The following is a 121,896-nucleotide window of genomic DNA, read 5'->3' as shown; positions in this document are numbered from 1 at the left end:
ACAACATGGCTGCGCCCATTCACCGGGTTTATAATTTACAACTTACTTGCTTTTAGGGAATAATAAATTAAATAAAGAAATACTTTTAAAATGATAAATATGTCGACCTAAAAGACAACTTATAAAACTAGTAAGTTAACTGTTTATCATTAAAATTCAGGAGAAAGTCGTCCTAATTTAATAACGTTATACGATTGACACCCCCCCCCCTTTTCCACAACTGCCTACACATCCATTATTGCCGCGATGAAAAGTGTCCCGGAAAGCTGTCCAAAAATTATGGCATGTATGATATTGCAACTACTTAGAATTTAGGCATTTCCCTAGTAACTTCCTTCATTACTCCCAGTTGATTTGCATCAATTCTCTTCTTTGGGTTTAGTCACTTCCATTTTTTAACATAACACAACTACTTTAGTCACTTCCACTGATACTACATTACACAAAGCCAATGATTTAGTCATGTCCACTTGTGATGTAAAAGAGCATCCTCGCTTTTCATACCAACATAGAATTTAGTCACTTTCACATGTACATATTTATTAAATCTTTTAGTCACTTCCATTGTGTAAGATATAACAAATGGCTAGAATTAAGTCACTTTCACTGCTAGAATTTTCACTGCTAGAATTTAGTCACTTCCACTGTTAATGCATAATAAGTTGTCAATTGATTTGCAATGAACTCTATAATTTGGAACTTAGTCACTTCCATTTTTAACATATTACAACTGGTAAGAAGTTAGTCACTTCCACAGCTACCTTGATAAAACACCATGTGAACTTATTGACAATCAGTTCAGAATTTAGTCACTTCTACCTGTACTGTGTTACAGCTTGTTGAAGGGTTCACATCTGTCTCAATCTTTAATTCTTTCAATGATTTAACACTCTGAAAATTTAATGGAATTTGTCTTTTGTAAAAAAAAGGTACAATTTTATGTTTCAAATTCTTGTATTTACTGTAACAAAACTAATATTTTATCAACATTGTATCACAAGTTCAATTCAATGCAAATTTTAGACTGCCTCAGTCCTATATAAATATAAACAATTCAATTTTTTTTCAAATATCAGCCTAAAATATCAAAACATATCTATCAGCTTAAAATATGAAAACACAGTTCAAGATATGTTAACAATGATTCAACCTATATCCATAAAGAATTGAGAATAAAAATAATATATACACATTTTGATACTGAAGCCCATAAAGAGACTCCACCGAGTTTTTTTTTTACTTGACAGGACTGGAAATGTTTGATATCAATATTCCATTTGATGTAGATCCGGACCAGTAACTTGTGTGCAAAATTTCAGACTGCTTGCTCACTTCATTTGTGAGAGATGACTTAAAATTGAAAAACCTTGCAATGCATTTCACTCAACTCCGGTTTAGAATAGCAAACAAATATGACTTTCATTTTTTTTCTAAGTATATTTCTTAATCATCTTTTGCTTTAAAGTACCTCAGCTGTTATATATAAAAAATAAAATTATATGTTTTTAGGTATGTTTTGGACCTCTTTAAAACAAAAAAAAAAGACACTTCCAAATTCTTAATAGGGCAATTCACAGAAGGGCATTTCATTCTACAAAATGCATGTAGCAGTTGAAATTTTTAGGTAATATTTGTCTTTTGTTTGATTGGGTTTTTATGTCACACTGACACAGTCTAAGTCATATTTCGACGTTCCAACTTTACTGGTGGAGGAAGACCTCAGGTGCCCCTCCATGCATTATTTCACGCACAAACGGGCAGCTAAGTAGAACCACCGACGTTTCGTAAGCTAGCTGGAAAGCTTCCTCACATGAAAGAATCCAAAGTCCCTGTCGGGATTCAAACCCACAGCGGTGAGGGGAAAGTGACAAGTGAAGTCAACGACCTCAACCACAGATTGCCACGAAAAGGTTATAAGATAATCTCTTACTTACCCCTTGTTTGAGAGCCAATGTAAAACTTCTTGTATCTGTCTGTGTTCCTACATCCTGCGATCCAATACTGGACTTCTTTCTTGTAACAATGAGAACATCTGCCGAGGGTGACAGCTCACAGAATGACAGTCTCGGCTTAATTTGATCAATGGAACCTGTGCAACAATTGAAATGTTACAGTTATATGAAACTGAAATTATTTTTAATCTATTTTATATGTTTGACTGTAATATAGAAATCTAGGACAAGTAAATTCATAAAATATTGCAAATTATGTATGTTTAAAAAAGAATAAACTCAAATATGTACAAAAGTTTTATTATGACTATCCACTGCTTCAAAGTCATTTGATTCCATTTGAAATACAACTTTGCGATGCAATTAGACCCTTTTTAGCATGTTACATACATGTACGTCTTTTATTTGAAATACATTAAAAATGGTGACATTTTAAAGGCATGGCTAACTGTAAACATTTTAAGAAGCACTACCTACCATCGGACATATTGCATTGTGGTTCACTGTAAAGCACTGTATACCTGCCTTTGGGCATATTGCATAGTGGTTCATTTTAATTATTTTACAGGTAACCACTACCTACCATTGGACATATTGCATTGTGGTTCATTTCAAACAATCTAAAGGCAAACCACTACCAACCATTGGACATATTGCATTGTGGTTCATTTCAAACAATCTAAAGGCAAACCACTACCAACCATTGGACATATTGCATTGTGGTTCATTGTAAACATTCTAAAGCAAAGCACTTCCTATCAGTGGACATATTGGATTGTGGTTCATGTAATACCTTCTAAAGCAAAGAACTACCTACCATTGTAAATACTGCATTGTGTTTCATTTCAAACAATCTAAAGGCAAAGCACTACCTGCCTTTGGGCATATTGCATAGTGGTTCATTTCAAACAATCTAAAGGCAAAGCACTACCTACCATTGGACATATTGCATTGTAGTTCATGGTAAACATCCTAAAGGCAAAGCACTTCCTAAGAATAGACATAATGCATAGTGGATTACTGTAAACAATCTAAAGGCAAAGCGCTTCCAATCATTGGGCATATTGCATTGAGGTCTAAAGCAAAACACTACCTACCATTGGACATATTGCATTTTGGTTAATTTTAAACAATCTTAAGCAAAGCACTACCTAACATTGGATATATTGCATTGTTATTCATTTTAAACAATCTTAAGCAAAGCATTACCTGCCATTGGACATATTGCATTTTGATTCATTTTAAACAATCTAAAGATAATCACTACCAACCATTGGACATATTGCATTTTGGTTCATTTTAAACAATCTAAAGATAATCACTACCTACCATTGGACATATTGCATTTCGGTTCATTTTAAACAATCTAAAGCAAAGCATTACCTGCCATTGGACATATTGCATTTTGATTCATTTTAAACAATCTAAAGATAATCACTACCTACCATTGGACATATTGCATTTCGGTTCATTTTAAACAATCTAAAGCAAAGCACTACCTGCCATTGGACATATTGCATTTTGGTTCATTTTAAACAATCTAAAGCAAAGCACTACCTACCATTGGACATATTGCATTGTGGTTCATTTCAAACAATCTAAAGGCAAAGCACTACCTACCATTGGACATATTGCATTGTGGTTCATTTCAAACAATCTAAAGGCAAAGCACTACCTACCATTGAACATATTGCATTTTGGTTCATTTTAAACAATCTAAAGCAGAGCACTACCTACCACTGGACATATTGCATTGTGGTTCATTTTAAACAATCTAAAGGCAAAGCACTACCTAACAATGGACAAATTGCATTGTGGTTCATTTTGAACAATCTAAAGATAAACACTACCAACCATTAGACATATTGCATTTTGATTCATTTTAAACAATCTAAAGCAAAGCACTACCTAACATTGGACAAATTGCATTGTGGTTCATTGAAAAAATTCTTAAGCAAAGCACTTCCTACAATTGGACATTTTGCATTGTAGTTCATTGTAAACATTCTAAAGCAAAGCACTACCTACCATTGGACATATTGCATTTTGGTTCATTGTAAACAATCTTAAGCAAAGCACTACCTAACATTGGATATATTGCATTGTTGTTCACAGTAAACATTCTAAAGCAAAGCACTACATACAATGGACATATTTCATTGTGGATTACTGTTAACAATCTAAAGGCAAATCACTATCTAATAATAGAAATGTTGCATTGTGGTTCAGTGTAACCATTCTAAAGCAAAGAAAGCACTACCTACCATGGGGCATTGTGGATAATTGTTATCATTCTTTAGCAAAGCACTGCCTACAATTGGACATGTAGCATTATGGAATACTGTAATCATTCTAAAGCAAAGCACCAACTACCATATTGCATTGTGGATTACTGTAATCATTCTATATCAAGGCACTAAATTTCTACAATTTTGTTGATTACTGTAATCATTATAAAGCCAAGCACTACCTACCAAAAGAAATATAGCATTGTGGAATACTGTAAACATTACAAAGCAAAGCACTATCTTCCATTGTTGATAACTGTAAACATTATAAAGCAAAGCACTACCTACCATTGGACATATTGCATTGTGGATTGCTATAAGCATGGTTAAGTATTGCTTTTTGACGAAGCTCTTGTGGACGTTTAGGTGACATCTGCTTGTTGTGATTTATTAATGTAGCCTCAGACAACTTTGGCAAGCGGACTTGAGATGTTGTAAAATCAACACGATCTAAATAAATAAAACAAGCTAGTGGTTACTGGAAATAAACAACAAAATTTAACAAAGCACAGATGGCTACAGACATCAAAATTCTTATAAAGCACAGATGGAAACTTCTTAAATAGAAGTACAGATGGCAATTTCTTAAATGTAAACACAGATGGCAACTTCTTAAAAGGAAGCACAGATGGCAAATTTTTAAATGGAAGCACAGATGGCATATTTCTCTCATTCTTCATATTCACATTAACATTTCTTAAATGGCCATTGAATTTTGTTCATGACAAAACTAAAAAATTTTTCACAGGGAGACAATTCAAAATATAAACTAGACAAAGAACATAAACTAAACAGAGTTATGTTTCTTGCAAAATGTGAAACCTTTCAAAGAATTTTATCATTGCAAACACTTTCAACTAAACCCCCTAGAATTGCACTGGACTAGACAGTGTTCCTAATAAAGGATAATAGATGAAAAGGCACCCATAAGAAAACTCAGTGAACTAAATAATGCTGCTTATTGCTGTACATATCTGAATTTCTGTTAGTTGTTACTGAGTTAAGAAAAAAATTAGAGCTTAGAAGACATTATAGGGTCATAACTTTGTAAATTATAACTGAATTGGAAAATGCTACTAATATGCACAGCTCTTCCACAGCTGCTGTTGGAAGTGTTTTGTTTGTCACATTTGGGGTCACAATTCACAATGTAAAGTTTTCACAGTGACTTTCAAACTTTACTGGCGGAGGAAGACATCAGGTGCCCTAAAGTGCATAATTTCAGACACAGGCTGGCATCTGATGATGTTCTATAAGCTAGCTGGATAGCTTCCAAACAGTAAAGAGTGCAAAGTCCCTGACAGGATTCAAACCCTCAGTGGTGAGAAGCAAGTGATTTTAAGTCAACAACATTAGCCAATCAGTCAAAGAGACCCACTCATGTTGTAAGTGAAGCTCCCTATGAAGTTGTAATGAATTCCAATAGTAATACATGTAGTCTAGAAAAAAATTGTGGATATACAGGTCATGGAGGGATGGACAAAGTGATAAAGTATATACATCCCTTTTGAAACACATTATAACAAAATAATGACAAAAAGAATGTGTCTCAGCTTGCATGGTTGTATATAAGTATGCACTCACTTATGGTAAATTTAATATAAATATGGTACTGTATGATAATCACTATGGGTATTGTCTAAAACAACATTAATACACATATTTTACCTGTGACAGCATGGACAGGACTTTGTTCTATATCCACGGATAATGTATGTGTATTTACAGCCGGGTAGTATTCTACATGTTTCCAGTGTTTTATAAGAGCTGGTCCCCAATTATCTTGTGATAAACAGGACTCTTTTATTCTCTGTAAAAATTTAAAACTAACATATTCATCTGAATAGATATAGTCCTTGAAACTCATTTTTAAAACATAGAGAACAAATTATACTTGAAAAATAAAGCTCAAAAAACTATGACAAAATATCTAAAGTCTTTTAAGAATTCTAAATTTCACTGTCACAATGTGTCCCTATTTTTAAGTTGATTTTAAAGCATCAAAACCCAACTCAAACCATCAATGCCTGGTTGACCTAAATCAGTTCAATATCTCAATTGCTATTGAAAACAGTGAAAGTATTACTGAACCTTGAGCAGTGAAGGGGTAAATATTTACCTGTGTAATTGGTCCTTCTAGTGAACAAAGTTTCTTTACAGCATATCCTGGTATAGACACAACACACAGGACAGTGAGGGTAATAGCCAATGGCTCGGCCCATACTGGGAAATGCTCAGTTTTCAGATTTACCCCAGTAATAATGGCTGACACTAGGATGAACTGAAGAAAAAAATCGAATCTACGATTTCTTTTGAACTTATGTAAAGAATAATAGAAATGTGCTTGAGAATATACAATAGTCACTGGTACTGTCATTTTAAAATACCTGTTCATTCCAACACTTACACGTCAAATACAATATAAATTATGTACATGTTTCATATGAGAATTATAAAGCTTGAAATAAAACTGAATTATTTCTTTTCTTTAGTTGGGTTATACATTGCACAAACAAAATATAGATCATATGGCGACTTTCCAGCTTTATTGGTGGAGGAAGACCTCAGGTGCCCTTCTGTGCATTATTTCAGTCATGAACAAGCAAATGAGTAGAACCATCATTATATTTTTTAAAGGCACCATAGTAGTTAAAATGTACTCTTTATCCACAGGTTATTGGATTTATGTCCTAGCAGCGTCACAACAATGTTTTCAGTCTTACAACACCAATTCTACTCAATTCAGAAGGCGGACTTGGTACAATAATAACTTGTTGAATGAACTTTCTTCACAACTATTCCTTAGGAAAAAAACAGATTCATACAAAAAAACTGATTCATACAAAAAATAAAACTTACCACCATGATTACTGGAGATATAAAACACCACATTGCACGCCACCATAAACTAACCGAATTTCCCAACATCAACTGTAAATCTGTTGCGAAATGACGTATCTTGTACACCCAGGCCAGTCCTACACACATAAATATACCTATCACAACATTTGGCATTCCACCGCAGAATTCATCCAACAGCTGTAGCAAGAATGGACCACCCTGAAATATACAAAGACAGCTAATAAATTATCTTATATTCTAAAAATACAAGAGGGTGATGATGGGTGAAAATTGCTCACCTTAATTAAAATTCAATCACCCAAAGAAAAAAATATATCCCAGTACAGTACTATTACAAATTCCAAGGAACAATCTTAATTCATTGACAATACTTGCCAATTTTTTAAAATTATTTTTCTTTTATTTTTTAGCACTGGCACTGCTTTCTTTTTCAAAAGACCAAAAGATTTCAGCTATTGTTGTTATTGGCCATCCAAGAACCATTCTTGCGTCAATTCATCAAAATATACCCAGCTGTTGAGAGGATATTTTGTTAAAAACTTTTTTCTTCTATTTTTAGGTCTGGCAGCCATCTTATTCAGCAGAGCAAAACAATTTTAGCTATTTCTATCATACAAGGATCATTCCTACAAGTTTTATTAAAATCTATCGCACCAAGAAATTGAGATTTAGGCTATATGTCCTTTGAAGTTTATTTCTATTATTATGATACTATTATTATTTTATTTAATTAAAATAATTTACATGCCTGAGTTGTCATAGGAAGTCCAAGCAGATACAGAGCAGAACACGTGATAAACAGCACAATAATTCGTGACTTGCGGAAAATTTCCATGTTCTCGTCCATCACCACTGTGATGATGATCTCAGTCATCACGAGGATTGAACTCATCCCCATCATCACTATCATCAAGAAAAAGAATGCTGACCACATTGCCGATGGCTGGAAGTTGGTTACAGCAGCAGGAAATGCGACGAACACCAGACCGATGTCTGCAATGTAACAATTAAATTCAATAATCAAAGTTATTTGATGATGTTTAAAATGCATACATTAACTTTTCAAATAATGATATTTCAGAGAAATTACAAAATACTATTATGTTTTTGTATTGTGCCATCCACAAAAATCCAAACCATTAGATAATAAGCCATGGCTTATTTTAACTTCAGTAGGTCAAGTTGCTTACTTTCAGGGACAGTTTTTTTCAAGGTTGGTATATTTCTGAGTGAAAAAAAGTCTTATTTATTATTTTTCATTTAAAAAAAAATAAAAAGTCTTTTTAAGTAGCTAGCATTTTCAAGTTTATGAAATAAATAAACATTTATGTATGATGCATGACTAAAGATTTTACTGTTAGGTAGCTTGGAAGATTTGGATTTTCTTTAAATAAACATTCAAGTACTGTAGTCTTTTGCTTTTTGGGGGGTTTTAGTATTTTGTTGGTTTCAATGTATAGATGCTAAAACTTACTTGAAGTAACCACATTTTCGACAGTGGTGTTAAGCTGGTGAGCTAAAATCCCCATAGATGCAAACACTGTGAACCCAGCTAGAATACTCATCAATGTGTCTATTACACATATCAATATAGCATCTCTGTAATATAACAATTAAAACTTTTTAAAGAGGATTGGTATACAATGGGCAAATTTTCCACAAATATTTTAAATATTGATAAAAACAATAAAATTGTAGCATTTTGATATTCTTATGAAATATTTCTGGAAAGAAAAATCTTGGTGAAAAAAAAAATCAAGTGATTTTGTATGATCATATATTTAAATAACAATATTTTGTTCTATAAACACCTTTAAAATGATTATCTGCTATATGCTATAATATATTGATAAGTTTACACAGGATCATTATATCTAAGGCATACATATATTATTCTTTTGTGTTTTTTTTCACATGTGATACTAAAATACTTTCTGCATAATTGCTAACAGTATCACAGTTGTTTTTTTTATCATGGACCAATTCACTTTAATATATCACTTGTTTTATATCAGTAATACATTAGTCAACAATGATTCGTATACAAGTATCAGCATTACAAATCTTAAACACATTAACATAAAATGATTCATATATCAGTATTGCAAAGATCGAACAATTTATTATACAATGTTTCATATATCAGTATTGCATTGGTTATCAATATATATTTTTTGTATTGCTGTAATGAATAAATTGAAAATAATTCATTTATCAACACTCATAGATCAATTTAATATGCAGGGGATTCATACATGTACATGTATATTGCATATTTATATACAATGATTTATAAATCATTATCAGTACCAAACAGCTGACCCAAATTTATCTATAGTGATTCATTTATCACTATTGCATTTTTGTAAAAAGAAAATATTTACAGTGATTCACATATCATTTTTTATATTCCCTGGGAGATGCTGTGCCTAGTTTAGCACCGAGGAAGGTAGTCTAGTACTGGTGTAACTCTCCAGGAATGATGGTTAGGAAACTACCTGCCTATATGACTGAAATACTGTTGGGAAAAGGCGTAAAATCAAACAAACAAACTGTAGATATTGTTTAGATTCTTATAGATATTGTTTAGTAACCTTTCCAAACTGTTTAGTTACCTGTAGATATTGTTTAGTAACCTTTCCAAACTGTTTAGTTACCTGTAGATATTGTTTAGTTACCTGTAGACATTGTTCAGTTACCTGTAGATATTGTTTAGTAACCTTTCCAAACTGTTTAGTTACCTGTAGATATTGTTTAGTTACCTGAAGATATTGTTTAGTTACCTGTAGACATTGTTCAGTTACCTGTAGATATTGTTTAGTTACCTGTAGTTATTGTTTAGTTACCTGTAGACATTGTTCAGTTACCTGAAGATATTGTTTAGTTACCTGTAGTTATTGTTTAGTTACCTGTAGTTATTGTTTAGTTACCTGTAGACATTGTTTAGTTACCTGTAGTTATTGTTTAGTTACCTGTAGACATTGTTCAGTTACCTGTAGATATTGTTTAGTTACCTGTAGTTATTGTTTAGTTACCTGTAGATATTGTTTAGTTACCTGTAGATATTGTTTAGTTACCTGTAGACATTGTTCAGTTACCTGTAGATATTGTTTAGTAACCTTTCCAAACTGTTTAGTTACCTGTAGATATTGTTAGTTACCTGTAGATATTGTTTAGTTACCTGTAGACATTGTTCAGTTACCTGTAGATATTGTTTAGTTACCTTTTCAAATTGTTAAGTTACCTGTAGATATTGTTTAGTTACCTGTAGATATTGTTTAGTTACCTGTAGATATTGTTTAGTTACCTGTAGATATTGTTTAGTTATCTGTAGGTATTGTTTAGTTACCTGTAGATATTGTTTAGTTACCTGTAGATATTGTTTAGTTACCTGTAGATATTGTTAAGTTATCTGTAGATATTGTTTAGTTACCTGTAGATATTGTTTAGTTACCTGTAGATATTGTTTAGTTACCTGTAGATATTGTTTAGTTACCTGTAGATATTGTTTAGTTACCTGTAGATATTGTTTAGTTACCTGTAAATATTGTTTAGTTACCTGTAGATATTGTTTAGTTACGTGTAGATATTGTTTAGTTACCTGTAGATATTGTTATGGAACTTGTTATAACTAGACAGTGTTGTAAGACCTCCACTACAAGCTGATAACGAGAAGAACACCTGAGAGGCAGCATCGCTCCACACCTGCATTGATAACACCTTGTCCCATTTAGGGGTCACATAAAATCGGATTCCTTCTAAATGACCGTCCACCATCATCGCACAGATTAACAGCACAACCAGTAAAACTATTGGAATTATCACAACAAAATATGCTACCTGTTAATAAATATAAAAGAATAAATAAGCTGATTTTCAAAGCTACTGACATTAATTTCTTAATAGGTAACAATTAAATTTTCTTAAGCTTGAAATCCAAATCACAAGCATCATACATCATTTTAAAAAAGTTCAACAATAAATATTTAAACCTTTCAGAATAATAAATATTTAAATCTATGAGTGAATAATTATGCATCTGCAAATTTTTGGAAAATCCAGATTTTTTAAATGACAAATATTCCTCTAAATTGTCATATTTTATAGAAAGAGTAATTTTTCTACATCTTCAAGTCACTGTTTCCTTGGTCCTTTGTTCAACCAAAGGACAGTCTGCATTTTCTTCTAATCACATGGCATAGATATGTACTGTACATTGTTCCTTTGCAATGAAAATGATACTTTACACCTCCATGAAATAAAAATTCACATTAGAGTGACGTCCCCTGACTAACCTTTCCAGCAGAGTAGATTCCCCTGACCAAGCACATGAAAACAATAACCCAGCAAAGCAAAAGATAGAGTGCAAGTTGCCACTGTACTGATCCAAAATCCTGCAGGCCTTCAGACTGGTGTAATACTTCATTACTGTAATTACATAGTATATTTTCATAGGAATTTTTAAAAATATTATGATAGAAATGTGTCTATATTCTTAAACATTGTACATTCTAAGTATCAGACTTTACAAGAGCTGTGTCAGCTAAGGAAAGAATGCTTGACTATTCTCAGTGGTGACAGTAAAACAAGAGCCTTGATAAAGCAGAAGTTCAAAGAAGGCCTAAAATCTGCCAAATCCATGTAAGAGTTTTAGGCCTTGAAAAGTGACCTCCTATTATTGCTCTCAAATAAGTGTGTGAAGTTTCAACCTATTCCTTTCAGTAGTGTTGGAAATGCCAGCTTGAACATTGTTCTTCAAATATTCTGGCTGAAAATGGAAAATATCTGTTTTGCCAATACTTGTTTGAATTTACAACACAATGCCATAACTATTTTAACCTTGGTGTCAAATTAATATTATAATGAAAATATTTTGAATTACAAAACGATAAACATAATAGAAAAGACATTATCAAAAACCTACTGGAAATATTCCTCACTTGGATCTTTAAGGTTTGCCATCAAATGCTGTTTCTCTGGTATATACAAAGCATCTCCAAATTTTCCATGTAACCAACTAATACAGCCTGTAAATAAAATATGTCCAGCTATATTATTCCATAATGCTGCACTAATGCAAAAAATGGTCAACATGCAATGGCAGCTCCGCTCCATACTTTTCAGCTTTAAGGTTTGGTTACACAAAACTATTGAACCATCTGTTTGTTAACATGTACAGTGTTACCTCTTCAAAGTGGACCATTGTAAAGCAAAAACTAGAATCTCTAGTCAATATCAATATTATTTCTTTCAAAAGTAAAGATTTCCACTATAATTTACCTTTATAGAGCAATTAACTCTTTACAACAACAATATTATTTCATCCAAAAGTAATGATTCCTGCTATAATTTACATCTGGCTATAATTTACCTCTATACAGCAACACCTCTAGGTAACAACCAAATCATTTGTTTTCCAAAGGGTGTTGCTCTACACAGGTTATACTGTAGTTTGCTAATTCTGTGTAATGTGTACATTAGACTTATCCAATCTTTTATTTGGAACCGTCATTTGCTAGTTTAAATGATTTTAAAATAGAAGTGCTACAAATAAACACCTATGGATCATAAAGCTTAGCTGGCATAATGCAAATACAAGAGGCCCATTATTTTTGCTGCTAACTACTCATACAAGAGGTCCATTATTTTTGCTGCTAAGTACTCATGCAAGAGGTCCATTATTTTTGCTGCTAAGTACTCATACAAGAGGTCCATTATTTTTGCTGCTAAGTACTCATACAAGAGGTCCATTATTTTTGCTGCTAAGTACTCATACAAGAGGTCCATTATTTTTGCTGCTAAGTACTCATACAAGAGGTCCATTATTTTTGCTGCTAAGTACTCATACAAGAGGTCCATTATTTTTGCTGCTAAGTACTCATACAAGAGGTCCATCATTTTTGCTGCTTAAAGTACTCATACAAGAGGTCCATTATTTTTGCTGCTAAGTACTCATACAAGAGGTCCATTGTTTTTGCTGCTTAAAGTACTCATACAAGAGGTCCATTATTTTTGCTGCTTAAAGTACTCATACAAGAGGTCCATTATTTTTGCTGCTAAGTACTCAAAAAGACAAATGTTACAACTACAATCATGCAGTCTCAAAGCTGCAGTGATCATAATAGCTTGAAACAGACGAGCTAGAAACAGACTTGGGTGTGATAAATGCAACTGAAAAAAACTTTTTTTTTCGCAAAAAAGCACATGTTCATAAGAATTTTTTGTTATGATAATTAATAATGACAATGATATTTCATCAGTTTTCAGTGCAGGAGATAATAATAATCATATGTGACTTTTAGAACATTAAATGCAGATAATATTAACCCTTTCGCTGCCAGAGGGTTATTGTTTTATTGTTCACCTATTTGCCAGAGGATTTTCTAAGAAATTACTATATTATTAATTAATATAATTATTATTATTTGTTATTAGTATTATAATAATTATATATGTTTCCAAATTTGTTAGTATAATAATAATTATTGTTGATGGTATAATTTTCTTTATATTTATTATTATTTTTATTATTATTATTATTAATTAATTATTATTACTAGTTTTATTATAGAAACGGCTAAAGCCGTCCATATGGCAAATACGCCGAAAATAACAGAGACGGCTTAAGCCGTCCCTATGGCAGTGAAAGGGTTAATATCATGCTTAATTCTATTTCAATTCCAAACAAGCTAAATTTCCATCTAGAACTAGAAATGTGTCCATAAGACATGGATGCCTACACATTCCACAATGTTTTATCACCACATTTCGTAGTGTTTATCAACCATTTCATAGTGTTTATCACCACATTTCACAGTGTTTATCACCACATTTCACAGTGTTTATCACCACATTTCACAGTGTTTATCACCACATTCCACAATGTTTTATCACCACATTTCGTAGTGTTTATCAACCATTTTATAGTGTTTATCACCACATTCCATAGCGTTTATCACCACATTCCATAGTGTTTATCAGCACATTCCATAGTGTTTATCACCACATTTCACAGTGTTTTATCAGTCTATGGACAGACAGTGTGACAGTGTGGAAGTGTAATATATATAATAGAACAAACAGACAGAGGCAAATCTATATGCCCCCTAAAATTGGGAACATAGAAATTATTTTCAAAAGTTCATATAAGGCCATTTACCTGTTACATTATCTTGTATAAATTGTGAGTGATTATCTGATTTGATACATTCCTGTAGATATGTGCCACATGATGTGTTCTGTACTGTAGGTTCATCAAGGAATGTTTCATTTAACAGACTACAGTTTGTCACTTGATACTTGTTTAATCTGCAAGCTACACAGATAATATACAATGTTATTGATAAATAAAAATGAATTTTTTAGGCAAAATTAAAATCAGATGCTTTGATTAGGTCAATTTTTTCCCAACTAACATTAAATCAGATCATTGACCTTGAGTAAGGGTTTCAGGTGAAATTCATTTACATTGCTATGTAAAGCCTAGTATCTAGTATATTGTTGCATTAAATGTATATTAATACTCTGTGCTAGTTTTCCGCACGTAAAAATTCCTGCTCATTTACATATTTCTTGTCAAATTTCATCCCATTTCCACCCAGAATATGCTCTTTATTTGACTTGTTTAGATTCCGGGTGGAATCCAAGTGCTAATTTCGTTCCATTTCCGAGCTTAACATTTCATACAGGAAGCAAAGTCATTTTATAAATTCTGGTAGAAACTAATAATAAATTTCACAACATGCGTCAAACATTTCAGATAAGACCATAAAATGAGCCGTGTCATGACAAAACCAACATAATGGGTTTGCGACCAGCATGGATCCAGACCAGCCTGCGCATCCGCGCAGTCTGATCAGGATCCATGCTGTTCGCTATCAGTTTCTCTACTTGTAATAGAGTTGGTAAGCGAACAGCATGGATCCTGATCAGACTGCGCGGATGCGCAGGCTGGTCTGGATCCATGCTGGTCGCAAACGCATTATGTTGGTTTTGTCATGACACGGCTCAAATAATCACACTTGTATTCATTATTATATCAAATGTTAGCCATTCCATTCCAATCTATTACCACCCGAGATATAAAAAAGTAATTTCTTCAACTATTCTGTTGACATAACAGATTACATAGGAGAAAAATAAACACTAATATTGCATCATTTATAGAGTAAAATCCATGGAAAGCCAAAACGGCTATCAGGTAAAGTAAACTAGACTTTGACAATAAAACGGTTTTTAATGATTCTCTAAGGCAAACATATTGTAAACATAGTGAAGGAATTGTAGCATTATTAAATGTCATATAATACATGTACAATGTATAGAAAATTCTATAAAAGCAGAGAATTAATGTGATTCAAAACATTAAATATATTCATGATAAAGTCTAAATAGTTCCTCTATGTGTCCAAATATTCTGTGGCAAGATTGTTTAAAAGCTAAATAAAACAGGTACGGATTTGATATTAAACCCATATAAGGGAAACACAAATTTACATAGAAAAATATCAACAAACAACAAAAATATGCCATAAATACCATGGCAACTATTTGAATTGCAATGTAATTTAATGTCAAACGTCAAAGATGGCATTAAATCTATATTACGTGAAAAGCATCATATATATGCTAAAATCATTATTTCATGGTATAAAACTCATATGGCCCTCTTTAAAATATGGAAAATATAATTATTTGCTTCTGAGCCAGAATGTGCTTGTAAGTCTGTATATATTGATCAATTTACAAAAACTATATATATAAACATGAAATGTAACTCTATAAGTACATTTTCTGCATCTGTTCACATGATTTTATTAAAGTTACATAAGTATTAAGATTATCTTTGAAAAATATTTACATTTACTGTAAATCACTTTATATTCATGAGAACTTTTTTTCTTCATGGGAACCCCCTTCCTAAATTTCCTATTTTGCAGATTTGTGAATTCACCATGGCATGGTAAGTATAATTAAAGATCATGATTTTTTTGTATCTTATTTGTGCAATACAACAGGAAAAAGAAGTCTATTTGTGCAATACAACAGGAAAAAGAAGTCTTAAATTAAATTTTATTGATTTCCATTCCAAAGCAAACTAAATATGTTAATATACTTTAAATGTTATCCAGTAGTGTTCATTTGATGACAGTTATCAATTTCATATACATTGCTCTCCCGTAATTGATTGATTTTTTTACTGAAGAAAAATAACATATTTTTAATCCTTTGTCACATTTGGTTATTGCTTATTTAGAAAGTAGTTGATAAAACATTAAATGTTTGTAAAATAGTACAATATTTCAAATGATACTTACAGCAGCACACCTCCAGATTCAACTTAATTTTCATGAAAATTTTGAAAATGTATTTAAAGGTGAAATATTGTGAAATGAACAAAGAAAGTACTTGACACATTACAATCGGCACTTAAAATCCATGTAAATTACAAAAATTACAAAAAGGAGGTCAAAATATGCATAAATAGCTCCTTAACTGTGTTAGTAACGCAGTAGAAATATGGTGATAAACACTTCAAAATACAGTCATTAATTGCCCATAAGATATAAATTATCACTTGAATCTTTAATTTGTTTACTTTTCTCAAAGTTTTAGTATGGTTTTTCAAAAATTTTTTAAAATATTTTGGGTCATCGGGAGGCATGCAGCTTTAAGTTATACACTTTATATTAAGACTTGTAAATTTTACATTAATCACTATTGTTATCATTAATCTATTGTTACCTAAACAATAGAATATGCTCAATAGCCATACCTTCAGTGTTCCACTTATTATCACATGATGCCCACGGTAGATTTGCAGTAAATGACGAGAATAAATAATGGAATGCCCAAGCATTGATGATGTTGTAGTACACACATACCAGGGCAACACTGACAACCATAGCATATCCAACACCTACAAATATAAGACATTCATTCATTTAGTTTGTTGCTAAAATAGCAAGTTTTAAAATTAGTATTACATTGACCTTTACCTTATCATTTTATTTGAAAGACCTTATACACAGATCAGGGCAACACTAACAACCATGGCATATCCAACACTTACAAAACAAGATATGTTTGTAAAACATGTATGCCCCCTATCAGCAGCCAATTAGTTATGTGATAAGGTTATTATGCATGACTTCTGACCCAGTGATCAAACAATTAATAAGGGTTATCAAGTATCTACTGGTCATGACCTTAACCTTTGACCCCTTGACCCAAAACTCAATAGAGGTCATCTGCTGGTCATGACCAATCATCATACAAAGTTTGAAGTTCCTAGGCCTAAGCGTTTTTAGTTAATTGATCGGAAACCGTTTTTACCTACAAAGTCAATGTGACCTTGACCTTTGACCCCTTGACCCCAAAATCAATAGGTCATCTGCTGGTCATGACCTATCACCATACCAGGTTTGAAGTTCCTAGGCCTAAGGCTTCTTTAGTTATTGATCGGAAACCATTTTAACATACAAGGTCAATTTGACCCTGACCTTTGACCCAAAAATCAATATGGGTCATCTACTGGTATGACCAATCACCATGCCAAGTTTGAAGTTCCTAGGCCGAAGCGTTCTTTAGTTATTGATCAGAAACCGTTTTTACTTACATTGTCAATGTGACCTTGACCTTTGACCCCTTGATCCCAAAATCAATAGGTCATCTGCTGGTCATGACCAATCACCATACCAAGTTTGAAGTTCCTAGGCCTGAGGGTTCTTAAGTTATTGATTGGAAAGCATTTTTACCTACAAGGTCAATGTGACCTTGCCCTTTGACCCCTTAACCCAAAATATCAATAGGGGTCATCTGCTGGTCATGACCAATCACCATACCAAGTTTGAAGTTCCTAGGCCTAAGGGTTCTTAAGTTATTGATCGGAAACCGTTTTTACCTAAAAGGTCAATGTGACCTTGGCCTTTGACCCCTTGACCTCAAAATCAATAGGGGTCATCTACTGATCATGACCAATCACCATACCAAGTTTGAAGTTCCTAGGCCTTAAAGTTCTTTAGTTATTGATCGGAAACCGTTTTTACCTACAAGGTCAATGTGACCTTGACCTTTGACCCCTTGACCCCAAAATCACTAGGGGTCATCTACTGATCATGCCAATCACCATACCAAGTTTGAAGTCCCTAGGCCTAAGGGTTCTTTCTATATTGATCGGAAACCGTTTTTGCCTACAAGGTCAATGTGACCTTGACCTTTGACCCCTTAACCCCAAAATCAATAGGGGTCATCTGCTGGTCATAACCAATCACCATACCAAGTTTGAAGTTCCTAGGCCTAAGGGTTCTTTTGTTATTGATCAGAAACTGTTTTTACCCAAGAGGTCAATGTGACCTTGACCTTTGACCCCTTGACCCCAAAATCAATAGGGGTCATCTACTGATCATGACCAATCACCATACCAAGTTTGAAGTTCCTAGGCCTTAAAGTTCTTTAGTTATTGATCGGAAACCGTTTTTACCTACAAGGTCAATGTGACCTTGACCTTTGACCCCTTAACCCCAAAATCAATAGGGGTCATCTGCTGGTCATAACCAATCACAATACCAAGTTTGAAGTTCCTAGGCCTAAGTGTTCTTAAGTTATTGATCAGAAACCGTTTTTACCCAAGAGGCAGGGTTCCCACTCTTAGATATTTTGAAAATTTAAGGACTTTTCCAGGACTTATCAAGGACCTTTTTTGATTTTTTAAGGACTTTTTAGAAGATAAAATTTCAAGCTATTTGATTTTTTTTGTCCTTTGAATATGTTCATGGTAATGTTTAGCAACACCAATAAAATACATATAGTTCATGACATAAATCTAACTCTATCTAAGAAATACATTCAGTGTCTATAAATAATGAAATGTACTTTGTGAAAGAAACTGTTTTTGCAGGTTGTGTGCCATTTTCATGTAATTTTGCTGTTTTTAATGTTTCAAGGGATCACTTTTTGACCAGATATTCATAGTACTTATTAAATAATTTACCACACATTTGACCTCAGTCCACTTAAAGGCTTCAAAGAATGGCAAAAGCATGTCACACTGAAGGGTAAAATTATGAAAACTGCCTGCAGGTGATTCGACATTCAAAATTTCACAACTTTCATGTTTAAATGTTGTATTCTGCTTAAGTCAGTGCTACGGGAGGGGGGCGGTGTTCAAAAATGTATATTTGGGTATGTTTGATTACATCTTAGTGAAATTGTATATTGTATTCATGATTAAAACACAATTTTATTAGTACAACACATTATTTTTAGTATATATTGGCTATACTTAGGTATTTCGTGCTACCCGTGTGGCCAATTGGCTGTGCTCTGCCTTTACAATAGTTCATGTATGTAATCAGGGCCTCCACTAAGTTCCAAAATTTGGAAGTCAGACACTGCAAAATCTCTGATATTGGAAGTCACATTATATAGGTAAAGAAGGAAAAGTAGAACTTAAAGAAGTCACAAACCAAAATCAGGGAGTAAATGACTCCCAAACTTCCATTAATGGACGCCCTGTATGTAATACTATTGTTAATTTTATATTGATATACCTTTGGCTTTTAGCATGGTTGTGAGCAATTAGGATAAAAAACATTGCCCAAGGAAACAACCATACCTGTGAGCTTTCATCTTTTTCATGTGCTTTGAGCACAGGCCAATCAAGCAAACTTGGGGTCGATTTGTGACTGTCTTATAAGATTTTCCAAACAAAACCGCAATAGTAACCAGAAAATAAATGTTAAATCTCATAAATGTCAAAATTGGCCTCTTAAAAACACTTGTAAATCGAAAAATCATCAACATTCAAGATGCGGAAATCAATATACTGTGCTAAGACCGCCATTTTGGTTGTTTGATTTACCTCCCCTTTTCCAGACTAATTCCCGTACCTTCCCGGACTTTTTTCTGTATCAACACTAATTCCCGGACTTTTCAAGGCCGGGAGCTAGTGTTTTCAAATTCACGGACATTTCCCGTTTTCCCGGACAGCGTGGGAACCCTGAAGAGGTCAATGTGACCTTGACCTTTGACCCCTTGACCCCAAAATCAATAGGGGTCATCTACTGATCATGACCAATCACCATACTAAGTTTGAACTCCTAGGCCTTAAAGTTCTTTAGTTATTGATTGGAAACTGTTTTTGCTTACAAGGTCAATGTGACCTTGACCTTTGACCCCTTGACCCCAAAATCAATAGGGGTCATCTACTGATCATGACCAATCACCATACTAAGTTTGAAGTTCCTAGGCCTTAAGGTTCTTTAGTTATTGATCGGAAACCGTTTTTGCTTACAAGGTCAATGTGACCTTGACCTTTGACCCCTTGACCCCAAAATCAATAGGGGTCATCTTCTGGTCATGACCAATCACCATACCAAGTTTGAAGTTCCTAGGCCTTAGGGTTCTTTAGTTATCACCCGGAAACCATTTGGTCTACGGACCGACGGACCGACAGACCGACGGACCGACAAGTGCAAAGCAATATACCCCCTTTTCTTCGAAATGGGGGCATAATGAAGACAATAACTTGTTTCTAACAATAACACCTGTCCTTTTTAACCAATTTTTTGAAAGCCCTGTACTGTGCCAAAGATAAAAGTTTGTGTAATTCATGGATTTAGGAAGATGACAAGTTTAGTAACGATGACCTTGACCCCAGGGTACAAATGCAATACAAACTGGGGTATTCATATCAGCTTGCTATACACCAAGTTTGATTACAATATCTCATTCCTAACTATAGTTATTGTAGGAAACCATTTTTCTACTTTTTAGTAATAGTGATCTTGACCCCAGGGGATCCATATGCAAAAAAACCCCAAGGTCTTCATATAAGCATGCTATACACCAAATTTGATTACAATATCTCATTCCTAACTTAAGTTATTGTCCAGAAATTATTTTTCTATTTTCAGTAATGGCGACCTTGACCTTAAACCCATGGGGTCCAAATGCAATACCAACTGTGGTCTTCATATAAGCATGCAATACACCAAATTTGATTACAATAACTCATTCTTAACTATAGTTATTGTCCAGAAACCATTTTTTTTATTTTTAGCAATGGTGACCTTGACCCCAGGGGGTCAAAATGCAATACCAACTGGGGTTTCCACATAAAATTGCTATGTGCCATGTTTGCTTACAATGTCTCATTCCTTACTCTTGTTATTGTCCGGAAACCATTTTTCTATTTTCTGTAATGGCGATCTTGACCTTGACCCAAGGGGGTCTAAATGCAATACAAACTGGCGTCTTCATATAAGCATGCTTATACACCAAGGTTTATTACAATATCTCATTCCTAACTATAGTTATTGTCCAGAAACCATTTTTTTCTATTTTAGTAATGATGACCTTGACCCCAGCAGGTCTAATAGGGTCTCAACATAAAGTTGCTATATACCAAGTTTGATTACATTACCTCATTCAAAACTCTAGTTACCGTCCTGAAACCATGATGTGGATCGACCTATGAACTGACCAACAAGCTGACTCCTATATACCCCCCTATTAAAACTTTATTTGTGGGGGTATAACTAATAAACCAAGAAATTAAAAAAGCATACTGTCATTTTAAGCAAGTGTTGTCAACCTTGAACTTTATCCTTCTTGTCCTGTCACATTGAGGCTAGAATATTTTCTAGCAACATTATATTGTCTGTATATTATGAACAAAATGTCAGTTTATCCAATTATTCCTGTTCTTAGACGGCTGACAATTATTCTGTTATCAATTCTAAGCAGCAACGTGCATTAAACTTATTTAACTTCCCTGTTTTAATCAATTAGGAGTCAGAAATATAACAGCTTTGACAAAATGCTGTAAATTAATTCAGAACACATATAGTGTCATAATGTATTTAAGACTTGATCAAATTAAAAAACAGAATGTGAATTCCTCATATTTTTGCATTTGATTTTAAGAAAACGTGACAAATTAGGTCATAAGACATTTATCACCTTTTATTCAAGGCTATTTCATTTTCTTATTTTGTTTATTTACTGTCATTTTTCTATTGCCAGTAACAATTACACTGCCTGAAGGACGAGTCGGTTTACTTTTGATTTTCAGACTTAGTACATGGGTATAGCAGATGCCTCATTTCAAAGGTGACACTGGTTCTTAACATGCCCAATGTATCCTTGGCTTTTAAGGTGAGTTCCAAAAGGTGATAAGTATTGCAAGTGGGTGGGGGATCAAACCTGCAACATCTGTATTACTGGACCTGCACAACAACACTTAAGACTAAATTTAGGATTCCTCCTTTTTGCTACATATTTCAAACTACTATTTGTTCATTATTGAGTGTCAATTATGCTGATAATACTGAGTATTTGTTTTAAAATAGCCTATAGTTTTGAGCTTCTCACTAGTGGCCTTAAACACTGAAAACAAAGTTACTGAAGGTATAAATATGAAACTTATTAAATATATAATATATGCACTGTATATAAAATTTTCCAATACTGATTTTACTATCACAAACTCTTGATTCTTTAAATTTCTGAATGCTAATCATCAGTTATAGTTATGAGAACTTGCAAATGACCTACCATGGTAATTATAGTTTGACTTAACTGCTAAATTCTAGTATTTTCATTCTGAACCCCTTTATACTGACAGTGGACAAATATATAATTCTAAGAAATTATGGCAAGTCCACTTCAACAGTGCAATAGAGTAGGGATAAGGCGGGTCAAATATATATATTAAAATGGACCACCCACTGACAATGATCTGATGAAAAAATCATTTCAAATTGACATTCCTTTGAGAGAAAAAAAACAATTATATATGATTGTCACTTTGTCTACATCTGTGCTCACAATGAGACCTTTAAAACTCATGATACACAATGCTGACAATTCTCCTATAAAATCCTTATGCTTTTATCTTTCTGTTTAAAATACAATCACCTTAAAAGCCTGTGAAACACTGATAAGATCTCAAATTCCATTGGAAAAAAAGTAATATGGCATCTTTTAACAGATAACAAGAAAGAAAAAAAACTTGATTACAATTGTTTTATAGCATTTGAGGAAAGATTGATTCCAAAGCTCAGGCATTAACCCACCATCTGTCTCTGACAGTACATATGTACAGTGTGGTGGTGGTATTTAGACACTGGTAACAGCTGTTACAATACTGTATGGTAATGGTAATTAGATTTTAATTCAGTAATACAATTGGTCTGGAAAACTTCTGTATATCACACTCAGGAGAGTTTCATTCAGTGCAAATGCCCAAATTTAGGGATATTTTGCTTATCTTGTTACCTGAAACTTGATTAAGCTTAAACAAACATAACCAGATTCTGTACTGTAACACAAATTTCTGCAGGTTACCTCAACTGGAAGGTAACCTGTTAGTTTGCTAGAGCCTACAGGGCTCTCAGTTCTGGGTCTGAATGACAACTTGACCAAAAATTTTTACAAGTCAATTGATTCAATCACTTTTTTTCAAGCAAAATTGATCTGTTTTGTGTACTTTTTTTAAAGTAATCTGTGAAATAAATAAATATATAATTGTTAATATAAAGATAAGTTACAAATACTTGTTTATTTTTTGTTTTGTTTTTTTTTTTGTTTTGTTTTTTCAACCAATATTAACAAAATTATCTAGAATAAAGTTTATCCGAAAATACATATTGTCCTACTAATAATGATTTAAGTCTTTGTCATCAGTATAGAGCCTGGCCAGAGCCTGCACATCCCTATAGCCAAACCAGGCTCTTTAATGCTGGCAGCTCAATTTCTGTACCCTTCTTTTTGTTTTAGTAAAAGTCCTTGAAATTCAAATACATACTAAATATCTTACTAATGTGGATAAAACCATTCATTATTTTAACGGAAAATATGTACGGACTGAACAGCAAACAGTGCAGACCATGATCAGACAGCACAGATGTCCCAGTTGATCTTGGTCTGCACTGGTTGCATGGGTAGAATCTATTGCTACCAGCAGGCTTAGGATAATAAAATAACATTATCATCACACCATTATTAGATTACATAAATATATAAATTATGACTCAAACAAAGACTAAAATATATACATATATTCTAATCCCAAACAGCTGAAAGATAAATCAATGTTATTAATATCCTATCAACTTTTTATTCTGACATTGTATAATGCCAAATGCATATGTACCTGATTAATATAAAAAGATGCATAATATTACCTTTAAAGGTATTATGTAACACATGTTGCTATGTATCATTGCCTCTTAGATCTATTATAAAGCATTAATTTTAATATAATAGGTTTATTACGACAGTATCTAGATTTTTACTTGTACCCTGGCCAAATACAAGTGGCGGCATGGCCAAGTGGTAAACGAGTCAGATCTCTAAGGATCTCTAGCTGGGTTTTGGGTTCAAATCCCATCAGAAGCAAGCAATTGTTTCCTTCAATAATCTAAGGATCTCTAGCCATGTGGGTTCAAATCCCAGAAGGGGCAAGCCATAATGTTTCCTTCAGCAAGAAACTTTATGCTCATTGCTCAATACTGGTTAGTTCCTGGAAAGGATTCGAGAGTGTGTCTATAAGCTAGTAGCTTCCTGCACAATCAAACTAAATTTCAGTCAAGCAAAAAACACAAGGAATATTTGTATATAATGTCATAATTAAAACATTCCTACAATCATAAACGTTATCATGATTTTAACAAGTCATTTACCTTTAAATAGCGGTACAGCTCGCCATATTGTGACCGGACCTAGACTGGCATACTGTCCAAACCCCATCTCCATATATACAAGTGGTATGCCACAAAATGTCAGCATTACCAAGTAAGGAATGAAAAATGCACCTGAAAAATGGAATACAACATTATACACTCTTATCCATCAAACATTTTTGTTTTAGCTTTAATATATTTTGGAGAAGTAAAAAAAATCATTTAATAAAAATGTCACACTAGTGAAAGAACTATGCAATGTGACATCATTTAAGTCATACAGTACGTGTTTTTTGGGGTTGGGTTTTTTGTCGCAACTGCATACAGTACAGATTTTATGTTGAAATTCCAGCTTTACTAGTGAAGGAAGACCTCTTGTGCTTCTTCGTGTATAATTGCAGGCATGAACACATATCTAAGTAAAACCACTGACATTCAATAAGCTAGCTGGATAGTGTCCTCAATTAAAATAATCAAAAGTCCCTGTCAAGATTCAAATCACTGTGAGGGGCAATTGGTTTGAAGTCAATGACTTTAACTACTCAGCTACAGACGCCCAAAATAATATTACACTTTATGACAAACATCATAAACATGTAGAATAAAATGACAATCCTTCAGAATTTTTTTTCTTTTATTGTCAGCAATAAATAATTAAAATAAGAATATTCCTACCTCCACCATTTCTGTACACAAGGTACGGAAACCTCCAAATATTTCCAAGACCGACAACATATCCCAGACAAGATAAAATAAATTCCAGTTTTCCACGCCAATTTCCCCTTTCTTCATTTTCTGGTCCACTTTCGATACTGTCCGTACTTGTCACAGTTATCAAGTCTGATAAATATCCTCCTGTCATCTCTGAACCAGTCTCGTGTGGCACCTGTAAAATTGGAAAAAAACAAGTAGACCAGTCTTAAGCTTCTGCATCCAATTGGCTGATTAAGATTTAAAAAATTGAAATTGACCAATAGTTGAGCTGCAATCACAGACTGGTATAAATGTTTTGGAATTTTAAATTTAATTAATTTTTTCAGCAGACTTTAGCAGTTGCTGAATATAAATCTGCATTTTCTATTTAATTCAAAAATCTAATCTGTATTTTCTATCAAATTTTCAATGAAGTCAAATAATAATTAGTGAATTTTAACGATAGTTTGCAAAATATTTTTTTCTACTGTCTTTAAAGGTAAATTTAATACAATTAATTTTCTAAAAGCAATTATTTATAGATTTCTTTTATCTTATTACTTTAATCCTTTGATGCATAAAATCGATTTTCTGAAGTGATTTGATTATTAATTTAAAGTCACAAACATATATATTCAACCATCATTATCTAGCATTTAACCTGCACACCTTTAAAATCCAGCTTAATCTGTCATATATATACGCTCAAATGATGATCATTCAGTATAAAACAGTCACCCTTAATTAAACGTCAATTGAACTATCAATTTTAAATAGGTTAGTTTTTAAAACAATAGAATAAATAAGTCAAACTGTACAGTACAATGTATCAGAAATGGTTTAATTTTACAAATCATACAGCAAGAAGCTTAATTTACCAAGTCAGGCGTATCAATAGATTTTTTTCTCCCCAACTAGGATAATGTTCGGAACGTTACGTCTGAACATACCGGTATCTTTAACCCTGCTCAAATTTATTTTTCAAAGAGATTTATCGAACTTCAGAATTTGAGACTGTACGTGTATATGGATATTATAAATTATTCATATATATCAAAAAATATCAAACAAGCAGATAACTGTATACAGTATAGTCAGTGCAGAATGCATGTAGGTGCTGCGACCAGACTTGCACTTCTGGCATGTGTCTGAAAGTCACTAGTAGTCCAAAGGTTTATAAGATAATTCCATTGCATACACAATTATCAAACAAGAGCTGTCTAAGGAGGAACTTCAAACAATAGCTGTCTAAGGAGGAACTTGCTCCACTTTTTTTCTCAGGGCTGAATCGTTAACTGCAAATTTTTTAAATAATGAGAATTCATCACCTTCATGCAATAACGGGTTAACACATTATATTATTTAATAGGAGTTAGGCCATTACTGCTCTAAGGTGATGAGATGTTTGTTTTTGACCCAAAGATTGGCATAGTAGACAGGCCTCATCAAGATGCATCCACATATTAAGTTTCAGAGTCATAATTGTAGTAACAACTATTGACCATATATAAATATTTAACAAAGGTTACAGTGACCTTGACTTTTGACCCCAATGAGTATAATTTGTTAATACAATCACCAGTGACCTTGACCCTATTGACCTAGAAATTGGTATGAATTTAAGCAGACATCATCAAAAGACATCCAGAAATAAAGTTTTAAATGTAACAGATTTGTCGGTATTAAAGTTAACAAGAGCCATGTCAACATGGCCATCCCCCGCCGAATGTGTTTGCTCATTGGAAGAATGTATATGTAGTAGAGCGGAATAATTCCATTTTAAGAGGTCTTTTGGTAATGAAAACTGATGGCTATAGTGATTACAGATTTGAAACCAATATGTGAATACTGATGGCTGAAAATAACAAAGGGCAATTACTGAAAAATAATGCAGGGTAGGTTATCATTCTTGTGTGCTGCATCCCTCCTCAGTAAAATCTATCCACCTATGAAGTTTCAAGTTGATACCTCAAATACTTTTTGAGAAAAAAATTGAATTGAAAAATTAAGTATGAAAAAGAACAAAGGGCAATAACTCAAAAATTATGAAAGGTAGAGTTATCATTCTTGTGCACTGCACACCTCCTGAGTGAGATCTATGCACCTATGAAGTTTCATGTTAATATCTCATAGGCTTTTGGAGTTATGCTCTGGACAAAAATCAATTTTGAAAAATAACAAAGGGCAATAACTCAAAAATAATGCAGGGTAGAGTTATCATTCTTAAGCACTGCACTTCTCCTCAATGAGATCCATCCACCTTTGAAGTTTCAAGTTGATACCTCAAATACTTTTTGAGATATGCTCTGGACAAAATAGCATGAAAAAAAACAAAGGGCAATTTAAAAATTGTATAGGGAAGAGTTATCATTCTTGCGCACAACATTCCTCCTCAATAAGATCTATCCACCTATGACATTTCATGTTGATATCTCAAACACTTTTTGAGTTACGCTCCACTCAGGTGAAAAATTAGGTATGAAAAATAACAAAGGGCAATAACTCAAAAATTATGAAAGGTAGAGTTATCATTCTTGTGCACTGCACACCTCCTGAGTGAGATCTATGCACCTATGAAGTTTCATGTTAATATCTCATAGGCTTTTGGAGTTATGCTCTGGACAAAAATCAATTTTGAAAAATAACAAAGGGCAATAACTCAAAAATCATGCAAGATAGAGTTATCATTCTTGTGCACTGCACTCCTCCTCAATGAGGTCTATCCACCTATGAAGTTTCAAGTTGATACCTCAAATACTTTTAGAGATATGCTCCGGACAAAAATGTCGGACGGAAGGACGGACGGATGGATGGACAGAAGGTCGGACGGACGGAGACTATTTCTATATCCTCCGCCGAAAATTTTCGGCGGGGGATAATAACCAGAAAAGAAAGCTGAATGGAAAAGGCTATAAACCCCTGCCATTGTCAACAAGTGGGTCACAACATAACAATATCACAGCTTTCTCTTGAAGCGCATTATTTCACGTTTTATGCACAGGTTAAAACGGAATAATTTGTCAGATATGACATCAATGAACAGTATTAAACCAAATGATGTCAGGAAAATTCAAATTCTACATTTAATGTAGTTCAATATATTTTTATCTATTCTCTTTTTTATTAGCATGTTAGAATGGAAACAGATATTTATTTTTCTTGCATGATAGTATAATAATGCATGGTTTATCTTTCAAATGCTTTGCAATTAATCACTCAAGCCGTGGATAATCCACCTACGTGATTATATTCCTATGCATTTGGACTCGAACCCTGCATTATTCAACAACAATGCATTCAAAATTGATATTCTATTTCCTAAATAAAATTAACAGTGTAGTATTGTAACAAATCAAACTATTAATTTCTAAGTTCTCATTGTTACCCATGGTGTAGATGTACAAGAGTAACTTTTCAAGAACTAAATTATTTATAACATTTAGACAATTTGATCCTATTTATACATCAACGAATTATAAAAACAAACTCATAAATTTAAAATTTTGCACATTATAATATAAAATAATATAAAAACAAACTCATAAATTCAAAATCTTACACATAGATAAAATGATATAAAGATCTTATTAAATCACATTCATCATTATGCTATACAAAAGGTGGGCGCAACACTTTATCCAAATAGGATCATCTTTATTGATAAGTAGTTATAGAGATTTGAAAACTCTATTTACTTCATTATAATAAGAATGAATACATTAATTAAAATGTTTAAACTAAAATACATCAACAAGTTTTCAATTGAAGATGATTTTAATCTATTGCATATAATAATCTGTACACTTTAGAAATACCAAGTTGAACTTGTTTGAAATTCAGTTTTGAGGTTTTGTTAATTAATACATTCAGGCCTGGAATTTTTCCCTCAGCCTTTTTTTGCAGCTACACATTTTACCCAAGACCAAACTCAGCCAGCACATTGATGCATGCAGTCTAATAATGGTCTGCACTGTAAAACTTTCAGGCCTAACATTTAACTCTTAGGATGCCGCAGACAACATAATTTACCCATCGGACCAGCGCAACTAGACCATGATCTGAGCCAGCACAGTGGTTCAGTCACATTTTCTTTACATACCGGTATATGAAAGGTTCTAAGTATCCCAACATGAAAACAAACTTGTATGATAATAATGAACTTATATGCATATTACCTCATAAAACTTTTTTATTAATATTATATAGTATGAAATGTAGAAAATCATTTTGCGTCTTGCTTTTTAAATTGCCCTGTATTAATTTATGGTCCATAGATATTAACATTTTTCAGTTTTAACATATAATTAACAAATAAACTGTTTTAAGACAACACATTTTTGGCAGTAGTTGACATCTTTATTATTAGCACTTACTAATATTAAGTATTGAGAAATGGATCATAAATTTATTCTTTTTTTTTTTTGTTGAGGTCCAAAAAAAGTAAAAACATAAAACATAAAAATTGAATTTCTTAAATACACCAGCTTGGGCACTTCAAAAAAAGATATGCAAAAGATCATTATGAAATATACTTGAAAATTGTATTTTTGTGCTATTCTTTGATTTGAGTGAAAAACGTTGACTTGCTTTTCAATTTTGGGCCATAGTTCACAATTAGAATAATCATTCTGGAAAAAACAAAGTGAGCAAAGATCTGAAGTTTTGCACACATTCTATTGGTCTAGATCTACATCAAATCAAAGTTAACATTAATCTCGAATTTCAGGATTTCAGTCCTGTCACGTAAAAAAAACCTCAGTGCAGTCCCTTTAAATAGGCAAATTAAGATACCAAATTTGATTACTTACATAAAACACTGTCAGTGAATTCTTTTTAGTTTTTAACATTCATTTAGTACTGATCAAAATTCACTGTCTTTCAGTATTTAACATGCAAATATACTGAATAAATTATTTGTCACATTCATAATTCAAGATACACATCATAATGAATTCATTGTTTGTTTGGTTCTTTTTCATTATTTAACATGCAAATATATTGTTTTTCAGTTTCTAACAATATTAGTATTATAGAATGGCTATATACATGTATTTTATATTATATTGTATATAAATGAGACTGGAATAAATAAATAAATAGTATATTGCATAAACAGTAATAAATTTATCATTTGTAAGCAATTAACAAATTGCATATTTTATTGCACTCCCACGTACACCTGAATGAATATATAAAATTCACAAAATAAATATATATATATATATACCGACCAATGATAGAAGGGCTATTTCTGTCCTTGCATATCCATTTTCCTAAAATCTTTTAAATCCCATATAAACAATCCAATCCTGGTATATATAAATCCCCCATTATTTCCATATAAACTTTCCACAAACATTGTTCATTCAATAGAATGTATTGGAAGTGAAATATCAACGCCAATCATTGAAAAATAAATTGCATGTGAAAAAAAAAATCAATTCTAGAGCAAATGTAAATATCAAAGAAGCTGTCATATTCCATTTCATAAACATTCTACGACAAACATTATATTGTCAATCTTTCGAATAATACTCAAAGATAAGCAACTAATGAGAGGAAAATGGAAATAAGGCTGAATTCAGATACCCATTAGGTGCTGTAAAATCATTAATAATGTACAGTGATTTGTTTTAATGAATATTTGAACACTTGTTATCTTTATACTGCAATAAAGATATTCAAAATCAGATATATAAATGTCACGTTTAAGCCCTATTTATTTGTATTATGTTTATTAATTCGTTTTTCACAAAAAAAAGTAAAATAAATTGTTTCTTGACTTATCTATAAGGCTTAAAAAGGCTTACATGGATTGCATGGTCGTGATTTGAAATCTGAAACTTTTCATTAATATTTGGGCCAAATGATTTCAAAGATATAAATTAAACATTAACTAAATCACCAGTCTAATACTGAAGTTACTTTACAAACTGCATATTGATTAATAGCGCCAAATAATAGGAATTAAAAAAAATGGTTCTCAAATCTGTTATGTACAAAAAAGAGCCATAAGAGTCGAATTTCCTTAATCTGAAAACAGATTGTAACAGTAATATCTTTCTGTTTGTTTGTATGGTTTGGTTTTACCGCACACCTTGAATACAATTTAGGTCATAATGGCGCCGAAATATTTCTTTCTGTTGTATTTCAATTCTTGTTTACGTAAATCTTGAATATTCTAGAATTCCAATCAGATACTAAGTGTAATTTTCACAAATTTTTATTCTCACATCAAAATATGACAGTACATCATTTTCCTTTTAATTATAGATACAATAGTTAGATACTGGTATTAATGAAATTGGACCCTAGCAATTACTGTTACATGTATTCACAAACGCTATCTGATGAAAATTGATGATATATTCAGTATTTCTCATATTTCCTCCTGATATTCATCTTTGAACTTTTAACACCTTCCCCCCCCCATTTATATCATAAATGGACTAGCTTCGCTAGATATCATTAATGGACTTGTCCATCTTTCAATATGGACTAAACCATTAGACATTTTCAAGGGAATTTTTTCATAATAATTATGCAATGACTGAATACAGAACAGTGCAGACCATGATCAGACAGCACAGAAGTGCGGACTTATCTTGGTCTGCACTGGTCATTTGAGTATGATCTGTTGTTGTCAACATACTTAGGGGTTCATTTATGATCATGACATCTATATCTAAGAATATTACAAGCGAGCTTTTACACACGCGTAAAATGGCTGCAAGGAATGGTCAGCTGTGCACTGCATACCTTTAGAAGAACTGAATAAAATGCTACCTCACACACGAGTATCTGTTTAGATTTGCGTAGTTGTTGAAATTAAAGGGGACGCATTATGACACAAAATTCCATTACGTCAATACTAAAAGTACTAGTTTGATACTGTGACACATCGGATACTCTTAAGTCAATGTCACATTGTGCCATCCGTTTTTATTGTAACCTTTGCGGGACCAACATCTTGGCAAGAACTTGCAAATTTTTTATGTCGGAAGAAATTTTCATAAATTTCTATTTGAGTTCTAACCTATATATATAATAAATTGCCGCATACCAGTAAGTTCTCTGTGTTAACATTATCTATCTAGTTTTTACCAGGCATTTCATTGGTCACTAACATCGCTTGTTTAGAAATGTTGATATTTATCTTAAAAGAGTGTTACAGGAAATACAGCTGTCAACATTAATTCCTTTAATTGACTTTGTCCACTTCATATCTCGTCCATTTATCAGTTAATGTACAGTTTATGCCACATATGGAATCAAACACTTTGATTATGATCCGATAATGTTAAAATCAAACGAAACCTGTAAAATAGGTTATCAAGAATATAATGGACAAGGATTAACTGAAAAGCCTTAAAAAATATCTGAATGTTATAATTGGAGAATTACTAACTGTAAAGATGTCATGAGATCAATGCACAATGTAATGTGTATGAGGAAATCAAACTTTAATGGGGTTTTTTTGGTTCATTTTTACACTGACATTGTCAAGGTCATTTTGGTTACTTTCCAGCTTTACTGGTTGAGGAGGACATTTAAGGTGCTTTTCAATGCATTATTTCAGGCCTAAGTGGGCATCTGAGTTGAGTCACCAACATTCCTTTTGCAAGCTGGATGCTTCCTAACATTTTCAAAGTTCATGGTGGGATGTGCCCACAGCAGTGAAGGACACATTATTTGAAGACAATGAACTTTAAACCACCCAATCATGGACACCCTTTTACAAATCTTTTTCTCTGATAAACATATCTTTATGAGACATAAAACCTATAAAGATGTGTTTATAAGAAAAACAAAGTGTAATTTTTAAGAGTAATATTAAAACATTCTGAGGAATGAATGCAGCAATGTTTATTAAGAACCTACAAACATAAATTAAATTTTCCCTTTTTTTTCTCCCATGACTCTTCTATGGCAATATATGATTTGTTTCCCCTTTTTCAAAGGCCCTGTCACCAATTTTCCCCTACAAGTGACTTGAGGCAGTGCTTATTACATTTATCATAGAAATGAGAAAGTCAGAAATGAGAGACTTCAGAAAAGTGTAAAAAATGTGACAAAAGTAATCTAAAGTAATAAATCATCCTACCTTACCTAAACATGGAAATAAGAGTCTTAACTCTTTTGGGAAGTGTAAAAATGTGACCAATTGTAAAGGCAGTAAATTTACCTATCTTATGTAATCGCAGAGAACAATTTAGGGAAGTCTGAAAAATGTGACTACATTTAAAGTAGTAAATGTTCTGTCTAAATAATGATCACAGAAAGAAGAGAGTCCAAACTCTTCATAAAAAAGTGAAAAATAAGACAAAATTTAAAGTAACATTTAGAGCTACCACTTAGTGGGGTCTATGCTCTTCGTTTTCTTATTTCTAAAGTCAAACACATCAGATGAATATTATAGTAAAGAGTACTCCTACAAAACATAATTTTTTGTAACAAATAAAATTTAAATTTCATATTTGGCCTTGATGGTCAAGGTCAATTTAAGGTCAAAGTCATATTTGAATCAATCATCATGTCAGTTTTGTCATAATATGTGTTCTTTTGCCAAAGAATGAATCAAATCCATAAAAAAATTATAATGAAGTTAAAACAATTTCAGCAAATTTTAATAAGTTTACCTTGAACATGTTGAAGGTCAAGCTCAAATAATAGTCAAGCTCATATCAGAATAATTCAACATTTTCTCATATGTGTTCTTTTGAGTATGAATCAAATCCATAAATAAATAACAAAGTTTTTTTACAATTTAAACAAATTTCAAAAAATTTGACCTTGATGGTCCAGGTCAAATAAAGGTCAAGGTCATATTTGAATTATTGAACATTCATGTTTTATCATAAGTTTTCTTTTGTCCAAGTATAAATCAAATCCATAAATAAACAACATTGAATTATGGCCAATTGTAGCAAAATTCACTAATTTGACCAGAAGTGTCAAGGTCAAATTAAGATCAAGAGTCAAGTTCAATTAAATCTTTTTTAATGATTGTCTTGTCCAAAGAATTGTTGTATATACAAGTTAAGACAATGCATTCATTATTTACAAAGTTATATAATCAATTGTGAAATTTCAATAATTAAACCTTCAAGGTCAAGGTCATTAAATAACAACTTATCATATTTTACTGGATAAGAGAAATGAGAGTCCAAACACCTCAGGAAAATGTGAAAAAATGTGATAAAATTTTAAGTAATAAATTATCATGTCTTACCTAATCACATAAGTAAGAGAATCAAATTACAGGAAGATTGGAAGTGTCTGAACACATCAAGATAGTGTGCAAAATGTGGCAAAATTTAAAATAATTCATTATCCTATCTTGCCTGAAAATTGAAATGAGAAAATCTGAACACTTCATGGAAGTGAAAAAATGTAACAAAATTAAAAAGTAAATTAAATTATCATATCTTACCCTTTGGTAACGTATATTAATTATCTCCAAACATATCATCTTCAAAGCAAGTTTGATGAAAGACTTTTACACTATACTCTATATATAGCTTTTTTTCCTTCTTTTACAAAATAGTATGATTCATTCTCATTTCACTGTATCTCACATCATATTAGCAATTTATTAAAAAAAAAAATTATCAAAATTTTTAAATATTTTCACTGAAAATATAAGCACACTGTTTCCTTGTATATCTAAAAATCCATACAAATTTAACATTGATCTTATAACCTTTAATTGCTTTCTTCTTGAACAATTTCAAGTTAAAACAAAAAACGATTATAAAATATCCCCGAAATATCTTTTCTTTAGTATTTGATCTATTGATCTTTCTTCTTTGGTAATACGGAATAAAATTCTTTGGTAATACGGAATAAAATTCTTTGGTAATACGGAATAAAATTCTTTGGTAATACGGAATAAAATTCTTTGGTAATACGGAATAAAATTCTTTGGTAATACGGAATAAAATGTATCCTGCTATAATTCAACAATTTCAATGCAATCGTAAAATGTTTAAAATTTTCCTAAAATGTATCCCCCCCCTCCCCACTTTCCATTCCATAAATATCACTCCTCTTGTCACTATATACCATACAGCACAAATGTCTAATCTTTTCTTCATTAGCTAAAAACATAACTTAACATCTTGTACATGTTATATTAGGCAGAAATAGCTAATCAAGTATAAATTATTCAGTTCTAAGTCTCAGAAAATAATCTTCGTCAAAATGGATAAAATTTACAGAAACTATTTATCTCGGGTCTATCTTATGTTTTCGGAGTTTATTTTTTTATTTAATCACAAAACATTACACCATTCCAAAACCCTTATCACTGTCACATAAATATTTTATTTAAACAAAAAGGAACTGAATAACCTCAAGTTTATATCTGAACATAAAGGTACGTAATTTTCCTACACAAACATTAGGGATACATGTATACTGTAGACTGCATCGTAATTTCAGTAAATTTTATTTCCGTCTCTTGGGAAATTACATAACACCGCTGAAAAGCTACCATTAAATATATTAGATGGCTTAATGAGACAGGCTTTAATTGATATATAATTGTAAAAATCATTACCACCACTTTAAATAGACAAATCAAACAATTTAACTCCCCTACTGAGAACACTTTGTATACCAGACACGTTTAAATCATAAAATATAAAGAGAAACAATAAAATATGTCTACAAACACATCAAGTCTCTCTTGCATGGACACATCAAGTTTCTCTTGCATGTGATGTGAAGACAGCCTCAACTACATTTTATTTCTCTTATTGAGTATATATATATAGAACCCTCTTACTGACAAGAAACTTGCAAATTAAAGTGTGCCTGTAAAAATTTTAAAACCAATTTCATATCCAGGGGCATATCTAGTAAAGGTGTTAATATAATTTTAATATTTTCTATGTTATTTCATATATATGAATTATGAAAATACTGAAAAAGACATTCCCTAGCAAAAATATCAAGCAGGAATTTCAGTCAATATAGTGAAGATTTAACTAATGCATCACCCTCATTTTTTTTTTAATTTAAATAACTTTTTTCTTCCAATTTTGGATAACAGGGGCCTTCAGCTTTTCTTTAATCTTTACACCATGAGCATATTGTGAAAAATGGCCGTTTTCATCGAATAGTCTCCTGTTACAAGTTTAAACTGCTATGAAACTATGAAAAATGCTTCAATACTAATCAAACTTGGCACAAATGTTGAGTGGACCATTGCCTTTGTAACGACATGCTCAGTCTTTAATTTCTTGTTACCATGGCAACAGGGGGACATCTCAAAATTGCCAAAAATCACTATTTTGCCTCGAATTTTTCCATCAAAGTTTATTTTAAAGTGCTGCAACTTCTCAAGGGAGTGAGATAGAGTCAAAGGCCTTTCAGCGTTGGTTACACATTACCTAATGATCGACCTTGGGTCATATCAAGCCTCTCACAAGTCCAAAATTGTTAAATATGTAACTTTGTTAAATTCTTTCATATAATTGTCAAATAAAAAAAATAAAGGTTGAAATTGAATTTTGCAAACAATAAAATACATAAACAATAAAGAAACCCCTTGATACCTCTAATTTACCATTCTGCTCTCTACATTTAAATTAGCGAAGCAGATGACTTGTTCCGGAATATTCTATTTTTAGAAACAAGCATCACTGACACGTTATAAATAGCTCCCAGGATGCTATTTTGAGAAGGCTTGACAGTGATATGATGCAATTTTCCACATAAAAAAAATAATTTTCCAAAAAAAAAAATTAACTGAAATACTAAGTGTGAAACAACGCATAATTGTTTTTGCGACAGAAAATAAAAGCTGAAGGCAACTTTAACAGGTTAAACCAACAATTATATGCTCCAATAAAAAAAAAAATGGGCGCATAAAAAATTCTGACGATATTTTAGTATTGATTGAAACCTTTCTCTGCTAGATAATCTGAACAAAACTGTCTGACTTTTATTATTGGGCATAGTCTGTTACCAATTATAGGAATTTCATTATGAAAATCAAGTGATTTCCTTATGTAAACTTGATTTTAAAAAAAAGACTTATAAACACAGGCGAAAAGTTTTTTTATTGTTTTTTTTTTGTTTTTTTTGTTTGGTTTCACAGTGCACTAAAACAGTTTCGGTGATATGGTGCAGAAACAGTAAAGATGATTTTGGCTAACCTTGGGTGTAACAAACTTAAAGCAATACCAGGGAAGAAAAGTAAGATGTCATCAAAACCTTTACCTGCAGTATTGTAAGATTTTATACATGTATGTAAATGTTACCTCATCAGCTGCAAGTGGGGTCAGCTGTGGCACATACAGGTTTGCCGTCAACATCGCCAGCCCGTGCATTGGTCGGTGGTTATCTGGATGACATATCACATAGTCCGGTGCATTGTTGTCATGGTCATGACTGTTTATTAAACCGGCACCCCAGCCATGTGGTGTCCGTAATAGCTCCTTTAGTCGCTTCAAGAATACATAAAACAGTAACATTAACTTCAAGAAAGATAACTCAAAATTACAATACCATTCCAAAAGTTAAGACTTGTTTCCCTTCTCATTCCTTGTTCATTACATTATAAAAAGAGATAACTCAAAATAGCAATCTCTTAACAAGACTGCAAGTTGTCTCCCTTCATGAAACAAACAATTCTTCCTTCTAGAAACTTACTTGGATATTTGGTATTATTATTGTGTAAATAACATAAGATTTATCAAGAATATGATATTTCAAAGAAACATATGAAAATACTATTCATGGAAAAAGTGTTTTATTTATAATAAATAGGAAAGTAAAATTATAATTTTGTATTTCTATCATGTCTAAGAAGTTACAGTAGGCTTGTCTTACTCAATTTTTGTTGTTTTTTTGTTTGTCTTTTTGGAAAATAAATTTGTAACTATATTAGTCATACACGGACAGGCAGTCACTGTAATGTTGTTGATGTTTTTCTTTTTTTTTAAATCCTGCACTAAAAGCACACTTATTGTCTCAATAAAAGCTGAAATGATACCTGTAAAAATGTCCCTGGTTGATGTACAAATGCTTTTATACCACAGACTGGTATACAGACAATGGGTAGAACAGAGAGGCACCAGCCCAGCATTTCTGTCCAGTCAGGGTATGACAAATCCCTGTACTTCACATGCACAGGAAATAGAATGCTACAGACTATCAAAGCCTGAAATATACCAAAGAAACACAGTCTGTGACTTGTTTCAAGAAAAACTTAAAACATTTGTACTGATGTGTCAGTCTTGTATTTCGTTTCAAGAAAATTGACAACTAAATACTAATATAGCTTTGAAAAGACATTATTAATCTGAATAAAGATCAAATCTTTATAAGTCAAAACTAGACATGTTTGTCCACAGGACATTGGTGGCACCACATCCTGTTTTGTCAGTGTACTGACAGACACTGTGACAGCTGGTCAGACATCTGGTGAAAACAATGCGCTTCCTCCACTCCCATAAAAGTGAGGATATAGAAACATCCTGTTTTGTCAGTGTACTGACAGACACTGTGACAGTTGGTCAGACATCTGGTGAAAAAATGTGCTTCCCCTGACTCCCATATAAGTGAGGACATAGAAATATGTAATATGAAGAACTTAAATTCAATGACTCAGGCAACTTAACCCAGAATGCTACAGACTATCAAAGGATTAAGAAAGGAGCATTTTCTGAAAAAATGGCTGTTTTCATTGAAAAGTCTCCCCTTACAGATTCAAATTGCTATAAAACTATAAAAACTGCTTCAATACTAATCAAACTTGGCACAAATGTTGACTGGACCATTGCCTTTGCAACAACATGCTCAGGCTTAAATTTTCTGTTACCATGGCAACGAGGGGGCATCTCAAAATTGCCAAAAATCACTATTTTGAGTTGATTTTTCAATCAATTGATTTCAAAGTGCTGCAACTTCTCAATCCATCTCAATGGATTGAGATAGAGTCAAATGCTTTTCACCGTAGGTTACAAGTTACAACAACAAATATAATACTAACCAGAAGTATGCAGGGAGTTAAGAATTTCCAATTACACATCCACCAGGGGGAGTTTTTATGTCCTGTCATATCTTCTATGTTGTGAACAAACTTTCTCGCACCAAATACGTACATGAGCAAGCAACATTCCAGCGTGGCAACAACATACGGACATATCTGAGACACATAGATATCCACAAAGTTGAGAGCCAATATCCCACCCTGTATAATTAAGATCAAAATCATGTTATAATTTAATATATGCCATAAAATTACATAATCTTTGCCCCATTTCTACAGTTTATATTATGCTTGGATTATTAAAGAAAATTACAAAATAAAAATTTAAATTATCATGAATGTTACACCTGCAAATAGAAAATGTGAGAAAAAAAATATGGGTATAATATAGGTACTGGTATATACTGGGATCCTGCGTATTTACCGGACAATCAGTTTACCGGACATAAGCTATTCCTGCCGAATAGTGCTTTATTTTTGCTTCGATTCAAAAATCATACAGTCTGAATAGCACACACACTTTCTTTTTCAAAGTAAATAACAACAAAACCACTCTCGGATAAATATTGTTGATTCAGTTCTTTATCTACTAGCATGCACTTTTGTTTACTAGTTATTTCATGACCTGGTCATGCGGGGGAATAATCTGGCGCAGGCCCGAATACGGAGGCCCTTAATGTGTTATTTGAGATAGGTTTTACTTTTAATTCTTCTCAACGTTACCACAAGAGACAATCGTAACATATTTTAATGACAAAAAGTAATTTTAAATTTAGTCCAAACATTATCTCGTTGTTGTCTTTTACAAAGAAGTGCAAATTAAAAACATCTGAGGAAACGGATTACACCCATGGGAGGAAACTCTACATGAAATGTAAATAAAATAGATTTTATTGCTTTTGTAACATGCTACATGATGACCAAAATGAAACTGTATGACAAAGAACAGAATTCCATTTGCATATCAAAACGTTTCATACGATTAAGGATCATGAAGAATCAATACCTTAATAGTGTAAATTTCAATTACACCCTAGATATTGGCCTCTTCGTAACAGGCATGGTTGCCGTGTCTATTTCTAGTGACATACTGGGTTTTTCAAAAACCTTAACCTTGCCATTCAATAGTCGTAATTTCCTTGCTTATTATTTAAAGATTAATTTCAATTCATGACTTCAAAAATTTTTGAAACACATTGTCTGGAAAATTGAGTTGTTTACACAATGTTTTCCTCTTATAATGCCCTACTTTAAAGACATATTTCTACGGTCATATGTTTAATTTTATGTTTGATAAAGGAATGTTTACGTGAATTAAGGACCTAAAATTATTTGGGGAAAATTTCATTCTTTTTTATTTTTTTCAATAAAAGTTACAGATAAAAAACATCATTTTTTGTCCGGTAATAATGTAGGATACCAGTATCTCTCTATTGAAATCTTTTTTGAAAATACACAACTCAGTCCAGTACATACATGTTACATTAACTAATTCTAAAACTGACCTTTTTTAATAAGTTCTGACAAATTAAACGAGAAAAACCTACATGTATCATGTCAATTTTATCTCAACAGGTATCTATCTGACCAAGTTTCATTAACATGAGGATAAAATATTTTTCTAATGAGCATTTTCTGTCACTTTTATTTTGACCATGTGACTGTTCTCATTACTCTTTATAACACATTTTCAATTACAAAGACTCGAGTCTCATTATAATCAGACAAATTATTAGTGAGATTGGTCTTATTGCTGACAACACAAGACACTGGACCTGCTCCGTTATATCACAAAAATTAAAATAAAGATTGATTAAAATTGTCGTTACCTTTGTAGTAAAAACAAGACCAATGATCGACAATACAGCACATAAAACAAACTGAATCATCCAGCGTGTCATTCTGGTACAGTTTATTCTACAGTCCACCATCTTCTCGGTGATTGCTCCAACCATCGTTTGTACGTAGATCACGAGAGTGTCCAGTCCAATCACAATTATTACCGAGAAAAACAGCATGCTTAATGCTGCAGACTCTGATATGTTTAACAAAATATACGGAAACACGGCAAAGCCCAACTCATATTCTGGAGAAAAAAAATAGAAGAAATAAAGATTAGATTGTGTGCCCCCTTTAATTTGTTTGTTTGTTTGTTTCATTTTACGCCTTTTTCAACAGTATTTCAGTCATATAGGCGGGTAGTTTCCTAACCATCGTTCCTGGAGAGTTACACCAGTACTAGACTAACTTCCTCCACGCTAAACTACCAAAGCATCTCCCGGGGATCGAACCCACGCCAGAGAGGTAACTGGATTAGAAGTCATCGACTCTAACCCCTCGACCACGGAGGCGGTGTGCCCCCTTTAAATACATCATAAAGTCATGTTTTAAACGGTCAAAATGAAGTTTTTTTGTTTGCAGGTATGTTGTGTACCAGCTTTGAGATATAAATTTAAGGTCATGCTAATTTTATAGGACAGAAGAAAACGACAGTATTGCCATATTTCAGTATGCCATAATTTTTCAGTAAGTCATTTAATTACATTATTGATGTGGAGCATTTTGGGCATAAAAACAGATAACTTGCACTTAACACTGCTATCCATAAATAGACTCAATCAAACTGAGCCTGCAGCATTTTCAGATCTGCCATTAGTTGACCAAACTTTTAAAGGCCCATTAAAAAAAATCTGGAAACAAAGTGATCCCTCGGAAGCACTCATCACAACAAAATATGTGAAAATTGCAGAGTCGGTATGATTGAGTCTGTACATGAGGGATAATGAATATGTGCAACATCCCCCACGCCCCCTATCACCGGCTTGAGCGGTACTGAATTCTCAACACTTAATAGTGCTGGCATCAATGATAAGCCTCAAAAATGTAATTTATTTTTCAAAAGCTTTATAATTTTGGTGCCCTGTTACAGCATGTACAGTTTTGAAAAAGTATTTCATAGGCCAAATAGCTTACTGAGCAATCTAATGGATTCTCTTAAGTTTGGGAAAATTAGTAAGGTAGTTACAGTCATCCGGTATCCTGTATGGCAGTCAAAATACCTCTTTCTGTACAATTTGCTTCCTTTATCACAAATTATTTCACATTCAGCTTTGTTATATGTTCTTAAAATCCATTATTACAACCTTATAAAGCATATATTTTCTGGATAAGAATAACAATATCTGTCCTATGCTACGATTTGGTTCAGGATATCCATCCTGAGGGTACCCTACCCTTTGGGCAGTAACAAGACTTGCCGAAATTTCATTTCTAAGTTCCTCAAGATTTTGGAATATTTTACAATAAATAAAGTATTTACCATCAAATTGATATTTGACTTAAAATATGTATAACCTGTGAATTTGAAGTCAATTATTGACACATTAGTCATGTTAGAAAGAACTCCAAGCCCAGAACAAATTGTCAGTCCCGAAAACATCACCCCCATCACATTGCATAGACATATCAACATGAGATTCCTGGAAAAAAAAAGATAAGACAAGTGATACATAAATTTGTTATAAAAGGAATGAACAAACTAGAAATGTGTCCATAGGACACTGATGCCCCCACACGCCACTGTTCTGTCAATCTTATGACTCTAGGTCAAATATTTTTTAGACTACATGTGCCACAAGTTGAAAACTAAAAATCAACAAAGGGCCATAATTCTGTTAAATTTGTTTGCAGCAAAAATTCCTTCCTTTACTACCATCTACACATTAAGGTTGTTAATCCCTGGAAGTTTAAGCAAAATCTGCCATCCGGTTTAAGAGGAGTTGCGTTCACAAAATTTCTACATAGTATATAATGAAAAAATCAACAAAGGGCCATAATTCTGTTAAATTTGGATGCAGCAAAAATTCCTTCCTTTACTACCATCAACACATTAAGGTTGTTCATCCCTGTAAGTTAAAGCAAAATCTGCCATCCGGTTTAAGAGGAGTTGCATTCACAAAATTTCTACATAGTATATAGTGAAAAAATCAACAAAAGGCCATAATTCTGTTAAATTTGGTCGCAGCGAAAATTCCTTCTTTTACTACCATCTACACCTTAAGGTTGTTCATCCCTGTAAGTTAAAGCAAAATCTGCCATCCGGTTTAAGAGGAGTTGCGTTCACAAAATTTCTACATAGTATATAGTGAAACAAGAGCTGTCCGTAAGACAGCGCGCTCGACTTTTTTATTGCTTGCCAATAAAAAAAGTTTTTGCAGTAAAAGGCAATACAAGAATCTCTGTATTTTTAAAGTGAACTAGTTGTTTGATACCCTTGAATATTACAGCAATGTTTATATGACATAATTTATGGTAAAGTGAACAAGTGGATAGGAATGAATTTTTTTAGATTTTTAAAGTTTTTTAGTGCTTGCCTATAATACAAAACATTGACAGTTAAGGGCCATAATTCAAATAAAATCTTTGACAGAATTACCTTCTCCTGGACATGTTTGGGAATCATGATTGTAAACAAGTATATTCCAACTTTCAAATTAATATCTCAAACAGTTCAGTCAAAAAGTGGACTGGTACTAAAAACTTAACCAAGATTCTAAGTCGATAAAAGGCCTTAATTTTTTAAAACAAAATCCTTGACAGAGTTACCTTCTCTTGCGTACAGATGGGGGTAATGATGTGAAATAGCATTAAAAGTTTCAAAGCAATATCTCAAAGGGTTAAGGCAATAAGTGGATTTTACCCATATTCAATGTATTTTCTAAGTCAAAAAGGGGCATAATTCTGTCAAAAACCTTGACAGAGTTATGTCCTCTTGTCTGTTGATGAAGGTCGTGATGGTAAACAATTATGGTCAGTTTCAAAGCAATACCTCCAATGGTTTTGAAATAAAGTGAGGTGGTACAAAAAACTTAACCAAGCTCAATACACTTTCTAAGTCAAAAAAGGGCCATAATTCTGTCAAAAACCTTGACAGAGTTATGTACTCTTGTCTGTAGATGGAGGTTATGATGGTGAACAAGTATGGTAAGTTTCAAAGCCATACTTGTAATACTTCTGAAATAAAGTGGGGTGGTACGAAAAACTTAACCAAGGTGTGACGCCAACGCTAACGCCGACGCCGACGCCGACGCCGGGGCGAGTAGGATAGCTCCCCTTTTCATAGAAAAGTCGAGCTAAAAATCAACAGAGGGCCATAATTCTGTTAAATTTGGTTGCAGCAAAAATTCCTTCTTTTACTACCATCTACACATTAAGGTTGTTCATCCCTGTAAGTTAAAGCAAAATCTGCCATCCGGTTTAAGAGGAGTTGCATTCACAAGATTTCAGGACGTACGGACGGACGGACTGACGGACTGACAGACTGACGGACGGACAAATGCAACGCTATATGCTCCCACATTGTGGGGGCATAAAAACAGAAACAAGCTTTTATGACCATAATTTGTTCTTGCAGACATATTAACAAAATTTGTTCTTGCAGACATATTTGTGCTTTCATCAACAAAATTTGTTCTTGCAGACATATTTGTGCTTTCATCAACATAATTTGTTCTTGCAGACTCATTTGGGGTTTTATCAACAAAATATGTTCTTGCAGACATATTTGTGCTTTTATCAACAAATTTGTTCTTTCAGACATATTTGTGCTTTTATCAACAAAGTTTGTTCTTGCATATTTGGGCTTATTTTTTATACACATAATTTTTCTTGCAGACATATTTGTGCTTTTATCAACAAAATTTGTTCTCACAGACATATTTGTGCATTTATCAACAAAATTTGTTCTTGCAGACATGTTTGTATCACTGTATTTGTAACCTTTTTGCATAATTTTGGTCTTTCAATTTCCCACCAGGAATGTTGATCTATTTTAAGCAATCAAACAAAAGACTGAGTCCTCAAATATTTGATGTCAAGCTAGTGATCTTCACATTGACCTTCTAACTTAGCATAATGTATGCAAAAATTATTGTCCATACACATCATCATCATCATGCCCACTGTGTATAACCCTTAAAACAGGAATGTGAAAATAACACTGGAATTCATCAAATTATGCTATAACAAGCAAAGCTGTAAGTAACAGACAAATATCTTTTACAGTAAATCAAATTTAAAGAAATCTGATAAATTGTGCACTGACCTAAAACAGTGACTATGAAAATGGGTATAGCCGGCCAATGTATGAAGACATCCTGTACCAAGGCTCAACGTAAAAAACATCAGCATTGCTGCATCCTTCCAAATCTGAAAATACATCATATAATTCAATTGCAATATATAACAAATTCTCATTTTTGCAGCATTTTTTTCCTTTTCTAATTTGCTAAAATACAATTCTTTTTTTTTTAATCACACATACAAGAGCATAGATAGGATAGCAGTTTTCTTTGTTCCAGTATAATAGCAGTGAATTTTCCTCTTATGTTAAGGAAATCTGTATTTTGGCATTTAAAATTTGTAAAATAAGTAACCCACAGGGATGGGGCCAATTTTTGCCTGACTTATGTAGAGATATACAGTCTAACTTGCCCATGCGACCACATGTATTAAGCGACTTTTGTCTTAAACGACCACTTTAAATTCCCCCCGATCATTTTCTGTCTATATTTTTAATGTATTAAGCGACTTATGCTCAACGCGACCAGCGACCACTAATTAGTCACCTAATTGAGAGCAATCTTTTCATTAAACGACCACTTTTACCTGTCAAGTAATTGTGTTTTTAGAGAACGCCGCCTGGTAATTTCACAAGTGTCAACAATCAAAACACAACAAATAAATGTGTGAAAAACTCTATTTCCCAAACCGTTTTAGCGTAAGCAGTATACGCGTGACGTGTATTATCCAATAATATCGATTAAAACAATGCAACGCTCCGCCCCTACTGATGTGGTGTATACGCTTCGCTTGTTGACAATTAGACTGCATTGAATTGACCTTGAACTTGATCAGCAATTAAATTAGATGTATTTTGTTTATTTCGAATGAAAAATGCACGACAGAAAAAACATCCTCACTAATAGGGTTTTCGTGTTGGAGACAAGGAAAAGCAACGGAGAAGTTTAAAAAATCTGGAAAAAATGTCAAACATGTACGTAATGGATCAAAACTGTTTGTAAATAAATAACAGAAAGTTATTTTTTACAGATTATCGAGCGTACTAATTATTCAACATTTATATAAAAATGAAGTTGTTGAAAATTCCCACCGCATAAGAAAGATGTCATTTGTAAATTTTGACTTTTATGTCATGCTTTGTCTTAAGAGACCGTTTCATTAAGCGACCAATTTGGGTGTTTCCCTTGCGCGGTCGCTTAATACAAGTTTGACTGTACTAGGCAATGCTTTGTGCCTAATAAAGTGTAATATCTAAGCTCTTCGCATTATAGTTTCACAAAATAAGACTTAAAGGGCCATTTTTGACTGCAGGAGCATGATTTATATAACTTTTGTATAGGACCACAAGGTGATGTTACATGCCATATACCACAGGTTTGGGCAATGATTTGCTATAAAAAAAATTCAAGATTTCGTTTTTTAAAATGCTTTTTTTTAGCTCATTTGACCTACTTTTATATCAGAGTGGAACCATATAACTTGGAGAGGACCACCTATAAGGATCATTCCTGTTGCATCAAGTGGATTGTTTAAAGAAATCCATGACAAATGATGGACAACAGACAGTCACTGCTATCACAAAAGCTCATTTCTGTGCACTTTGTGCTCCGGTAAGCTCAAAAAAACTTAAAAATCAAAATTCTTAAAGATTTTTCTTAACTGTAACTAAAGACTTTATAAAACCTTTACTACGATGGAAGGCTTTACTACAATGTAAGGCTTTAAATACCTGAACTCCGGCTAAGTTTTTCCATGTCGGACTTAGAAAGAACCGGATTCCTTCCAGACTTCCATTACTAAATAATGTGTAAACAAAGAGTATTGGAAGAGCTATAAACGGGTATGGTCCGGTCACATACATTACCTGAAATAATATAATTATCACTATTTTTTTTTTTTTCTGAATAAGATTTCTATAAAATTTTATGAAATGAAAATGTAATTTCTTTAAAGGTCTATTGTACATTTTGAAATGAAGAGGTTTCTCATTAAATTGAAACCTGCTTCAAAAGATTTGATTATGGAAGAAATGTATCATATTCTTAAAAGTTATAACTTGATTAATTGCTTGATTCACATTTGTTACTGTATGATTATAAAATTTTAAGTATTTTTATAAAAAAATTAAAATGAAACACAAATTTACTCAATAAGATGGTTGTATATAGATTTAACAAACAAACATGATATACTTATTATTCATTTATTCTTATTAATTAATTAATTATTAATTTATTAATTAATTAATTAATTAATTTATTAATTTATTTATTTATTTATTTATTTATTTATTTATTTATTTATTCTTATATAAATTTAGCAAGCAACCATGAAAGATGTAAAAAATTACTATATAAATTTACCAAGCAAGCATGAAAGATGTATATCCGACTTAACAAAGCAAACAATGAAATGTGAATATAAATTTACCAAGCAAGTATGAAAGATGTATATGAATTTACCAATCAAACACAACAATGTATATAAATTTACCAAGCAAACATGAAAGATGTATATAAATTTACCAAACAAACACAAAACATGAATATAAGTTACATAATAAAATGAAAATTACCGAACATGACAGCTGTAAATAAATTTACCAAACACAACAGGTGTATATAAATTTACTAAACAAACAAGAAAGATGTATATACATTTACCAAACCAAAAAGATAGATGTTAAAAAGATGTAAATCAATTTACCACATTAATAAGACAAGAACATACTTTTTCATCAACAAACAAGACAGATGATAAAAATAATATTTTTATTTTCAACATGCCAAGTGTTACCATATGATGTATAAATTTACCAAAAAGGTACAATTTAAGCATTCAAATAAACAGGAAGGTGCACAAATATACAAACAAGAGCTGTCACAGGAGACAGCGAAGCTCTACTAAAAAAATACTGGACACTGTAAGGAGGACAAAACTATGAAAGAAAAATTAATCATGTATAATTATGTATTAAGTTATAGTAAAAAAATAACATAAATTTTGTTAACATAAATTCCAAGATCAGGGGGAATAATTCTAGAAATATTCAAGCTAGAGTTATGAACCATTTCAAACAACATGTGTGTAATGATAAGAAATATATATTTGAAGTAGATACCTTAAAAAGTAAAGAAGTTATAATATTTCTTTAAGAAAATCCTAAGTTCAAAGAGAGATAAATCTGTAAATATTGCTTCAAAAGTTATGAACATTGCCACATAAAATGTAATTGATGATAAGGATTTGAAGTTTGAGATAGATACCTTTAAAACTAAAAAAGTTATAAACTAAAAAAGTTATAATAAAAAATAACATTTTTCTAGTAAAAAAAAATCTAAGTTTATGGGGAGATAATTCTTGCAATGTTGGTGCTAGAGTTATGAACCTTGTCACATAAGATGTGGATGATGATAAGGTACATATATTTGAAGTATGAAGTTGATCCCTTTTGAAATAAATAAGTAACAGTAAAAAATATTATTTTTTAAGGAAAATTCTAAGTTCAAGGGGAGATTAATCTGAAAATATTGGTGCTAGAGTTATGACCCTTATCACACAAGATGGGAATGATGATAAGGTTCATATATTTGAAGTATAAGGTTGATCCCTCATGAAATAAAGAAGTAACAGTAAAAAATAGTATTTTTTGAGGAAAATTCTACGTTCAACGGGAGATAAATCTGAAAATATTGGTGCTAGAGTTATGAACCTTGTCACATAAGATGGGGATGATGATAAGGTACATATATTTGAAGTATGAGGTTGATCCCTTAAGAAATAAAGAAGTCACAGTAAGAAAAAGTATTTTTTAAGGAAAATTCTAAGTTCAAGGGGAGATAAATCTGAAAATATTGGTGCTAGTTTTATGAACCTTGTCACACAAGATGGGATGATGATAAGGTACATATATTTGAAGTATGAGGGTGATCCCTTAAGAAATAAAGAAGTCACAGTAAGAAAAAGTATTTTCTAAGGAAATTCTAAGTTCAAGGGGAGATAAATATGAAAATATTGGTGCTAGAGTTATGAACCTTGTCACATAAGATGTGGTTGATGATAAGGAACATATATTTGAAGTTTGAAGATGATACCTTAAGAAATGACAAAGTTATAGTGAAAAATATTTTACTGCACCAAAACTTTAATCTGAAATCTGGACGCTGACGCCGAGGCGAGTAGGACAGCTCTCCATATACTTCGTATAGTCGAGCTAATAATGAACAAAGAGATGTATATACATTTACCAATGATAAAACTAGTGTTAAGTAAATGTATGTTATAAATAAACAAGGGAAGTACATGTTGCAATAAGCAATGCTGGGAATCAAGCTTTAAGGTGTGAGAAAATGGGTTGAGGAGGGGCACAATAAACTACAATATATGGTACAATATAACCTACCTTACCAATAGAACTAGGTCCATAAATGAGACAGGCATAAATTGTGACCCAGGCAAGCAACAAACATAACACAATATACCAAACTGGGCAACCAAGTTCTAACGAAGAACCTTGGAATTGTAAAACATCTGAACTGAAAGAAAAAAAAAATTTGTGCAAATATAATGTTCAACATGAAAGATCTATAAATTATAATCTCTAGAAACCAACAAAAACAACGAAAAACATCTTACATGTCTTAATTACCAAATACTTATAAAAACTAAAGATCTGGATATTCTTATAAAATTTTGTTCAAAAGACAAAATGTTGATTAAGTTCTAAGTGATTTATTATGAACATTTTTATGATGAACAATAATATTTTGTTCTAGAACACTTTATTATCTGCTATATAAATATATATCATATCAGATAATGTATCCAAACTTGCCAATACTTTTGTGGTTTGTTAGTATGTCTGATACTAAATACTATTAACTTTTGTTTATTTTATTACAGACCATCTATTATAGACCAATTCCCTTTAATTTGAAATTTGTATATTTCTCAAACTCAGCAAAAAACAATGTAGTCCAGTCAAATTATTGAAAGGAAATGCAGGTAGGTCTAGCTTTATACTAGAGCTTTTAAAATAAAAAGTCTGCAAAGATGATCATTTACTAAAAATTTTCTGACTTACATGATACTTAACCCAATACGTCATATACACGCCTTTTAACGCCTTTTTCACCCCCCCCCCCCCTTTTGTTGTCTCAAATGGTGAAAAATGCCTTATTTAGGCCCCCAACACTTGAGAAATGTTGTTAAAAAAAGTGACCTCTTTTTCGGCGCAGCCCCCCAACCAAAAGATACATCAGGGGTTGCCAGAAGGGGGATGTGCCCCCTTCTGTTTGGGGGGTTTGAAGGGGGGCAGAGTCCCCCTCATCGCCAAGAAAATTTTGGACTTGTGAGAGGCTATAAATGACCCCAAATTGATCATAAGGTAACGTGTAACCAACGCTGAAAAGCATTTGACTCTATCTCAATCCATTGAGAAGTTGCAGCAATTTGAAATCAATTTAGATGGAAAAAATCAACGCAAAATAGTGATTTTTGGCAATTTTGAGATGTCCCCTCGTTGCCATGGTAACAGAAAATTTAAGCCTGAGCATGTTGTTGCAAGGGCAATGGTCCAGTCAACATTTGTGCCAAGTTTGATAAGTGTTTAAGCAGTTTTGATAGTATTATATCAATTTGAACTTGTAACGGGAGACTTTTCAATGAAAACAGCCATTTTTCACAAAATGCTCATGAAGTAATGGGTTAATCTAACCTGAACCTTTTTGGCAAAAGATCACTTTAATAATGATGCCTTTGCAAGAAGGAAAACATGATCAACAATTGAATCTTAGAAATATTGAATTTGAAGAACACTAAATGTACACTCACTAGAAATACTGAATGGTCCAAGTATATCGCAAGGAATGTTGGGTTCTCTCCCCTGCATCAACGTCTGCTTCAGTGTTATCATGAGGTAGACTGGTTTGTATGAGGTAGATGCTGTCAGACTGTGTCCTTTCTTTTAAAGATAAAACAATTGAGTATTTGCCATGTTTTTTACAATTCAAAGCTCTGGTTTCAGAGAGTAAATTTGTAAATTGAATGTTTCAAAACATATTTTTATAACAAAATATTTGTAATAAAAACTTGTAAAAGAATTCAAAATTTTGTCTTATCTCCAGTACCTTGCGTCAGAGTATAACTTTTGTATAAAAAATATTTTTGGGAGATATTGTTATGAATATTAATGTTTAACACACAAAAGCTAAATAATTCTGACACCTTGTATTTAGTTGAATTATTATAGCTATCCGAAAACTTTAATGCTGAAATGTGACTAAAAAATTTCCAGTTTGGAAAATTGAAACAGATTAAGCTCAGTAGGCTGGGAAAGTACAAACAGTGGCCTAACATTGAAAATCAAAGCCAGCAAAAATTTGGTATTTTTGTGTCAAATTTGTTTTAAAAAATCTATTGCTCACAATTATTTATTAATAAGTAATAATCATTGTAGTTTAAATAAGATAATGGCAATTTAACCTGACTTATTGGTAAAATCCCAAGGAAGCTTTTGTCCACCAAGAGCCGTTGACATGGCAACCCCGAAATAGTAGATAGCCCATGTGACTTCTGTCATGTAATATGTGGAGATCATGAACGTTGTAAGTACCATACAATAACCCATGCCTGTGATAAATAAGTCATTTATACAATAAATTTATCTATACATTTAATTAATGATATTTACTATTCTAACAAGACCTGCATTTTTCTATAATTGAACATGGAAGGACCCCAAGTGTGTGAAAAATAAATATGCAATAAAATCAGTGTTGACATTATCCATATTTAGACATGCAACCATTTTAATTTGAGATGTAACCATTAAAAATGTGACACGCTGAAAATAAGTACAGAAACAAATCGGGCAAACTTAATTGATATCAGGTATGGAATAATAACTTGCCTTCACTACTGACGAACAGCCAGACTGTAGGAATTAAGAGCTCAGAGCCCTTAATAGCAATAAAGAAACAACAATACTAAATACCTTAAAATCATAGACTCAAATTTACTGAGTCTGTCTGAGATCATGTAATTGTGCAAAATCTCTCTGGCCCCTCAGTCTAAGATTACACCATGTTTAATCCTCAGCAATAAATGAATTGCAATAAATTAAAAATTATTATCATATTGAGGCAAACAGTACTTACAACTCTTGTAAATTACCAAAAAGAGGTTAAATTATGCAAAAATAGCCCTTACTGTGTTTTAGTAATGCAGAAATATGGTGAAATGTACTGCAAAATCAGCCATAAATCACATATAACATGGAATTTATTACTTTTATTAAAATCTCAGTAACTTTTTTCTCAAGTTTGACTTGAAATATTTTCGCTCATCTGGAGGCATGCAGTTTTAAAGAATAAATCAAATGCAAATATCAGGAAATTCAATAAAAAAAGAAAACTTATTCTCTACCCGTGAGACAAAAAAAGAAGCTTCTAGACTTGAGATGTAGACGTTTCTCAAATCAACTGTTGAATCTATACAGAAAATATATTTTGCTGTTGTTAACTTGCTTTGATGTATGTACTTGAAAAAAGATCAATATTAGCAATAAAATCCTTTGAAACAGAAAAGAGTCTTTGAAAGTATTTATTTTATTCTCAATGCGTCATTAACTGAACAGTCATAAAACCTCAATATAGTTCTCTTTTAAACAGCACAAATTAAACCCACACCAAAAATAGAAACATTTTACAAGAGGTCCATTATGGTCCTATTATCACTCACCTCAGTCAGTTTACAGTGTCACTTTTTTTTGTATCTCACGCTCAGACAAGAGTTACATCATAACTCTTTGAAAAAAAGAACAAGATTTTCTAAGCCAGTGGCCCTATGTCAATCAAATTTCAAGTTGACCTTTGACCTAGAAATCAATAACTAAAGAAATAAGAGAGGCCATCATGATGATGTATAACTTGAACACAATAGTCAAGGTCATTATAGCATAATCAGAGTTTCTCATTTTCATGAGTCTTTGACCTAATTTTATCTCCAGATGACTCATTTTACAGCTGCTAATGATGACCTAAATTAAAAAGACATGCTAACAATGTTGACCTTTGTTATGACCTTGTGACCTAGTTTTTCTGAGATAACCTAACTTAACCTAAAATTCAGTCAAGACAGTCATTCTGAACACACTTCAGAAAAGTGTTAGCACTTTTTCCTTTTGAATAATAAACAGGTAACAGTTACTAACCCACATGGAGGCTCGGGGAAACTGAATATATAAGCCTCATTACCTTATTTATTTACTTACTTTAACTTACTTACTTACTTACTTTAATTTACTTTAACTTTCTTGTTTGCTCGCTTTGTTGCATCCATCCTTGCTTACATGCTTACTTACTCACATATTTTGATTCACAGGTTGAGCTTAATAAAATGGCTAATCATCACTTTGAACATTAGTTTCATTATTATTTTATCAAAATTGTACAGTAAAGAGTTTTATCGAAAATTGACAAGGTGAATTCAAGCTTTTTCCCTGAGAGTATGAAAACATCTAAACTAAGACATCAAACAACTAAATATCTCAACCGAGCACCACTTGATCAGGTGAGCAAAAAAATTATAATGAATGACAAAGTTTCCCTGTTGAAAGTCAATCCATCAAAACTAGGTTCTCCTTTTGGAACATTGTTCCATCCTTATTTTCTTCCATTACTGATCAATTCCGAAATTGTAATCAAGCAAAGATTTCCAATAAAAATCTTAGCAGACGTATTGATCAAAACATTTTCAGTATTTTTGTTATTTCATCTGTGATGTATATCATAAGGAGAGTGTTAGACAACATATATCATTAGAAACACCTAGCTTGCCAAAACTTGTAATTAAGTGTGTATCGATCAACAGAACAAAAGTTTCAAACAGATAAGGATTTGAGATAGCAATGAAAATAATAATAAGCTAGGACTTTTTTCTCTTTTTTAAGTCTTCTTCTGCCTGAAAAAGTTTAAATTAAAAAAGACATATGTATTTCTTAAAGCAAAATGCCTCTTGCTGAGTCAAAATATTTTAAGAAAATTAAACTTCTGAAAAATGCACTTACCGGTAGTTTTATGAAAAGTGAAAAGATTAATTATTCAAATAATAATGTTATGTGGGACTAAGGGCTGCTTTTGCAGTATTTATCACCATATTTCTACTACTGCATTACTATTATGCAGTAAGAGCTATTTTTGCTACTTTGGTAATTTATATGGAATGCAAATGCTGTTGCAATTATGTACTTTATTTACTTTTTATGTTCCCTTCACAATATTTCACTTTTAAATACATTTTTAAATTTTTCATGATAATTTGCATTAATCTGGAGTCATAATGCTTTAATGATGGTAACTCAGATATTAATTCATTAACATTATTTACACAAAAATAAGTAGAAAGTTAAAAAAATTGAAGATACAAAATCAACATTTGGAAAAAAAAAAAAGAAATAGCTTTAAGCAGAAAAATATTATTGCTGCAATTAATTCTTGTATAAAAGAAACAATTTGCATGTTATATGGGCATGACCCTTAAATGCTGAAATATTAATATTGTCCATAACTTATTGTCTAGACATAGCAAAATGAACCAAAATCCATAGAAAATCACTGACGATTATGGTTCTATTGCCTGACTATTCCCTATAATATTTTACCATCAATTTTATAGAGTGTTTCACAAGTCTCTAAATAAGTTTTGCTAAAAGTTGGATATAGGAATTATTTGCAGTAAACAGAAAGTAGAGATGGGAAAATTCTAGACATTACAATTTATCCTACAGGGTTGTACTTCAAAGAAAGTCTTAAGTGTATCTTATGTCCTAGGACTTCTTACAAATTATAGGACTAACCTAAGACCATTTCAATATAATATTTTCATCTTTAGTCAAAGTTTTAGACTTTATTCTCATTCATTCTGTTGAGAAAAGTTAAGAAATACTTAGAGGATATTGAATTAGTGTAGGGCACGCATAATATGATTTTATTCAACTTGTTCATTAAATTTTAAGTATTAAACCTACAGGAATACAATATTCTATTTATCACATATCTAAAATAAGAACATATCTTAAAAAAAATGGTTTACAGTTCAAAAGAGTGTAGCGCTGACTTTAGAGCACTTTATACCATGTTTGTATATATCGCAAAAGAAGTCACATCAAAGTGCTATTTCACTAGTGTAATATTATCTTAAATAAATGGGTTTATTACACTCATGGGCTGTTTTTATGTGATTAAATGGCATGCGCTTTAATCTGCAATGTGTATATGTTCATCTGAATCGATATTTTCAGAAACCAAAGAAGTCTTAACATAGGATCATAGGCTTGGACATTTTCTTTGAAATGCAAAAATTGTCTCTCAGTTTTGGTCTTAATACTGGTTTTTATTTAGACTTAAGACTTTCTATGGAAATCTGAAATGACATCTTTCATACCCTGAACAGCTCTTATACAAGAGCTTCACATGGGGTTAAGTCAAACTGTTAAGGGCAATCATAATGACCAATTTTAACAAAAATTCTACATTAAAAAGGGGCATAACTCTGAAAGTAAAGCTTCCAGAATTATGCCCCTTTGTCTAACAACTGCACCTTGTGATGATTAGCAAGTATTACATGTTGATAATTTTTAAAATGTTTGAATAATGGGCTACACAAGGATGACAACAACGACACCAGGATCGTAATAGCTAGACGTTCTCTATGACACAACAAGCTAAAAGTACAGTGTAATACAACAAGAGCTGTCCGTAAGACAGCGCGCTCGACTTTTTTATTGCTTGCCAATAAAAAAAGTTTTTGCAGTAAAAGGCAATACAAGAATCTCTGTATTTTTAAAGTGAACTAGTTGTTTGATACCCTTGAATATTACAGCAATGTTTATATGACATAATTTATGGTAAAGTGAACAAGTGGATAGGAATGAATTTTTTTAGATTTTTTAAGTTTTTTAGTGCTTGCCTATAATACAAAACATTGACAGTTAAGGGCCATAATTCAAATAAAATCTTTGACAGAATTACCTTCTCCTGGACATGTTTGGGAATCATGATTGTAAACAAGTATTCCAACTTTCAAATTAATATCTCAAACAGTTCAGTCAAAAAGTGGACTGGTACTAAAAACTTAACCAAGATTCTAAGTCGATAAAAGGCCTTAATTTTTAAAACAAATCCTTGACAGAGTTACCTTCTCTTGCGTACAGATGGGGTAATGATGTGAAATAGCATTAAAAGTTTCAAAGCAATATCTCAAAGGGTTAAGGCAATAAGTGGATTTTACCCATATTCAATGTATTTTCTAAGTCAAAAAGGGGCATAATTCTGTCAAAAACCTTGACAGAGTTATGTCCTCTTGTCTGTTGATGAAGGTCGTGATGGTAAACAAGTTATGGTCAGTTTCAAAGCAATACCTCCAATGGTTTTTGAAATAAAGTGAGGTGGTACAAAAAAACTTAACCAAGCTCAATACACTTTCTAAGTCAAAAAAGGCCATAATTCTGTCAAAAACCTTGACAGAGTTATGTACTCTTGTCTGTAGATGGAGGTTATGATGGTGAACAAGTATGGTAAGTTTCAAAGCCATACTTGTAATACTTCTGAAATAAAGTGGGGTGGTACGAAAAACTTAACCAAGGTGTGACGCCAACGCCGACGCCGGGGCGAGTAGGATAGCTCCCCTTTTCATAGAAAAGTCGAGCTAAAAATGTATATGCTGTCTTTTTCTTTTTTTTTATTGGGTTTAACTTTGAACCAAAACAGTATATGTTATATGGTAGTAAACTTTCCATGTTTACTGGTGGAGGAAGACCTCAGGTGCTCCTCTGAACATTATTTCAGGCACAAAATGCACCTGAGTAGAACCACCAACTTCCTGTAAGCTAGCTGGAAAGCTTCCTCATATGAAGAACAAAGACGCTAGTCAGTCAGAGGCTTGAATCTACAGCGGTGAGTGGTGGTATATCTGGTGTCAAGTACATGTATATTTCAAGTACATGTATATTTCAAGTACATGTATATTTCAAGTACATGTATATTTCAAGTACATGTATATTTCAAGTACATGTATATTTATAAAGTGAGGTATATATAGCAGATGATTAGATAACCTCTGAAGAGCTTTTATTAAGATGACTTCAATAAGCTATATTACTTGATAACAACATATAATGCACATACATGTACAGATAATGGAACAAATTGTTAAGATAACATAAGATTATGGCCAACAAAGTATACAGAAATATAAATACATAAATAGCAAAAACAAGAATTTTTTAAATAGCATTTGTTTTAACACACTTTCTAGAATATATTCATTCAAAGATTATTATCCTAACTCTTATCTGCACTTTGAATATTGTATATTGAATGGACTTATCCAGCTTTCAATCTGGATATAACTATTCATCATTTTAAGGACATGTTTTTAAAATATATACTGACTGAAAAGTGAACACTGCAAACCAAAGATGTGCCAGCTTGTACTGGCCCGGTCTACACTGATTGATTGGGTAGAATCTGTTGCCATTATCAGGCTTTATGGTAAAATTTATATACTCTTGATATTAAAGGGTTCATTTACATAACTGATGAAGTAACTATAACTTTTGTTAACTATAAATAATCTTAAACAATTAAAGCAGCATGTGAAATTTTTATGAAAATTGAAAAATTGTTCGAATTCGTTAAAATTGTCAAGGGTATTAAAAAAGTGACTCAGTCAAGCCCAAAGGCATTTATTTTTATACAAAATAAACAAGAACATGAACATAACTTAGCGAAATAATCTAATTGTTAACTTGTTGCCTAGATATACATGTACTCACCTCTGAACAATGGTATCACTTTCCATGCTGTAATTGGTCCACCATTGGCATACTGGCCTAGTGTTGTCTCAAGGTAAACAAGTGGACAACCAAAGATGATCATGCATATCACATACGCTATGAAAAACACACCTGAAAAATAAAATATACCTGTTTTTGTTGGTTTTTTTAATAGAACTTCTATATCTGTTTGGTAGACAAGACAGTGCAAGAATTAAGACAATTGCCTGTTATATGTCTTAATCAATCAAAGTTAATTTTCTCTAAACATGATTAAATGGATATGAAAACCATGTGATTGTATCGTCTGAAAATTTTATTGCATTCTTCTTAATAACAAAGTGTTCAATATTATTTCTCTAACATATATCACAGACTTTTTTCATATGAGAATCAGATAGTAACTGTGAACAATTTCCATCATGCAGTATCCATACTAATTCTGTCATTCATTTCACATAAAAAAAAACTTGATAGGTCAATATGTCAGATTTATAGAACATGCAGTTTCTGTTTTGCTGTATCTCAAAAATTTATATAAATTGCAGTTTCTGTTTTAATGTATCACTCAAATTTATACTGAAAATGCAATTTCTGTTTTGCAGTATCACAAAAATCTGTAGAAAACGCAATTCATAGAACATGCAGTTTTTGTTTTGCTTTATCACAATATAATAGATCTATATGTATCACCATCAAATATCACCTAGGTGTTATAACCTACATGAACCAAGTCAAGGTAAAGGGTAATCAAATCAACATAAAACTTGTGTAATAAATCACTATTAGATCAAAGTAATCATTCTAAGATGGTTTACTACAATGCATAGAATTTACTATAGCCAAGATGAATGAATTCTTGAGGACATACAAACATTTCTCATCCAATGTTTATGACACTGGTAATGAGTTTATCTTTCATCCCATTGTTAACAGATTATCATAATTACAAACACATGTTAATCAGGAGTGTAATATCATCAAAAACATTTATATAATGTAAAGAAATAAGTAATTATTATCTGACTGTTAAACTAGCAGAGAAGCTATGATAATGCCCTGTGAGTACAATAATTATGAAGGTAATATAGGTATCAACAAAGAAGAAAAATGTTTAAAGAAGTCAATTATGATGGCTCATCACAGATCCATAGCCAGAAAAGCTCTTTATTACTTTAATACTAGGCCATTTGGTTACCATAGTATGGGGTCATTAGACTGAGTTCAAAGGACCACTGACAATGGTACATGTTTAAGCTCTGGCTTTTCGAAAGAATACCCCTACTTGCCAATTTGTCAGTTATTATGAGTATTTATTTTGATTTTAAATTTAGTCCAACTAATTAGAATTGTCCAACTTGTAAGCCCTTCCAAAGAGCACCTAGTGTTCACTCTCCAAAGAGCACCCTGTGTTGACTCTACAAAGAGCACCTAGAGCTCACTATACAAAGAGCACATTGTGTTCACTCTCTAAAGAGCACTTTGTGCTCACTCTACAAAGAGCACTTTGTGTTAACTCTCCAAAGAGCACTTTGTTTTACTCTCCAAAGAGCACATTGTGTTCACACTCCAAACAGCACCTTGTGCTTACTCTCAAAAGAGCTCATTGTGTTCACTTTTCAAAGAGCACCTTGTGTTCATTTTCCAAAGAGCACTTTGTACTCACTCTCCAGAAAGCTCATTGTGCTCACTCTCCAAAGAGCACCTTGTGTTCACTCTCCAAAGAGCACATTATGTTCAATGTCAAAAGAGCACCTTGTGCTCACCCTCCAAAGAGCACCTTGTGCTCACCCTCCAAAGAGCATCTTGTGCTCACTCTCCAAAGAGCGCCCTGTGTTCACTTTCCAAAGAGCACCTTGTGCTCACTCTACAAAGAGCTTGTTGTTTTCACTCTTCAAAGAGCACCTTGTGCTCAATCTCCAAAGAGCACCTTGTGTTCACTTTCCAAAGAGCATCTTGTGCTCACTCTACAAAGAGCTTGTTGTGTTCACTCTTCAAAGAGTACCTAAATTGTGTTCACTCTCCAAAGAGCACTGCTTGTGCTCACTCTCAAAAGAGCACATTGTGTTCAGGTGAGCTCAAATTTAATTAAACATTTCTTGCAAAATCTATTAGCTGATTCATCACAATAAATCATTAAAAGCAGGCAATGAAACTTCCAGTTAAACCATTTCCTTTACATAAAGATGCATTACCATACTGCACAGATCAATAAAGTCATAACTGTGCACCATTCAATTACCAATCTTCAATTAATTTGTAATCCTTACTCAATTTAAATGCCTCTGATTCAATAAACATAATCAAATATTCCATTCATAAAACCATTGTAACAAAGTAAATGGAATGTCAAGCATTCAATTTTTGCCACAATTTATGTAAGAGCTTATCAATCCATCCTCTAAACATCATAAAAAGACAACATCACTAGAAAAGGACTTAATTTAAAAGCTACAGAACAGAATATTGCTCAAGGAGGCTTATTAAGTTTTAGAAATATTACTTGCCATTCTGAATTATTCTGGAATCTTTTCTACTAGCTTAAATCAATTATAACCCATCAATAGCACATGCAATTCTAGATAACATTCAAATAACTTAATTGTTGTGCTTGTGGTTTAATTAACTTTTTTATGACCGATGGTAGTTTCAGTATTCTTGCACGAATACTGGAATACTCTGAGGATAAGTTGCTGCTATGGCAGAGGACATTCCCAAACGGACATGCTAGGAGCTTTATACCATACAGCAAGAAAAACTGATATCACCAACCATTGTTAGTGTCCAGCTTTATTTGTCATCCAATGAAAACGCTGTATTTCTTAAAAATTCTGTGCGTTAATTTTCATAGAAGTACAAAAGTCGATACCATATCGAATTCCGTCCATAGTCGACTTCTATTTTTCATAGTACTTCATAAAACCGCATAGTGACGTAATGAAGTGAATGATAATGAGGCCAAATAAAGCTTGACACTAAATATGTTAGTATTCATCGGTGCTGTTCTACAGAAATTAGAAACATTCTCCCGTCGCTATCGCTCCCGTCGAAGTTTCTAATTTCTGTAGAACAGCACGGATGAACACTAACATATACATATGGTTTAAGGTAATTAAAGCTAAGAATTTTATCAATAAAACAAAGCCTACATCATTTTCAATTTTGCTTTCAGATTGTCCTCTTTTGACTGTCACAATATTTTTCACATGAAAAAATATTCAAAATAGGATATTCATCTCATCAAAATGAAAACAAAAATGTTAGGTTAAATTTTAACAAGGAACATCGCAATGCGATGCAACCAGGTTTTCAGCAAAATATTTCACAGAAGCTTTGTCATGAAGGGGCATTTGTTTTTAATTGAACTTTTAGGAGGAATTATGGCTTTTTTAATATTCCTCAAACAAAAATGATTGAGAAATTTTATGTTGTCTATTCGCCTTTTTTTCCCAAATATTTTAAAAAGGTAAACAGTACTTTATTTTTGCTTAATTTTTGCATTTTTGCGTCTCTTGTCATTTTCTTTTGTCAACAATATTGGCGTGTGGTGTTTTGTGCGATATCAAGAAAAGTATGTTCACAATTTTAAAAAAATACTTGAATAATGTCTTGGAAGAAACATGGGAATTTAGTGAGCGCCAAAGCTTCTGTGAAAGTTTGGTCAAAATCCATTGAGAAATGTAGGAGAAGTTGCGCACTGTAGAAATTTTTCACTATATATTCTGTATAAGGAAAAAAATATACAAAGGGCCATAATTCGGTCAAATATTATCCAATCACAAAACCCCGACAATATGTGCCAGGCACTTGATAACAAAGCTTCTAAGAAAGTTTGGTCAAAATCCGTTGAGAAATGTAGGAGGAGTTGAGCACAGAAGAAATTGTTCTCTATATATTCTGTATAAGGAAAAAATATACAAAGGGCCATAATTCGGTCAAATATTATCCAATCACAAAACCCCGACAATATGTGCCAGGCACTTGATAACAAAGCTTCTAAGAAAGTTTGGTCAAAATCCGTTGAGAAATGTAGGAGTTGCGCACAGAAGAAATTGTTCACTATATATTCTATATAATGAAAAAAAACAAAGGGCCATAATTAGGTCAAATATATACCAATTGCAAAACCCTGGCAATATGTGACAGGGCACTTGATGACAAAGCTTCTGAGAAAGTTTGGTCAAAATCCGTTGAGAAATGTAGGAGGAGTTGCGCACAGAAGAAATTGTTCACTATATATTTTATATAAGGAAAAAAAACAAAGGGCCATAATTAGGTCAAATATTATCTAATCGCAAAACCCCGACAATATGCGCCAGGGCACTTGATGACAAAGCTTCTGTGAAAGTTTGGTCAAAATCCGTTGAGAAATGTAGGAGGAGTTGCGCACAGAAGAAATTGTTTACGCCCGTCCGCCCGCCCGCCGACATACCTCAATCTAATAACCAGTTTTTTCCTTCGGAAAACCTGGTTAAAAACATCCTAGAAGATTTTGAGATAAAAGGTGTTTTATTAAGTTGAAACCTTAAAGAAGGCTATCTGAAATCTGGTGTCTGGGTTTTGCACTTATCTCAATGCACATTTGTATAATGAAGACTCCATAAGGGATTCAAAACATTTAGTTGACACAAAATTGCTAAACTTCATAGTTATTACAATTTGACAATCAGGGGTTTTTTATAAATATGCCTGAAATTTGTGCATTTCCAAGAAACCACCATTCTATTCTTGTACAAGAAAATTTTTCACTTTTTTGTTTTAACAAAACTTTTCAAGCAACATTGAACCAAGACAGGAAACTGAGTAAGACATACAAAATTAACACTGTACCTTAAAAATGCACTTTTTAAAAAAGAACATTTATATATGTCTTTTTTATACAACACTTAAAGAATCAAAATTACTCACAGCCACCATGTTTAACAATCAGCGTTGAAGCTTTCAGAAGACATCCGAGACCGTTCACAAATCCCATACATGTTAGCAGGTACTCTCGCTGATGATCCCAGGAGAACGATTCCTCCATCTCGTACCCACCTAGCATATCCACCATGTATCGTGCCTTAGGCTTATACCCATGACTGTCGGACCGAGGTGGTGGAACAGGTTTGCTGGATGAAATCTCAGTTGACTCATGGAGTGCCTGAATCTTAAATCAGAATTTAGATTGTTTAATCATTTGATTTATAGTTTAAAGCCACATTATGCCTCAAAAATTCATATTTTTCTAATTCTTTGCTATGTCAAACATGTGTTTAATAATGTTTAAACAATGAATTTAGAGCATGTTAGATGTTTAACAAACTAAAAAAGTAGCATTAGATATGCAGTTAAGTGTCATAAAGGTTACAAAATGCCAAACGTAAACAAATAAGTATTTTGACTTCCATACAAAATACTTATTCACTATAATAATTATACTATTGGACAACAGGGCAAACAGTTTATCTAAGTGGCAATTAATAGAATATTATTTGTTTTAGAAAACTATAACAAGATAAAAAAAAATCCTGTATAATTTGAATCATTTGTTGTACAATTTTTCTTCAAAATATAATTACATATTCAATGAACTTACAATTTCTATAAAAATACTGATAACATCTAAACTGCACACTTTAATAAATGTAACTTACAGATTGATTACTCAACAACAATAAAATTAATATAGAATGAAAACAACACAAATTTATTATGAGAATTAAACATCTTACAGAATAAAATTCCTTTTTCCGATCACCTGAATTTCAAATCAAACCAAAGAGATGTTTTGAGATGCAAGCTAAGTACCTAGAATATATTTCATTATCCATTCAATTTGACTGTTAAAGTATTTGGCCACTATAAGAACTATCAAGAGAATTGCATTTTAAATAACAAGTCCATAGACATTTGAAAGAGGCACTTTTAACACCATTTTAGCAATGTTGGAGTAGGAAATTAATTAAGTTGTCTGGAGAGTATATCAAATGTGTGTGTTACCTCTCACACAATTAATTATTCGTGCAGCTGAAAAAACAGATATCTAAAAGGTTAGATTAGACAGAGATCTAAAGCCATTGTCAACAAGCTATTGTTTATTATCAAGCAGCTCTCTCTTGACACGTTTCCTTATCAGTTATCAACTTTATTTCCATCATAGAATACTAGAGTCTATATGAGCCTTGTCATCCACAATACCAACATAGAAATTTAGAAATTTACTCCTTCAAATACAATATTACAAACATTAGGAAAATAACCCACTTTTTCTCTTAGATGTTAAAGAAGATAGCAATCTCGTTTAGTTTTAATATCTATTTTTTGTAAACTTAAAATGTGTTGATAAAACACTTAAGTGTAATCAGTTTATTAGAACAGGGAAAAAAAAAAAAAGGTAATTTAGAAGACAATGCTAATGGGCTTGATGAGTAATTCCAAACTGTACATTATTTACCTTAGTTGAGCCACCATTATTGCCACGGACTTGATGAGGAATTCAAAACTTTATTATTAACCTTAGTTGAGCCATCAGGACTATACCATGGGCTTAAAGAGTAATTCAAAACTTCATTGTTTACTTAGTTGACCCACCATGACAGTGCCATGGGCTTGATGACTTATTCAAAACTTTTATTATTGACTGTAGTTAAGCCACCATGACTGTGCCATGGACTTATGAGTAATTCAAAACTTCATTATTTACCTAAGATAAGCAATCATGACTGTGCCATGGGTTTTAGGAGTAATTCAAAACTTCATTATTTACCTATTTACCTTAGTTGAACCACCATGAGTCCATGACTGTGCCATGGGCTTGATGAATAATTCAAAACTTCATTATTTACCCTAGTTGAGCCACCATGACAGTGCCATGGACTTGACGAGTAATTCAAAACTTCATTATTTATCTAAGGCCACCATGACACCATGAATAATTCAAAACTTTATTATTTACCCTAGTTGAGCCACCATGGCAGTGCCATGGGCTTCATGAGTAATTCAAAACTTCATTATTTATCTAAGGCCACCATGACACCATGAATAATTCAAAACTTTATTATTTACCCTAGTTGAGCCACCATGACAGTGCCATGGGCTTCATGAGTAATTCAAACCTTCATTATTTACCTTAGTTGAACCACCATGACTGTGCCATGGACTTGATGAGTAATTCAAAACTTCATTATTTACCTAATATGAGCCACCATGACAGTGCCATGGGCTTCATGAGTAATTCTAAATTTCATTATTTACCAAAGATGAGCCACCATGACTGTGCCATGGGCCTGATGAGTAATTCAAACTTCATTATTTACCTTAGTTGAGCCATCAGGACTATACCATGGACTTGATGAGTAATTCAAACTTCATTATTTACCTTAGTTGAGCCACCATGACTGTGCTATGGACTTGATGATTAATTCAAAACTTTTTATTATTGACTGTAGTTAAGCCACCATGACTGTGCCATGGACTTGATGAGTAATTCTAAACTTCATTATTTACCTAAATATGAGCCACCATGACAGTGCCATGGGCTTCATGAGTAATTCTAAACATCATTATTTATCTAATATGATCCACATTGACAGTGCCATGGACTTGATGAGTAATTCATAACTATTATTTACCTTAGTTGAGCCACCATGACTGTGCCATGGGCTTGATGAGTAATTCATAACTTCATTATTTACCTTAGTTGAGCCACCATGACTGTGCCATGGACCTGATGAGTATATTTACCTTAGTTGACCCACCATGACTGTCAGAACGAGGTGGGGGCTTTGGTTTACTTTCAGACGAGACACAAATATCATCAGTATCAGATAAAGCAAGCATCTGAAATAAAATAAGAGATCCATGTCAATTTCCCTACATCACTGAAATCAGAAATAAATGTTATCCGGAGCTCGCCAAATGTGGGTTTTTACATGCTAATTCCCCCTGCCACAAACAAACATTTACCGTTATAGCTTCACAGTGCACTATTGGTCACAATAGGTTAATCAACCTGTTGCACTTAATTTTTAAGCTGTAACTGTAAATGATTGTTTGTACCCTCCGATTACCTGGGAAAAAACCAAATATTCTTTATTCCGGAGTAAGTCTATTGAGATTGTTACATTGACTCCTGTTGACAGGTTTTCATTGTAATTGGTTCGAGGGGAAATCTGAATTGGGATTCAAACCAACCGCAGGAGGGACAAGTATACGCTCAAGACAATAGATCATTTTCCTGAAAGACCTTCTAGATAATTCCATAATTTTGAAAGGACAAAGCAGACAAAAAGACCACAGGTAAAATAGTATTACTCCACCTTTCATAATGGAGAAAATTGTGTGAATAAAAAATGTGTGAATAATTATTGCAAACAATTATAAACCATACAAAATCAAGATATTGATATACATGTAGTTGATTTTAAGGCATATTAAAATTGTGATAAAACTGAAGTGTGTACATGTACATTTTTATCAACTGAATTAATGACCATAATCTGTGTTTTAAGACTTTGAACCTTAGTAAACTTTGTTGGGTACAATAATTTCAATGTTACTACATACAGAAATTAAATTAATATCTTATCACAGTCCTTTTATGATACAAGGAGTGACAGCAAAATATTTACAATCAGCATTTTCAAGAAGAAAATAAAGTGGAAGTTTCAGACTCATAGAATAATTTGGAGGATTTTTAAAGGTACTTATTAATAATAATAATAAGTATATTACTGCTTGAATTATGCATATAAAATCTTTTATCTCATAGAATAAGATTGGGGATTTATCAAAATATGAAATCAAGCTTACGTAACTTCTCATCTATTATATATAATACTATGACATGATTCTACAAGACCTGTCTATATGGAAAACATCATCCACTTTTCTCAGGGCTGGATAGTATTAGTACATTTGTATTTACTTCAAACTTGAATTAGCTATGTACTATCAATGGCAGATAAGTCTGCCCAAACACTTTTGCAGAATTATGCCCCCATTTCTATCATGTTAAGCAATTTTGCGAAATTATGTCCCCTTTTCAAGGGCAGATAAATTTGTCAAAGCACTTTTGCAACACAGAAAAGTGGGCATAATTCTGTGCAAAAAGGCTTCGCAGACATATCTGCCCTTTATAGTGCCTTAAATATTAACTACTACTACAATTTTGAAGGGAAAACTTTTAGCCTTTTTATTTTTAGAAAAAAGGCAAATATTCCAAATCAAAGGGAGATAGTAATCAAAATTGCCTGTCAGGACTCATAATCTATCCCTTAAAAAGAATTTGAATTTGACAGTGAACAAGTACTCCAAGTTTAAAGTTAATATATATTTTTGAAACTTTTAAGAAAAGTACTACCAACAAATAAAGTCAAAAAGGGGTACATAACTGAACATAATTTAATGGCAAGGTAACCAGTGTTAAGTGCATTCCAATAGTATTCTAAGTTTGAAGTTTCTGCATGAAAAATGAACTTTAAAAAAAACTAGAATTATCACTAAATGTGATTAATACCCCCGCAAGACTGCTTCCGAAATGAATGCCTTGCAAAGAAATTAAAATAGAGTAATGGTTGTGAGCAATTAAAGATAGTTGTGGTTTTTGTATGTTGCATTTTCTTTCAATGTGGTTGACCATTGATGAAGTTTTATTGAATTACTCTATAATAAGTCCAGAAAGAGTTACGCTTCTTGAGCACTGCACTTCCTCTCATTGTGCTTGACCGTTGTATGAAACTGCATTGAATTCTAAAAATTAGTTTTTAAGTAAGCCACCAGACGAGGAAAAGAAAAAAAGGCAATAACTGTACAAATACTGAAGATGGAGTTATGGTTATTGTACACTGCACTTCCTCTCATTGCGCTTGACCATTGTATGAAGTTGTAGTAAATTCCAACCACTAGTTTTCATGTTATGCACTGGACAAAAAAGTAACAAAGGGCAATAACTGTAATTAATCCAAATAAAGTTATGTTTCTTAAAGCACTGCACTTCATCTCACTGCCCTTGACCATTGTATGAAGTTTCATTGAATTCCAACCATAAATATTCAAGTCATGCACTGGACAATAAAAAGTAACAAAGGCCAAAAACTTTTAAATGAGTCAAGAAAGAGTTATAGTTTCTGTGCACTGTGCTTTCTCTAAATATACTTGAACATTGTATGAAATTCTATATAATTCCAACTAGTAGTTTTCAAGTTATGCTCTGGACAAGAAAAAGCAATGGAAAAGTAACAAAGGGCAATAACTCTATAATTACTCTGGAAAGAGTTATGGTTCTTGTGCACTGCACTTCCTCTTATTGTGCTTGACCATTGTATGAAGTTGTTTTGAATTCCAATCAGTACTTTTCAAGTTATGCTCCGGACAAGGAAAAGTAACAAAGGGCAATAACTCTGTAATTAGTGAGGATGGAGTCATGGTAATTCTGCACTGCACTTCCTCTCAATGTGCTAGACCATTGTATGAAGTTGTATTGAATTTCAACTATTAGTCTTCAAGTTATGCTCCGGACAAAGAAAATGCAACAGACTGCTGGACCGACCGACCGACCGACCAACCAACCAACCGCCCGACCACAAGTGACTCCTATATCCTCCCAAAACTTCTTTTGGGGTGGTATTAAGATACGTAACGTAACACTAATGCCAACAAGAGGGTCAAAGCAATAAATCAACATTTTTTAAAAATATTTTTTAAAGTGGAGGCAAAGATTAAAATACCAACAATAAGAAACAAATATTTTTAAAGCTGTATGCTTTTCTTATGTACAGTTTATACTTTTTTGGAAGTACATGTATGTAATAAATTACAAATTTACACCCAATGAAGAGAGACTTTGTCACACAGTCTATTTAATTGAGTTGACCCTTTTTGCTTTTCTCTTGAGCCATCAATTGACTGTTGATCCTGGTGCTCTTTTACTGTTAAACTGAACATCTTCTTACATTTCAAAACAAACATAACTGTTATTCTTTTAAAAAATATACCTCAAATAATTACAAAATCATATCTGAAAGAAAATCAGTTTCCAAATAAAACAAGATATGTTTGTAAAACATGTATGCCCCCTATTGGCAGCCGATTAGTCATGTGATCAGGTTATTATGACTGACTTTTTACCTTGTGACCAAAAAATCAATAAGGGTTATCTACTGGTCATAACTAGTCACTAGGTAATTTGACTGCAAAGGTTGTGTGCAGCAATTTTATGACAAAGTTATCACAAATTTTACCAAAATAACATATGCATAAATTTTATGAATCATGTAGGCCTCATTTATGACAGCCAAGTTGTTATATTACATAAAACCTTGAAATGTGTATACCAAAAGCATTTTTAGTTTAATAAAAAAATATCAACAAGGCAGCTTGAGTTGTTAAGTTATTGGTCAAAAACCTTCTTTACATACAAGGTCAATATGACATTGACCTTTGACTCTTAAATCAAAAGGGGTTATCTTCTGGCCAAGGCCAATGCACCTGTGAAGTTTGAAGGTAACAGGCCCATGAGTTGTTGGGATATTGATCAGAAAGAGTTTTATACATTGAAGGTCAATATGACCTTGGACCTTGACATCTGACCCTTTTACCCACAAAATCCATTGAGGTTATTTTCTGACCAAAAGCAATGCATCTGTAAAGCTTAAAAGTCAAGGGTCCATGGTTTGTTCGGTTAATTGATAAAAACCACTTTAACATACAAGGTCAATGCAAAAAGGCAAAAGGGTCATCTTCTAGCCAAGACCAATGCACCTACAAAGTTTGAGGGCCAACAGCCGATATCTTGTCAAGTTATTGATTGGAAACCGTTTTTTTCCTACAAGGTCAATTTGACCTTGACATTTGACCCCTTGACCCCAAAATCAAAAGGAGTCATCTACTGGTCAATCATAATGCACCTATGAAATTTGAAAGCCAACAGCCTATGGGTTGTCAAGTTCTTGATTGGAAACCATTTTTACCTACAAGGTCAATGTGACCTTGACCTTTGACTCCAAAATCAATAGGTGTCATCTGCTGGTCATAAAAAATCACCATACCAAATTTGAATTTCCTAGGCCTAAGCGTTCTTTCGTTATTCATCGGAAACAATTTTAACCTACAAGGTCATTGTGACCTTGACCTTTGACCCCTTAACCCCAAAATCAATAGGGGTCATCTGCTGGTCATGAACAATCACCATATCAAGTTTGAAGTTCCTATGCCTAAGCGTTCTTTAGTTTTGATCAGAAACCGTTTATTCCTACAAGGTCAATGTGACCTTGACCTTTGACTCCTTGACCCCAAAATCAATAGGGTTCATTTGCTGGTCATGAACAATCACCATATCAAGTTTGAAGTTCCTAGGCCTAAGTGTTCTCTAGTAATTACTCGGAAACCATTTGGTCTATGGACCTACAAACCGACCAACAGACAAATGCAAAGCAATATACCGGGGGGTTGGGGGGCATAATTACAATTTCAAACATGACAAAATTCTAATACTTAAAGACTGTTGAATCCAATTAATTTTGTCACTCATGTTGGACAAATCTTTATCCACGGTACATGAACAGTGGATGGTATGTGTTTGTTCCCCACAAACCCTTGTTTTTGAAGTATAATATGCAGTGATATTCATCTTTGATGAATTCCAGTAGGAAGTTGCTGAAAAAATTGAGTTTGGAAAAATAGCAAATGAAAAAAGCAATAAAAAGGCAAATAACCTTTCTGAAAAATCAATGAACCAAAAAAATATAATTTAGAAATTTAAGGGCAATGCCCCGGGACTTATCCCGTAATTTTTAATTAAACCTTTGTAATAAATTATTTTTAGTAAAGCTTGGAAAACTCAGGAATGCAAGCATCAAAACAAATTCATTAACAACATCATGGTTCAGATGAAGATTTCAAGTTTTACTGCCCCAGCCTTTGTGATAGGAAAGGAATAGAATCTGTCCCTGTCCATGGTTATGTAACTACTGACCTGCAAGGAAACCCTTTTGCCAGACTGCTTTAAAGCCCATAAATAAAATAGGTTTCCAAACAGCTTAACTTTCTCGATTGCAACAAATATTCCTTAAAGTTTTGAACAACCCTCAACATCCACCCCTTAGAGGCCCAAGACAAGACCTGACCAATACCCCTGTTTACCCAAAAAAGGAAATGATGAATTTATTGAAATATCATTACAGAATTATTTTTTGCAGTGTTTGTCTTTCCTTGAACCAAGGGTAGAATCTGAAAGTAGATTTATTACCTGATATTTCTTGTGATATAGTAGACAGCAAGAATATCAAGTTATCTTGAAAGCAGTAAATACTACTTCTGACCAAATTCAACAGATGGTACAAGATGTCAAAGGGAAGACAAGTCAATCCAACAGCTCCCTAAAAGATGCATTAGCAGAAATTAAAAAGTTCCGGCAAGATATTGACCAAAGATTAGATGAATTGGAGAGACAAGTTGAAAATGCAGCCAAAGTCATAGAACAAGAAAACAACAAGCATCTGAAAGAAGTAGAAACAACATGTGAAGATCAGACCATATCTCTTACAACATCATCAGATAAAATCAACCAATTCAACACATCAAAACAAGCTGATAAACTGTTCAAGGAACTCAAACTTGCAGAGAAAACATTGAAAATTGTGGAGGAAAAAACGCAACAACTTTCATCATATGATATCAAACAGTATAACTTTCAACCAAATGAGGAAATAGTAACCCAGCTAAAATCATCTTTGGGTACATTGACACAGACCACTTTAGATAAAGAATGTCAACCTGTACCAATAAAGTCCAGGCAATCTGCACATCAAGGTGACATCTTGTGTGAAGACAATCAGAAGATAAAGAAAACAATGTGTGGAATATCAGGAATAACTTCCCTTAGTCCTGACACACTAAGTCATCGCTGATTACCACAACATGGCTGTTAAGATGGTGGATACAAGTAGCAAATCTGTGTCTGATCAACTACAACTGAATGGTAAACCATGGGATATCACTAGATTAGCTTTTACTGAGCTTGCTGTCACACTTCCTTTCATACAGACCATACAGTTTATATCAATATCATCAAACAAACTCAAAATGAGGCATGCAGTAAAGGTTGGTGGGGACTGTCATGGCATAAGCTGCTACCAAGGTAAAAATAGTTGTAACATTTGTTAATCCTGCAAAACTTCAGATCCTTGATATGAATGGGTATTTATTGACAACAATTGATGGAAAAAAATATTTTTAAAAATCCATATTATGTTACGAGCAACAGCAATGCTATATATGTATCTGATGTTAACATGAACACACTGACAAAAATAAACTGGCATTGTAAAGTGATTGGTAGTTATAGTCGTACAGGAAAACCTAGGGGAATGGCACTGTCAGAGGATGGCACTGTCTTTGTGTGTGATAAGGAGAGAAATGTTATAGAAGAGATATTGGAAGACTGCTCTACAGGAAAGGTGGTATTGAAGACTGCAAAGAGTCCTTATGCTGTATGTTGGTGTGGAGAAACACAGAAGCTGTACTACAGCTGTTATGCTGAAGATGAAAAAATTAACAACTTCCTTCACATCTACAAACTGTCATAGACTTTGGTTTTACAACAAAGCACATTTCTATAGGCTATATAACGACAATATGCATTCATTCTTCTGGCAGTAATTAAAAGTGAATAAAAGGAAATGTTAATAGGGCCTTTGATGTTTTTTTTATACATTGAGACAAAACGTACATGTAAATCAAATTGCTGTGGTTGAACTGTGCTCTGGTAAATTCAATGTGGCTTTAAATGCCGTTTTGTTTCAGAGTGAAAACTACAAACATCACTGACATCACATATTAAATTATCTACTTTATTGAAATACCTATGCCATGATTTATTTTCTATGTTTAAATTAATATCTTGTAATTATTTCTATATTATACGGATGTATTTCATAACATACTGACACAGGTTCTTTCTTTAAATTCAGTTTAAATTACCATCTTGCTGTCTTAAATAAGCTTGCACGAAGTTTCATGAATGAATAAATCAGTCCTTTTTAAAAGATATATTTGGAACCGGAATTCTATAAATTTGTAAAAAAATGTGTGAATAAAATATGTATGAATAATTATTGCAAACAATTATGAACCAAATCAAGATATTGACATACATGAAGTTTGTTTTTGTGATAAAAGTGAAGGATGTACATGTGCATTTTTATCAACTGAATAAATGACTATAATCTGTGTTTTAGGACTTTGAACCTTAGTTAGTAAATTATGTTGGGTATAATTATTTCAATGATACGAAATAGAGAAGTAAAATTATTATCTTTTCAAACACTTCTGATACAAGGAGTGACAGCAAAATATTCACTATCTGCCTTTTTCAAGAGGAAAATAAATGGACCTTTTCAAATCATGAAATAATTGGAGGATTTTTAAAGGTACTTAAATAATATTGCACTATTTGAATGTATTAATGAATTATGGTTATAAAATACTGCAAGCATGCTATAGCTTTTAAAGTTGTATCTCAAAATAAAAGGAATTTATCAAAAATATGAAATCAAACTTATATAATTTCTCAATTATAATAATACTATTTGATGGTGTCCTAAGACCTATCTGTGGAAAATGTCATCCACTTTTCTCAGCGCCGGATATAAAGGTATTCACTTCAAACATTAATAAGTTAAATCCAATGGAGAGAGACTTTGTGTGACATCGAGAGACCCTTTTTTTGCTTTTTCAACAGGTGTTATCAGGAGCTCTGAAAATCAATGAAACCAAACAAAATTTTAGTAATATGCATTTACCTACTGTTGTGAAATTCCTTTTTTTAAGTTCAATTGAATTTGTACAGATCCAATTAAAGCTGAAAAAGGAATTAAAAGAGGTATAAGTTTGTTAAAAATCATTGAACAAGAACATACTGCATCTCCTCTTAGTAGTGAAGCATACCGAAAAAATTTCAGTGGTTTCTAAGTAATAGTCTGGAAGACAAAAATTAAAACTGAGAAAATCATCTAACAGACAACTTTGCATAAAATTATTGAACCAGAACAGGCTGATGATATGCAAATAAAAGACACACGACTTATAATCAAGACTTGTTTATAATTACATTTCAAAGTAAAGATGGCAAACTCGGGAATACAAAGTATCAACAAAACATTCATTAACAAACATCAATACATAGATGAAAGAATCTTCAAGTTTACTGGTCAGCCCCTTGTGATGAGTGAAAAGGGAATAGATCTCCCTGCCGCAATGGGTTACTGCATTGAACTGCAAAAGGAGCACCTTTGCACACATGGCCCTTTACAAACCCCCATAAATAAATAGGCTTTCCAAAAACATGATTCACTTCTTGATGCAACAAGTATGCCAAAAGTTTTGCAGCAAACGCTCAACATCCACCTTTAGAAAGGCAAGACAACAGACCTGACCACAAAAAGTCTAACACCCAAAAAGAATGATCAAATTTTTATGAAATAATCATACAGAATTGGGTTTGGCAGTGTTTGTTCTTTTCCCTTGAACATCAAGGTTAACATCCTGCAAAGTAGAATTATATTACCTTGATATTGCTTGTAATATAGTAGACGCAAAAAAATTTAAAATTTAAATTTTTAAAAACCCGTAAATACTAAATTCTGAAAATTTAAAAGTGGTAAAAAAATGTTTAAAAGGGGAAAAAAATTCCCCAATCCCTTAAAAATACATTAGCAGAATTAAAAAATTCCGGCAAGATAAATTTACAAAAAATTTGATGAATTGGAGAGACAAATTGAAAATGCGGAAAATATAGAAAAAAAAAAACAAAAAGATCTGAAAAGGAAAAAGGGAAAAAAAAGTGAATTCGACCATATCTTTACCCCTATGAGTAAAATAACCATTCAAAAATAAAAAAAGCTTTATAAAATGTTCAAGGGGAAATCAAACTTTTCAAGGAAAAAATTTTAAAAAATTTGGGAAAAAAGCAAAAACTTTATCTATAAATAAACGTATAAAATTTAACCAAAAAGAGGAAATAGTAACCCGCTTAATGTCTTTTTTTTAATTGTTTTTAGCAACTTTGAAAAAGGGAAAGTCAAACTGTACAAATAAAGTCCGGAAATTTCATAAGGCGAAAATTTTGTGTGAAGAAAAAGAAAATAAAAAAAATGGCGGAAAATAGGAATACTTCCCCTTGTTCTGAACTCTATCATCGTGAAATTTCCCAAATGGGGTGTTAAGAAAGGTGGATTTCAATAAACCAAAACTTGTTGATCAACTACAATAAAATGGTAAACCCTGGATATTTTAGATTTTTTTTACTGGGAATTTTCTGTACTTCCTTTTATAAAAGCCATAAAGTTCATATCAAAACTCCAAACAAACAAACCCTTAAAAAGAAGATGCGTAAAAAATTGGAGGGGATGTTATGGGGATAAGTGTTAAACCCAAAGGGAAAAAAGTTGTGATTTGTTTAAACCTGCAAAAATTCGATCCCTTTATATGAAGGGGATTTACTGACCAATTGGGTGGAAAAAAATTTAAAAACCAAAATTAAAGTTACGGGGACAGCAATGTATATATGTTCTGATGTTTTAAATGAAAAATTGAAAAAATAACCCGGCACTGTAAAATTTATTGGGTTTATTTTGTAAAGGGGGAACCCAGGGGGAAAGGGACTGGTTTAGAGGATGGAAATGTCTTTTTTGTGTGATAAGGAGAGAAAAGTTATTTTAAAAGATATTGGAAGACTGGGTTACAGGAAAAGGGGATGTTTTAAGATTTCGGTCCTTTTCTGTATGTTGGGTGGAGAAACCCCGAAACGTCCCCCAAACCCGTTTTTGCTAAAAGAAAAAATTTTAAAACTTCCCTTCCCCTATACAAAATGTCTAGAAATTTTGGTTTTTCAACAGTTGCATGTCTTTTATACGAAAGGCTGAAATCATTATCCTGTTGTATATTTAGACTATAGGCTATATAAAGACAATATGCATTCATTTTTTCTGACAGTAACTAAAAGTGAATAGAAGGAAATGTTAATAGGGTCTTTGATGTTTTTTTATACATTGAGACAAAACATACATGTAAATTAAATTGCTGTGGCTGAACTGTGCCCTGGTAAATTCAACGTAGCTTTAAATGTCGTGATCCAGAGTGAAAACTACAAACATCACCAACACCACATATTAAACTGTCTACTTTATTGAAATACCTATGCCAGGTTTTATTTCTATGTTTAAATTGTCATCTTGTAATTATTTTTATATTTTACTGATGTATTTTATAAATACTGACACAATTATGTTCTTTTCTTTAAATTAATTTAGTTTAAATTGCCCTCTTGCTGTTTGAATTTAGCTTGCAAGAAATTTCATGAATGAATAAATCAGTACTTTTTAAAACATATTTTTGGAACCGGGATTCCTTAAATTTGAATGTCACTCTACTTTTTAATTTGGAGAAAAATGTGTGAATAAAATTTGCATGAATAATTTTTGCAAACAATTATGAACAAAATCAAGATATTGATATACATGAAGTTTGTTTTTGTGATAAAACTGAATGATGTACATGTGCATTTTTATCAACTGAATAAATGACTATAATCTGTGTTTTAGGACTTTGAACCTTAGTAAATTTTGTTGGGTATAATTATTTCAATTTTACGAAATAGAGAAGTAAAAATAATATCTTATCACACACAAGGAGTGACAGCAAAATATTCACTATCTGCCTTTTCAAGAGGAAAATAAATGGACCTTTTCAACTCATGAAATAATTGGCAGGATTTTTAAAGGTACTTAAATAATATAGCACTATTTGAATGTATTAATGAATTATGGTTATAAAATACTGCAAACATGCTATAGCTTTTAAAGTTGTATCTCAAAAAAAAGGAATTTATCAAAATATGAAATCAAACTTGAATAACTTCTCAATTATAATAATACTATGAGATGGTGTCACAAGACCTATCTGTGGAAAATGTCATCCACTTTTCTCAGTGCTGGATATTAAGGTATTCACTTCAAACTTTAACTAGTTACATACTATCACGTTAAAATCCAATGGAGAGAGACTTTGTGTCACATCAAGAAACCCTTTTTGCTATTTCTATAGATGTTATCTGGAACTCTGATAATGTGGGTTTTTCCCAGCTAATCCCCCGGTACAAACAAACTTTACCCAATACAGCTTCCGTAGTCGAGGGGTGAGAGTCGATGACTTCTAATCCAGTTACCTCTATGGCGTGGGTTCGATCCCTGGGAGATGCTTTGGTAGTTTAGCGCAGAGGAAGGTAGTCTAGTACTGGTGTAACTTTCCAGGAACGATGGTTAGCAAACTACCCACCTATATGACTGAAATACTGTTGGGAAAAGGCGTAAAATGAAACAAACAAACAAACAAATAGCTTCATGGTGCACTATCCGTCATATTATAGATAAGTCAATCTGTTGTGCTTATTTTCGAAGCTGTTATTGTAAACCTTTGCTGGCAAAACCCCAAAATATTTTTGATTCCGGATATTTGACTGTCAAACCCTTTAAAATTTTGCCCAATTTCTTTTTTAAAAGATGTACCTAAAAAAAACAATTTTGAAAGACCAAACATTTTTCAAAAATGAAAAAATATTTAATCTTAAAGAAATGGTGAAAAATTGTCTTATGGTTTGGGCCAAAACTTTATAAAAGTTGAAAAATGGATAGATGTGTTTGGGGTTCCCCCTAAACCTTGTTTTTTTAATGTTGGGTATGCCCTGATTAAAAATTTAAAAATTCCCGTAAATGTTTGCCTTTAGAAAAATTATTTGGGGAAAATTTTAGATAAAAAAAACTAAAAAGAGGCAAAATTTTTTTCTGAAAAAATCAAAAGCCCAAAAAAACTTTAGAAAATTTTGCTTTATCCAAAGTGGAAAAAACCTTTTTAAATTTTAAATTTAAATTTTTACAGACCCAATTAAAGCTGAAAAGGAATTTAAAGAGGTATAACTTTGTGAAAAAGCATTGAACAAGAACATACTGCATCTTAACTAGTAGTGAAGCATACTGAAAAATTTCAATGGTTTCTAAGAAATAGTCTGGAAGACAAAAATTAAAACTGACAAATCATCTAACAAACAACTTTGCATAAAATTATTGAACCAGGACAGGTTGCTAATATGCAAATAAAAGATACATAAGTATATTATCAAGACTTGTTTATACAACGTAATTACATTTCAGTAGAGAATGGCAAGCACGGGAATGCAAGCATCAAAACAACATTCATTAACAACATCCATGGCATCAGATGAAGATCTTCAAGTTTACTGCCAGCCTTGTGACGAGGAAGGAACTAGACTCCCTGCCCATGGTTACTGTACTCTCTGCAAGGAACACCTCTGCAAGACATGCTTTACAGCCCACAAAATAAATAGGCTTTCCAAACAGCATACGCTTCTCGATGCAACAAGTATGCCTAAAGTTTTGCAGCAACCCTCAACATCCAACCTTACCGGCATAACCACAGGCCTGACTACAACCTGTCTTACACACCCAAAAGAAATGATCAAGTTCTATTGCAATAATCATACAGAATTACTTTGCAGTGTTTGTCTTACCCTTGAACATCAAGGTACATCCTGCAAAGTAGATTATATACCTGATATTTCTTGTGATATAGTAGACAGCAAAGAATATCAACTTATCTTGAAAGCAGTAAATACTACTTCTGACCAAATTCAACAGATGGTACAAGATGTCAAAGGGAAGACAAATCAATCCAACAGCTCCCTAAAAGATGCATTAGCAGAAATTAAAAAGTTCCGGCAAGATATTGACAAAAGATTAGATGAATTGGAGAGACAAGTTGAAAATGCAGCCAAAGTCATAGAACAAGAAAACAACAAGCATCTGAAGGAAGTAGAAACAACATGTGAAGATCAGACCATATCTCTTACAACATCATCAGATAAAATCAACCAATTCAACACATCAAAACAAGCTGATAAACTGTTCAAGGAACTCAAACTTGCAGAGAAAACATTGAAAATTGTGGAGGAAAAAACGCAACAACTTTCATCATATGACATCAAACAGTATAACTTTAAACCAAATGAGGAAATAGTAACCCAGCTCAAATCGTCTTTGGGTACATTGTCACAGACAACTTTAGATAAAGAATGTCAATCTGTACAAATAAAGTCCAGGCAATCTGCACATCAAGGAGACATCTGTGTGAAGACATCAGAAGATAAAGAAACAATGTGCGGAATATCAGGAATAACTTCCCTTAGTTCTGACACTCTAGTCATCGCTGATTACCATAACATGGCTGTAAAGATGGTGGATACAAGTAGCCAATCTGTGTCTGATCAACTACAACTAGATGGTAAACCATGGGATATCACTAGATTAACTTTTACTGAACTTGCTGTCACACTTCCTTTCATACAGACCATACAGTTTATATCAATCTCATCAAACAAACTCAAAAAGAGGCATGCAGTAAAGGTTGGTGGGGACTGTCATGGCATAAGCTGTTACCAAGGTAAACTTGTTGTGTCATTTGTTAATCCTGCAAAACTTCAGATCCTTGATATGAATGGGTATTTATTGACAACAATTGATGGAAAAAATATTTTCAAAAATCCATATTATGTTACGAGCAACAGCAATGCTATATATGTATCTGATGTTAACATGAACATACTGACAAAAATAAACTGGCACTGTAAAGTGATTGGTAGTTATAGTCGTACAGGAAAACCTAGGGGAATGGCACTGTCAGAGGATGGCACTGTCTTTGTGTGTGATAAGGAGAGAAATGTTATTGAAGAGATATTGGAAGACTGCTCTACAGGAAAGGTGGTATTGAAGACTGCAAAGAGTCCCTATGCTGTATGTTGGTGTGGAGAAACACAGAAGCTGTACTACAGCTGTTATGCTGAAGATGAAAAAGTTAACAACTTCCTTCACATCTACAAACTGTCATAGACTTTGATTTTACAACAATGCATGTTTCTATAGAAAAGGCTGAAATCATTCTCCTGTTGTATATTTAGACTATAGGCTATATAAAGACAATATGTATTCATTCTTCTGATAGTAACTAAAAGTGAATACAATATTGCCCTCTTGCTGTTATTAACTTGCAAGATATTTCATGAATGAATAAATCAGTCCTTTTTAAAAGATATTTTTGGAACCGGGATTCCTTAAATTTGAATGGCACTCTACTTTTTAATTTGGAGAAACATATGTGAATAAAATTTGCATGAATAATTTTTGCAAACAATTATGAACCAAATCAAGATATTGATATACATGAAGTTTGTTTTTGTGATAAAACTGAATGATGTACATGTGCATTTTTATCAACTGAATAAATGACTATAATCTGTGTTTTAGGACTTTGAACCTTAGTAAATTTTGTTGGGTATAATTATTTCAATGTTACGAAATAGAGAAGTAAAAATAATATCTTATCACACACAAGGAGTGACAGCAAAATATTCACTATCTGCCTTTTCAAGAGGAAAATAAAGTGGACCTTTTCAACTCATGAAATAATTGGAGGATTTTTAAAAGGTACTTAAATAATATAGCACTATTTGAATGTATTAATGAATTATGGTTATAAAATACTGCAAGCATGCTATAGCTTTTAAAGTTGTATCTCAAAATAAAAGGAATTTATCAAAATATGAAATCAAACTTATATAACTTCTCAATTATAATAATACTATGAGATGGTGTCACAAGACCTATCTGTGGAAAATGTCATCCACTTTTCTCAGCGCCGGATATAAAGGTATTCACTTCAAACATTAATAAGTTAAATCCAATGGAGAGAGACTTTGTGTGACATCGAGAGACCCTTTTTGCTTTTTCAACAGGTGTTATCAGGAACTCTGAAAATCAATGAACCAAACAAAATTTTAGTAATATGCATTTACCCACTGTTGTGAAATTCCTTTTTTTAAGTTCAATTGAATTTGTACAGATCCAATTAAAGCTGAAAAAGGAATTAAAAGAGGTATAAGTTTGTTAAAAATCATTGAACAAGAACATACTGCATCTCCTCTTAGTAGTGAAGCATACCGAAAAATTTTAGTGGTTTCTAAGTAATAGTCTGGAAGACAAAAATTAAAACTGAGAAAATCATCTAACAGACAACTTTGCATAAAATTATTGAACCAGAACAGGCTGATGATATGCAAATAAAAGACACACTACTTTATAATCAAGACTTGTTTATAATTACATTTCAGTAAAGAATGGCAAACTCGGGAATACAAGTATCAAAACAACATTCATTAACAACATCAATGGTATCAGATGAAGATCTTCAAGTTTACTGTCAGCCTTGTGATGAGGAAGGAACTAGACTCCCTGCCCATGGTTACTGCACTGACTGCAAGGAGCACCTTTGCCAGACATGCTTTACAGCCCATAAAATAAATAGGCTTTCCAAACAGCATTCACTTCTCGATGCAACAAGTATGCCACAAGTTTTGCAGCAACCCTCAACATCCACCCTAAGTGGCAAGACCACAGACCTGACCACAACCTGTCTTGCACACCCAAAAGAAATGATCAAATTCTATTGCAATAATCATACAGAATTGCTCTGCAGTGTATGTGTTACCCTTGAACATCAAGGTACATCCTGTAAAGTCAACTATATACCAGACATTTCTGGTGATATAATAGACAGCAAAGAATATCAGGTAATCTTGAAAGCAGTAAATACTGCTTCTGACCAAATTCAACAGATGGTACATGATGTCAAGGGGATGACAAATAAATCCAACAGCTCCCTTAAAGATGCATTAGAGGACATTAAAAAGTTTCGACAAGAGATTGACAAAAGATTAGATAAATTGGAGAGACAAGCTGAAAATGCAGCCAAAGTCATAGAAAAAGAAAACAACAAGCATCTGAAAGAATTAGAAAAAACATGTGAAGATCAAACCATATCTTTAATGGCATTATCAGATAAAATCAACCAATTCAACACTTCAAAACAAGCTGATAAACTGTTTAAGGAACTCAAACTAGCAAATAAAACATTGAAAATTGTGGAGGAAAGAATGCAACAACTTTCATCATGTGACATCAAACAGTATAACTTTAAACCAAATGAGGCAATAGTAACCCAGCTTAAATCATCTTTGGGTATATTAAAACAGACCACTTTAGAAAAAGAATGTCAACCAGTGCAAATAAAGTCAAGGCAATCTGCACATCAAGGAGATATCTGTGTGGAGACATCAGAAGATAAAGAAACAATGTGCGGAATATCAGGAATAACTTCCCTTAGTCCAGACACTCTAGTCATCGCTGATTACCACAACATGGCTGTTAAGATGGTGGATACCAGTAGCCAATCTGTGTCTGATCAACTACAACTAGATGGTAAACCATGGGATATCACTAGATTAGCTTTTACTGAACTTGCTGTCACACTTCCTTTCATGCAGACCATACAGGTCATATCAATCTCATCAAACAAACTCAAAAAGAGGGACACTATGAAGGTTGGTGGGGACTGTCATGGTATAGGCTGTTACCAAGGTAAAATAGTTGTGTCATTCGTTAATCCTGCAAAACTTCAGATCCTAGATATGAATGGGTATTTATTGACAACAATTGATGGAAAAAATAATTTCAAAAATCCATATTATGTTACGAGCAACAGCAATGCTATATATGTATCTGATGTTAACATGAACATACTGACAAAAATAAACTGGCACTGTAAAGTGATTAGTAGTTATAGTCGTACAGGAAAACCTAGGGGAATGGCACTGTCAGAGGATGGCACTGTCTTTGTGTGTGATAAGGAGAGAAATGTCATAGAAGAGATAATGGAAGACTGTTCTACAGGAAAGGTGGTATTGAAAACTGTGAAGAGTCCTTATGCTGTATGTTGGTGTGGAGAAACACAGAAGCTGTACTACAGCTGTTATGCAGAGGATGAAAAAATTAACAACATCCTTCACATCTACAAACTGTCATAGACTTTGGTTTTACAACAATGCATGTTTCTATATCATTCTGCTATTGTATATTTAGACTACAGGCTATAAAAGAGGATATTCATTCATTCTTCTGGCAGTATTGAGTAATTAAAAGTGAATACAAGGAAATGTAAATAGGGCCTTTGATGGGTTTTTTTCCAAAATGTATATTAAATTGCGGTGGCTGAACTGCGCTCTGGTAAATTCAATGTGGCTTAATGTTGTGATCCAGAGTGAAACCACCACCACCTTCACCATATATTCAGTTGTCTACTTTATTGAAATACCTATGCCAGATATTATTTCTATGTTTAAATTTTCATCTTGTATTAAATATCTTAATATTTTACTGATGTATTTCATAACATACTGAGACAGGTTATTTCCTTAAATTTAGTTTGATCCTCTAGCTGTTTTAAGCTTGCAAGATATTTAATGAATGACAATAATTCAGTCCTTTTTTAAAGATATTTTCGGAACTGAGGTATTCTTTATATCTTTCAACATTTTGTTGCAAATTCAAGTAATTTTAAGTCACTTTTACAAAAGTGTGTACAGTTCAAGTCAGTTATAAGGAACTATACAGGCTACTTGTATATCCAAGGTTTTGTATGACGAATATGAGGATACAAATTTTTATAACAACATGCATGATGGGTGGAAAGATAGAATGTTATCTGGAACCCAGCAAATGTAGGTACAAACAAACTTTTGTTATAGGTTCATGGTGAACTACCTGTCACAATTGATTTGACAACCTGTTGCACTTATTTTCGTAGTTGTTACTATAAAAGTGTGTTTATACCTTCAGATAAGCTGGGGAAAAAACCAAATATTCTTAATTCCGGAGTAAGCCTATTGTGAAATGTTTGTACATGTATCATCATACTTTTATCTTTCAAATTCTAAATTATGTAATAAATAATGTAGCTTCTGACAATTTTTATCATTTCTTGAAGCCATTCATGTTTTCTTAATTGTCTTTCTTGAAGTTGTATTTGGTTCATTCTTACAAATGTGTGTTTCTGGTCCCTTGTAAGATCAACAAGGCAGTCTGAAGAACAGCTAAATCCCCTTCCGCAGTGAACATGAATGTGTCCTTCTTGAGCTTTTACCAGCCATGACCTTGATGTTGTGTCATGCATTTCATAAGCACAGTCTCACGATGGTGATTATTTGTGCCAAGTTATTTAAAATCTTCCATATAGTCAAAAGATTATGGAGAACATATGAACTTGACCTTGGGTGTAGCAACTCTGCAGATTGTGTCATGGTGGGGATCAATTGTGCCAAGTAATTTTAAAACCTATATTGTCAATAAGTTATAGAGCTGACATGAAAAATAGATGTTTTTGCATTGGACCTTTGTGTGTGACCCTGACCTTCAGGGTTGTAACTTGATTATTGTGCTCTGCCAATGGTGTCATAATGGTGATCATTTCTGCCAAGTTATCTAAAAACCATTGCAGCGGTTTAAATGTTATGGACAGACACAAAATGTAGACTTTCTAACATTTGACCTGTAAGTTTGACCTTGACCTTGGGGGTAGCAATTCACTTATTGCAATACATGGTCTCATAATGGTGATCACTTTTGCCAAGATATTAAAAAAAAAATCAGAGGTTTAAAAGTTATGGAGGGGACACAAAATGTAGACTTCCATAATTTGACCTTTAAGCGTGACTTTGACCTTGGGGGTAGCAACCCAATTATTGCCCTCTGCACATGTTCTTATAATGGTGAATAATTGTGCCAATTTATTTTTTTTTTAAATTTCAGCAGTTAAAAAGTTATGGAGCGGAGACGAAATGTTGACTTTTAACATTTCACCTAAATGTGTGAAACATTTCACCTAAATGTGTGACCATGACTTTTTGGGTAGCAACCCAATTATTGCGTTCTGCACATCGTTTGATACTGGTAACAATTTGTGCCAAGTTATGGAGCAGACATCAAATGTAGAATTTCTATTGTGAAATGAAGGCTTTTTAACTTTTAACCTTTAAGTGTGACCTTGACCTTGGGGGTAGCAACCCAATTTTTGCGCTCTGCACATCGTCTCATTATGGTCATCACTTGTGCCAAGTTATTTCCAAAAAAAATCAGCGGTGTAAAAGTTATGGAGTGGACACGAAAGTGTTAAGGGGGACAGACAGACGGACAGACACTGACCGATGTTCTAACAGGACAGTAATAATGTGGCTACTCTATTGTTCTCTTTATTGTTCTTTTTAGCCACACAAAAGAAAATAGCCACATAAAAGCATTGCAGAATGAATGACATCAAAGAGAAAGAACAGTTACCTATTGTCCCTCTAGGCACATCATTAATGTCCTGTGAGAGCGGAAGGACAGACGGACATACTCACAAAATGGTACTTATGTGACTTTTCCTTTGATCTTTTTGGCCATTTTTAGTCACACAAGGCTTATTTTAACGCCTCCTAGTACAAATCAGATAGCCACGTGTTTCCATGCTCTTTCTATTACCTAATCAATAACTACACAGTTCCTTAAGTCATTTGTTTTGGAAATTTATCAATTGTAATATTGTAATGAAACACCTAACACTGAAATATGCATACATATGTTAATTAATATGCCACTGTGAAAGGCATCTGAGTATCCTATGGACTCATTACAAGTTTTATTTAAGACACAGACTGCACAAGCGGTATATACACATATTCTTAAAGCAGCTATCTTCTTGATGAGTATCAATCTTTATCTATAAGTAACTTAAAGTAAAACTGGGTAGAATGTAGAATGATAGTGATTTTTTTTTAGGGGGTGTGTGGGGTGGTTTGGTGTGTAAATGGATAATGGCACACCAACATAGTGAAGGTCATATGGTGACTTTCCAGCTTTACTGGTGGAGGAGGACCTCTGAGGCGCCCCCTTGTACATTATTTCAGGCGCAAACAGTTTGAGGTAAACGACCACTCTGAGCCATGGATGCCACTCATGATGGTGATAGAAATAGTATATTATATCAAAATAGTATATTACTTCATGTAATGTAATAGTAATTTTATATTAAACCACTAATAAATGTAATAGACTGTTACATTTGAGAAGCATTACCTCATTTTCTATCTCCTCGATTTCCTCCAGGGCAATAGTAACTTGTTTTTCTGCACCATGATGACAGTCAGGGAAGTTGTCCCCTTCTTGTAACTCCAAACCTCTCGCACTATCCTCACTAGAATCTGGGGGCTCACTGGGCTCTGAGATGTCTGTACTTGTGGGTTTTTCACTCATGCCATCAACTTTTAATTTCATTCTCTAAAATTGAGAAAATATTCATTATGTAATATCACTGCAAAAATCACCATGATGTGGTAGACATTGGTGCCAAAGTTATTTTAAAATTCTTCAATGCCTGACAAAGTTACAGTCCAGTCATGAATGTTGTGCTAGTGGGGATGCACAAATAGAAAGACAAACGGATGGACAGACATACAGTGCGATTTTAATATGCCGCCCCTTTTTGTGCGCATAAAAAACAAATGCAATATACAAGAAAACATTGCACTTACAACTAAATAATTCTTTGTTGATTTTACAAAGATAACCAGATGTCAACCTGTATACAACTTAAAGAAATCTCTATAAAATGTCTCCTCTAATTCAGATACCCATCTAAATGAGACAATTTTAAATGAGACAATTCTTAATCTATACAATCTATGTCTCTCTTCTGCAAAACTCTCAATCCATTTACCAGAAAACTTTTCACAGCAGAAAATGTCTGTTTACAGTTAAAATGGTAAGAAAAATTGTCGGTACACAAGATTCACAAACATTTTGCCAAAAGTTAAATTCCTGACCAAATTGCTAAGGAGAGTGGCCCTTACTTAAGTACATTGACAATGAGAACGGCAACCCTCACCAAAGAAAATACCCTTGCTGTGTACTCTTGCTGAAAAACTGAAATGTATGTGCTGTGTATTTCAAGTGTACTCTATTAATGACCTACAAGTACTGGACATCATGTAACATAGGACATACACTTTTCAAAAGCAAATGAGATTTGCTGTGTGCTATCTGCTGTGAAAAACCAGTACACAGGATGTACACAGCAAGAACAAGTACATTACAAGTACACCAGAGAAATAGTACACACAAACGTTATGAGGAATCAGTAATTGAGACCTCAGTATGTCAATGGAAGACATAAGAAAGTTAAAAAAAGACTTAGTTGGACTATAATTAATACCTGTTATATTAGCAGGCAAACTGATCAATGAGTCAAGACAACCTTTTCACATGACCAACCTATGACTGATTCATAGAAAGAAACAGTCAATGCATCAAAAAACAATAAAATTCTTAGTCATACACTAACAGCACACAATTATCTCTAGATGCCTATGGAATATTAACTTATTCAGTGATAGACTTCTTGAATTTATAAATATTTTCTCAACCTGATCAACTTTAGAATTTTTACAGATGATTTTCCAAATTAAATTTTATTGACATCAACATCTAGCACAGTTTGCCAATCTCATTTCTAAATTTAATTATCAATATTTAATGAACACTTAAATGACAGTAATAAAACAAATGTTAAGTAAGAAAGACATTTTGACCCCTTCAGAATCCCAACTTCAAATCAGTTGCACATACCCATTGTGAGTTTGAACACCATGGTTGACTTTTAACTTTTTTACTGCAAAATCATCATTATTTGTGGAACACTAATTTTTGTGGTTTTGGGAGAAAGATCAATCCACAAATATAAGATCTAACGAAATATTATTCGTTATTTTATCTAAAATTCTATTTAAGAACTTATATATCCAAAACAGTGATTTCATCACTAAAAAAAATGACTGATTGGATTTTGGATGCAAGGAATTATAATTATGCGCATCAGAACAACAAACAGTGATGTTATCAAGCGATAAGATAAATTATTTCGATTCTAACACGACATCAACAAATAAATGCTGCTGTACCTGATATTAAACTAAATTTCACTAATTTGTTTCCATACTTATTTTCAGCGCCTCACATTTTTAGTGGTTATGTCACATGTCGAATGGTTATGTCACATATCTATTTCTTGCATGTCGGACAGGATTATCTATCGTTTACACCGGTGCTAGAAAACCCTGTTTTATACCCCCCACTAAGTCACGTGTTTAAATGACATCATTGTCACGCGCCTTTAATGAATGAATTGCGTTCATAGGATGATGTCATTTTACCATATATGAATGAAGTTGTAAGTTCATACACTACTATAAGAAACAAGAGGGCCATGATGGCCCTGAGTCGCCAACATTTGCATATATTGATTTGATTGGTCCTTTTAGGGGCCGCCAAAGCTAAAAATAGAAAAACCTTTGAACATCATTTCCTACTGAAGTAATTGATGGATGATCACCAAACTTTGTCTGTATCATTCTTAGGTTGATTTTTATCAAGTTTGCTCATAGTAAGTTGACATGTAAAGGTATTTCTATTGTTACATCAGGCCACTTCTAACAGTAATACACAACTTCATGATTTTTTTGATTTTTTTTTTGTGTAAAAAAGTGTGAGAAATATCATTTTTATAAAGACATTTCTTATCGTAATTTAAATATAGTTTAAATATAGTAAATACACAATTTCATGAATTTTGGGACATCCTTTTGATATCTTTTTTTCCAAAGATTAGTTGGGGTTTTTTTGCATTTTTTATGTAAGAAAGTTATAAAAATGGAACCTTATCTCACATTGTTTTACATGTTTTTAGATAATCTTTAACCAATTATTTTTGATCCTTTTTTTCACATATACATGAAACCTTTTTAAGTTACTATAGTTTTTTGTATTATACTGTTAAATAGTTTGTTAAAGCTACATTAAATAGAATATGAAAACATATTTTTCCTTAAAAGCCAAGCATTCTATAGTTTCGTTAACATCTTTAACAGTATTGTTGTAAATCTCATTGAAAATTGTTCATATGTTATCAATTTTAAAAGGAAAACCCCACGGTAACACTAAAGTTTGTATACGAATTTTAACATGCAAATGAAGACTTGTCTAATTAGCTCGTGTATGCGCTACGTCACAATGGTAAGATCAATTGACACCATGTAGATCACAGCCAATATGAGATATTCTTGTGCAACCAAACTTTTACCATTTTATTTTCAGGGTGCATTAGCCCTGTCGTTTACAAAAAAGTAATCATCTCTTAAAAAGCTTGAATTTGTATGAAAACATCCGTTATATATTGTGGAAATATACCGTTAAATTTGCACTCCTACTTAATTTTCTATTAATGTATGGATGATCTCATGCAAAAAGAAATTGTATTTCCGCTTTTGCCACAATGAGGTTTTAGAATTTATGGCTCATAAATATCATTTTGGTTGTCTGGACACCAAAATAAGATCGGGAGTCGACATGAAACATATTCAATTAACGAAATGTAGCTATTTCTTTTTTTTTATAAATTTATTTAATGTAACTTTAAATGAAAGGCATTAAATAAATTATGCTTTCTAGAATCATAAAAAGGAATACGAATATATAAGAACTCAACCAATTGTTATACTGCTACATTGTTTATCTTTAAACTTCTAGAAAGAGTACCTTGCTTAATTTATAGAATAATATAGTTTTTTGTTTATGCACAGTTTGTAATAAATGAATTGTTAAATGTCATTTGTGTCTAGTATGTTTATGCATTGTTTTTTTAATTACAAGAAACTTCTGATTCTTTATGCATGGTATACTTATAAAGTATATCAAAAAGATAAACATCCTGTATTGTGATACTTTTTTCATAATGTTGAAACATCTTCAGAAAAGTATAAAGTTATAAAGTATAAAATTAGTTCTATAGTAGAAGATATTTAAAGGTTTCTCTATTTTTAGCTCTGTTAACCCCTAAAAGGGGCCTATTGAAATGACATTAGCAAATTTAAGTGTGACTGTCACAAGGATGCTACAGACCAAATTTGAGGTAAATCTGCGCAGCAGTTTCAGAGGAGAAGATGATTGTTGACGCATGACAAGGGACGATGGACGCCGGAGTATCCCCCTCTGATACTAATAGCTCACCCTGAACCTCTGGTTCTGGTGAGCTAAAAAGTGCGTAATGAGAATATCAGTTTTCGTAATTTCTGTTTTGAAAATGACTGATATGTAATATGCAAGAAAAAGAATCAAACACCGGCTGTCGGTACATACGAGAATATCTAGCTCTCAGGTAACTGTTCAGCGGAAACTTGCCAGGGACTTTGGATTCTTTCATGTGAGGAAACTATCCAGCTAGCTTAAGGAACGTTGGTGGTTCTACTCAGGTGCCCGATCGTGCCTGAAATAATGCAAGGAAGGGCACCTGTCTCAACCAGTAAAGCTGGAACGTCCCCAAATGACCTATACTGTGTCAGTGTGACATAAAACCCAATTAAACAAACAAAAAAAAGAATACATTGTAATTTTGTTTGCAAAAAGCAGACAATCCACAAATTAAAAAACCAACGAAAATGACATTTTTGACAGAACCACCAAATTTCATACCCTTGAAATGAAGCGAATTCACAGTATGTGAGGGAGCTATCTGGCTGGCTTACAAAAGTCCTTGGTTCTACTAAAGTGCCAGCTTGTGGGAAGAGGCATGCAAGGTTCTTCTAAACCATGATTTAAACTGAATCACTGTCACATGACCTTGAATGCAGTATTGGTGTGACAGCAGCCCTAACAACAACCACATGGCTGCAAGTTTAAAATTATGAGGAAGTCTGAAAACTCTGAATTAAGTATTTTTTTAACTGGTTTGATCAAGAAAAAAAGAATTTTCAGAATTAGAAAAAGCCTTAACTTCAAGCAAATGTGTGATGCAACCAAGAATGAAAAACTGATGTTGATTTGTATTCTGTGGTATAAAAGAAAGGTCAATTTTTGATGTTAATAAAGAATACATTCATACTCAGATCTTATTTTATAAAGTCATTGAACATGATATCAGTAATTAACAGATAATCATTTTATGATTTTTTTTTTTTGTTTTCTGAAACATGACACTTTAATCATCAATTAACTTATACATGAGATCCACCAGTATATCATTTTTCCACAAATTGACCTATTTTAATAGCATTATTATGATCTGAAAACAAAACTCAGTCCATTCTACATGAGACAAGCTTAATTATGGAATATGAACTTGTAGTCAATCAACGAATTAAAGATCCAACGAAATTTCATTTCGTCTGCTGTTAGATTTCTTTGCATCACATTATTCACATTTTACCTTTTGGAAAAATAAACAGTCCACAAATTTAAAAACACATGTAAATGCTCTTTGTGACAAAACCACGAAATAAAATGTCACACCCACAAAATTAAGTGAATTCACAGTAGATGTGGTAGAGAATAAAGTTATAAATATTAGCATATACATATCACTTTTATCAGTAATACCAATGAAAAACACAAACATTTCACTTGGAGAAAGCAAAACTCAATTGTCCTAATACTATGAGAAGTAGGAAAATCTATTTTTAGCCTCAATGACCTTGCCATTGACCCAATCAACCCGACATCCTACCCCAGAAGAATAGGTTCATGGCAGGTAACAAAATTAAAACATGAAATATCTATGAGAGATCTCCAAGTCAATAAATACAAGTGCTGACTATGAATATAATGGATGGAAGGACCAACAAGCAACTATATAATTATGCTCTTACTAAGAATCCCAGATGCTGTACTGGCATATAAACATTTAAGAACACATTAATGTTATGTAATATTAATGTGATAAAATGACTTTACCTTTCCATGTATATAACACAACTGTAAACACCAGCTAAATCAAACTCGAATTTATTTACAAAATAACACAGAAATATTGCATCTCTCAGTGTGTAAAATACAAAGGTATATCAATTTCCTAGTAACGTAACATAAGCAATATAAATCCTTTCTTAACTTCTAATATTGCCATTAGTCATGTAATTCCTTTGTAAACCACACTTTTACTAGTCTGCAGTTGCAGACGAAATGAAAATTGATCATAATTTGTACTTTCCATGAAGCTAAATCAGACAAACACATAAAATCTGAATAGGATTATTCCACTATAGCATATGTGGTTTTCTCGAAATTTCATCCGTTGTTTTACTATAATGGGAAAGAAAGACACGTAAAAAAGTATTTCAAACGTGACCGTACTATAAAAAGTTACAGAATATTTCGTCATTTCCCCGATCAATTTATTCAATGGCTAAGATTGGAACTATCATCTCTGGACCATTTAATCAATACTTTAAATGAAAATTGATCTTGGTCTCAACTGCATGTTGCATGCAAAGATTGTGTATTGCATTATCAACATTGCAGGTACAGGATTATCTGTATAGAAGATAACCTGTTATAAACTTATGGTTATATAAAAGAATTGGTGACACTGACAGGAATATTCTGACCAGTTATAAACTTGTGGTTATATAAGAGAACAGGCGGCAATGACAGAAATATTTTCAATTTATAAACTTATGGTTATATAGGTGAAAATGACAGAAATATTTAAAAACATTTATGAACTTATGGATATATAAGAGAACTGGTGAAAATCACAGAAATATTTTCAACATTTATAAACTTATGGTTATATAAGTGAACTGGTGAAAATCACAGAAATATTTTAAACATTTATATAATTATGGTTATATAAGAGAACTGTTGACAATGACAGAATTAATTTCAACATTTATATAATTATGGTTATATAAGAGAACTGATGACAATGACAGAATTATTTTCAACATTTATAAACTTATGGTTATATAAGAGCACTGGTGAATATTACAGAATTATTTTCAACATTTATAAACTTATGGTTATATAACAGAACTGTTGACAATGACAGAATTATTTTCAACATTTTTAAACTCATGGTTATATAAGAGCACTGGTGAATATTACAGAATTATTTTCAACATTTTTAAACTCATGGTTATATAAGAGCACTGGTGAATATTACAGAATTATTTTCAACATTTATAAACTTATGGTTATATAAGAGTAGTGGTGAATATGATAGAATTATTTTCAACATTTATAAACTTATGGTTATGGTTATATAACAGAACTGGCGAAAATGATAGAAATATTTTCATTATCTATGATCATATAAGAAAACTGGTGACAAAGAGAAAAATATTTTCGTCATTTATAAACTTATGGTTATATAAGAGTATAAACTTATGGTGATATCAGAGAAATGGAGACAATGACAAAAACATTTTTATCATTTGTAAACTTATGGTTATATACAGACAAAATTATTTTCAACATTTATAAACTTATGGTTACATAAGAGCACTGGTGAAAATAGCAGAAATATTTTGAACATTTATAAACTGATGGTTACATAAGAGCACTAGTGAAAATGACAGAAATATTTTCAACATTTATAAACCTATGGTAATTATATAAGAGAACTAATGAAAATGACAGAAACATTTATAAACTTATGGATATATAGGAGAAAGAGTGAAAATGATAAAAACATTTTAAACATTTATAAATTTATGGTTATATAACAGAACTGGTGAAAATAACAGAAATAATTTCAACATTTATAAACTTATGGTTATATAAGAGAACTGGTGACAATGATAGAAATTTTTTCATTATCTATGATTATATAAGAAAACTGGTAAAAATGAGAAAAATATTTTCGTCAATTATAAACTTATGGTTATATAAGAGTATAAACTTATGGTTATATAAGAGAAATGGAGACAATGACAAAAATATTTCTATCATTTGTAAACTTATGGTTATATAAGTGAACACACACAGACAAAATTATTTTCAACATTAATAAACTTTTGGTTATATAACTAGTGAAAAATGAAATAAATATTTTCAACATTTATAAAAGGAAATCTTGTTTGTTTCCTGTCTTCAAAATAATGTTCAGGTTTGATAGCAAGTTTTCAAGCTTTACAAGTAAAAGGTACACGTAGAATCTGATGGACACAAAGTCAAAAACTTTTGGTGTAAAATATGGGGCATAACACCTAAACATGCACTGTATTAGGCAACAGAACTGGTGTTCTTTATTTTGAATTATTATAGTTATCATAATAAACAGCTTGTTATTATACAATCTAAAACAAATATAAACTCATAAATTTGATATATTGTCTAGCATATCTCTGTTAATGAATGGTCATAAAATCAGTATAAGCAAGGACTTATTTTTCCTTTAAAAATCATGAAGTTCTATAGCATATGACTGTAAAATAACTGCATTGATGTATTTCTTTGAAAATTTTTGAAGTTGGCATAAAATAATTCCATAATGGCTTTTAAAGTTTAGACCTTTTAACTCACCAATGGGAATCTACAGAAACACACTTTCATTATCCAACAACCTTCGTTATCTTTGATATTTATGAAGCTTAAAATCTGCATTTCTCTTTTATTGCTTTAGTTTATCACCATTGACGTAAAATCAATTCAAGTTAATTTTCTAACATTTCCCTTTCAGGTCGATGTCATTAGGAAATTCTTCTAAAGAATATCTAACTTCTTTTTAAGTATGACATTTTCATGACAAAATAATAGCTCCCCACAGCTTTTACAGTAAAACATTTCAATTGGTTGTTCAATAAATTCCTCTGTCTTAAACATTACATTTATTGTATTGTCTTACAAATAATGTTTACATGATGACAAAAATACTTATCTGGAATAAATATGGCTTTCTAACATTAAAGATCACTTTTAATTGTAAACTATCAGTTCCATGTAATGCAAATAATTTAAATTATGATTTTTCATTTCAAATGCAAATATTCATTGTTTTGCATTTGTAAGTTTATCTTATAATGCCAGTAACCTTTTTAGGGACATACTCATTGCACACTTAAGTCACATCAAATGGCTGCTTCTTGAGTATTTTATCAGTGTGGATAAACTTCTGATGTCTTAATACTGGTAGCAACCTCCCTTTTAGGACACATTAACTTTTATTATTTAAAATATACCTTGCCAAATTATACCTTAAATAAACATATTCCTGCTACTTATATTATGAGGTTATTACACACTGTTGAGTACAATACTGAATTCTATTGGATGAGAACACTAGCACATAGCCAATTAAGTCTGATATACAATTTGCGGCTGTGTACAATTAAGTCTAATAGAAATAGTATTGCCCTCAACAACATATAATGACCTCTTTATTTCACATCACCATTTCTTGACATATATCAAAACTTTGTTACTTCAACTATTTACATTAATAACTTGATATATTAATAACTTGATATGAATTTTTGACCTCTGAAAATTTAAAACAAGGCAAGAAAGAGCACCATGAGTGATATAAATATTTTTGACTCTGAAAATAAAAACAAGGCTATATGGGGTACAATATGCACTTGATATAGATATTTTGGCTACTGAAAATTAAAACAATGTTATACAATGTACGATATGCATTTGATATGGAGTATTTGGATTGAGGCAATAATAATAAGTTTGGATCCTTAGTTAATAATGATTTCTATTGGAACATTTCATAGTTCAAACTGATTATATTTCATAATATGTTAAAGGAAAACTTAAATCATCAGGCCTTAAAAAATACAATATTCAGGATGACCATTTCAACAGACACTGATTTTAGCACACAACTAAATCATAGTGGCGTATAAAAGTCAAGACAACTTAACAAAATGCTCATTTACACAGGCTGAATGTTATTCATTTTCAGTACATTTTACATGAAACGTTGTTAACAAACTCTGACAAAGGTAGGAAGCAAACACGTCAAACGTTGCTGTTTAAGCCAGATATTTTGGCAAGAGGATATTTATTTTTGCCTTGAACTCCTCTGAAGTCCAAAAGCCTATAAACATCAAATTTGAATCTCTTACATATATGAGACACACCTTAGAATTAAATAAACAAGTCATGAGACCAGATTAAATTCATTTGCTCATGTAAACCAGCTCAAAACCTTTGAACTATCTCTACAAGAGCACATGATAGACATATTGATGGTTGACGGCAAAAACTGTTGTAAGTCCTTCTTTACATCATATAAGTTACTGCAGTTTTGTGGTAAACCTTCCATATATCACACAAACACCTTCTCTAATTGCAGGCAACTAATGGTTCAATTACAAACCAACATATCACCTGTAAAAGGTAATTCTAACTATTTCACCTACCTTGACAATAGAACATGTCCATCACTGTTTCATTCTCTCACCTTCTGGTCACGATAGTTTATTGAAATTACCTGAAAAACAAAACAGTATTTCTTATAATGGTATATTAAAGGCCCATTAAGCCTCAGAAATCATTTTTTAAAAGCCTTTTTTAATTTTGCTGTCCCTTTATATAGTGTCTAATAAGTTACTCATTGACCATAAAACTAAGCCATCTTTTGGTTATTTTGCGTTTTGTCAATTAAAGTACAGTTATAGAGATTTAGTATATTTTCTATGGAGGTCAAAGTACGACTTTGTTTGTGCAATTTTTATCACAAATTATTTCACATTTAACACTGTTTTCTTTAGGTGATGAGCATCTCATAATTTATAATGTTCTAAATCTCTTATTACAACATTACAAAACAAATTTTTGCTCTTTCTACAGTAAGAAATATTAATAATTTCTGAGGCATAATGGGCCTTTAAACATAACTAGATGGCATAACTCTTTAGTCACTGGTGACAATTTACTCTTACCCTGTGAATGTACCCATGTGACCAGTGCAGACCAAGATCAAACAGCACGGATATTAATTCTACTGGTCATGATCTGGCCTCAAGGTAATAAAACTTTTTTTCTGAGTTTTGACTCAAATCTCATAATTTTCATTGGTCAGTGTACATTCTCTGGGATTTTCTGACCAATCAAATCACTGAGATCTGAGTTTGAGCTTAGACAATTTCTTTATAATCTTGAACCCTGAGTCACCATTTTAACTGTCAAATTTTTTTTTGAAATATATAGTCAATTTAGTATACTGTAATGTTACTCTAAATAATCAAAGAAAACTTCCAGAAATGAACTGGTTTTGCACTGAACATCATATTGAACTAAAGAATCTATCTATTGTTAATAGAATGCATTAATTTTCTCTGGAACTCTAAGATATAAAAGACCTCATTAAAGTAACTGCTATTACATTGTCACTTAACAATTGAAAAGTTCACCAAGTAAATAACAATGGGTGTCTTAATTTTAGCTAAGCTTGTATCAGAAACACTGCATGGATGGGGCACTGGATTCACATTTAGCTTAATGAGTCTTATAATACAGTAATATATGACTTATTACCCCACAAAACTAAACAAGTAACTAACAAAATTCAAAATTATGACAATGGATGGTGCATTTTCTCCCATTTTTATCCTGATTTTTGAAGAAAGAACTGCTTTGCATGTATAAAAAGTACATGTTGTTTGTAAGCACTCAGAGAACTGCAGCACTCAGTAGCAAATAAACATCAATTTCATCCTTTATGTTGTAATTGTTTTGTCTAAAATAAAACATCACAGCAAGTGACATGTCTAGTAATTTCTTATGCCATAAATATCATTTAACTGGATACAACCAGATTTCTCTTGACACTTATTGTCTGCCTGAACTTTTAAAGAGATTATCTATAGAAATAAACAGCCAGTGACTGGCAGTCAGTGACCTTTCCCTGGGCTGTCCTTGAAATTTAACAACACCTTTCCAAGAAACACATGCTCCACTTTTCTCAGAACTGAATTGCAAAAAATCAAAGCAAAATTAAAGCTGCATATCTCCAGATAAGCCAAAATATTTCCAGGGTTTCAAACTTGAGAAAAAGGTACACTGAGATTTTAAGAAAAGTAAAATGATTCATGATAAAAGTAATAATTTCAATACTATGCTTTATTTATGACCTATTTTGCAGTATTTTTCACTTTATCTCTACTGCATTACTAACACAGTAAGTCAGTAAGTTTTGCATATTTTGGCCTCTTGCTGTAAATTCAATTGTGCTGTTTGCAAAGCAAAAATTTTATGTTCATTGTTCATTTCATAAAATTTTATTTTTAATACATTTTCAAACTTTTCATGAAAATAAGCATGACTCTGGGGATATGCTGCTATAAAAGAAGAGATTGGCAGACTTACCTGCCCTTGATACCAAACATTTATTTCAAGATTTTAGTGATTATCTTTTGGGAGTAAAAAAATATATGTATGCAAGCAAGGTTATCTGCCCCTAAAACATGCACTCCAATTTGAACAGTGAACAAGCTTTCCAAGCTAAACTTTTGATAGTTTTTGAGAGAGATACAAAATAAAAACGTTAACCAAGAAATTCTGCATCTTATCAAATATACATGTATATTTAAACCAAGAAATGCTAACTAAAAAGGGGGCATAACTGAGCAGAAATTCAATTTATAAAGTACCTCCCCTTTTGAAATGTGTTCAAATTTAGATACTGAAAAAGATGCACTACAGTTATTTCCACTCGATTGGTTTGTAAATGTGCAATATCATCTCTTATCCTGTTGGTGGCATGCCACCACTGCGGACCAGGATAAACCAGGATATCCCAGTGCCATCTGATCATGGTCTGATATGTTCACTCTTCAGTCTATCAGTACATGCTTTGAAATTTTCCACAAAAATTATAAACGGATTTATGATTATCCAGACTGAATAATGGACAAGTTAATTTAAGCCATTGAGCATGGTAAAAAGCAACTTTTTTATTATTATTGAGATACATTTGGCACCAACAGACCTCAGGTGCACCTCAGTGCATTACTTCAGCACAAACTGGCAACGGAATAGAACCACCATTTTACTTTTCCAAACTATAGCTGGATTATATAAGCTTCCTTACATGAAGAATTTAAAGTCTGGGTGTTTGATTTAAACCCACAGCAGTCAGGGTTAAATGGTTTGAAGTCAACAACCTTAAACAGTCAGCAGCAATTATTTTGATAGAGAAATTATTTATACTTTTGAGAGAAAATTTTTTACATATATTTATTAATAAAGTCCATTTGAACTGTTTAGAGATTCAAGCTTCTTTTTTGAAAATATAGGTGAAATTAAAAATTAGATAATAATAAAAGAGAATTATGACAGTTTATTGTTTGGCTTCACACCCTTTAAATGACACATTACAATTTACAATTGTATGTACATTTACTTCAAGCACAATTTGTTTCCTTACATCATTTATCACCATTCAACCTTTAATCATTGTCTGCAGGCCCACTCCTATATCTTCAGGTCTATTTGAATTGTCTACATCTATGTCTACGTATATGTCTACCTATATGTCTACATCCTCCTATTTTAGAACAATCAGACATTGCCAGTATCAATCATTTTTGACATGTTTTGTACTCCTGTTCAAATCACTGTATGCATTTCTCATAAATATCTTATCTAAAGCTACTAAAATTACATTATCAGATATATGAAACATGGAAGTATATGCTATTAAAATACAGTAAAATTTCTCTTGAAAGTGGATTAAAATATTCAGGTTATAAATATTACTTGCCCTTTAACATATTATACACACTTTTTCTGTTATGCCCAAAATGCTCACCTATGATCAACTGTTATGTAACAGTATAGTGCTATGTCAAAATATAGAACTGTTCACCTAATTTGGGGAAATATGTGTAAGCTGCCAGGAAGCTCAGTCCGTAAAGCCAAGATACAGTATTCAGAGGGTCTGGCTTCAAGTCCCAGTCTGGCATCACAGGAATGTTACAGTTTCCACAAAGTAGACTTTTCTTGTTAAGTCTATTCTAAGATCATGGGACCTACTTATGCATCAGTCTGAAACCAATTATATAACTATTAAACGACCACTTAAGGATTATCCCAGTAAATAAATGTAGTCAATTAAGATATACCATGTTGTAAAAGAGAACATGTTGATTTTATAAATTGTGGATTACTATACACAACAGACAACTGACATCAAGCCATCACAAAAGCTCACCTGGCTGTGCACTTAATACTAAGGTGAGCTGAAAAAAAAGTCTTAAAGATTTTGGAATAAAAGTTAACAAATAAAAATAGGTACCTCCAAGCCTTAACTATAACACAATAATGATGAGGGTGATTTAGTACTACATACATGACATAATCTCTTATAACAGGAGAAGCAAATGTAAAATAAAATTCGAAAAACACCTGCAAAGCTGCTTTTATCTTACATATAACATTTTACAACAGCAAATTACACCCTTGTGCATTCTAAAATTTACGGCCATAGATTAAAGTGGCCTTCAGTTTTTCTAAAGATTATACAATTATGTACATTGCTTTTAAATAATTGGCAAATCAAAAGAATTAAGGTGGAAAATGAAATTTGCGGACAATAAAGTACATGAAGTTGATGGATAAGGAAACCCCTTGATACCTCTACCCTACAGATCGATGCCTTGGTGCGAAAGGGTTGTAACTCATAATTTCACCGAAAATGGTTTTATGGTGTTTTTCAATGTAGGAGCAATATACACACATGTTGTAAAAATATTAAACTTCAAAGCTAAAATTAAACTACCAAAAAAGTATATTTATCCAAAGGTTGTAACTCAAACAGACATATTTTGTTGGTGCGAAACGGTTGTAACTTAAGTTACAACCGTTTCGCACCAACATTTTGATAATATTTTAAATAAAACCTAGTGCAAAACAGTTGTATCTCAATATCTTATATCATATTCTGTGAAATATTTAGTGGATTATTTCTTTAAAACTAATTGACAAGTTTATAAAACAGTCTCAGCTTCTGATTCCTTGTTATTTACATAACTGTTAAGCTTTCATTCAGACATAATACAAGAATTTGAATAACTTACACATATTTCAAACATAAATCAATTCTGATGCTTGAAAAAGAAACAATATCATAGTACATTGCTTTATTTGACTAACAGTACTATTATTGGGTTTTTTTTCTCAACATAAAAATTGTTATTGGTATAATGTTGCATTGTTTGCAAAATAGCATGAAAAAGTAATGGACCTATTTTGGTTTTACGAAAATGAAATTACTGTAACTCAAAATAAATTTATAATAAACAATTGTCATACAATATTTTATGATTGTATCATAGTTTGGAGACTTTTAAAAACATGTCCAGAGTTAAATTGCATACCAATACATGCACAGTGCTTTAACTCACTGTCTGTCTGGAGCTTGCTTGTTAACTGGTTCATTTTTTCTGGTTTTTACATATTGTGACGACAGGGAAAGAGACAGGGAAGGAGATAACAGTAGAAAATAGAGAAAAACAGAATCCCTAAAGAAAGTCCAACACAACAAAATTGAAAATGTTGCAGGCTCGGTTTGATTGAGCCTGTTCATGGACGGTACTGGAAAGTGCAAGTTACTGTCCACGCCCCCTAGCACCGGCTTATATTAATATAGAAAAGTCATATTCAGATGCTTAAACATTTTTTCTTGGATGACTGGGAATGTGTTTTCATTTTTGCCTAAGATACAAAAGAGAAAGAACATCAAAACAATCGGCAATCTGATTTATACTCTCATACAAATCTGACAGCTTTGTGTTTCGATGCTTTTTTAATTACTAAATGTTTAAAATAACTTAAAGAAATTATACGATTATTACTCAATTCTTGATTTTGGTTTTAAACTTACATGAATACTTCTTTCACTTACATGTTAAATACTATTGGAATATTTTCATGTCTTGTCAAAGACAAATTGCATAAATATTGTATCACAAATATCTGCTGATTGGACAAAAGAAAAAGACATAAAGACTTTCTGTCAACAGTATGATGTATGGTTAAATTACACAGATAAACAGGCTACATGTAGGTCTAGCTTAAAGCTACATTAAATAAATATTTTAAAAATATTTTGTCGTCGGCCTAAAAATCAAGCATTCTACAGTTTTATTAACATGTTTAACAGTATTGTTGTAAATCTCATCAAATATTGTTCATAAATTAGGATTTTAAACAGAAAACCCCACGGTAACACTAAAGTTCGTATACGAATTTTAACATGCAAAAGGTGGCGCGATAGCTCAGTTGGTTAGACCACTGACTGTCACTCCTGAGGTTCCGGGTTCGATCCTGGGTAACACCCTTGGGATTTTTCAGAAACACTTTCAGTGTTTCCCACCTAACTAGAGGTTAACTGGTACGAAACCCAGGTAATCCTCGCATGTATCAGTGCTATACACTGGGCATGTAAAAGAACCAAGGAATCTATTCAATAAGAGCTAGGGACTGGTTCCCGGATTTCCTTGTATCTCATAGCTGTCTCTAGTGTCTGCTGAGGTAAGGACCCTACTGGAAATAAGTGCTTGCACTTTCGTAGGTTATCCTTGACCGCCCGGTCTAAAGAAAATCAATCAATCAATCAATCAATGAAGCCTATTATGAGTTTGTGTATGTGCCACGTCACAGTTTAAATTAGGACTACTACTTATAGTCATGTTTGTTGATTCAATATTCATGTACGGATGATCCGAAGGCGGAGTTTCTCATGCAATAATAAATTGTACTTCCCATTTCGCCACAATGAGGTTACCCTTTTTTATGCCTTTAAAACTCATTTTAGTTGTCTGGAAACTAAAATAATACCTGGTATCGATATGAAACCCAATTTAATAATGAAATGTCGCTACTTAGATTTTTATGAAATTTATTAAATGTAGCTTTAATACAAGTTACATAGGTCTATTATTTAAGAAATAATGTATCACAAACTGTGATTTTATCGCTTAATAAAATCACTGTTTGGAGTCGGATGTGTGGAATAACGAGGGCGTAGCCCAAGTGATATAATGATGCACATTCAACAAACAGTGATTTTATCAAGTGATTCCAAGTGATTTGCATATATATTATTTTGATTCTAACACGACATCAACAAATAAAATTTTAATGCTGCCGTACCTTATATTTATCTAAATTGCGCTTGATTTGTTTTCATACTCATTTTCAGCACGTCACATTTTTAGTGGCTACTTTGCGTGTATAATGACTACGTCACATGCCTTAATATAGAATGTCAAACACTGATTTTATTGCATAATAACGCACACTTTCGGTTCTGCTATGTTCAGTAGGGAAAAATGCGGGTCATGTATTAAGTAAAATATGCTATTGACCCTTTGTTTTCTGTAAGATAAAAGTAAATTATCAGATATATTCTATCTGCTATTTAAAATAATTCATAAAGATATTAATCACTTCCTCAGCTGTATGTGCGTTTGTGTGCACACCTGTGAATTTTATTGGGGTCACAGGGGATTGCATTTTGTAATTGTTATTATTTGCAGGCCTTATTTTTTTCTCATTTAATTACTGACTGATTCAGGCTGGACTGACTTATATAATTATCAACAATGAAATTTGGGACTGTAAAGAGTTGTAAGAATAGCATGAGCTTAGAAGCTTAGAACATCTATAATATTTATCATCTTTCTCATACTTTTGGCTTAATAGCAAAAGAAGATCCCAGGACCTGGATAATGCTTAAATATATAGAATTTATACACAAAAAGCACATCTAGGCATTATCTAAGTTTTCAAATTAAGAAAAGCCTATGTATAGAATAGATGGAAAATAAAATAAGAGTTAAATTCTCATTTTCAAAAGGCTTATATTAAGAAAAATAAATGTGTCTTAGATGGTTTTGTCATTATAAATGTAAGTTCACATTTTGAATTGCGAACAATTTACCTTTGATTCTTGCAAAAACATACATGTTAATGCATATTTGGTACTTATCATGGGTTTGACAATCTGAAACTGAGTGTCACATAGAAAAAATATTATAAATAAAGTGAATTTCTTTAAAAAAAATCATTTGACTGAAATTGTATTTTAAAAACATATAATTTGAAGGTTTTTCACTGAAATATCCAGGCAATATGTTAAATTAGTTCATACTTAACACAACTAAGCTTGGATCTGTCCATTTGACCTATTACATTTATCAGAATTTAAAGCAAAAATTTAGTTACAACCCTTTCGCACCAAATCATTTTTGAAATTTTTGATTTTTTTGGTGCGAAAGGGTTGTAACTGAAACTTTATCAATTATTTCTTTATGCTGACAAAATAAAATAACCTTTCCAATCAATTATATATCAGTAATTGAAATAAAGCAAAAAAGCAAAATTAAAGAAGAATATATTAGAATGTAAAAGAATAAATAAGTTTTTGGTCTCTCCTGAATAATTTCAAAATATTGAGTTACAACCCTTTCGCACCAAGGCATCGAGATCAGCTCTCTAGTAAAATGGAGATTCATTTGGATCAGATCTTCTATTTTTAGAAACAAATGTCACTGATGTGTTATAAATGGCTCTTGGGACACTGTTATAAAGATTTAGGCTTATTATAATTAACAGTGATATAATGCACTTTTCCCCAAGATAAAATTACTGAAATACTTAAAATGAAACAACACAAAATTGTTTTTGTTTTTTCCAACAGAAAATAAAAGCACAAGGCTGCTTTAAAGCTGCATGCCTCCAGATGAGCTAAAATATTCAAGAATATCAAAATTGAGAAAACTGTACTGGGATCTAAAGAAAAGTAAAAATATTCTAGATAAAAGCAATAATTTCCATGTTATTTGCAAAAAATAATCAATTTTGCAGTATTTTTCACCATATTTCTACTGGGTTATTAGTGCAGTTGAAGGGCTAATTTTGCATATTTTGACCACTTTTTGGTCATTTACACGGGTTGTTAGTGCCATTTGCAATGTGTAAATTATTTTCTTAGTTTCCTTCAAAATATTTTTGCTTTTCAATACATTTTCAAAATTTTTATGAAAATAAGCAAAAATCTGGAGGCGTGCTGCTTTAAACACTGATATGTTGAATCATAATTTTGGGTGGCTTTTCATTGCCTTTGCAATATCATGTATTTATCATTTTTTTGCTTCAAAGATTCTTTCATAATGAAGTCTTGCTCACTTATATCTTTTAGATTTTTAATTTTCTTATGTATTCGATCTTCTTTTATCAGCTGTTATCTTAATGCCCCAATAAGCCTCCTCCACTGATATGCTTTTATTTTTATTCTTTAAAAACTTTTAATTTTTGTTATATTGTTACAGTTTCCAAAAACTTGCTCATTGGTCATATTGATGAACTTTTTTTTGCTTCTTTTATTCTTTAGCAATTGGTGTATTCATAGTGATTTAGTATTTTCTATGAAAAGTCAAAATACTACATGTACTTTGTTTATATTTTGCTACTTTAACAACTCATAACTGCACATTCAAAACTTATTACTTCAGCTGTTTAACATCTAACATGTTCTTAACCCTGGTTACCCATTATTAAAACATTATTAATCACTTGTTTGACCTTTTTAAAGAATTTTAAAAAAATTGATTTCTGAGGATAATGTGCCTTTAAAATCTAAACAATCCTACTTTATCAAATCAGCTACTAAGTTAAGAGATAAAAATTTTCTCTCACTATATACATTTAATATTATAGATATTTAATAAATAATAACAAAATTTATCACATAAACCACGGCACCGGAGTGTAATAAAGCCGTTTACTAAAACTGATATCACACTAGCGTAAATAATAATTCAATATGATGTCATCTGCATAATAAACAAACATGGCGCAAAAGCGCGCTACACTAGCGCGTTAGCGTTACACATGTCAATAAAAAAATTTGACAATTTCTTCGAAATGTTCTTATTTTGAATATGTGACAAATAGAATATTATTTTTGTGAAAATTCAACACATGAACTAAATTAATTGAGCTTGTTAAATATAACAATTTTATGCATAATTTGATTTTATTATACTTGTTCGATAAATTTAGTATTAAATCTACACTCATTCAATATCCTTTATGTACCTTATTTCTCCATTATATCCAACTTAATACATTATAATTTTACACAAGAGTTGATAATTTCCTCATACAAGTGAATGTTAATAACACTGATTACCACATATGAGCTTTCATTTTTTTTTTAAAATATCATCTCTCAGTTAAAATTGTCATAGCTAGCAAAGAAAATCTTATTTATTATAAGAACCACTAACTTTTAGCTGATTACAGTATATCTCCAATAGGAACTATGATTACATATCGAAGCCGTTTCCTCTCCATTAGATTCAGAACTGCTGTTAGAGTGAGGTAATTGATCATTAAACTCTCACACAGAACTCACTATGAGAGATTAGGACAGTCTTGTAAGTCTACAGAGACGTGTGTCTGTCATATTGTCATAAAGATTACATTAATACAGTCTGATATACTGAATTTTTATTATTATTATATTTAGCTTTAACCTCTTCTAGGATATAGAATACATGTATATTATATTTATGTATGCACAATACAATGTAAATCAGAAGTATGCAATAGGTAAAAACAGAAATCACTGTATCATTTATTGCAAGTCTATGTGATTCAATTGCTATGGTTTATGGCAAGCGCTAATTATGTTTGTACATTTGATCACTGTATCATTTATTGCGAGTCTATGTGATTCAGTTGCTATGGTTTATGGCAAGCCCTAATTATGTTTGTACATTTGATCACTGTATCATTTATTGCGAGTCTATGTGATTCAATTGCTATGGTTTATGGCAAGCCCTAATTATGTTTGTACATTTGATCACTGTATCATTTATTGCGAGTCTATGTGATTCAATTGCTATGGTTTATGGCAAGCCCTAATTATGTTTGTACATTTGATCACTGTATCATTTATTGCAAGCTTATATAAATCAACCTGTATCATTTCTTGCAAGCACAGTAGGAAGATATGTATACCCACTGTCATATATATATGATATATATCATAAACCTACATGTATTATATTTACAAATGACAATCATGCATGACTGTACTCTTCTTAATTCATAACAGTTTGATTAATATATATTTTTTCTAAGAATTTATCCGAATACATAATTTAGTGGGGTAGAAACAAAAGCTACAAGGGTGATGATTGACACCTTAATAGTTTTGCCATAAGCAGTCCAGCAAAAATGTTGACTTTCAATGCAAAAATGTTTATTATGCAAAAATGCTAATCATGCAAAAATGTTAACTACAGGTATGCAACAATGTTGCATCAAGAACATAAGATAGCAGTAAGGATTGGTTCACTGACAGATTACTGTCATCAGTTTCCAAGGCAACTGTGACATAAAATCACACATGGCACTATCTCTGTCTTCAACAGGTGTGAAACCATTAAACTTTACTCAGAACTATTCAATAGTTATTGCACTGCTGCAAACTAAGAACCTTCAATTTCCACATCAAGTATTAAATTAGCAAAATCAGAAATTGAAAACTGTGATTAAAAGCAAATAAAAATGGCCATGAGTTTTTAACAAATTAAACTGAAGGAAATAATTAGTTTTTTTTTCTTTTTTAAACAAAAACAAGCACATTTCCAAAATAACCAAGTTTGGCATTTTAATTATCTTCATTTTCAAAATATATTCTTCCTTAAATGATAAATCAGGTCATAGCTTACACAGTTTTTCTTAGAAAGTGAAAATAAATAAAAACAGTTCCTATCTAAATGCATTTTCCATTATCTCTTGATTCAATCACAATTTACAAAAATGTAGCCTACTGTGCTGGAATGTGAGCACAGTTCTTGAACAAAAATCACACATTTTTATATATCTGTCTGGACAAACCGTTATTTCTGCAAAGGTGCTCAAGGACTGGAACCTCCAATGTTTACGTGATCATGTTTTGACAGGTCACAGAGGTAAAACTGTTTTCCAAACTCGCACTAAGATTTTGCAATGAGTCCATGCATTTGCTTCGCAAATCTAATGCATACTGTAAACTCAACTAGGACTCACAACCCCGGAGTCTAATCCAGGATATAGCCCAAATTATTTAATACTTGCATAGGCTAAGTCTCAGTTACTCATTGATCAAAAGTATACACAGTTGAATGCAGTCATAACAAATGGTGTTTTGTAACAAAGGGGAACAATTGTTGTCAAATATTAAGGGTGTTGCGTTAAACCTCGCGTGCGTAATAATCACACAGTTAACCCATTAGGTCAGACACTCACATTGATATTTCCATAGACTTACATCCCTAATCCTTAAAATTGAGTTTTCATGCTAAAGAGGTATTTTTCCAGCAGAATTAAATGCCTGACACATAAAAATGTTCCTGTTATATAGGGGTAGCCAACCAAATTTTTTGCAAAATGACTTCAAAGAAGATTACACCCCATTTCATTGAAATTTTCTGCTGATCACAGGACTGACAAACACTTTTTATAAAAAAGCAAATATCCAAGTCAAAATTATCACAGAGACTCATGAAATATTTCATTTTCTTTATAAAACAATGTAGTGTTACTTTTTAAATTAGTTTTTATACTTAAAAATACCCCCACTTTCATCCAATCACCTATATAATGTATAAATTGAATCATACGGTTTTCCCTGCACTTCTTTTCAGTTACAATGCGATATCCTGACCATTACTTTATGAAAAATGGCTGTTTTCATTGAAAAGTCTCCCGTTACAAGTTCAAATTGCTATAAAACTATAAACACTGCTTTATACTAATCAAACTTGGCACAAATGTTGACTGGACCATTGCAAAATCACTATTTTGAGTCAAAAAAATTTCAAAGTGCTGCAACTTCTCAATGGATTGAGATAAAGTCAAATAGTTTTCAGCGTTGGTTACACGTTACCTTATGATCGATCTGGGGTCAATTTTAGCCTCTCACAAGTCCAAAATTTTCTTGGCGATGAGGGGGACTGCCGTCCCCTTCAAACACCACAAACAGAAGGGGGCACATCCCCCTTCTGGCAACCCCTGATGTATCTTTTGGTTGTGGGGCCGCGCCGAAAAAGTGGTCACTTTTCTAAACAACATTTCTCAAACAAAAAACAAGTGTTGGGGGCCTAAATAAGGCATTTTTTCACAATTTGAGACAACAAAAAGGGGCGGGAGGAGGCGTTAAAAGGCGTGTATATCGCGTAATGGGTTAAGAGTGGAATTTTGATCTTTGAGCCAAAAATCAAAACATTTTAAGGTTAAGCGCCGTTTGATAAAAAAAATCTATATTTTGAGTATGTTTACAAATAGATATCAAATTCTTTCTTTTGATGAAAGTAATGGTTTATCGAAAACTAACAAAGGCAATAATTGTCTTATTTCAACCTTGTTACGAATTCTAGTTAACACATTGCACTCCCATTGACGTTTCCTTTTTCTAAACTGCCCCGGCCAGAACTCCTTTCGTATTGTTTCTTTTTGACATCAAGTTAATGGATTCTGAAACATTTTATTATAGTAAAAAATGTTAAGAAGGGTAAAAAATCAGTTATGATAAATAGTTTACATATGAATTATATACGAAGAAAAAGTTCAAGTGTCAGACATACGCATGGAAATGAAATGTAATTTCTGTTTTGCATTTTGATAAACTGCATATAATTTGAAGTAATTTACTTCAGCTACAAAATAGAAAGGAGAGAAAATCTACAGGGTGAATAAAAAATTATGACAAAATTCTAAGATCAAAGGGAAGATAATTCTTGAAATAAAGATGACAAGTATAAGCAAGGTAAATGACGTCACAAGAAGAAACAACGAAAAACTTTTTAGCAAGACCCTAAGTAAATTATAGAAGATTATTAGTGATATACAGTATAGTTTATAGTTAGTATAGTTTTAAGAAGTAGTAAGCACTCTCGAAATTATATCGAGTCTTTTGAAGCGTACAAATATCTTATTCGTACCAAAACCCATCGTACATATAAATATTTGGACACGTCAATAGATTTCTTTGCAACTCAAGTTTTTGAGCTGAAACTGGATTTCTATTTTTAGGAACAGTGACATTGACCTTGATCACAGACACCTGACCCCGTGTTCACAAAGAAAAGATCAGGATCAGGGTCAACTGATCCTGATTTTATTTTCATTGTTTTATAAAACTAAAAGTGATTGTATTATGCTATAAAGGGGCAACATTCGTTGCCGCGGCAGCGAGTATTTGTGGGTGTGACTAATCAGTGATGTAAAACTGTCTGTTATAAACCCTGAGCTAAAAATAGCATGCAGTGTTAACCTGCAGAGAGAATGTAAACAAAAACAGCTGATTTTACACAGGAGAGGTTTAATGGATGTTTTATATAACTCACAGATTAATCAGATTAATTAAAAGACATTATCAAGCCATCTTGTCCAGATATTATTTTTGAAGTCAGTTGTTTTTCTTTTTTCACTGGAATGCTGTATGTTCTTGAAGGATCTCTTTTATATGGAATCTGTCTTTCTGATGTTTGAGGGCGATTCACATTTTCATTCCAGTCAAGGACAGCCAAGTTAATCCTGATTTTGTAGGCATCTAATCCAAAACATATTCTTTTGTCTCCATACTGTAATAATGCATTATTAAATGATTCTACGTAGTGAGTGTCCATACAGTATCTATATTTTTCTGCATCTTTGTATACTGACATTGATTTTAAAAAATTTGTAAGAATAGAAACAGCTTTTTCATCTTTGATGGTGTATTTGGAACATTCATAATGTGGATCTGTTTTGCATCGAGAAGTTGGTAGACAATTGTCGTGACTGCCCTTGTAGTGGTCAACAAAGTTAAGTATGTTTTTCGTAGAATTTCGGGATTATTTTGGCAGTTTTGCATTGAATGGAATGTGTGAGTTTTTAATGCAGCAGCTTTGTCAGACAGTTCCTCATGCCACACAACTCCATGTGTTGATTTGAAGCCTGTTGTTATTTTTCTTGCAGCTTTAGCTATGCCCTTGGTCATATGCCAAGTATCACTTGCATTCGTTGTTGGGCTTCTTTCTTCTCTGACATATTTAGTTATTTGGTTGTTGTTGTCATGTGCATGGATGCTTACTGGGCAGTCCTTCTGGTCAAGATAATCATATAAGCGTCGTACTCCTACAAGTTCATGCCGTTGAGAGCTGGGATCATCAGACTTGGTGACTGTCTCAACTTGAATGCACTTGTTTGTTGCTTTACCAAGACAGACAACATCAGTGAACTTTGCATTCTTGCGCCAACAATGGCGGGCATCAGTAACAATATTTATTCCTGTCAGTATTTCATCATCAGGCAAAAGTGCAGCGGTCATGGCAATTTCATTTTGAAGAGCATTGTTTTTAGATTCTAAGACTTCATTCTCTACAGCTCCTTTGTAAGTCTCCATCATTTCAGAAATATATTTTCCCCCAAAATCTGCAATATCTGAAGCTTCACACAGTTTTTGAAATTGGTTAGGTAGTATGCCGCTGGAAAAATAACCATGACAAAATTTGTAAAAACTTTCCGTTTCCCATGTGTGGAGAGGACGTCCAGCTCAAGGCATGGGACTCCTTACATTTGATATTGGCAGTCATTACCCCATGCATTTTTTTGTTGTTTGATTTATCAAGACTTAATCTTTCCTTGCATTTTATATCATGGGCTTGTACTTGTGTTATAAGTTTTTGAACTGATGATAAACATCCTATAAAAATGTCTTCCGTTTTTGCATCTTCCAAGGTGCAATATTGATATTCTGGCTCAAAGTCTAAACTTTCATTTGTCACATTATCTTCAACGGGTAGATTCAGAGAAGTAAAAAAATCACAAAGCCTGTGGAGTAGCTCAAACGTCGATATTTTATTAAACTGTCCTCCACCAAGAAACAATTTTATTTTGTCAATTTTGTTAAACAATTCAGTTTTTTCTGACTCATCATTGTAATAGTACTCCAATTTGCCTCTTGATTTTCTATTTATTTGTCTATTTTCTTTATTTCTTGCACGTCTTTTTTCACCAGAATTTGATGGATAGGCTTTTGGCTCCTTACGTAATTCCAAGCGTATTCTTTTTATTCCATTATTATGATCTTCAACTTGTTGATTATGGTTATCATCCATGTTTATCACTATATTGTATACCTGACTTTACTAATGAATTCACACAAATGAAAATGATATCAGCTTCACATTGTTTTAACTGTAAACTCTGCTGGGAAACATTTTAATCTGCCAACACTTATTAAGATGCTGTCACAATGAAGTATAATTGTTCATTGTATGGCCTGCCATGTAGAATTAAAATTCACATAGGATGCTTGTTTTGGAGGGGAATCGTGCAAATCTTTAAGCTGTTATAATCTGATTTTATATATTTCGTACAAATTTGAATTCTAAAAAATGGCACTGGATAATAAGAAAAAGAGATATGTGATTTATATGACAGAAGAACAGAAAGAAATTACTTGTGGAATATTCAATTTTCATGGGTGGGATATTGAAATATCAAGTGATGACGATACTGAAGCAACAAGTACCCAGTATCAAAATATGAGCAGAACATCCACTGAGATTAAGTCAGTAAACTCAGATGTTTGCGAAAAAGAAATTTCTGAAGAGAATGCAAACATGTCAAAAGATCAACAAAATGGATCATCTGAACTGGCTACCGGTAATACAGATGTTTGTCACCACTGTCTTAGTTCCCCCTGCGTGACTGCAAGTCCTCAGGCCTGGTTAGGAGATGGTCGCTTAGCAAGACCAGGAAATAACTTAATAAGAAAAAAACTTTATAGAAAATACTGGACTATGCTCGACAGAAGGGGACTTTGGAGCAATAGTGTATATTTAGAAAGAAAGGAGAGACTTATGCTTGCAGCACATGTTGAACTGACTGTAAGGGAAATTATGCCTGACTGTGTCCTGCATCAAGTCAGACAACTATATACAAATCCAAAGGATGTGCCTTACATGGGGCATTTCTTTTAAGAAAACCTGCTACAAATCTCTCTCACTGAAATAAACACTGCCACGTGTTTCTGTTTACTACTGAAGGTTCATGACCTGTAATGATCAGTTGGCTCCTCCCAGGGAAATTCAAATTTCAAATTTGACAGCCAGTATTTTTTTCCAGAAACACACTTAACAAAGTTTTATTTTGAATAATTTTGGTCAATCTATATCAAGAATATCTATGCCTACATACATGCCAAGTGTTGTTTAAATGCATTTGGTAATTAATCTTAAATCTTTGAAAAAGGATCACTGAAGTGAAGCATGCATAAAATTAATAAGAAACCTGCCCTAGCGCCATCTGTTGGCTTTTATAGTGCAGTTGGGCCTCAAATAACAAAACAAATACAAAAATAATCGGATCAAAATGAGGATCAATTTTAGGATCAAGATCAAAATTTGGATCAACGGTAAAATGCCCGTATCTTGTAAAAATAACAATAAATTTATTCTAAAAGTTCATAAACATGCTATTTCAAGTCCAGTTTTATCAAGTTAATATGGGGTATTTAATTTATGATGATAAATAATGGAGAATGTTTGAGTTTTTGAATTTGATCCTGATTTTGAATCTTTGTGAACACAGGGCCTCTTGATATAAGCTACCTAGTTACAAATTGTCAATATTTGGAGCAAACTCAAGTTATTGACCAGAAACTGAATTTCTATTTTTAGCAACAGTGACCTTGACCTTGATCACATACACCTGAGTAGCACTCCCAAGCTGTTACGCTCTGACGTAATAATAATAAGGCGTCAAATGCGCATGCATATTTTAATTTGACGCCAGGAAGCAGTGAAAAGTGTCAAAAATTCAAAATCTTTATAACTAAGACTGATACTTATAAAGATATAGTAATAAAGACAATAATAATGAAGATGATAATAATATTAATAATAATTTAAGGACAAATAAGAAGGAAAAAGAATAAGTAGTAGAAGAAGTAGCAGAAGAAGAGAATTACAAATTTTATTTCTTTAATTAAAAGCGGTTATTTAAACATTGTTATGCATTGCTTTCGATGTAATAAAATGATCGCTGGAATTCATTCACTGCAAATGCCAATAGGATTAAAAAATTCAATTAACGTCAAAAATCGTTCTAATGTATGTCATTAATTTCTAGACCCCGGGTCAGTTTGATGCATAAGGACTAGCTCTGCATGATCGTTTGTTTCTTTTCCTAACATTGAATTTAGAATGCATTTGTTCGTTTTCGATTCTGGTGTAAACATAATTATTTGTCAATGATTCGCTCAAGAATGGGATGTAATTAGAGCGCACACAATACATTAACAGGGAACACAGATTTATCTCCCGTTCACCATTGTCGTTCACAAAGTAGCTCAATACCGGATCTGCTATTACGCCCCTTTAATGGCTGCCTTTTTCACATTTAAGTCCTTCGAGTGGAGACAACAGTCACTTTAAGTCGTGTTTTGAACGGGATAATAGATCCAAAACTTACGAGTAGAAATATGAGAAAAACACTGGACATGTGTTTGAATTTGTAAATATAATGCACACGTTAATTTTACTTCAAAAAGCGCTTTCCCTTTTAATGTTGTGGTAGCCGGCACACACTTATATCTCGTCAGTTTTTATTCTACCAGTACCATTGGGCGTAGGGGGTGTATGTACTGACCCTATTTGTATAACTATTTACTTTTCAGTAAATGGGGCTTTTCTTTATGAGATGGTACTTTGTACGTACGCATTGTTTATAACACGTGTTCGTATTTGTGCGTTTTATTTCATGCCCACCACTGTATACTATTATGTATATGAATTTTCTTTATATTTTCATTTTATTACCCGTAAGCTGGATTGTTCACGTTGTCTGGGGTATGTGTATGAATATTTCGCCCCAGAATACTTTGTACACATGTACCCGTAAATACATACCGTTTAATGTCTATTTTTCAATGCCTCTAAGGGGTGGAATACTTCAATGGGAGTCCTGCATTTCATTTATGAATTGAAATAACGGTTATCAGCGAGACGAATATGCTTAACCTTTTACCCAGGAACCATCAAATTCACTCTCGTCGGCAAGCTGAATGTTACATATGAGATCACAAGTTGAATGGCCTGTATGGTTCTGTTTGATATGAAAATGCCATAAAAAGAAACTCATTTAAATGAAACTTTAATAGCAGACAGCACATATCATCATCATCATCATCATCCCTATTTAACAGAAGGATGTGTTTTCTTTTAAAAAAAAAAGGGAAAACAAAAATCTGGAGAAGGTGCGATTCCTCGGAAGCATTAATCACAATAAAATTGCATGACAATTGCATACTCTGTACATGAGGAATGATGAAAACGTGCAACATTCCTAACGCCCCCTAGCACCGGCTTGAGCGGTACTCAATTTTCAACACTTAAAAGTGCTCAATCAATGATCCCGAAGGACCATAAAATATAACAACACTAACCAAACGAATGAATGATATGCACTTCTCTCGATTTAAGAAAGGTCGCCTTCAAAATTATACTGGAATTCATTCACTGCAAATGTCAATATGATAAAATAGTTCATTTTACGTCAAAAATCGTTCTTATGTAGATCGTAATTAATTTTTAGACCTGGGTCAATTTGAAGCATAATGACTAGCTCTACTTGAACGTTTGTTTCTTCTTTCCTAACATGGAATTATACCCAAATAAAGAATGCGTTTGTTCATTTTCGATTCTGGTGTAAACACCATTATTTGTGAATGAATCGCTCAAGAAAGTGATGTGTCTGATACACTATCTTAGAGCGCACACACGACATTATAATAGAAAACAGATTTATCTCCCGTTCACCATTGTCATTCACCGGAACTGGTTGCCTTTTTCATATTTAAGTCATTCGAGTGGACACAACAGGTACTTCCAGTCGTGATTTGAATGAGATAATAGATCCGAATTTACGAGTATTAAATATGAGAAAATGCTGGACATGGTTTTGACTTTGTTAATATAATGCTCACGTTAATTTAACTTCAAAAAGCGCTTTCCCTTTAAATGTTGTGGTAGCCGGCACACACTTATATCTCGTCAGTTTATATTCTACCAGTACCATGGGGCGTAGGGGGTGTATGTACTGAACCCTATTTGTATAACTATTTACTTTTCAGTAAATGAAGCTTTTCTTTTTCACACACCCGTGCCGTTTTTGCGATTCCGTAAAAAAGGTATTGTACGGCCGTGCATATATTTTGACATGACGTCATTAGCGTTATACAAACAGTGTATGTTAGCGTTATATTACAGGCGGGTCAATGAAAAATGACACTTATTTCACTTAAACGGTCTTTATTTTGAGTATGTGATAAATAGAATATTAATTTCGTGAAAGTTCATTACTGAATTTATTCCACTCGTTGAATAAAATTATATTATGATCGCAAGAGGCTCGCATAATATAATTTTATTCAACTCGTGCAATAAATTCAGTATTGAACTTACACTCATTCAATATCCTCTATATATAATGTACCACGACCTTTTATCAAACGTTGTGTAATGGCATAGTAAAATTTATTGTGTGAACCTTGCCTCACAGACCCTATAGCAGGTACTTCACAGTGAAATGTAGACCTATGATATTCTTTTAGAATTAAAAATTCATTAACTTCCACATACATGTACGTGTATATTCTTTCTTTACAAGCGGCACAGTACAAAGTGACTCTTATTTGTCTTAAAGAATGCCTCTAACTTTCGATCTAAAAAGGTCCGAGGGTTTTAGTTTTATGAACAAATCAAACTTCTATGATTGTTATACTTCCTGTCGGATACCCGACCGAAATTCGACAATTACACAAAGTCAAAACCTGTTAGACGTCGGTTTTAGTCGACGGACTTCTCTGTTCCCCTCACAGCGTGCATGTCGCAGAGAAAGCACAGGACACCGACAGAAAAATTGAAGAACTTAAGACGGCGAAAAAGAAAACCAAAACTTGTATGCTGCGGACCAGCTGTCAATGTCCTGACTAAAGCCGGGTGGAGTGGCCTTACAGCAGGAAGGTAGTAAGTAGGTAGGGTAGGGAAGTAAGTAGGTAGGGAAGACGAGTAGGGAAGTGTCCCAGAACGACGGCCTGAAAGGCAGGCCCTTTACTGGCATAACAGTTCTTTTCAGGGCTACCGTCTTTTCGTTTGTCTCAGGTTACTATACATTTAGCTTCTCATTGGCTGCCGTACAGTAACCTACTTTGGCTCAAAATTCATATCTTTGGCTAATACTGCATTGAGGTTAATTATTACCACTCTGTATCTTTAAGAGCATGACTGATGACAAGCCCGGGGTCCGTATTCGACAGTGAAAGACGTATTAAGTGCCTAAAAGGCGGACGGAGCTCATTAAACATAGAATTGTCTCAAACAACAATCCATCAGAAGATTTAATTGACATTGGCCTATAAATGACCCTTGTCCCCTCAGGTAAAAAAACCTGGTTACGCGCCTGTTATATTTTGTTTTTGTGTATGAATGTTATAATCAATTTGATCTATTAAAAAGTCTTGTCTAAAGGATTGCTGTGTTTAAGTATGAAGACAATCCATTTATAAGTAACAAAGTTATAGCCAATCATAGTAAAAATCAAGCAAAATTAAAATAAATGAAGGTCAATGTCATTATGAATCAATGTCAAGTTCAGTCTGGTCTACTTGAATGTCTTGCCAAAAGGGTTTCTGGACGGCTAAGGGAACGATAACCTGAAAAAACATTTCTTCGAAAAGGTCGAGCTGAAATTTGAGGATAAAATCTATTTGTATCAAGGGATAATTTTTAGAATTTCTTATCGATCTAACGTTATACGATCAATTTCTCGAGGCAATTTAGTATGACAAGTATAACACCTTGGCATACATTGCATTTATTTCTTTGCAGAATTGTGATATAATGGGGTACCTTATTTATGCCGTCGCATTCAGTGCTTATAAAAGGTTCGGTTTAAAATAATTATGTAATCCTAAACTACTTTGTCAGTATGTCCATTGTCCATTTATGCATTTATACATTTGATGAATGTTCAGGTAACACAGGCGCTTTTTTTACTGGTAACGCATTTGACTACAAATCCAGAGTTAGATACCCACAACAAAAATTACTTAAAGTTCATTCGGATAAGATTTTTAAGTAATTTTAGTTGTGGGTATCCAACTCAGAACCTCTGGATTTGTAGTCAAATGCGTTACCAGTTAAAAACGCGCTTGTGTTATCTGAACATTTATCAAATGTATAATTATAATTTAAATGATTATGGATGTTTGCATGAATGGACAATGGATGCTGTAAAAATCAAATTGTTTCTAATCGAATGATTTCTCCAAAATATAAAATTACTATGGATGGGAACTCAAATAGGCAGAACTCATCAACATATATCTACATACAAATTTTGAAGTTCTAAGGTTAATGCGCTATGATTCAAAACTATAAATTACTATCAGTTTTCTGGGCTGTGAAAATTGAGACACCCGCGGATTAACAGTGGCGACTATAAAAATAAACGTATACATGTAAAACACAATTCATACAGACGCAGATCATTTTAAGGGAGTATGGTCTAGTTTTCGCGAACTCATTGTATATGTATTATTGTATCATATAGTTTGGGGATCTTTCTTTATATAAACATGCACAGTGCCTTAACTTGAGTGCAGGTATTAGTTACTCCCTTCATACACTCATGTTACTTCACCGTGAGCGATAGTGAAAACAGATGCGCAGGCGAGTGTATCATATCCATTGATTGGCTCATTTTTTTCTCTAGTGTCTCGATATTGTGCCGGCAGAGAAAGGATATCATATTCATTGGTTACTTTTTTGGGGGGGGTCATATTGTGACAACAGGGAACGTGTTTTTATTTTTGTCTATGATACAAAAGAGAAAAAAATCAAACACTCGGAAATCTGATTTATACTCGGGGGGGGGGGGGCTACGCCCCCTCGTACAAATCAGATAGGCTCATGTCTCGATGCGCTTTCTATTACTTAATTGCCTATTGATTATTACCATGTGACATTAATTTAACTCTTTGTAATAGAAAGAACACCGAAATACAAGGCTATCTGTTTGTACGAAGGGGCGTGTAGCCCCCGCCCCCGAGTATAAATCATATCTCTTTTGTATCATTGTTTTAAAATAAAAACATGTTCCCTGTTGTCACAATATGACACCCCAGAAAAAGTAACCAATGAACGAGCATCTGAATATGATATTTCTATCGCCTTCGCTCTCTCTCTGTCGTCACAATAAGTAAAGCCCAATTAATAGGCATTATCTTGAGTGCGGGTAACTAATACCTGCACTCCAGTTTACGCACTGTGCATGAATATATTTAACTTTGATACATTTTCAACAGAAAGGTCCCCAAACTATTATACAATAATGGTAAATGGCACTTTTCTTGTTTCAAGAAAATTGATTAGTGTCTGTTCCACTTAATATAACTACTGTGAAAACAACATACTTCATCATTAGCTTGTATTTGAGGATCTTCCTGCTGAAAATATGTCAGGGTTAAATCGTATACATATACAAGCACAGTGCGTTAACTGGAGTGCAGGTATTAGTAACCCGCACGCCAGATAATGCCTATTAATTGGCTCATATATTGCAGGGGCTTTACTTATTTGGACGGCAAAGAAAGGAAAAGCGATAGAAATATCATATTCAGATGTTCCTTCATTGGTTACTTTTTTCTGGATTTTCATGGTTGTGTTTTAATTTTTGCATATGATACAAATGAGAAAGAACATCAAAACACTCAGCAATCTGATTTACTCTACAAATCAGATAGCCTCATGTGTCGATGCTCGATCTATTACTTCTACCGTTAAAGGGGATGACCATCCATTTTATCTATTCTAAAATAGTTTTTGGACAAGTTAAATGCCAAATAATGTTTCAACTGTTTATGCTTTTTTATTGAAATCCGAGTATGTACTTGGTTTAAAAAGATATGATTAAAAAAGAGGAATTCATGAACTTTACAATAAATATACATTGTGATATAGTGACTAATAATAGTGGATAGTTTAATTAATACAACAATGTCTCTATTTTCATTTTTTTTCAGAATGAATCCTTGTAATCAGTTATATTATGTTATATATTATGTCCATCCGATGGTTTAAAGTGGGTAAACAGATAAAAGTCAAAATAAGTCAACATTTGTCAAAATAAGTTTACATTTAGCAATAAACCCTTTCAGTTTTATAACTTATTTCGCATAGAAATAACTCACATGGACCAAGAACATTTTGTAAATATCCGTCGGAAAGTACCTGTAACGTTCAATGGGTCTTTTAGTTATCACAAACATATTCCAATACAAGTAAAATGGTTTCCTGCGGGGAATATTTTTGATGATATAAAGATATTTCATTTAACTATCTGAACAACATTGTTTGGGTGGGTGGATAAATAAACGTTTGTCTCAGGAATATAGTTGACAATAATCGATCAATATAGAAGAAGGTCTTTGGGAACCGGTGACCGTTAATGACCGGAGAAGGTCGAACATAAAGCAATTATTTCTTGTTAAGAAAATTATTAAATAGGCCTACCATTTTTGAATAACTCCGAGCAAAAAAAAAGCAAACACACAAGTTTTCGCAGAAAACATCTCTATTTATTATGGCAGATGCCACTACGAAAATTTTAATTTTGTAGATTTTCAGTATAAACAATTTATTGTTTGTAACATTTTGAGATACATATTAAAGAAACATTGATAATTTTCAAACACATCATTCAAGTTTTCCCCCCTTAAACGGTATTATAATTATAGAAAATTAAAAATATCACGTAATAGTTTTTTGTTCTTAATTAGGTGTAATTCTGACTTATTCCCTAGAGGATTATCCGTAACGTACCGGCAAACGGTATTTAGCCAGGTTTTCGAAAAGGTCAATTAACCAATCATGTACGGTTTACAGATCACATGCTCCTCCATGTACCGAAAACAGGTCACGTGCTCCTCCATGCCTCAAAAGTTAAACGCGTACCAATACCCCGAGGTCTCCAGACCGCAGGGAATAACACCGTCAATTATCGTTTTAACAGTCTCACACTGCCAATGAAAAAATGACCATAACGTCACTTTAAGATACAAACTTCTACAGGACAGTCTTATAGTTTGCCACAAGTATAGAAACACCAAACTATATTCTTCAGGCTTAATATTTTACTATTTCTAATTTTAAGATATACCAAACAGTGGCCCCTTTGCTTTGCTACACAGTAGTTACGTGCTTTTTTGTATAGTCACATGAAGATTGTGAAGCGTAGCCAATCAAACCACTGTGAACATTTTGAATACATGTATACGTGTATAGTTCTTTATTTCAGCGAGAGCTTATACATTAACACAATTAGAATTGAAACGGATATTCTTGTTGAAGTGAATTTCCGAAAATATTACGATAATATTGCGCAACAGGTTAATCCATGTACGTATACATATTTGCGTTTCAAAACTGAAGTTATAATAGAATTACCATTTTGAGTAAAACAAAAATCTTTCTTTATAATAACAGTGTAGAATAGCAAGCTAGATACTGATTTTATTCAGCAAAATATCAATCATATCTTTTTTTTCAAAAATGAGTAATCTGCACTTTGTTAATGTCATCCATGATGTTTCTAATCTCATCCCAGTTGACCTTTAAAGATGGCACTTGTTT

General features: G+C 32.6%; 4 protein-coding genes across 6 annotated transcripts in view; 2 read left to right on the top strand and 2 right to left on the bottom strand.

Moving 5' to 3' along the window:
- Positions 1-291: 291 nt before the first annotated feature.
- LOC132723372 (uncharacterized) lies at positions 292-106,494 on the bottom strand. The gene is made up of 31 exons (XM_060708076.1): positions 106,262-106,494; positions 96,577-96,647; positions 86,453-86,653; positions 66,126-66,221; positions 63,309-63,549; positions 58,401-58,532; positions 52,049-52,195; positions 51,398-51,527; positions 49,968-50,100; positions 47,295-47,429; positions 45,588-45,691; positions 42,839-42,963; positions 41,314-41,570; positions 39,485-39,685; positions 38,486-38,653; positions 37,752-37,937; positions 25,465-25,675; positions 24,790-24,921; positions 16,878-17,021; positions 14,262-14,417; positions 12,027-12,129; positions 11,398-11,530; positions 10,704-10,942; positions 8,577-8,701; positions 7,851-8,095; positions 7,100-7,300; positions 6,360-6,521; positions 5,909-6,050; positions 4,529-4,690; positions 1,935-2,089; positions 292-891 (listed from the first exon to the last, which is right to left on the bottom strand). The coding sequence occupies exons 3-31, from the start codon at positions 86,648-86,650 to the stop codon at positions 799-801; spliced, it is 4,656 nt and encodes a 1,551-aa protein (XP_060564059.1). The 5' UTR covers positions 86,651-86,653; positions 96,577-96,647; positions 106,262-106,494; the 3' UTR covers positions 292-798.
- On the top strand, positions 72,234-83,399 carry LOC132723370 (uncharacterized). Of its 3 annotated transcripts, none has more exons than XM_060708071.1 (2): positions 72,234-73,810; positions 81,616-83,399. In XM_060708071.1, exon 2 carries the CDS (start codon positions 81,622-81,624, stop codon positions 83,365-83,367), a length of 1,746 nt encoding a protein of 581 aa, XP_060564054.1. In that variant the 5' UTR covers positions 72,234-73,810; positions 81,616-81,621; the 3' UTR covers positions 83,368-83,399. The 3 variants fall into 3 exon arrangements, with proteins under 3 accessions (XP_060564054.1, XP_060564057.1, XP_060564053.1); XM_060708074.1 differs by lacking the exon at positions 72,234-73,810 and adding an exon at positions 80,804-80,932; XM_060708070.1 differs by lacking the exon at positions 72,234-73,810 and adding an exon at positions 80,892-81,155.
- On the top strand, positions 78,592-80,746 carry LOC132723371 (uncharacterized). Its single transcript, XM_060708075.1, has one exon. The coding sequence runs from the start codon at positions 78,593-78,595 to the stop codon at positions 80,336-80,338; it is 1,746 nt and encodes a 581-aa protein (XP_060564058.1). The 5' UTR covers position 78,592; the 3' UTR covers positions 80,339-80,746.
- Positions 106,495-120,547: 14,053 nt separating the features above from the next.
- Positions 120,548-121,896, bottom strand: part of LOC132723369 (uncharacterized) — a 6,343-nt gene continuing 4,994 nt past the window's right edge. The window contains exon 5 of the mRNA XM_060708069.1: positions 120,548-121,896. This exon is cut by the window's right edge and continues 2,249 nt beyond it. Coding sequence (XP_060564052.1) covers positions 121,810-121,896 — 87 coding nt within the window. The 3' untranslated portion in view covers positions 120,548-121,809.

Source organism: Ruditapes philippinarum, unplaced genomic scaffold (assembly GCF_026571515.1).
Source record: "Ruditapes philippinarum isolate M1 unplaced genomic scaffold, ASM2657151v2 ctg2367_1_1_1_1, whole genome shotgun sequence".
In the NCBI taxonomy this organism is placed as follows: domain Eukaryota; kingdom Metazoa; phylum Mollusca; class Bivalvia; order Venerida; family Veneridae; genus Ruditapes; species Ruditapes philippinarum.
Note: the sequence above shows the minus strand (reverse complement) of the source record. Positions and strands in the feature narration are given on the sequence as shown.

Bases quoted from the DNA above. Each gene is read 5' to 3' on its own strand.
- LOC132723371 (XM_060708075.1), top strand. From the start codon at position 78,593: ATGGCAAGCACGGGAATGCAAGCATCAAAACAACATTCATTAACAACA.
- LOC132723370 (XM_060708071.1), top strand. From the start codon at position 81,622: ATGGCAAACTCGGGAATACAAGTATCAAAACAACATTCATTAACAACA.
- LOC132723372 (XM_060708076.1), bottom strand. From the start codon at position 86,650: ATGAAATTAAAAGTTGATGGCATGAGTGAAAAACCCACAAGTACAGAC. The intron at 63,550-66,125 runs GTAAATATACTC...TTCTGATTTAAG, and splicing joins GTCATGGTGGGTCAACTAAG to ATTCAGGCACTCCATGAGTC. The intron at 892-1,934 runs GTAAGTAAGAGA...TTAAATTTTCAG, and splicing joins CATTGGCTCTCAAACAAGGG to AGTGTTAAATCATTGAAAGA.